The following is a 102,071-nucleotide window of genomic DNA, read 5'->3' as shown; positions in this document are numbered from 1 at the left end:
TATACTTACCCTCCCTGGGGTCTTCGTTTGGTCTTCGTGCACAAAATTTAAGGGGGTCTGCAGATTTCTTTGCTTTATTATCGAAATTTTACTGGGTTTATTGATCCAAAGTTTGGTAAGAACATCTTCAAAGCAGGGCTATCTAGAGATAGGGCGCCTCCCTGTCTCTGCAAGAGTTCAGACCAAAGCAATTTGGATTCCCGGCCAACGCACCAAATTGTTATAAGTTAGTTTAAGAATTTAGACAACTCAGTTCCAATTAAAAATTGATAAATTTATTAAGCAAGCGATAATAAAGCAAACAGCGCTGGGTGGCCTGGGGGGCCGGTGCCCCGCCAGAGACACACAAAACTTGTTTGAAAATTGGGTTTTTGTACTCTCTCGGTATCAGTTGTTGAATATTCATTCATTGTCCGTTTGTTGCCTTAAAAGGTAATTCCCCTGCTTTGGAGGTGGATGTTACCCCCTGGTTGGGCGGATGTTATCTCCCCTGGGCTTGTACAGGGGGGGGTCTTGCATCATCCTCAGCTGCAAGTCCTTTCTCTGTATCTACATGGCACAGAGAAATGTATTTTTATTTATAATTTGTTCCCTGTTCCCGGCCGCAAAAGATTCCCTGGTGTTAGGTCCAGACAGGACCTTTCACCTTACAGACTCCACGGTACGCCTAGAAGTTAGTAAATATACAGAAATAGTTTTTTTGTTAGTACCTCCCTTTTATTTTAATTTGCTTGGAATAAAAACCGGTGCCTTTACTTATCACAATCAAGACATCAGTATTAAAGTAGTTTCTGATATAGAATCCAGCATTAACAGTTTTTCAGCACACAGTACAGACACAAAAGTTGTTTATGTCATATACATCTGCATGCCTTTACAGACCTATCTTTTGACTCAAAGTCTGATTTTGGGATGTATAAAGAGATGAGGACTGGTGACATATGCAATCCCCTCTTCTCCTGAGTTTCAAAATAAACAAACCCAAATTTTGCTCTATTAGAAAATGGATCCTTCAAACCAGGTAGCATATGCTGGTTTGTTTTAAAATAATTTTACAATTATTTATGGACTTATTTAGTAATTTGTCTTTTTAGTCTTCCAAAAGCTTCCAATTAGAGCAATAAAGTTGTTTTTTTAAGATACCACAGTAATTTGTTATCTTATTGCCACTTATAATATCCGTAGTATTGCTACATACTAGGATATGTAGGTTGTTATATAGAAGTTCTACAGCTGTTGAAGTGTCATCATTCACAAATGTTTAAATTGATACCTTGGAGTGTTGATGTTTTGATTTTTTTAATTTTTGTAGATTTTAGAAGTAGTTATGCAGGGATACCTGCACTGATATCCCATTTTTTTGAGGTAAATTGTTTTCATTAGTATTCTTCAAAGGCTTCTTCATTCCTCTCTTCAACTGTGAGAGAGAAACAAACTCTTCCTACAGATACACATAAACATTATGGAAAAAAAACCTCACTGGCAATTTGACTCAAACACTGAACAAATGCATTCAAATAATCTAGAAATCTTGCAGTAAAATCATATGCAGTTGCACTGGAAATGCAGAGTTTATCTTTTTATCAGGAAGACAACTTAGGAGGAGTGGGTGGAAAATAACAATGATATTCAGGGGACTGAAGAACAGACAAAAGATAAGAAAAATCCTCAGTGGCTCCAAGAACAGCTTAGGTTATCACCATATAAACATAATACGCTAGTATTGTTATTAACAATGCTTCCAATTTATAGTCACTTTGCACTGGAATAAGATCTTCTTTCATGAACTTACTAACAAATTATTGACATTAAGTGTATGGTTAAGTGGATCTCCATTTAACAAGTTACTCAGCCAGGTTTGCAAATACTTCAGTATATATAGACTGCTTTTAGCCTTAACTCAAGCCATTAGAGAGTATTCAGGATTATTTTGTTGGATCATTTTCACTGGAAGAAACACACCAGTTTTACCTCTGCATATCCTGGTTGTACAAATCATCTACCCCAAATCCTGTTTCCTAACTACAATAACAATACACAACTGCAGGAGGATAGCTTCCCCATTCAGAATCCTAAGCTTTTTCCAGATAGGTCTGAGTTCAGAATTTTTCATCCACATAGAATTACAAGTACCAGATTTTATTGGTTTATCCTTGTAGTGGAATACCAGCATGAAAACAATTTTGATGCATAGTATTTTTTGTTAAATGAGAAGTATATAATTCTAAGATAACAATAACAGAGATTTATATATCATTAAGTAATGTGAATTAAAAATACAATAGAAGATTTGAAGACGGCTGCAAGTCAGTGACTAAGGCTTGCTTCTTCTTTTGGATTTCCCTTCAGAGCACAGTACTAGAGCTCTCCAGTGCTCTTTCTAATCTTCCAGTTGCTCTCATACAGTCATGCTGTCTAATTCTCACACAATCAAATCAATTCATCCTCCCTGTTCTAAGAGTCACTCCGCTCTGTTCATCCACTAGAGTGAAGCTGAAGCCTCACACAACTGGGCCAATAATACTTTACCTTCATGACACAAATCAGTGACCCAATCAAAAGTATTTTCCCAGTTCAAAGTTATTGCAAATATGTTGCTGTGTCAACTATACACTGGTAGGCTTTGTCACATGAGGCACTGCCTTTCTGTGCGAGTGATATCTGCAGCCGTCTCATCATCCTATTCACCAGTTTCTCCTACGCTCTCTCCTAGTCACTGATGATGGTGATTGTTGGATCTGGATGCTCCAGGTTCCGATTTAAAATTTTGCTTTAACATCAGACTCTATGCTTAGTTGGCATTTTCCTAATATTTTACTCAATCTTTCCACACATTTGCCTTTCTCCTAGCCTGTTTTGTTCCACCCTCAGCCCTTGCTGTTGCGTCCACCCTCTTGTGCACCAGCAAGGTATCACCACAGCCCACGCTGGAGCCATAATTAGGTTTCCCAGGTAAGAAGGTCATTTGGTAGGTCCTTTCCTGGTTCCCTCTTTTATTATTTTCTGGGCACCGAGCCAGGACCTGGGCATTTTGCCAGTTCACATGCTGCTCTCTCACTCCACCCTGGACCTCTTGTCTTCATGCCTACCTCACCTCTGGAGCCATGCCTGGGGCCACACCCCTCGCTACACCCCTGTCGTGGAGCCACTCCTGGTCCTGGCCCCAGCAGCTCCGTGTCAGCCCTGCCTGGGAGGCCATTGCCCCAGTTGGGCACACAACCTTGTCCTTGTGCTTCCCTGCCAGCTTTCCCAGCAGTGCAACCTAGCCTGGGTCCATCAGTCTGTAGTGCTTGATGAGTTGAATTTTGAATGCAGACAGAACATATACACAGATACAATTATAATGTATTCTGCTTGAGTAAAAGAGAAAACATGAGCTGCAACAGTATGTTTCTCCCCCAGATAAGCATCAGTTAGACATCCAGCAAGGTATGCATTTTTAATTGATTTGTAAGGCTGACATTGGGACAAACCATCACCAGACACATCAGGCTCCCTTATAGGTACTTCTGCCAGCACAGCTGCTCATCTCCTATCGCAGTGGCTGTTGTAGCTGCAGAACATGATCAGCCCTTGCATTGGGTCTGGCTGGGATGGAGTTAACTTTCTTTATAGCCTACTCTGTTTTGCATTTGTGACTGAGATCGTGTTAGTAACACACCAGTGTTTTTAATGTTGCTGAGCAGTGTTTCCACAGCCCCAGGGTTGCTTGTTCTTTTCTTTATCCCACTCTGCCCCACCAGCAAATAGTCTGGGGGTGCGCAGGAAGCTGGGAGGGAATACAACCAGGACAACCCAGACTGACTGAAGGAATTTTCCATGCCATACGACATTGTGCTCAGCTATGAAACCTATGGGAATTATGTGGTTAAAGCATTCGTCATCCCAAGTAACGGTTATGTGTGCTGAGGTCCTGCTTTACAAGAAGTGGCTGGACACCTGCTACCAGCGGAAGTAGTGAATTAATTCCTTATTTTGCTTTGCTTGCACATGCAGCTTTTTCTTCACCTATTAAACTGTCTTTGTCTTGATCCATGAGTTTTTAGCTTTTGCTGTTCCAAGTCTCCCTCATCCCTCTTGGGAGAAGTGAGCAAGGGACTAGATAGGACCTCAGGGTCACCCACTACAGCATACAAACTACTTTTGCCTTGGCTGACAAAGTCTTTTTTGTTGTCCTAAAGGGATACAGATCTTTTTTTTTGTCACCAGGGCTGATGGGAAACAGATACAACTGTCACCATCAGGACGTGGAGGAAGAACAGATTGCTTCTCATCTTGAATGAGAAGCTGTTGGAATGAAAAAGTAGTTTTGCTACTCTGACCTAATCACCCATGATAAGGTCTAATTGAAAGGACACAGAATTATTTCTGCCTCCTTTTTGGGCATCTTCTGCCAAACATCAAGGTGCCAAGGAAATTAGGGAGAGGGGAAAAATTTTTGCTTTTCTGGGTAGCAGGACTCAGTTCCCCTTTAGAAACCGCCTGCTTTCATTACCATTCTTCTCATCCCCATTCCTCAGACAGCAGGTCCACCTCCTAACAAGATCATGATTTTTAAGATCATACATCATCACCAGAGGCTGCCATACAGGGGAAAGAAGTTTAGGGGGATAGGCAGCTCCTAACTCCCTCCAGATTAATTATTTGTCCCGCTGGGAGCCATACAACTACTGACTTCCATTGCTGCTGGCAGCTGCTGTTGTTGTTGAGTAACAGAGCGTCACCCAGGTAATACAACTTGTTGCTTTTCAATGTGCTATTACACTTGTATTATTAACCTGGCAGTCAACTCTGCCAGGTTAAGATAGTCAATCCTACCAGTGCCATTTTCTATTTCCTGAGGCAGCAACTGATCCCCAAAACAGGCTCTCGGTTGTACCAGTGTTGCAAAATGTGGAATATATAAAATTTTTCTTAAGAAAGGATATCTTTGATGTTTGATCTTTGTGCACTTTCCAGCCTAATCAAAAGGAAAGGGGATTTAATCCATAAAACAGATAGCAGCTAACAAGCTGTAAGTGATGCCTGGGTGTTAGAAAAACAAATTACTTGTTGTAGAACTGCATTGCTAAGGTTGAGGGCTTGATATGCTTCAATGATCTCAGACCTAGGGGGAGTTACCAAAGCTTGGGAAGAAGGATGTGCCACTGATACTGGGCACAGGGAATGCAGAGTTTATGGGCCACAAGGATATTTGGCAGAACTCCCAAGATAAGGAAGAAACTAATAAAGCCAAATCAGCAACTGTGCAGGAATCAGATCCAACTGAGAAAAAGATAATTCCAGCAGGGGGAGATTGCGACCACCACTAAGGGCCCACCAACTCAAGAGACGATAAAGACTGAGCATACAGACTAATTAAAATGAGTAGCAAGAGAGTCATTAACCAATAGAAGATAGAATACTAATTAATAAGAGAACTATGTAACTTGTAGCCAATGAACATTAATGCCTTTGTTTGCTAAAAAGTGTAAATAGTGATAAGTTTTTATAGTTGGTGCTCTTGATTTGTGGAATATCACCAAGCACCGAGGCTTGTGCAACTCTGAAATAAATAATCAGTGTCTCGAGTGTGTAACTACAGCTTGTTGCACAACAGGTAACAGATCTAATTTTGTGCACAACACCAGCACCACTATATGAGGATCTCTATACTGCAATAGATCTGGTATTAAAGGACCTGCAGGGTAGGCAAGTCCTTGCAAATTAGCCCATGAGAGTAGATAGAATTTCCATTCTATACATGGTACAAAATAATTATTGTGCAATTTCACTGATTTGGTAATGGCTGTTGCCATGCCAATCCTGTGGCAACATTTCCAACATCAAATCCAGACAAGTAGATAAATGTGATTGTTTACTGAACATACACATCTCACAAATCCCTTTGCTTTTAAATCCCAGCCATTAATAAGACTTTGCCATCTTGGTTCTGTATTTTTCTTTTGCTCTTAAGAGGGAGGCTTTTATATAGTTTATGTGAGCTGGTGAATAAAACAAGTTAAAACTGATTAAGTTGTTTTGACAGCTCTGTGCCAGCAAAAACTTTTACTAGCACTCTTGTGCTAGTAATTAAAGAAGTGAAACTCATCCTGTCTTTATAGTGTTATAAAGCCTGTGTGTGATTCCTTTGTCTGATGAAATAAACCTGTATAAGGCAAAATTTATGGATGGTATTACAGGAAAAACTGAATGTATATAAATTTGTCAGCATGTCACTGTGCCAAAAGTTACCAGAAAATGCTGCAGTTATATAAATATTACATGATTGTATTCTTGGATAGAACAATAATTGAGATATATATACTTTTATATATATATGTGTAGCCTCTAATGCCTTTCCTCTGGATTATTGATACAATTTCTCAGTTTTCCATTATTCATTGTAAAAAAAAAAAATGGATCACATAGCACAGTCAGTTTTTAATGCGCAGAAACTTCATTCTCTTCTCAGTGTGAAATACAAAGTCTGCATGATTCATTGACAAAGTGTTAATTTGCAAGAAAACTACTAATGTAGTTAATTCAATTGTAACAGGAAAAACTTCTTAATTCTGCATCCCTTCAGGGACCAGAGTTTTAGTTAGTCTGCACCAAATGTTTTTAAATACAGGTTAACACAATTAGAACAATTCATGCACAAATTAACCCAGAAGCAGAGCACCAAAGGGGCTGAAGTTACCTACTAACGTTACATGCTATCATCTTCAGTGCTCCCCACTAAAGAGCTCTGCAGAGCACACAGTTCTCCCTTACATGCTTACACAGACTGACTATTCATAGTGGCTGGATTTGGTGCCACAATAAGGGTAGCCAGGATGCTGTGTGGATGAAAGCTAAGAATGGCACAGTAGAGCTAGTTTACAGGAGAGCTGCTTGTTTGCAGAAAATCTCATGCCACAAGAATGGGACAGGGTGAATAAAAGTTTCCATTTTTGCATCGTTGTTTGTTTCTAACATTTTGAAGTGCTTCTATTTCCCCACCTAATAAAATCCTCTTCCTTTACTACCAGGTGCACTGGAGAGAGTCCTTTGCCTTCAGCCACTCTGTCCCGATACAGTTCTTTTCATTTAATCCTGTTACTAATATGCAGAGTTGCTGCTTCAGTTTTTAGTACATTTAAAAGAATCCTTCCAAGCTGACCTCTTCTGCCTTTGCACCAGAGTTGTTAAACAGGGGTTGTCTGGGAAACCTGTAACACAGTTCTCATCATAGAGCCAAGGAAAAACAGAATCCTCTCTCACACTGCTCATGCAGTTTCTCACCAGACTCACTCACTCACTGCTCATGCAGAATCTCACCAGAGATTCTGGCTTCAGAATCTCAAACCTCTGGTACTCTGAAGCAGATTTACAGGTAGAAATAGAAACTGAATTAGATAATAGAAGTGTAGAGTTTAACTCTAGAGTTTGTAAATCTCACTCAGGTGCTAACTCGTTCATTTCACAGAATTCCCCCTCTACTCCTTCAAGACCTCTGTACCAGTTGCACATGCAAATAAATGAACTGTGAAGCCAGTTAGATATTTAGAATTAATTCAGCAAAGAGGAAAGAAAGAACAAATCTTCTGGCTTCCTCTCCCATTAGTGCCTGCAAAGGCTCCTGTGTTACATGTCATTGTCATAGTCATGTAAGTGCATGGACACTGTTTCCTCAGTTCCCCCCATTAAGATCAGGACTAGACTACATTCAGGCTACCTAGTAAATTTTCAATAGTTTTATTTGGATAGCCATTCCTTTCCATCACCTATAGTAGGGCCTGAAAGTTTTTATCAGACTTTCCAACTACAACTCCATCGCACTCTGGTGTAAAAAGTTCAATAAGCCTGTTGTTATCTGGGGTCCAGCACTGAGGAGCTCTGCAAAACTGACAGTGCAAAGCAAGTTTGAGAGTCATACTTAAACAAAGCAATAGCATCCTGCTGGACTTTATTTAATATATTACACATATTAATTAAAGAGTTAATAATCCTGTGGAAGGAAACAACATCTCTACTTCCTGGTATTACTTGAATTAGAACTATTAAAGACATTTGTCACTAAGGAATTATCTATAGTGGTCACATATTTCTTTTAAAAGATGGATGATAAAAAAACTAATTTACAAAAAAAATCCTGTTCAAATTATCCCATATTTATATAATATCCTTTCTCATTAAGCATTGGGCATTCATTTCTCATTGAATTTAATTGAGTATCCTTGATGAGAGAGCAAACAAAAATAATTGACAAGCTTCATTAAATTCCCCTTAAAACATACAGCTGTTGACTTCAATGAGAGTTAAATCAAACCCTAAATTAAGAACTGAATTGCTCAAGATTAAAACAACTCATTTCAAAGCCTGGGGACAGTTTGTTCAATTTTATACTGTACTGGTAGTCTTCTTTTATTAAGTGTACAAACAGGTGGGATGGGATTCCTCTCACCTAACTTTAGACATATGCAGTGTACAGTTCAGAGGTAGTCATGCCAGACTCCCTTTATATTCAATTGAGAGAAAGAGCTTCTTTTAAGGGATGATTCATCTGACCTATTTTAGTTGTCTACTTTAGAATGAGATAAATTGTGCACTATAAGCATTTGGTCTTCACTGAAAATAAAGGTAATTAGGCAAACTCATTTAAAGGGAGCTGTCTGCACTACAGGTGCTTACATTTAGTAAAATGAATACTTTCTTTGGCAGATAAAGATATTTAGACTCATCATCAATTATGTAGAAGGGGATAAGCTAGTTGAACTGAAGCACAAATGTGTCTTTTACTTGATCTTCCAGGTGGAACTTGCTTGCTATAAACAAAGCAAAGGCAAAATATTTTTAGTCAAAACTATATTCTTCTGACGTACTATATTCATAGCTGGCATCAATAGCCACTGATATTTAAAAGAAGGATGTGAATTGGCTACTGCTCTACTTAGGAGTATCAATGCAAACCAAATAAAGTTAAGGATTCTGCCTTAGACTGGTGATCCTCTTGCAATAAAAGCACTCTTGGAGTTAAGTGCTAAAAATGATCACAAAATTGTCTGTGATAAAATTAAGTTCTAGACTTATCAGGAATGCAATGCATTTTTGCTCCACAATGTATATTAATTTCCTCTGGCATATTCACAGAGGCATTCTGATTTAGCTAGTTGGATGTACCTTGTTCTCCAAAATAGGGCATGTAAATAAACCCAGGATTTTCTCTGGGGCATTATTAATTGTACTTGCTTATGAGTTTAAACAGAGCATGATATGGTTTTAACTGAAACAATTTAACTAAAGATATCATTAAGTTTTTGTGCAATTAAGTTTTTTTCAATTTTATTAATAGAGTGCAAGACTTTTTAATTGTGTTTCATTTATTTAAATTTTCTTAATTAAACCAAAATTGAAGTAGTAACTTTTGTAAAATTTACTACATTTCTTCTCCACTCTGAACTGGAAATTGTGAGAATCTAAGGACACCAATCACTATTGCTGTTAGTTACTATTTCTGATAATCTGTTTCCATGAAACAAACTCCTCACAATGGGTTACACTTACATCTTTCAGTCAGTACACAGAAGCATTATGCGTCTCTGCAAATTTTTGTTTTGAATATTTAAGTGTGACATATATGCTATAAACCACTTGGAATCACAGAAGCATAAAGTAATCTAGATGGACTCTGGGAGCTTGTCAGGATGAATCCCCTCTCAAAGCAGGACTAACTCCCATGTTCGATGCTCGGTGCCTTCCCCAGTCAAGTTTTGCGTATCTGCAACCTTCCCAGACAACCTGTGACAGTGTTGGATCAACCATGATCCCATCATTGGAAGTGTTCAAAGTTGGGCAGGGCAAGGCTTTTATCAACTTGATTTGGTGAAAGATGTCCCTGTCCATGGCAGGGAGTGTTGGACCAGATGATCTTTAAAGGTGCCTTTCAACCCAAATAATTATTTTTTTTTTAATAATGATGATTAAGAACTTTTCATGCAATTTATGTCCATTGTTACTTGTCCTTTTGTGTTGGACCTCCAAGGAGATCTATCTCTCTGTAACCACCCCCTAGAAAGTTGTACACAACAATTAAATCCTCTCCTCTGGACTTGTCCCTGTATGCTAATGTTTCTTGTATTTGGGAGTCCAAAACTAGAACACAATATTCCAGATGCAGCCTCTTGAGTTCACAAGGAAGTTGCTTTTCCCCAGCCTGCTGGCTACACTCTTACTAATGCAGCCCAATATGTAGTTAGCCTTTGTTGCTGTATGCTCATGTTTGCATTGTTCCTCATAAACCTCAGGTCCTTTCCCAAAAACTGCATTCTAGCCTGTCAGATTGTACAGTGCCATAGTATTTTTCATGCCCAGATAGAGCTTTAGATGAGCTTTACTTGCCTTTTTTTTTTTTTTTTTTCAAATTGCCTTTTTGAATTTCTAGACATTTCTGTCAGGCTATTTCTCTAGCCTCTTGAGATCCCTCTGAATAGCTGCCTTTCCCTCCAGCATGCCATCTTTTCCCCACAATTTAATGTCACCTGCTAATATAGTGAGGATGCATTCCATCTCATCATTCCAGTCACTAGTGAAGAAGTTAAATACTACCAGGGTCACTATCTATGTCCAGGTCACTCACTATCTGATGGTCCAATCATTTTTTTTCATCAACCTCATAGTCCACCCATCCTGTCCATATCTCTCAAATGTGGTTATAAGGATCCAACCAAACATGGTCTTGATAGTCTTGCTAAAATCAAACTAACCAATAACCACTGCTCACCTCTCATCCCCAAAGCACTCATCTCATCACTGAAGGCAGCCACGTATCTGTGGTAAAGCCATGCTAGCTGCTCTTAAATTGTATTAGGGCTGTTTTTTCATAAAGAAAAACACAGTCACTCACTCCCAGAGGGATGGAGGAGAGAATCAGAAGAGTAAAAGTGAGAAAACTCATGGTTGAGATAAAGACAGTTTAATGGAACAGAAAATGAAGACAATAAGAATAATGATAATGATAATGGTAATTATAATAAGAAGAACAGGAATTAGAATATACAAAACCAACGATGCACAATGAAACTGCTCCCCACTCACCAACCAATGCCCAGCCAATTCCCAAGCAGCAGGCCCTGACCAGCTTTTCCCCTAACTTACATACTGAACATAATGTCATACGGTATGGAACATCCATTTGATCAGCTGGAGCCAGCTGTCCTCGCTGTATCCTCTCCCAGCTTCTTATGCCAGCCTTCTTGCTGGCAGGGCATGAGAAGCTGAAAAGTCCTTGACTTACTATAAACATTACTTAGCAACAACTAAAAACATCAGTGTGTTACCCATTTCCCCAGGTTTCACATACATGTTCCCAGGTATGTTCATTAGAACACGCAAATGCTCATACTGGTTCAGAGCACACCTCCATCCAGCTCAGCTCAGTATCCTGGTGCCACAAGTGGCCATAAGCAAATGCTGAAGGAAGAACAAGAACAGGACAAGTGTAAGTGAAGCTCTCCCAAAATGTGTCTATTTTCAGCTCAGGGTTTTTCCTAAATAGTTTCTTTAATAAATAATAATTTTTCTTTAATAAATAATCATGAATGAATCTCTCAGCTCCTTCTATGGTCTTCCCTGGAAGCCTTTTACTTCAAATCCTTTGATAAGGAGTTGCACAAGTTCATCTCCTTTTGTTTGCACTGAAATCAGCTTCTACTAACTCCATTGATGGCCTCTCATTCTTTTACTTGAAGAAATGCCAAAGTCAATTCCTTTCCACCATTTCTGCCATATAAAAATATAGAATATATAGAATTCCATATTCCAATTCTGTCATCTGTATGGAGAGTATATATTAAAATATATTCAGATTATATAGTCAGAAATCTATGTTCATATTGTATATGAATAAATAATATAACCTATATTCCATACAGAAATCCATATTTGTATACAAACTGTAAGAAATCTATGGATTTTTTTCTTTCCTAATAACTTCTAATATTTGTTTTCCTTTTCTCATGTTTTCCACAAGTTATGCATTTCATAAAGTCTTCACTTCCAAATGGTAGTTGCTTACATGTGAAGACTGCTTATACGTTAAGCTAGGATTCTTTCCACACATATTTCCTAGTCATTCTTTCTTAAAAAAACCTCTTGTGGTCCCTCACAGTCTGCCTTTGTCCTTATTACCCTGAGTATCTTCACATCACAAACCTTCCCACCACACCAGCAAACTTTCTCACCTCACTGCTCTCTTCTTTTCCAGGTCAGCTAAGAGGTGTAATGAATAACACAGATCCCAGCACAGAGCTCTGGGAAACTCTGTGCTTACCAGGTAGTTGTGACTAATTGTTACCAGTAACCTTCTTCCACTGTAATAAGTAACCTCTCCTCTTACCCTCTGTTTCCCAAGTTCTAACCTGTTATTTATCTATAAAATGACTTTTTATTTAATCTCATGATTATTAAGTTTCCTTAGAAGTTGTTGATGATGATCCTGTCAAAAGTCTTCAAAAGTTCAAGTAGATCAGATCAACTTGGCTGTCTTTGTCCAAATACTTGCTGACACCCTTCAAAAAGAGGGCTGTAAAGTAGGACTTCCATTTTTGGAAGCCACACTGACTTTCCGTAGTGTTTCTTTTATACATCAATCATTGATCAGCCCTACAGATTCTCTGATGAGATGTGTTGAAGAAGGGTTTAGTCCTGGTTTGGAGATCTTCAGCAAGTTGCTCCTCCCAGCTCTCTCTCTCTTTTTTTTTTTTTTTTTGTCTGCCTAATTTTATTTTTATATGTTATCAGCCAGGATTTATGAATTTTTCTATTTTCTTCATTTGAATATGACTTCAGTGTTTTGCAGGTTGCCTTCTTGTTTCTAATGGCATCTCTTCCTTATTGTTTAGTCATGCATGGTTCTTTGTACCTTTACTCAACCCTGTCTTAATAGGTTGCAGGCACTGGCATATAACTTTAATATATTAAATGTATAATTCTGCCATGTCCCAGGTATTGGCCTCTGGTGATTATGTTTATGCACATATTAGTTAAGGAGGAAGAGAAGGCTACCTAGTTTCTGCCAAGAGAGCAGTTGTTATACGCAGTACTAGCCAACCTGTGGCTCTGACAGTCAGGACATTAGACCTATAATAAAGCAGAAATCTGGCATAATTTCAACCAAGCATGTTTCCCGTTCCATTCCAAGCAGTGTTTTTGTACTCCAGAGATGTACAGGTAACTATCTTTTTCATATGCCTCTTCAGGCCACAGCCATCTGCAGCAACACCCTAAAATCCCAACCTATCTTGCCCTGTGAGGGATCCTACTCACAACATTCTCTTCTCTCCAGTCCAGAGAAAGTGTAGTCCCAATGAGTATAAAAATGAAATCAGTGATTAATTGAACCTTAGAAGTAAGAGAGTAAGAAGGACAGACAGCCAGTCATAAGGAAAAAGCAAAACAAAATGGTATCATGGAGTCGTTGTCCAAAGCATCATCAAATACACAGACAGAAGTGTCATGAAGTGTGATGGTCAGACTGCAGCCACCATTTCAAGAGATGTCTCTCATGACCACTTTTCCTCACTGCTATGCAATGCTAATATGTTTCTGGGATATCATTCTTACCTTTCTTCTGGTAGACAAAAAACAGACTATATTTTGCTATGATGCCCTTTTGCCATTCTAAGGGATCAACAAGCCTATTTTGACAAAAACAACCCTGTACTGGAAAAAATTAAGGAGTCATACTGACAACGTATGGGGTAGGAGGGCTCTAGGTGAGAGGCAGCAGCAGCAATCAGTACTCACAAGGTGAGGAAATGTGCCATGTCAGTAGGACAGTCTAAAAGTGGGGGAACAGCCCAAGCAGCTCAAGGGATGGGGAGGAAAAGAGAAGGAGGTGAATGAGAGACTCAGCAAGAGGAAGTGCTTGAGGAAATTGTGAAAAGGAGCAATCTGCAGCCATGCAGGCTGCAAGATGTGACTTGTGAACGCAGTGTAGCTTGAAGACTGGCTGTCCCTGTGGGAGCAGATCTGCCGCCTGCGGCATTTACAGGGTGGACAGCAACGGCCTACGCTCCGCAACCTGCCCAGCCTGGTCCTGGCTCCCTCCTTGCCTCGTAAGAGGCTGCATAGCACGCAAACAGCTATAAAAACACAAGCAGCGTTGGGATGTTGATGTCCAGGCAATCTTCAAAGTGCACCACTTCACAGCTAAAATGCCTAAATGAAAGTCCAAAGTCCTTTTGAAGTGGGGGTTGAGGACCCAGTGACAAATCCTGGAGGATACTCAGTGCTCAGTGGAAATGTTGACCTGCGGCAGTGGGAACCATACACTGCAAGCCTCCACATCCCCTGAAACTCAGCTGGATCTCCAGGTGTTAACTTAATACACATAAATAAATCATGACTATTGGAATAAACTGAAATATAAACAATGGGCCTCTTAAACAGAGAAGAGACACTGCTTTTGTCTTTACAAGTAGTGTGATACAACTATTTTTGACCTAGAATAGTGTTAGAAATATTTGTTTCAAACACAATAAGCAGATTTAATACATTTTAAATGAAAGACGCTTCATATTTATTCTTTGCCTTGTCATGAAGCCATTCTTACTTAACGCAGGGAGTTAATTAAACTAGCCTTCACTAATCTGTGTGACAATTTACACAGTAATTAGTTGAACAAGAACAGACAAGACCTTACAGTTCTTCCAAGCCTCAAGGCTGATACGAGCCTCAAGGCCAATTGCTACAAGATTTAAGCAATCCTCCCGCGCATTCCCCTCAATTCACTAGTTACAGATCAACTTTTAGAAACAGTCCCTCTGGCTTTCTGGAGCCCTACACTTTGAATTCCTCCACTGAGAGGAAGTAGAATTAACACCACCCTTTAGTACAGCAGTATTTGTAAAATGCAATTTTTGAAGCATTTGCCCTATAATTAAGGTATGTGTGTCAGCATCCTCTTTAGTGGCATTGGCAATTAACATTACTAATGACGTCTCATGTCTGCAGCCTCTCCTATGCTATTTTGGTCCTCTGTTTCAGGTTCCTAAGCACAAGAAATGCTACTTATTTACAGGAAAACACTTCTGTATCTTCCTGGAACAGCTGATAACTAAAAAACATGGAAAAAAAATTTAGAGCATGTATCTTATCTAAGGTTTATGCAACAGAAATTAAAGCACATAAGGCACTAGAGACTCAGTACTGGAATACAGGCAGTGTTTTCTTGCCATCATGATCCATATAAAACACATAAACTTTAAAGTGAGATGGAGTAATGAAGGGACATTTGGAAAAGCAGTTACTCTTCACAAAATAAATTTCTGGTAGAAGACTCCACAGATAGCAGCTCTTTCTAGTTACAGTCCAACACACATTTTATAATGCTGATATGACATACCAAAGATGCTGTGTAAAACCAAGGTTTTCTTACCATGCAAGATGGAAAATGAAGGTCTTCTTCCCATACAAGATGGAAAATGAAGGTCTTCTTACCATACAAGATGGCTGCACTCAAATCTCTAAATATTCTGGATAAAACTCATTGAAATGATAACTGCCATGATGTCTGGCAGCATCTAAAGCCACTAGGCTATGTACTTGTCACTCTTCTAAACCATTCTGTTGCTTCGTATGGAATGAAAAACTGATTCCGTTCTTAATACCTGAAAGACTATACATTGATTATACATGAAATTAACATCTTGCCCCTTATTTTCTCTGCACTAAAAATAACAGACATTTTGATGGTGGAGAAAAAAAAGCACCAATTAATCAGATTGCTAGAAATTATGGAAAAGGATGACAGAGATTTAGAAATACAATTCCATTCTTGACCTACATGCAGGATAAATACAATTATAGATAGTCACCAAATTTATGAGTGAATGCCACCCTTTATTGTTAAGAACTGTAATAAATAACTTCCTTTGCAAACTAGAAAGAAAATGCACATCCTTCCTATATATTCTGTCTGTATGTATATATTTTTCATCATACAATCATAGATTTTTTTTTGTTTGGAAAGGACTTTTAAAGGTAATGTAGTCTACCCTGCTGCATCAAGCAGGGACATCTTAGATGTTTGCATAAGAAATTAAAAAAAAGCACAACTTCATCAATAAAATGGAATGTTGTTTTCGAGGTAAGTGTGGGCACTGATGAGTTTTACTGCAAGGGATGTAGAGAAAAAAATGTTGTCACATTGCCCCTCAGCTCTGGGAGCAGATCCAACATGATGCAACTGCTTCCCATATCCTGCATGCGCCAATCAGAAAGGGAGAGTGATGTCTAAATCACTGCCTGGTAGAATCCCCAGGAGAACTCCATACACTCAGCTTCTGCTGGTGAAACAGTCACTCTGTTATGCTCACCACAATAGAATGGGGAGGACAGGACATTTACCCTTAGAGAGAAGTTCTCTTAGTGGACCAGGGACAGCTGTGGCTCTTGCACCTTTAGAAACAACATGCTTGGACTTTGCCCAGAAGCATCTCCTACACACTATTAAAAATTCACTGTCTTTTTTTCTGTGGGAGACACCTCCTCTTCACATCATAACTCTTCATAGTTTTCATTACATTTGCATCAATTGTTCTCATAGCTTTGTTTTTGTTCTTTGGTCACCAGGAATCACATAAGTTCCTCTTTGGACCAGACTAGTGATGCCAGAAGCTACACCAAAACAAGAAGCCTCCTGCAACCTGTTATTCCCACTGTGCTCTAAGGTCTTTATTTCCACTTGCACCACTCAACTTCCTAGTGGGGAAGCATTCTCCCACAGCCCCACATCAGCCTGCTGCAGGGTGGGAAGGTGGCTGCATGCACCTTAGCCCCACTCTCCTTGCACACTGAGCTGGTTTCCACTGATGTGCTTTGCCATAACAAAAGTTGTGTTTTCTTTCACCAAAATTTTCTTTCTCCGTTTGCAGTTCAGTCCTGAATAAAGCCCTTCTTCGATGGAAAAGTTTCAAAGGACATTTTACAAACTATTCAACTACTGCAGCATACTAGATAGACACATACTTTCGGGAGACACGGCAGTGTCTGGTGCTCCCACCAGCACAAAGCTAGGTTGCATTAGAGCCTTTAGAATGGAATCAGAATGAAATTACTTCCCAGATGTGACTATAACGCCCAGGTCAAGAACTTATATTCTCTACTATTTTCTCGGGAAAACCTTGAAGGAGAGTAAATCGGAAACACTGCCCCGTTCTTCCCTCGTGGAAAAGCTGCCTCTTTGTATCCACTCCGCAAGACTATGGACAGGTCCTTTCTGCAGCGGAGGGACGTCCGGGGGGCTGCGCTCCGGTGCCCAGGGAGCAGGGAACAGGCGTGGCGAGGCTGCCCGGCGGGAACCGCGCCGTGACCGCCACGGGAGGAACGGGACCCGGCTGCAGCGGGCACGCCGGGCGGCAGCGGCAGGGCGAACACCGCGCCGATCGCACAGCGCTGCACCCGATTCAACTTGAGCCGCCCGCTCTACGACACGGACATGGGGCGACCAGCGACTCCAACTCCCTTTCCACGTCCAGCACCGGCCCCGACAACGATACCACCTCGCTTCTCTGCCCTGCCCTGCCCTGCCCCTCCCCGCCTCACCCCGCCCCGCCCCACCGGGCTGCGCTGCGGTGGCCCCGGAGGGTGTTGCCCATCCGCGCCGGGGCGGTACCGAGCGGCCGCCGCTCCCGCCGTCCGAGGGGGAAGCGCGCCCGGCGGGTGCCGGCGTGTGCGGTCCTACTGGGGCTCGGCCATGCTGGTGCGGCCCCGCACTCCGCGGGGGTCACCGCTGCCCGCCCGCCGCCGCCGCCCGCCCGCCCGCCGATAAGCAAAGCCATGACCGCAGCGCCCCAGGGGCCAGATCTCAGTTTTCTGAACGAGGAGGAAGCCAGGTTGATTTTCCAGGTGCTGCAGAGGGACGCGGAGCTCCGGCGGGCAGAGAAGGACAGAGTCAGGTAATCGGGTTCCGACCCCGCCCCGTCCGTGCCCGTCGCGCCCGAGCGGAGCTGGAGGCGCGGAGCGGGGTCTGCGAGGGGCGCGGCTCCAGCCCCGACGGGAAGAGGGGGAACAGGGGCGGCCGAAGGGAGGGTGCCCCCCGCGAAGGGTCTGCGCCGTCCAGGACGCTGCAAGGGCGGCGGTGCTGCGCGTACGGAGGGCTGCGCTCCCGGCGGGAAGCGGTGGTCCTGCCGGGACACCGGGGAGCGCCAGTGCCTCCTGCCAGCGCCGGCGGCTGCGGGACCGCCCGAGCCGAGCTTCTGAAGCAGCTGGACGTTTGGGAAACGCGTGTTGTGACAGAGACGGCTCTGAGTCACGGCTGCGGCTTCCCGTGGCACCTCTCCTTCCCCCGGGAGGAGGAGGAGGCGGCTTCTGTTCTTCGCCGTGCCGCTGGCAGGGGGTGGGGGCTAAACACCGGTACCCGGGAGACCACGGCGACGGGGAAGTTGTGCCGGACCTTGCAGGGAAACGTGGCGGCTCTGTGGCTCTCAAGCAGATCCCAGAGCCGAGCAGGGCAGTTCTTGGAAACCAAGCCAGGCACTCACCTGACTGAAAGGCCATTCACAAGACTGATGCAAGTGACTTAATTGAATGCCCTGTGCCGTACCTGAAGATATAGAGCAATCTCGACCTTGCTTCTAGCCCGTATCTCCCATGTGTGAAATCATCAAAGGTATTTGTGTGAATAGTGAGAGCAAAGGTCAAGGAATTAATAGAACTTATTATGGAAAATGAGCCGTTTATCATTAAAGGTTATAATTTCTTCCCCCAGGTGAGGCTTGCTATCTTGTGAAGTGAAAGGCAGTGTCCTCTCAGATTCGCAAGTGGCACTTTTCACAAGAAATTCTTTCATGTAAGATGTAAAAGGAATGTTAATGAGTAACAGTTCTGTCAAGTGGATTTTTGTACTGTGTATTTTTTATTTCAGTTAAGTGCATTTTATGATGGGCATGGTTAAACATTATGTGTCAACACTGACTTATATCTTAAACTTGTCTTAGTTTTCTGCGGCATATAAACCTGAACTGAGTTAAGTTTGGCGATTTCTTTCTTCCATAATTTGGTATTACTTTTCTTTCTCTGATTAATTTCTGTTCCATGTGTCCCATTATGACCCCCCAAAAAAGGAGGAATATTTTGCTGGATAGGGGGAATTAATAGCTGGATAGTTTAAAACTCTGTGTGAGACTAAAGCTGGAGCAAATACATTGAGGCTTTCCATGCTGTACAGAGTCTTGTGAAGCAATAGCCTGTGCTTGAACTCAAGGATTTCACCTGCCCCCAAATTTTATTTCTCCACCTGTGTGCTTAGGACTTTGTCAATAGAAAGTGTTCTCTATGCAAAAGCTGTCAAAATAAACATGGTATAACAGGATGTTTCTGGTGATGCTTTACTGAGGTGTAGTCTATTTAAATCTCAGCTGAAGAGGCATTCACAAGCGGAGCAGAAGATAGGCGAAGTGTTTATGACCAAGGCGCCATGCTGAAAATCTAGGTTAAACCCTGGATCTCTCAAAGGCTTTGTATGTGTCCTTGGGCTAGTTTCTTAATCTCTCTTGGGCTTAATAAAAGTACTTTCTTTCTCACTCCACTTGTCTACCTGGTCTTATTTAGACTGTAAGCTCTTCAGGCCAGGGGACTCACATCAGGAGCAGACAGGTTCCAGTCTGTGTGGTGTTGCCCTGTGCTACTATAATCAAAGTAATAACAGTGATCACCCTGGAGGGCCAAATCCTGCAGTTCCTATATGACCACAGTGAGCTTCAGAGGCTCTAAACAAAATTGCATTTGTTCCTCTTTGTCCCATATGCCTTCCTCCATGTCATTCTTATTACTATTATTTTGATAATTAACTTGGTAGACTGTTTTCAGTTTAAAAAATTGAAAATAATGCCTGAGCACTGTGGCAGCCCACTCCTGGGATATTTTAAAAGTGTGATTTTGATTTATGCCATCAATCAAATGAGGCATATAGGAAATGCTGTGGAATGGAAGGAACAATGCCATTAATACTGCTTTTGTTTGCACAAAGTTACTGAAGTGAGTTGTCCTTTGAACTGCTCTTGAGCATGGTTTTGGAAAGAGCTAGTTGGAGCTGGGCAGAGCCAAGGAGCAAGTCAATAACAAACATCAGGCTCACTGGTCAAGTTTGTTCAGTGATCATCTGTATTTACTATATAGGTCCATGTATAGAATGATCTAGACTGGACTGACAGAGGGAATGAAGCATTTGCTGGCAGACCACAAGTCAGATTCTAATGACTGCACTGATCTTGTCCATGCTGTTTGATGTCATACGGGCAAGCACACAGCTGTCTGCCAGTCTCTTAAAAGATCAATGAAAAATTGAAATCCATTCCCAGATATAACTCTGGAATCAAAAAAGCAAGAACAGACTTTTTTTTTTACAAGCTGCATTTGTATTATAGAAAAATATTAACACCAGTTAATTTCGAAAGATGAAATAAGATCAAAAGATGGATCCAGGCATTCTGTGTGGTTTATTGTGTTCAACACATGACAGCCATAGTTCAGGGGAGTTGATTTTTACATAAACACAAGTGTATTGCAGTGCAACATGAAATACTGACCTCCTCAAATTCCTTCTCAAATGTATTGAGCTTGTACTTGTTTCGAGATAAATATACATAGTTTTTCTTTTCTTATTGCTTACCTACTCTGGAAACTGGGTAAAACCGGTGTGTCTCTCTTCACCAAGACAGCCTTTGTGAAACCAAATGCATATTGGGGATATTTTCTAGGAAAAGGCTAGTTGCTTTATACAACCCCTGTCATCTCCCTTTCTCTCTGTAGCCTTTGTGTGGAGTGGGAATGTGTGAGTTAGGTGGTCAATTGTGTGCCTTTGTGTAATTCTTAGCCCCACTTAGTGCTGTCCCTCTCTGTCCCTCCCGATGCCCCAGCACATTCTCTGGGTACTATTGGCCTTTTCTTGGCTTCCTTGACAGGCTTCAGACCTCTAAACCCGGCCTGGAAGACTTCTCAGTGTTGCTTTCACTTTTATACAGAAATGAACTGTGTGTCCTGTTGGACCTTTATTTGTTCTTGCCACTGGCAGGGAGCCGAGCTCCTGATGTGCCCTAGGCTGCAGGTTCCCAGGACTGACAGGACATTTTTTGGCTTGTTTTCTTTCCACTGCCCTCTCGTGGCTCCTCTCAGTAGTACCTTTGAACAGCTGCAGCAAACCAGCCATATCTGACACCTTCCTCGAAAAAGGTTCAGAGAAGCAGCAACAGTCAGCTTTGGTATAACTCACATGGCTGTTCACTGCTATATACACTGAAAATAATTCAGGAACTTATTAATCACGTATTTAATTTAAAAGAAAATGTTAGTTTTGGACCTGGGTTTAACATGGCTTCAGTATTCTTTGTTCATCCAATCCATCTCATTCATAATACAAATTCGGAGAAAACCTTATTTATCATAAGAGTTAATGTGGGAGCGAGATGGAGTTTAGGGTCTCTATATCAATATACTATTGATATATATAAATATATCAATATATATCATTGTTCCATAATAGTAATTGCAATGTCAAGGCAGAAGTCCAACTCAAGTCATGAAATGCTAGTTTAGTAAGCCTGGTTAATGGAACTGGTGATTTTGTAGATGCTTGTGGAAGGAGGCTCCTTCTCACAAATATTTCAACCAGTTAGATGCCCCGGAGAAGATATGGAGGAATACAGCATGATCAAAGTGCAGTAATGACTGCATGTTCAGATGACTACTTAACAATTCAGTTTCCATAAGAACACCGTGAATGTTTGCTGTTGGCACAGTTATTAATACCACGGGTCAGCTTTCCATATGTAATGAAATAGACCTGAAAATCACAATACAAAAACATTCCAGATGTTATTTGACTTATGGTTTCAAGACTTCAGAGTGCACCCAGCTCATCCTTTTAAGCGCTGTTCTGCAGCTGCTGGGGACAGAAATAAAAAAAGGATTGACAGCTAATATTTGCATAGGGAGCCCCAGATCCCAAATGCTAAACAAACCTGTAGGTGCATCTCTTTTCTGTCCTTTATCCAAGAAGCTAATGGGTAGGGTGAAGGGAGGCTGGCTTCTTCCCATCTGTTCAGGACAGCACTTCAGAGCCTGACAACTAGCAGAGGAACTGGCAGTCCCTGTAGGAAGGCTTAGCAACATTAGGGCATGAAGCTAAGGGATACAGAGGTGGAGCTACTGCCTTTCATCTCCAAGGCAGCTCCTCCCTCTGCAGTGTGGAGAGGCGGGCAATGCCCCAGCAGGTGCCTTTCTAGCCAGCTTTGGGGCTCTGATGCCTCACAGTGTCTGAGCACTGGGTGTTGAGATGCACCTCCACTATTGGAATAGCACCAGGACCCACAGAAAGCAGCTGAGAGGAGCCAGGAAACATGGAGCCAGCAACTTAAAAGAGGCAGCAGGTAGGAGGATGTGGCGTTGGAACAGTGGGAACAACTGGTACAGTTGCAGGTTGTCCAAGAAATGGACAACTGGGAGATACAGCATGTATTTAAAAGCACACAGGAGCTCTGTATTCTTTAATAACTTTTATTTAGGAGATTTGTCTGTTTCATATAATGTTCCTATTATGACTACATACAATAGCCTTGTGCTATTTTTGTTTATTAATCCTTGAGAAAGAGGGAAATACTCTTCACTTTCAAACAGGACATTGAAAATAACTGAGAGACTGAGCCACTGAATGGAGAAATGAACCTACCTCCCTGAATAGCAGTTTTACCTTCTGGATCATGTTTCGAAAACTAACTATGCCTGTATTGTGTGAGGATTTCTTTCTTTTTTTCAAAAGGAAGAATGGCAAAAAAATTAATTACTAGCTCTAGAGCATATCTTGGGCCCCAGCCACTGTCTTTGAATAGGAACTGAAAAAGAAAAAAAAAGGGGGAATGGAACTTTTGGGAGAGAAGAGCACTTATTCCATTTGCATTCATTTGTTTTGCTCTTTTCCAGTTGTTTTTTGCTTTTTTTTTTTCTTTTAATTTATTTATTTAGTAGACTTATTTTACAGATTACGACAGGAATAGGTGGCAACAAAGCAGAAGTTTGTTTTAATTTATCCTCAAATTAAAACTTGAAAAGCATATGAAATTAATTGGGAGGTACAGTCAGCACCACTCAGTGCTTCACTCTTGCTGACCCATATGATTCTTGTGGGAAAGATGAATCCTCTGCTTACACTGTTCTAAACAGTCTTTACAATAAATCATTTGGATATACTTATTTTTTACAGGAACACAACTGTTCTTACTGCCTCACCGGAGATCATCTACTGAGTTCATTTGTTGCATATAATTCCTTACTGTATTCTCTTGGTCGACATTTGCTCTCATGGGTCTGGCAATAGAGGGTGGGAATAAAACGCTGCATGGGAAATGTATCTTTTCATCTTTTTCCATCCCCATAACCTTGGGAAGGCATTCGTTGCAGAAGTGCAGACATACTCAGCTTTGTATGTATTTGAGCATACTCATACTAGGTGCTTCAGTTGTATTGTCTTGCTTACAATTTGGGGGGTATGCCATTGCAGCCTTTGTTTTGTCATATTCATAGAAGTAGTCCTCTTTACCCTCTTGGAGACTAAGAGTAATTTACTGGGTGCTGGAGACCTAGATTTGGGGTCCAACTCCTCATAATTACAAAGAATATTTAGAATTAACTCCAAAATACATGAGGAGAGCAGGCAGGATACCAGGACAGCACTGCTTGGGAATATTGTTATTTCAGTGGAGTTTCCTCTCTGAACAAAGCATTAATAAAGAAATTCTTTCATAAGAGATACTCCACCCGGGAATGTCTCAGGGCGCAAGTGTTCTACCGTGTCTTGTTTGTGGAGGAGATACTATTATTACTTACCACAGATACTGTGCCACCAGCATGTTTAGTGGTTTGTCAACACTAAGGAAAACAGGTCCTTGCAGCCCTGAAGCACTAATATGCTAAAGAAGTGCAAATAGAAGCAAAAATGGCAGGGGAGACTGATCTAAAAACTTTTATACAGTTTGGTAAACAATTATTGTCTAATAATCTCATTTTGGGACTTCCCTTGTTTGAGTGGAGGTACTGTAACCAAATACAATTAGTTAAGTTGCATATCAAGTTTTTTCCTCATTGTGGTTTTTCGGTAGTCCTGTCTTCTGAGTCCTGGAGGAACTGGGGCTTCACATAGGGTGAGTAAGAGCAGGTAGAAATGGCCAGGGGTCACAGCATGTGCTGCCTTCTCTGTTGGTTTTTAGCCCTGTCCATCTGGGCTAACTAGACCAAAGTCTGTGGTGTAATTCCAGTTTTACATCTACAGAGCAGGGTCCGGACCAGCATTGCTACCAGCTCATTGGTCTTGTCCTTTCCTAGTGAACTAATTCCAGTGTCAACCTTTTCCTTCAAAGCTTTGCACTTCTTTGTGTTTGAGAGGAGGGGACTTCCTATGGTGTGTGTAACGGCAGATGGAGACCCACAATCACCTTTTGGGTTGTGTTACATTTCAAAGAGCCTGTCTGTAGTGCGCCGAATGTCTTTCTTCTTTCTTCCGGTGACTGGGGCCATGGTGGCTCCCCATAGTGGCTCCCCACAGGGCTGGCAGGGCCGGGACTTGCACCCAGGGCCTGTCCCACCCTCCCACCACCCCAGCAAGACAGACAGGCAGCCCAGCCGGCCACTGGTGGTGTGGCAGGGCAAGGCCAGGCTGGGGGACTGAGTCATAGCCAGGGTCGGGATCAGGCCTGATGAGGGCACCCAGGTCCACCACAGCCTAGTGGTGATGGGGCAGGGCCGTGGTGATGATACAGGGACAAGGTCAAGTCATGAAGTCATGTCAGGGTCAGGTCTGGTGACAGTGGGCAGGGTCAGCCATGGTCCCATGATGGATGGGCAGGCCGGGGGCGCGGTGGCTGGGATGAGGCCAGATTGGGATGTCAGCTCGGGAGTCAAGGCAGTGGCTGTGCACAGACAGAGCTGGGGATGCATCTGGGGCTGTAACCAGAACAAGACCCGGTGGGACAGCTTCCCTTTAAAAGCATCTCCTAGAGAAAGGAAGGCTTGCCATTGCTGAGGCCTGTGGTTGTCTTCATGACACTGTTCTCCAAGGCCACCAGCTCTGCTCCTCCCAAGCTGCTCCAGGGCCCTAGTGGCCGAACCCACAACAGCAGGAAGAACATAGGACACTTTAACCCATGCTCATTGAAACAGAGGCCTTGTGCCAGGGTTTTCAGGCTATTGAGGCTAATGTTTGCATTTTCAATTGACAAAATAATGCAAAAATGAAAATCACAAATAATATTATTATTGTTGTTGTTGTTGTTGTTGTTGTTATCTAGCTTAATTCTGAAGTCACTAGGGCTGCCAAAAATAAGACAGTGTTGAAACTGGATGAGATTTAGGGCAACGCTTACTGTTAAGGCCAGTCAGTAGACATTTTTTAAGTCCAAGCTTAATGATAAAAGTAGAATTAAATAGACTTTGTATATATGGGTAAATTGACCAGGCTTCAAAAATAAATAGGTCAGACACAGCAGTGCAAGCAAGCATTAACTACTGAGTAGGTAGTCAATATGGGGAGTTATTCTGGAATAACTAATGCAGAATAGTCCAATTTTGTTAGGTTTTCCATGGAGCTGTGACCCAGTTAAGGAATCATGCACCTTGTAGGAATTCTGTACACTTCGCATGTTTGACCTTTCCAGTAGTAATGCCTCTACATTCTCAACACCATCTGTCTCCTCAACAATTCGGGTGCCGAGGTTAAATTAATAATTGACATTAGTGGGTATTGGAAATGGGCATTAGGTGGAAGAAGAAGCAAGCAGAGAGTCATGGAGATGCCTGGAGAAGAGAACTGTCTGAAATGCTGAAAACATCAGCAAAGTATGGTCACTCTTACTTTAGCTCAGCTTTCTTATATATGCTATTAAAAGTTGCTTGTAATGCCAGTGGCATGAGTGGTAGGGTCACTTGGCCTCTGGAAGGTATTGCCACTGAAGTGTAACATGCACTGCTTGTCACTGCTGTAAGAAAAGGAATGAATATCAGCTTCTCATGTGGACAGATTCTTCTCGCTATCTATGTCCCAACACTTTCAAGACCTTGCATGTATTTCAGAAGTAATAAATTGGTTACACCAGTAAGTTGAAAAAGTGTGGCACAGAAACATGCCTGATTCATGTTCAGAGTGGCTGGATATCTCCACACCTGTACTGGCACATCTGTGCTCCAGTGGTGTGCTCAGGTTATATGTGTTGTGTGATCCTGTCAAAGACTGCAGCCCATGCTTTCTGGGGTGAAGCCCAAGGTGCTGGAGTTTTGCTGAATTTGGTCCTCGAGGTACAATCCAACTCTCGTATCCATCTGTCATGCAACACTTGCACCTCCTGTAGATGTGGCTCTTGGCAATAACTGGCTAATGGCTGAGAGCAAAGCTAGTTGGGCTGTATATCAAGACTTCAGCTAGTACTCATGAGTTTCCACTGGATACTGTTTTGATGGCATTTAAAAAATGTTGTGTGTCTGCCTCCTTCTTTAAAATTTAGGTTTTGTCAGTGGTTTATGTATACTGACTTTAATCATCCTTTAAAATCATTCTGCTCTCTGAATCCAGTTTTCAAGTCAAGTGGAGTTCGGCCCAATGGAGTTTTGAGCTTTGGGCACACAGAACCTTTTCTTCTCTGTTCCACAAATTTAACACAGGACTATATAAACTAAGGACTGACCTTGTTTTGGTTTTTTCTGTACTTGTTTTATAGTGAAAAATTATTTAATTCCTCAGAGCTTACAGTCTGAAAAATTTCATTACTTATGTATTTCATGCAAGAAATTCATTAAAGCAGGTAGGGAAAAATGGAACTTTTTCATGAGGATTTGTGCATTTAAATGCTCAGATGAAATGTATTTCTAATCCTTCTTTGCAGCTAAATTATTGTATTAATGCTGCTAAATGTAATAAACTATTTAAATACCTACATTTTAAACCCCTACGAGAAACTATATTCTTTTCCTCAGTCTTACATCCAAAATAAATAGGTCAATGCACTGGTACCATATTAACTGTGACCAAACACATCAAAACCACAAAACAGAACCTAAGAGTAATTATGAAAAGTGCAGTCTTTTTACACTTTATTGCATATAAATTACATGCAGTTTACGTTGTGGTTGGTATAATCAAAGAAACACAGTATTTCCACTTGCCATGGCTTTGGATTTTTAGAGGTAGGGATCTGAGCACAGAAAGCTGCAGTCAGGGAAAGCTGCAGCAGTGTGAGTGGGGTGCTCTGGAGTCTGTTTCTTCCTGCATTATAGGCTTTTATGTTGTTAAATATATATTTATATGTATATATAAAATTATATACATGTAAATATTATAAAGTATTATTATACTATAATATTTTTATTTCCAGGGGAAGAGTTGTGATAAATTGTGAGATTCTAAGCTACTATAGCAAAGGATCTGTGTAAGTATATATTATATACATGTATATAAGCATTACATTTCCAGATGAGAAACATCCCCTGTGTCAACATTTAAAGCTTATATTAATTCTTGTGACCTCTTTCCTTAATTTAAAGAAATGTAAATGAGGCTTTTGTAGTGTTACAGTAACACATAAACTGTGCAGGTGCACTCAGACCTGTCTCACTTCTGTTGTCCAGAATTGTAAACTCAGCTCATTGTGAGACTCTGCACACTTACCTGAGATTGCAGAGGTGTATTTTGAGAGCCCTAGGCTTCAAGCTTAGCTCTGTACAAACTAATGTCAAAGTCTGTTTGGAGCCTCTCAGTTCTAGGGCTCTGTCCAGACCCAAGGGCTGTCATACACAAACCTGCATGTAGAGGTGAGACCTTGGTCTTAATTTGAAATAAATTCCCCTCATTCAGAGTTCTCACCTGGCCTGTGTCTTGTTACTTGTTTTTCCCCTTATATTGTTTCCTGGGAAAGGTTTTGCATAAAGAAAGTCTTTAAATAACATGAGCAATAGCATCTGCATCGTATGTCTTTGTAAGGCAGTTAAATTTATAATTCATGGCTGAGCTGTAAATACTTGCATAGATGACTGTCTCTTTGCATGCTAACAATATTTATAAAAGGTCTCACAATCAACCTGCAGCTCTACCCTGGAAGAGTAAATATGTCTGCTGTTAATCATTAGCTTCAGGTTTGCTGAGAGACCTGATCCTCAGCCGTTCAACCCATCATGTGGCAACACATAGTATACATATGCATTTCCATGTAAGATTTCCGGGACAGACATTCAGGAGCTCAAAACTTACTCCTATCATTCAGTGGTTTTGGATTGAGACTACATCTATCCCTGCAAAGAAATCAGAATTTTACATGGAAAATTATATCCATTGCCCCTATTAGTATGTATTAATGGTAATGGAAATACCTGTTAATGAAGTAATCTCATTAGAGATATTAATTACTACCATTCAGAAGCTGTATGACACACTTTAAAATGATAGGTAGCCTTTCTTTCCATTGCATCATGGATTTGTTTTGTTATTACCCTATAATATTGGCAGGTAGCTTGTATTGAGAGTGTAATAAAGCAACACTGATTTTTTCACTATCATTTGCAGCCAGCACAGAGAGATTTTAACTCATCTGTAAAACATTCTCAGAGTGGAGCCTTTCCCTGTTTTGCACATACTGTAGAGGGAATGGCAGAGCCATGACTGAGCTGGAAGGTCACCGACAGTTTTGACATTACTAGGGTATTCATTCACAGAATAACAGAATTAGCTGAATATTCCACCTCATTCACTTTTATTGACCAGCTGCCCAAAAGACTGAAAGCTTTCATATTCTAAGTATGTATACAATTTAAAGGGTATGTACTTAGTGCCTTTTCTGCATGTTCCAATAGGGCTGAAATAATCGTTTCATTGTAAACCCAAGGTAGCTGATAAAGAAATAGTAATAAAGTAACATTTTGAGGCATTGTTACAGCTTGAGAAGGGTGATTAATCACCCCTCAGCTCCCATGATCTGTTTTCAAAGCTCTGGGCTTTGAAAACAACTTTCTGAAGACAGTCAATGAGCTTCTGATTTCAGGGCTTTAACTGAGAACTACTGATTCCTGAGCTGCCAGAGCAGAGAGGAGTTATATGGTCAGCATGAGAATTAACCTTGTCTTTGCCCTTACAACATTTCCTTTTTTTTTTTTTTTTTTTTTTTTTAAAGGAAAGTGTCATTCTGTGCTCTTACTCAGGGAAACAGAGAAAAGCTTCAAGGGAAAAGGAGTGGTAGACTTGGTAAAGGAAAACAGCAGCTAGTGCGAGTCATCTGCAATACATTTATTTCATATAGTTTAATATGAGAAGTTAATGCTTTGGGGAAAAAACAGAGGTACCTTTTGGCCACTGTACAGAGAGTACTTAAGTTAAAGAATTATAGACACAAAAGACATTATGACTTACAGAGTAGGAAGAAGTATTCAACACACAGTGGGAGTCTGATGAAGATTTTCATGTATGCTGATAGTCATGCTATCTGTGTAGGTTGTGTGTAATCATTGTACACATTGCCACTGTGTTGGGCTATCTCAAAGCAGGTGATCAGCTTTAATTTAGAAGAATAAATTTGCTCAGTAGAAGTAGTGTAATAATGTCAGATTTGTGATTTTTTCCTACTTTTTAATGAAAAAAGAAGTGAGAGGGAAGGGTTTTCCCCATGAGCAGATAAGGTGGATCTTCAGAAAGGCCTTTACTCATATATTCCCTGACTGTGTCCCTGACACACAGCAGGACTTAATATGTGAATCCAAAATCTATTGTCAGAAGAGTGTTCTGAGGAAAAATTTATATTTACTGTTTACAACTCTTTATGTAGCCATACTTGCTACTTGAAAGGATATCATGCAGAAGTGGTATATTTGTGTTTTAAGTTCTTCTGCCTGTTAAATGTACAGTCTGGGAGGAAAACCTAGAGAAGATTAATTCCCTTTTCACTTTCTTCTGACTTCCATCGCTGGTTTTGCACATTTCCAGAATCTAAATATTTTGGGATAATTGTGAGCTGGTAACTTGATGCAGCCATCAAAGTGGGATTGAAAACATATGCCATACAGTTCAGTGCTGAGCTGTGAAATGTTTATCCTGTCCGTCAGGTGAATCTTTCTTGGCACTTCCAGTTACTCCTTTCCATCTTGGGGTATCACCAGTAGGTGACTCTCCCTCCCACACCCTGACCTGTTCAGGATAGTGAAAGTCCTTCCATTACATTAATTGGTCTTTGGGTCACGATCAGTAACAAACACTGAACCAATACATTCTTTGTTTTTCATTGCTGGGGCCCATCCTCTTTGCCCACACACATCTTTAGTTACTCAGATAAATACATCTGAAGGCAACTTAGTGGATTAATGGGCATTATAAAATGAATTCATAATAATAAAAACAACAGAAGGATGAAAAAGATGAAGACTTAGATTAAAAAAACTAGTATTTCAGGGGAAGGAAAAATTAAACTGGAATGGTTGATTGGCAACGACCTAGCAGGTTAGATTGGAGCATTATTCCAACACATTTTGTTCTTTCCAACATATTTGTTCCTCATAGAGGAGACCTTGATTTTTCAGAGAATGACTGCAGAAATGCTTAATTTTAGAAATATCAAAGAAAAAAATAAGTGCATTTTCAGTTAGATCTTTTTACATTGCCTTGTAGTATATGCAACCAAAACATGGGAGTAATTTTTCCTCTGTGATTCACCTCTTGTGCATAATGTTTTACATATAATAATGAGACTGAGTTGGTTCATTAGCCAAACAGACAGCAATATGAAAGAAAAATAAACAAAAGATGCTTTAATATGAGTAAAAGTATACCAGCTACTAAGAATAAAGAGTGCCTTAGAAAACAGACCTATTGTGTGTCTGAGGTGCTCGGAAAGAGTACGTTGACTCTGTGTATTGTTATTTTTCTTCCTGGTAGAACTAACTCTGGCACCTTGGCAACCAGAATGTTGTTGTTATTACTGTCTCTAGGAAATGGCAGATACAAATTTTTTTTCAAATTACTTCAGCTATGGTAGTCTTTGCCATTGCCAGTAATACTTCTTTTTCCTTTTTTTCCCCCCAAATATGACAACTTGAAAGTATGTCTGTAAATTATTTTCATAACATTAAAAGGAACTGTAAGTAAAAAACATTCCTACATTGCATTTTAGAGCTACCCATGGCTGTGACAACAGCCAGAGTTTTCTAGAAAAGTAACTACTCACAGAAGTGGTGGAGTTGCACAGTTCACCAGTGTGGCATAATGTATAAAGCAGTGGGAAGGGCATAAGTTGAGGTAAAAAAATTAGGAAATAATAACTTCTTCAGGCACTGTTTTTTAACATCTCTAGCTGTTCCTTGCTAATAAAGTAAGGAATATAAACAAAATAAAGATAAAAGCTTGGTTTAGGTAACTTTTTGGAAGTTATCTGCCCTGCTGTATTTTTAATCTAAGTTTTCAACACTCTTTTTATCTGCAATCCTTTCAGCCTTGTCTTCTCAAACATTGTGAGCCTTGATCCAAAGAGCAAATTGCACCTGCTTATCCTTCACCTGGTGCAATTCCTTGTGCTGTGTGTCTGTTCTCTTGAGAGGTGTGTGATTACAGTCCTTTAGGGCCGAATCCTGCTTTCCTGAAATCAATAGGAATCATAATTTCTGCTTTGGTAAAAGTGGGATTGAGTCCTCTGTCCCCTGCAAACAGCAGAGGTGTCCCCAGATGTCCTATTTGGCAACCCGGTTTCTACTACCTTGCACATCTGTCTTCTGCTTTATATTCAGGATGAAGATAGTAAAGAAAATACCTTTCCTCTTACTGTAGCAATTAAAGCTCCTTATTATCCTAAGAGGAAGTGGTAGGGGAGGCTACCCATCTATAGACAGTATTTATGATAACCCACATGAAAGTCTAGCACATAGAAACTTCAGGTTAACTTTTCCCTGGAGACATCTATAAGAAATTCTGGGACATCCTTGTACCAATAAGGAAGCAATGTTTTTAAAAACAGTGTAAAGAAATTGCTCTTGAGTGATTCATTAGTTTATCATGCTCTGTAGGATAATAGATGGGAAAAGGTAATGAGGTGTAGCCTGTGAGGTCATTTAGGATTGCTGCCTGCTCTGGTTTGTGGAGCAGTCTCCTATAAGTTATCCTGGGAATGGACTTGCCTTTAATCCCTCAAGAGCTTTTTCCATCACAGTGAGGTTGTCTCCTTTCAAGAGGAAGTGACTTCAAGTGTCCAAACGTGTCTGTAGACAAACAAGAAGTAAGGACAGATGGAGCAGACAGGGAAGCAGGATTAGTACATTTGGCTTAGAGGGCACTGGGTGTTTTGACACTCCTACGGAGCAGTGTCTCAATATATAATTGGTAATCCGAGTAACAATAGCGCTGCCTCAGAGGCAAGTTCATTGCAATACTCACTGCAGATACCATCTCCTGCTATAATTGTTTCTTGAGACGGGCTTTCCTTCTGGCTCACAACTGTCGTTCATTTGTATCATGAGGGGGCACATAAACTTGACAGAGCAGGTATATAGGGAAATGATGTGGTTTGGCTTGGGAGTCATCACGAAGGAGAAATGCTTAATAGTCATGCAATATTGCAATTAGAGATTGTGTATCATATTAATATTATTCGTCGCTCAAATAACTATGTATATAGAGTTCCATATATGGGCCTGTGCGTGTGCATAAATATAAATATGCACAAGCAGTTTAAAGGATTTATTTGGGATATTGAGTTTGGGATGACAGCACAACTCAAAAGCAGTACATTCACAGATAATGACTATAGATAATGCCAAGCATGTACTCGTAAAGACTTTACCGTGTTTAAACATTAAAGTCAGCGTTTGCGCAAGACTTCCAGTTCGTTTCTCAGTGCAAGGCATGTTCGTGCAATGCCTCATATGGTCGACGTTAGAGCAAGTGTGGGGGTTTCGTATTTTCCTTTGCCTCTGGAATGCGTAAACATGAAGCGAATAGACGGTTGTGTATCCATCCTGCCCGCTTCCCGGCCGCGGGTGCGGGATCGCAGCCCTGCCCGGGGACACGCACAGGGACAAGCTGTGATCCTGGATGCCGCCGCTGGGTGGCGCCAGGGCCCCGCCCCGACGGGCTCCCACTGGGAACGGCGATCCCAGCGTGTCTCCTCCCGAAGGGAATGGGTTATAACAGATGGTCTCTACTTTAGGGACTTCAGCAGAACTGCCGTGGCCTTGTTTACTGGGCGGGTGTTGCGGCTGCAGCCACTCCCCGAGTACCTCATGCCTGGTTCTGTGTACTTTTACTGCTCCTTACTGGTAAGGCCACAGGAGTGAGGTCATGAAATTGGCTCTTGAGAGCACATTGTTCATCCCCTCTTGTTCCACATCACTGCTAGGCTGCGTTCCAAGCTGCAGAATGCATTTACAGTGTTTAGTCACTCCCGTGCTGTGGTAATATCTGTGATGATTAACATTTTTGCCTTTCTAATAAGTTTATTTGGAATGGCTAGTGCTTGTGCATGTGGCTGTGTAATCTTCAAAGGAAGTACTCATTTTCCAAAAATGTCTCCCTCCAGCCTTCCTGTTCATCAGATGCCACCGGATGAACAGTAGGTGCTAGTATGGACAATGTACTCTGTATAAATTCCAGATCAAAATATATCCATTTCCAGACTAGATATTTTATCTTCAGTGTATTTTGGGAGGTATTGTTGTCTCAGATAATGTGAGTTTTTATTGATAAGTGAAGTAACTTATGTTCTCTGAGAACATCTGTATTCCTAGGTATGAGTTTTACCACTGATTAAGGAGGCAGATTTACATGAAAGCCTTGCTCAAACGTTGGTATTACATCTGCAGGCTGTGCACGAAGTCTTGTTTTGTTACCATCAGAATAAGATGGGGTGTGGATTTGCTGCATTTACATCCATACTTTAGGCACTTGTGTAACATCATTTGAAAACAAGTAACTTTGCATGCCCATTGCACTATTCCCACTCCTTTGCAACTGTACCTTGTTCTTTTACATCCAGCTGAACAATTTATTCCTCTGACTTCTTGGTCTAAAACCTGAACTTACTACTAAATAACTTCTTCAGTGGCAGCGACATGTGTGTAGCTTGTGCAGGCTTCGCCTCAGTGTGGCAGAACATTTATATATTCATTATTAGATGCCTTCATACATATTAAACACAGGCAGGATCACTATGCAGCAAGGAAAGAGGAAAATGTGTTAAACTTGTTGAACATGTTGCTTGAATATTGATTAGCTGAATTCACAATTTATTATTCTCTTTTGCATAGAAAATGTGTAGTGGACACCTCACTGTTAGGGCATTGGTGATCTTCCTCTTGAAAATAAAAATATTCTTGTTATTGCTTCTACTTAAATGAGTGAATAAATATTTCAGAAATTGCTTTGTTAGGGTGTTATTTATTTTAATTTGATTATTGGCTGAACTTAATGTTACTTTCAATTAGAGTGCTTATGAATTATTACCTTATTTTTGCAAGGAAAATGGATGCACTTCTTCAAGGTAGAGAATAATTCAACCATATGAATCATCCACTTAACCTGGTCACATAGTGTCATTTGTTAAGCTGGAGAATTTTTCTGTCATTAAAACTTTTATGTGCTTGCTATGAATGTATCATGCCCCACTGTATCTTTTTAAAAGTCATTATATGTACATATACTGTAAATATTTAGATCAACAACAGGGAGAGTTCCTAATGATGTGCCTGTAATATCTAAAATGGCTTAAAGTATTTTTTTTCCCTTTCTAGCAAACTTCTGAAGAGAAGGAAGTCTGAAAAAGGGCTGCAGGGAGTGACTGGAGAATGGTTTGAAGAAATAAAAAGAAAAAAATTTCAGAATTACCTTGATGTCAATAGAATGTTAAAACCACCATTAGAGCATCAGCTAAAGAAGAGCAAAAACACCAGTGAGTTGCATTTTTCCATTTCCTTACGTATGTAATAACAGTCACCAAACCAATGTCTTATAGCATTTTGGAGTGTAATAGCTAAGGAGTTTCTGAAACCATAGACTTTCTTCTAATATCATAGTTTTACCAAATATATATTTTCAAAATGACTATGTTTCTTCAAGCAGGTTCTGTTAAAATCACAGCTGGGAGTCACATCAGAAAATGCCTGATACTGTTATGCCAACCCGTACAGCCCAGGTTGGAAGGACATCAGAAGGTCATTAGGTCCAACCTTGTGTTGGAAAGGGAGCCTGGATGAGATTAGTTAGAATTCTCTACAGTCACATCTTGTAAACCTCCACTGATGGGGACTCTTTTTCCTCTAGGTTTTACTGCTGAGCATGATGCCATATGGTATGGAATGTCCCTTGAGTCAGCTGGGCTGAGCTGTCCTGGCTCTATCCCCTCGCAACTCCTTGTGCACCCCCTGCCCACCTGCTGGTGGGGTGGGGTGAGAGGCAGAAAAGGGCTTGACTCTGTAAGCCCTGCTCAGCAGTAATGAAAACATCCCTGAATTATCAACACTGTTCTCAATACAAATCTAGAACACAGCCCTATGCAAGCTACTATGGAAAAAATTAATTATCCCAGCCAAAACGAGCACATTCCATACTATTTACATCATGCTCAGGTCCCACACTATTCAATACATCCTCATTAACTACCCTACTGCCTTCCCATCATTTGATACAGATGACATTCCCTTAGTCTGTGGATCACCCCTGTAAAACATTTGTAAAATGTCCATAAAATGTCCACTAATGGCCACAAAACGTCCACTGAGCTCATTTAGTTCCTGACTTCGGGCTCCATCTGTTATGGTGGTAGCTCAGGACAGGAGAGCTGGTCTGTTGCATGGACTTATTGAGCACCAAAGCCAGCTCAGGCTGTCCGCTGCTGCACTTGGCACTGCTCCTTGCAAGGCTTGTCCTGCACTGGTTTGGGTGGTTCCTGCTATAGTAATTCCTGTAACATAAAACTCAAATCATGGGCTACAGGAATTCAAAGGTATTTTCATTACAGTCCCCACCTACGGTCCCTTTGGGCCAGGTTATAAGGGTTTAACATTGCAATGAACTCCCACCCTTGCTCCCAGACTGGCTAGCAACAAGGGGTTCCTGCTATTGTATCATAGAACCATAGAATCAGCTGGGTTGGAAAAGATCTCCGAGATCATCAAGTCCAACCCTTGATCCACTACCGCGGCAGTTACTGGATCATGGCACTAAGTGCCACATCTGGTCTCATATTAAAAACCTCCAGGGACGGTGACTCCACCACCTCTCTGGAATCAGCCCATTCCAGTGTCTGATTACTCTCTCCATAAAAAATTTCTTCCTAATATCCAACCTGTAGTTTCCCAGGTCCTCCTTGCAGCCTTTTTTGTGGATCGGTGTGACATTCACCAACTTCCAATCATCTGGGAACTCCCCAGTGAGCCAGGGAGGTTGGTAAATGATGGAGAGCTCTTCTGCCAGCTCCCTCATCACCCTAGGATGGATTCCATCTGGTCCCATAGTCTTGTGAGGATCCAAGTGGTTCAGTGGCTTGCTAACTGTTTCGTCCTGGATTACAGGAGGCTATTCAGCTTCTTATCTCTGTCTACCACCTCCAGAGGCCACTTGTCCTGAGGACAACCTGTCTTGAAAACTGAGGCAAAGAAGGTGTTAAGTACCTCAGCCTTTTCTTCATCTGTGGTGACTTTGTTCCCCATCATGTCCAACAAAGAATGGACATTTTTCTTGCCCCTCCTTTTGCTATTGATGTATTTGTAGAAGCACTTCTTGTTGTCCCTAACGGAAGTGGCTGGATTGAGTTCAAATTGTGCCTCTCTAATTTTCTTTCTACATGACCTATCTATATTCCTAAACTCTTCATGAGTAGCCAGCCCTTTTTTCCATAGTTGGTAAGATCTCTTTTTTCCCCTAATTTCCTTCAAAATCTCTCTGTTTAGCCAGGCTAGCCATCTTCCCCACCGGCTCGCCTTTCAGCACACTGGGACAGCTTGCTCCTGTGCATTCAAGACTTGCTTCTTGAAGCATGTCCATCCCTTCTGGACCCCTTTGTTCTCAAGGGCTGTTTCCCAAGGTACCCTCTAAACCAGTCTTCTCAGCAGGCCAAAATCTGCCGTGCAGAAGTCCAAGGTAGAAGTTTTATTGATGACCCTCTTTGAGTCCCCGAGTATTGAAACCTCTATTATTTCATAGTCACGTTCCCATAACATGCAACTCAAATCTTGACTTCCAGCAATTTAAAGGTATTTTTATTACCATCCTCACCCCCAGTTCCTTTGAACCAGACCATCTGGTTTAGCATTACACTGAACTCTTCCTGTTGCCCCTGCTCTGTCTTGGACTTAGCACATACTGCAGGGGTGTACGTGCTCCATATGGAGCCAGTCTCTTCCCAGGTATACTTGCTGTGTCATGGACGTATCCACAGCCACAGTCCATTCAAAGTGCATGTTTTCCAGCGAGGCCTCCTCCATAGGCCACAATGCCTTCAGAGATACACCTCCTTCAACATGATCTTACCCACGGCTGCCGTCCCTGCAGGGGAGTACCTGCTCTGTCGTGGTCTTACCCATGGCCACACACTCTGAGATTCTCCAGCATGACCTCATGCACAGCCACAGGTGCTTCAAGGTGTACCTTTTCCAGTATGGACTTATTCTTGGGCCACAATCCCTTCAGAGGTACACCATAACCATGGCACATTAGCATTCCACTAACGAGCACGAGGCTCTAATGCACAGTCAGGCAAGCGAGCCCCATGGCAAGCACAGGAACCTGTCAATTAATAGCTAAACAGCAAGAACACCTATAACTTCAGTTTAGCACATTCCACTGAAATCTGTCATTATCTCAAATCCTTTGAGCCCCACATCAGGCATCATACAGGACTGTTGCGGTTTAACCCCAGCCAGCAACTAAGCACCACCTAGCTGCTCGCTCACCCACCCCCTGTGAGGATGGGCGGGAGGTTAAAAGTGAGAGAATTTGTGAATTAAGATAAAGATAGTTGAACAGATAAAGCAAAAGCCATGCATATAGGCAAAGCAAAACAAGGAATTCATTCACTACTCTCCATGGCCAGGCAGTTGTTCAGCCACCTCCAGGAAAGCAAGGCTCCATCACACGTAACAGTGACTTGAGGAGAAAAATGCCATCATTCTGAAAGTCCTTCCTTCCTTCTCCCCTCAGTTTTATATTCTGAGCCTGATGCCAGAATGATCTGGAATGTCCCTTGGGTCAGTTGAGGTCACCTGTCCTGGCTATGTCCCCTCCCCACTCCTTGTGCACCCCCTGCCCATCCACCCTTTCTGCAAGAAGCAGAAAAGGCCTTGACTCTGTGTAAGCCCTGCTCAGCAATAATGAAAACATCCCTGAATTATCAACACTGTTCTCAGCACAAATCCAAAACATAGCCCCATTCAAGCTAGTATGGAAAAATTTAGCTATCCCAGCCAAAACCAGCACAAAAAGACATTTCAGTTTTCACCTAGTGTGCTTAAAAATCTAAAGGCGTCTAAATGATATTTGGAATAAGTAGATGGGTTTGGGTGAGAGAGTACCAGTGGAAAACTTTTCCTAGTAACACTAGGTATGCCAGTGCTGATTATCAGGGCAAGTGTCAAAGCCTGGGAAGTTGGCCTGACCAGGAAGCAGGCCAACTGGAGATTTCTTTCACAGATTCTGATGGCATCCAAAATGAACATGCACAAGAAATATAATGTCTCTATAGCAAGCATGGTATTCTGTACTGTCTTTCATCTTCCATCCAGATAGTTTTCATGCATAATATATGCTTTTATCTGTTCACATTTCTGCATGTTTTTCATAGAGCTCTTCCTATTTGAGCTTCACATCAACTGGAAGCAGAGTCATATATTTCAAAAGAAAAGTGAAACCTACACAGAACAGATCTGTCTTTCCTGACCATTTTTTCCCCAACATCCCCTGTAATCCACAGCTATCTACTAGTTTTCTCTTTCAGAGATGGTCTAACTGATGCATTAGCTAGCTAAACTCTGTGTAATTGTTCTCTGGTATTTAACTTTGAAAGCTCCTGTTTCTGTTTCAGATCTGAAGAAGGGGTTGTGTGCCCCAGAGGCTTGTCTGATATTTCCAACTGTATAAGTTGGCTAAATAAAAGGTACTGCTTCTACTTGCAAGTCTTGCTGTGTCTACATCCCTAAACCATACTGGCTATGGCAGAGTGCTGTTAGGACTCTCCTGATGTCACCTGCATTGTTGAGTCAATGCCACCAAGAGGTTACACTCTGAAAGGGGTAAAGAATGTGGCATTTTAAAAAAACACAGTGATTGTCACTGAAGTGAAAGAGATATATTACACACAGGATTTAAATCACATGACATGAATTATTCGCTTCATTTTGGTCGAGGTCCAAAATGCTGCCCCTTCCTGTTGTTATCAGTGGCACTTTGCTCTAATTTCTGGATTTGCTTTCTCCTACAATCATCAGGTGAGCTATTTTCAAGCTTTTGTATTGCTTCAGGCATACATTGCTTTAAATGGAAAAAAAATGTAGTGCCTTATTCCTGAGTGAAGTCTTGTCTCTTGTATGATACAGAAGAGAGTTGAGTGTGAATTACTGTTATGTAGTTGCATTAGAGTCTATTACGCCATTGTATATTCTGGGTGATCACATTTATATTTCTTACAAATGTGAAAATATAGTGCTAATGATTGTGGGTACCTCAATTTTCAAATGCCTAATTTACCTGTATTTTGAAACAGCTACAGTTTTTAAATGGTTGAGTGCTGATTACTTTCTGAAAATCAGCCCATTTGTCTCAGGTGCATCACCCAAAACCCTAATACTTTTTGAAACTTTAGATCTGTTTATCTTTCTCTGTCTTCTAGTTAGTCATTACAAACCAGCAGGTCACATAGTCTCTCCAAAAATGTCAGTAAAACTAGATTTCCCTGGCATAAAAGGTAAGCAAAATAAAATTGTTTATGAAGATATAACATTTAAATATATATTTATATTGTCTTTACTAAGAAACAAATCTACTTTTTATCATGTTTTTAGATCATAAAGAATTAAAAATGTCATCCCGCACAAATCCTCAAGCACAAAAGAACACTTCAGCTTCCTTTCTGGGATTCAGATCACCTTTTGCTTGGCTTTCCTCCTTCAGAAAATCAAGGAAAACCCAGACTCAGAAGCAACCACGGTGAGGTGTAATCAGAACATACATTATTTCCAGCTTTAAAAAAGTCTATGAATTGTTCTGTGTTTTACTTAGAAATCTTTGTTAAATTATTTTTGCAGTCTCTTGCCTTTCACCTCACTGGGATGACTGGGATTTTACTTGGTCATGTAATGAGAGATTATCTGTTTTGTTTCAGAACAATGAGGACTAAGTGGCAAGTATTAGTTAAAGTCTCTTGGCTAAATCTATTTTGCTCAGGTTTTGCATAACAGCTTAAAGTATATGAAAGGCCCCAGACTTAGCAGTGGCTGCATCCTATTTAATTCCCTCTCAAGAGGGCAAGGTGTAAGGCGCATGGGGATCTGGTGCCCTATGGCTGTGATACAGAAGTATAGCTTTCCCAAGCCATGGCAGAGAGTACCAGCCCCAGGCAGCTCTGCTGCATCAGTTCCCAGCGTTTCTAGCCCAGAGGCAGCTAAAGGCAGGCCTGCAGCTTTAGCTCCAGCCAGGCTAACAGGGCAGCTCTCAGCACTTTAGTCTTCTGTGCTTCATCAGTGCTTTGGTGTCACCTGGATCTGGACCAAAGATGGTCTCATATGCAGCTCTGGAGCTGCTGTTTGAAGAGCATCCCTCTCCTTTGCCATCCACAGGGTTAAAGCTGCTGTTCAGATGGAACATAGTCTGGGGTAAGCCACAGTCAGGCTAGTTAGGCTGACTGTTCTCTCCTAACTTTTGTTCTGTGTAATCCTGTATGTCTGCAACATCTGAATGAAGCCTTACAATTTTTGTGTGCCTCTTAAGGTAATGCTTGGAACTGGCAATCACAGGTAGAGGTGCACCGTGCAGTTCCGTGAAATCTTAAGCATGAAGATGCAAGATCTTTGTTATAAAGAGCTGATTGTGAGTCTCAGGCTGATATTCTGGTCCATGCCTGGGGCTCCCAGGTGGCATGAATGGCTGTAATAAGCAATGACAGGGAATGTAAGCCTCTAAAGAAATTATGATTAGTCTGATATGTAGGTTTTGTAACACAGCAGCTTGCCATTGTGGAGTGTTTGTATCAAAGCAGGAGACTTAAGGAGAGGTTTGCATAGAGGCTGTGAGGTTAGCTTTGTGGATGTTCACTGGTAACAATTCTTTTACATAACAACATGGCACAGCAAAAAAAAAGTTGCAGTTTTAACACTGCTCCTTCCTCCTCCCTGTGACACAGTAATGCCCCTCATGCTGGGACACACCAACACTGGGCCACAGCCCTGCCTGCAGAATAAAGGGGCATTTGTGTAACTGAGAATCAGATTTCAAGGGTGCTTTAGTCCTGGTGCACAGTAAGGTAGCCAATGAACACAAGAAGGTCTAGGCTGTGCTGTAGAATGTAAGCCTTTCTGAAGAAGGCAAAAAACCCCAAAGCGTGCCAACTCATTGCATCAGCTTTTATCTGGCTTTTCCACAAAAAATCTGTCGTATCTCAGGCTCAGATGCCTTTGATTTCTGACCGAGCACAACTTGAAAAATAAACAAGTCAATCCTGACGTGTAACTGCGCTGATTGCTACATTTTCTAGTCACGCCTCTCTGTCGAAAACTTCCCCCACCCTCTTCTAGGTGTTGCCGTGGCATGTGGTTTGCTTTATGCATAGGCAAAGCACTGAAATAATCTGCCTCTCACCAGGTAGAGTTATTTTGGAGTGCTAGTGAAATACAATAGGACGCAGCACTGTAAATCCTGTAAGTAAGCCTAACTGGCAGAAGCTTTTAAATGGCTAAGTATTAATGGCTGGTTAGAGGGTCCTTTCTGTACCAGAGAGACAGTTTCATCAGCTGCAGTGGTGTTTTTACAGTGGGAATAAATTATGGATGCTGCAAGAAAGAGTGTGCTTACATGGAGACACAGAAGATGCTAATAAAAGGTTTGTAACTGTAGTCTGAAGGCAGCAAAATGTTTGATCGCTTTTGGTTCAAAGGTGTTTGGTGTTCTTGAATTCATCCTTATTATTTTCTAATATGTAAGTGTGATTCATCCGGGAAAAGAAATGCTGTTTAATTGTGTTTTCAGAGTATGTGAATTATGTGTTTGTTGTTTAGTTGTCTTCTTATACAGGACTGATAAGAATAGTATAGGAGAAAACGGATTACACTGACATTAGACAACTTGGAGGTAGCCTGGGGAAGACAGGTGCCTCAGTGAGAATACTAATTCGCAACAGATTTGAATTCATGGATTTTTATTATTGTTGCCAGTAGTGATAGTTATCTTTTACTTATAATCTTACATTTGGTTGTCATTAAAAAGATACATATGTATAGAAGTGGAAAAGTATAAATTACAGTTTCTTGTTTTCCGTAGTGAGTAGTATTTTTCTGATTGTAAACATTTCTGAACTTGAACATTAATTTAACTTCTTCTGTTTATGAGTAATAGACAATATTTGCAAGTATGTGTGTATGTGTGCATGCATGTGTGTACCTAATAATGTAAACATTGCCCAATATCCCTAACTAAAAAAAAGACTTTTTCCTAAAATTAAGCAACATTTCTCTGGGAGTAAGAAAAATTTATATTTTGAAATGCTGAAAAACTTAAAGCATTTAAGAAAAAATAATGAGGCAGTTTGGGAAGTGGAGGGATTGGCACAGAGAAAAGATTAAAATAACCCTGTCTGTATAAGTTAGCAGGGAGAAAAATAAAGCAGGATGCAATGACCAGTTATTTCTGAAAGAACAGTGACAACAAAGACAGGTATGAATTTAGAATAGTGCCAGAGGTGCAAATGAAAATTTAATTTTTGCCTAGACTATCAGAAGACATTTCTAACTGACATTTCTAACTAACATGTCTACTTCATGTAGCTTCATTGCAAGGAGCAATTAAGGCAACACCAGGTTGTCGGGAGTGGGGAGAGCTGTAGAGCGGCTTTACACAGTAAAGCTGAAGAAGAAAGCTTCTAACAAAGCTTTTACATTTTTGTTATGCATATGAGTAAAATTAAGGTAACTCGCTAAGCCACGGGATTTTGTTGAACTGTGTTTGCAGGAAATCATTGTAAAAACTCTAAAACATAAGTTTCAATTCTTAATTTGTTGTAGAAGCATTAAAACATATTCAACTTCATTTAAGATTAAAGGAAGACCTACATAGATTTCTGAGTTCTGGTTCTGTAAACTTCATTCACAGGGAGAGTTTACCCACTGAATTAATGACTATTCTTATTCTGTGATGCAAGGAAAAATTAGGAACTTCAGATTCAGACTGTCTGGCCAGATCCTAAGCCCACTGAAGTCAATAGGCTTGTTTGGTTTCAGTTGGACCCTATGTCAGAGAGGAATCCTGGTTTTACAGTTCACAATTACAGAAGCAAAAACAAATTGCACCTTTCAACTGTTCTTCCCTGCCTGCAAGCACATTGCAAACAAATGACAAAGCACTTCGGGAGGAAAGGCTGGGCCACAAAGAACTTGCCAACAAGCCGGTTTATACTTGCTGTAGAAGCACAATAAAGTAGTCTACCTGGGCACAAGAAGGTTTTAAGAGCCTAAGAACAAGGTCATTCAAAAAAAGTTTGAGACAAACAGGACTGAGCAGAACCATCTTTCCCTATTTCACTTTCTCTCAAGAATTACCTTCCTGGGAAAAAAGAGTTCTGAGACACGGAAGAACTGGCAATAAGCACAGGCTGAGCAACATTTCCTTCAGGGCTTTTGAAGGGACTGGGTTTGCTTAGTTGTAAAATAAAGTTCTACAGACTCAAAAAGACTCAGAGAAGTCAAGTCCCGTTCTTGTTTCTTTAGTTTATTTTGTATTTGTATGTCTGCAGGTCACTCCGTAGAGCAGAGTACTTTTTATGTTCAGGACTTCTTGTCTTGTTCTAACCACTGCATTACTCACAGACACTCTAGCCAGTTCTCTGCCAAGCCCTTGCAGTCTGATATACCTTAGGAAAGCAGACGAGTGTTAAAAATTGGTAAATAAAGGCTGTTTTGGATGAGTAGCAACAAATTCCAAAGTTCACACTGAAAACAATCTGCTGTCTGTCTCTCCTCCTTTGCAGGGGCAGTGCACAGCTCTGCATCTGAGCAGGGTGAAATGAAGAGAAAAACAATATAATTGCAGATGCAAACCACTTACAGGTTTACAAGTATATAACTTCAGCTATGAGTAGTACCTACTACTGTTGTTTGGAAAAAGAAATAATACTGCCTTATCATAATGCTGAACTGAAGTAACTACTTTATGGTTGTTGCAGCCATTCAGATGTCAGTAGGTTGAGTTCATTTTTGGCTGCACAGATTTGACTTTTGCAAGCTGGTAAAGCCAAAATGAACAATACATTTTCCTAGCATTTTTTAGCAGGATTTTTTTTGGAGGTGAGGCAGGGGAGGGAAGGATAAATTCTTCATAGAGGAGGTTTTCTTCAGATGCTTCTCAGTAGTTGTTAAAATGCGAAACTGCTGGATATTTACTACCCGGTAAAATTACGTCACATTCGTTTTCAAAGCCAACACTTACATCCTCCTGCCTACAGATATGACAGTCCTGCTAGCCCATCCTCGAAAGTGGAAGAAATGGCAACGGTAAGTAGCTTATCAGTTTACTCTTAGCAAAGTTTTAACTACAGATTTTGAAAAAATTAGTCCCCTTCGTTTATGCTCTTGATATTACATGTTTAAATAGTATTCTTGCAGTTCTTGTTTTAAATGCTGACGAAAATGTCTGAATTGTGAAGTTGTTGAATGTAGTAGAATGAGTTTGCCCATTAACTCTACAAGTCTGAAGCTTTCAGAGGTAAGCCCTAAGTCTAGCTCTGCCAGATTTCAGTTCTCTCATAATGACAGAATAATTGCATGGATCATTTCCTAGGCCAAGACCCTCACATATCTTGGCAACTGTAAGCAAACTACAGATAGATCAACTCACACTGAATAAATAATCCAGTGTGCTTACTTCACGTCACTGTACAAGGTTGAAAAAGAGTAGCTGACTTGGGCAGGCACTAAGATAGAGCCTCTCCTGCAACAATTCCATGCACAGAGTTGCCATGTAAATTTAAGTTATTAATTAAATATTATTTAATTATTTTTTGGATAAATGCTCCATTTTGTAAGCACAAACTCATTTTAAGGATTAAACAACACATTTATTTCTGATGTAATATAATGCACACTGTTGAAATAACAGAATTTCTTCCCAAGATGATGTTTTCTATTTGAATTACTTTATTACCCTATATTACTAACATGTCTTTCTTCACTTGAGTGGTATAACAACAGAGGGGACTAAGAAGGTATATAGTATATAATCAAAAGCACAGAGGAGCTAAATTGGCCACCTCCCTTCTCTCATATTTCAAAAACAAAGGGATAATCTATAATGATATATGACTGAACAAAGATCTTATCAGATAATCCTGCCTATTATATAAACATATTATATAAAGCTATATTACAGCTAGACAAGTAAAATATTATGACTACTGAGAACAAAAACATAGCAAGGTTTTTCTTTTAAAAAAAGTAGGAAGAGTCTCAGCTGAAATAAATCAGCAGTTCAGCACTTCTACCATCTGAGACCTGAGCTGAGAGAAATATGAGTGGGACAGAACTTCTCCAGCTTAACATGTAAACCAAACACAGATGGGGAATAGGATGACGTTTTCCCCACTTCTAATACTAAGTGCTGTCTTGCAATAAGAAAATTGGCTGTAGTATTAAACTATTAAATCTCCATCGGGAGGCTGGTATGTGAATTTCAAAATATGCTGGTCAAGGAACAATAGATTGAGAAAAACTAAATTGAGAGATACAATGCATTAAAAAGGTACAATGCAATAAAGATGCATATGGATAAAATAAGTAAACTATGCCCTTATTATAAGGCCATTATAACTCTTGTATCCAAAATATGCTACAGTATGAGGACAAGCTGAGTAATTCTCCTTATTACATGTGTAAAAGTCTCTGAAATGCATGCAACTTTACAGTCCTCAGTTGTGTATTTTAATCATACAGTATTTAATAGATCCACAAAGAGTTTGCTGATCTTTGGGACTTGTGACATGATTTGTAGTGTGTCGTGAAACGTGATCTGAACCCACATGTTCAACTAAAACCATGTTAACTTGTTATTTTTAATAGGCTGAAATGTGTAATTCCCCAATGTCAGCTGAAATGAGTGGTCATTCTTTTGATACAAACCAAAATGAAATGATGGAGAAAAGTACACAGGAATGGAACGACCAGCTAGAGAAGGAGTTTTTCAGTGGTAAGTGTGTGTCCTTATTTTGTTCTGATACTATTGTTACCAGAAGTGACTGTGGTGACTGATTTCAGAGAATTTTCTCCAGAAGCATAGGCTGTAAAGATACGGCTTATTACTTTCTAGCAGAGTGGCTACTTTTTGCTGTCTTTGACAGCAGAGTGGCTACTCTGACATTGACTTCAAGATGTGTCACTGGTCATTCTTAGAATGCATTTCATCTCGTGATACAATTCAGAAGAAACACATGTAAAAGTGTAGAGTTCTCTTTGCTGTTTCTCAGGAGCCCATATTGCATCCTTTAGAGGCAGACATACGATTATGTGAGAAGAATTTCATCCTAGTTTCCTGCATGCATAATTTTGATAATAGTGAATTCTTGGCCTGGTTTTATAACTTGTAAAACCTCAAACCACAGAAGCAAGAGGCATTGTGGCATTTAGTTAGTTTTCTGGGACCCTTAAAGTCATGAGTTCTTTTTTTGTGTTTTTTTTTTCCTCACACTGGGAAGGGAGGCAAGATCAGACCCAGCCTATGGGAGTACAGAGGTGTTTTTCCATAAACTTTCCAGATTTTCTTAGATCTATGCAAAGAAATGTCCATGAATGTTACTTTCTACCACCCAAAAATACAGGAGGTCACAGATTGAAAGTGTGATTGGGAAGTAGTGAGTGAGTCGGCGCTGCTGGAAGAGGAGTGCACTGCATGGGGGACAGTAGTTCTTCTGAAACTCAGCCGGTCACCTCTTTGTGTGTCTGTCATAACTGTGTACACTCGCCCACTGACACAGAAAAACTGTACATAGCTTGGCTGATGTCCTCTAAATGGAAGATTCAGAAAAAACACACCTTTTGTCTTGTTTTGTGTGCTGAAGAAAAAACTTAGCAAAATGGAAAATTTTAGTACCTATGGATCACCTTTTATTCCAACTATATATACCTAGCAATGCTTTCTTAATGATTCTGTACTAAAAGCACAGATCTGTAATGACTGATCAGTCAGTCTTGCTTATTTAAGTAGATTAGGAAATTCTGTAATGAAACAGTCATATGTGTGTTATTTTCAAAATACAAAATTAATACAATTAGCAAAGGCATAATTGGTTTTGACAATACTTTTAATACATTGCTGTCAGTCTTCTGACTGAATATCTTGGCTAATTGAGCTGTATAATGTGTAATTTTAGGTCATGAGGTTGTCTGTATATGTATATAAATACATATTTGTTGCTAGATTGAATCACAGGTTCCTAACTATTAAATTACCCTTTTTATCCAGAAAATGCTATTTTCACTGCTCATTTTAAAGTAATAAACTACAATGCAGCAGAGAACTTTTATGAATTAAAGAAACAGTGGACATGCCAGACTTTTGAATATGCTTATTTGATGCTTTGCAGTGTTCTTTGTTTTCTTACAGTAACATCATAACTGTGGTTTGTGAGCACACAGAAAGGTCCATGTTTGCCTAGTGAATTCTTTTCAGGGATTTTTTGCCTACAAACTCCATTTGGAAAGTTTACATATACACTCATACACATATATATATAGCACATGAGTAAGAATTCAGACTTCAAATTGTTTTGTTTTTCTTTTAAATAGTGTAAAGACTAACAATTACATAAAGAGCAGTTTTAAGATCAGTCATAGAGGAGAGCATTTTTTTCCTTGTAGTCATAATGGGTGACTGCTGAAAGGTCCTATGGAAGAAGAATGTGTGGTTTGGGAAGGGTTTTGAATGCTGAGAAGCTAACTCCTTTTAAAACCAGTTCTGATTATTAATGTAGTACATGAAACTTTTTAACATAAATGGTCAGAAGATTGTTAAAGAAAACAGAACCAAGTATCTTTTTTTTCCCCCTGTGCAGTTCTAAATGATCTGGATGACCAGCTGGCCCAGGAACAAGTCCAGGACCCACTGGACAGGACAGTTTCTACTAGCAGCGCATCAAATGTCCAATCCAGTGCATTCCCTACGTCAAAGACGCAGATTGCTAGTAGGGGGCAACAGAGAAATGACTGGAGTGACATGCCTAGCACATTTTTCCCAGATGGACTGAGAACACTAAGGGCCAAAGATGAACACAAGATTTTCATCAGACCAAGGAAATTACACAGTGCCTATATAAATTGGCACCAGGCAGCCTTTCAAGAAGATTGCAAATGTGGTGATCCAGTCGATGCAAATCCTCGCCTGCACCACAGAAGGCTGTCTGCCGTTTCTCTTGGACGGTCTTCAGAAGGTAGCTTATATTCCCCTTCTGTAACACAGAACAGCGGATTTAGGCACAAGGGTTGTATGAACAGGGATACAGCTGGCAGAAGTTACTCTGTATGTTCCCTTCGGAGATGTCCATCCTCAGTATCTTCTGACCAGCTATCAGCATCTAGTTCCCAGCATCCACTGGCAAGGGAGAGCAAGAATGGTTTTGTACCAAGGTTTGGTCGGCAGAACCCAAAGAGAATTCCTCTGTCTTCTATTGTATGGAACAACACACCAGACTCACCTGGACAAACATCAATTCCAGAAAAAATGTTTAGAACCCAGTCACTGATGGAGTTTCATGCTACTGACCATGGCAGATATCCCAGCTCTTTGCAAGAAACAAAGAAATACACATGTTACCGTTCAAAGCACCAGTACAGAAGATCTATTTCAAGCAGTAATTGCTTTAGTAGAGTTAGTTGTCCTGACGAAGCTACTTCTCCATTGCCCTTTGATAACTGGGAAAATTATCCTTTATATAAATCAGAAAATAATCTCTCTAGATCCTACTATAGAGATATCTCTTCTCATGGCAAGTTGTATGCAAACCAAAAAAATTATTCTTATGGAAAAAAAGACAGCTATCCTTCTTGGGCTGATATTCCTCAGTGTTACAGTGATGAAGCATTTCTTTCCCCTGAAGCCAACTTTGAAGTGTTTATGGCTAATTTAAATGACCAGCAGTGGGCACATACAAAGAATGCTAAGTTTGGTTCACAGCGCCTGGAGAACGATTTTCACGTGTACTCTCCAGAAAATACAAGTGTCAAACGGAGAACAAGAAATGCAAACAGAACTTTCTCAGAATTCACCGAGGGCTGTCAGCCTTGGCTAAGTTGTAACTCTTCTGTTTCTTCATCTAGTATCAGAAGTGATGAGTCAGTTTTTCCTAATTCAAAGGACCGAACAAAACCTACAGGACTGAACAGGAATTCAGCTGTCGTTATCCAGAGGAGTACTAAGGCAGACTTTACACAACTAGAAAAGGCTGAAGGTATGAAAGGGCCAGATGAAGACATGCCGTTACAGTCAGTTCCTCAACAAGCAGATACAAGCTATATCAGCGCCCAGAGTTTTTCCTCTAACAGCCCCGCTTCTGCCATGTGGCAAAGAAATGTATCTCTCTTTAACACCATGACATCAAAGAGACAAACCCAAGTCACTGCTAGAGGAGATACTGCGAAAATTTATACATCAAATGGTGATAAAAGAAATGTACAAATGAAGGAAAACGATTGCCCACCCAACAGTGTGTTCAGTCAGCCTCCCTGTATTTTGCTAGCTGATGAGAGCAGGAAGGAACTTTTCCTTCCAAGTCAGAAAGAGTGGGAACATAATCTGCATTATGCAGCACAAAGAGAGAGTATCAAGCAGGATAACTGGAGTGCAGAAGCCATTAACCAAACTACTCCAAAGAGACAGTCCTCGCTGCTGAATGTTGCTTCTGCACCATCCATTGAAAAGTTTGCAAACTGTCAAGGCAGGTTGTCCTGTCCTTCTGGATGCTCATCTAGCTGCTCACAAAGCTCTCCACAAACACCTTTTCATAAAGACAATTCTAAATGCTTAGGAACACCAAGTAGCTCTTCAGTAAATTGCACAGTTACTGATTCTCAAGCAGAAGGGGAAAATACAGCTCAAATGAGCAGAATGGGTGTTACCAAACAGATTTCACGAAATGCAAGCACTTTAGACACTAAGGACTGTAATGGACAATTCACTACTAGTTCTCCACTAAATGGAAATTCTGAAAATATTTATATGCATAGCTTTGATGGAGACCCCAATGCCTCCGAAAAAAATTTAAGTTATTTTTGCCTTGAAGAAGGAAGTGGAAAAATAAGGAGTAATTCACCTTGTATTGAAAGGCTTCACAAGCAAGACAGCTTGCTGAGACATAGCAGTAGCTGCAGTATTACTGGCTCCCCTGGTAGAAACAGCTCCAAATCTCCTGACCCTCTTGTTATTTATTATACCTTGCCGAGAAAATCAGCTAGCATTGCTGGTAGTATTATGTCAGATATGCCCATCTCTTTACCTAGGGAAAGCAGAGCAACATACGATTGTTTAAGGTCTGAAACTCTCCATAGAGCTGATGCCTTTTATTCTAATCAAAGAGATGTGTCTTCTTTAGACTCAAAACGTTCTTTTTCGACGTCAGCATCATTAAATGTTGGTAGAAGTAACAGAAATTACCCCAGTCCTTTAACCAAAAGTATTGATTCAGTAAATAGTAGTACATCAGTTGATCTGACAGACAGATGTAAACGTCTAAGCAGAAGAGAATCCTCCGTGTTTTCAGATTATAAGGAGGGGGGAAATTTTTTGCAGAAATATAAAACCACAAGCACATTTACAGTTTGTGTTGATGAAGATCATGTCAAGTATCATGAACTAGTTTCAATTTATTACACATTACCACGGAGGCATTCAAGAACATTTTGTAGCCTCTTCAGAGATAATACAGAGGATGCAGATTTACCTTGTCCCAAAGAAAATGCTCAGTCACCAAGAATACAAAACAAGAAAAATGAAGATCATGTGAGTTTAGCAAATGTTTTTTTCCCCGCTACTTCAGAAAAAGAAGAGCCTTCATATTCTTCAGACCAAGTATCTTCAGCTCTGGTCACACCTCAGAACATAAGAACTGCTGTTGATGGTGAAGAAGAGAATTCCCACTTATGCCCTAGCTTTGAGAAGTCAGTCAGCAGGAAAGATAATTCAGCAGATCTGTCATTAGCAGAAAATGTGCCTTCTGACATGGTAACAAAAGAAATTTCTTTTAGTGGTCCACAATCCACTGCAATAGTGACTAAGTCCAGTAAGGCCATTTCTGATGCTTCAGGCAGCCAAAATGCAGAAATATGTCTAAAAGAAAAGAAGGAAATTTTGCAAAGAGCCACACCACTAATGTCCACTTTATCAACCCCTCCCAAGCCAGGCAGACGTTTAGAGAATCCTTTGTATTCTACTGCAACAAATAAAAATATTATACAGAAGGGAAACTCTGAAAGCTGCTGTCAGCCTCCTAAAGTGAACACCAAGAAAAATCTGAACAGTTTACTCCTCCGCTCAGGAGAGAAGAGTTCCCTTGGAAGGAGTGGTAAGACAGACCATGCTCCTGTGGAAGACATATACAGGGATAGTACCCAAGTCAAACAGAGAGTAAATTTCCTGCACCAACCCCCCCCTCTGTATAATAATAAATGCAGTGGACTGCAGTTAAGGGCTGACAGTTCAAGAAAAAATGCAAATTATTTAAACTCTTGTAGCAAAGTGCTTTCAGAGTCTCAGAGCAAAGCATCTGAGGTAAGCACGGCTTCCAGTGCTGATCCATTACTTCAGCTAGACAAAGTAGTTACCACAGATACAGATGAGGTAAAGAATTCAAAAATTAAAAAAGGGCAAAACTCACAGAGTGTTCAGATGGATAAAGTTTATAGTGGTTTGCAGGAATCAGAGAGGCACTGTGAAGGTCACCTGAACATTAAAGATAAAGTCTTCAGGGTTACGCAAGATGAGAAGATAACACAGAATACAGAAGATGAGAACAAGCTTCTCTCTGATTTCACAAGAGACAAAGTCAAAGATATAGAAAAAAGGAAAAACAGACCTTCAATTAAAAATAAGCTGGCAGCTGTTTACAAAACAAGTCGAAAATTTTCAAGTAAAAATTTACCTCCCAAACCGCATATAAGTAACATTTTTTCACAGAACAATGGAAATGCCACTTCTTTGGAGGTCAACATGTCCCTTGACTCTCTGATTGCAACGGATTCCCATCAGCCATTCCTGAAGCTGGACAATGAAAATCAAAATCACAGTCTGGACCCTGATAAGAATACACCAAGACCAAGAACAGCTGAGCATAAGAAGACTGAAAATCGTAATGATACTTCTTTGGTTGTTAATAACACTGGCCGGAGGTCTTTTACAAGTTCATACACTCAGAAGGAAGCCATCAGTCCCAAAAAAACCACTGGGAAAGTGGAAAATAGGCCAAGACTCACAAGCCTATTTCCAGATAAAGCAGTCACTACAAGAAATAAGAACTCCCAAACACTTGATCTCAGGTTAGAAAGCAAAAGCCAGCCCATCTCTCCCAGTGCTACTACATCAGACCCACAGGATGATGCAAAAGGAAGAGCTAGCAGTTGTGCCTGCACTCCTCCCTTGCCACTTTTAACTGACACAAACTCAAACACTTCTGTAAACAGCTGCTTGCAGGCAGACACATGTCTAGAGCAAAACTTGACTTCCAAGACAGCGCTTGGTCAGTTTCAAAATACCTCTCAGTCTGCTAGCTTAGAAAATGCTAACCTCAATAGCTATCAGTTGCACCGAAGTCATGCGAAAAGTCAGCGTGAGCGTCACCTTTCTGAGAGTATTTGTGCTCGAGATTCCCTTGAGACCTCTGCCTCAGGAAGCAATATTCTACCAAAAGACGGCATACATGGGAAGAGATTTAAATCTTACTCAGAGCTGTTGTTGTGTGATGAAAATGAAAACTGGGCATCAGATGATGAAAAATATTACAGCACTAGAAATTTGATGTATCCATCTGTTGAATTTGGTATATTTGGTAAAGAACAACAATTGGCTTTCCTGGAAAACATCAAGAAGTCACTCACAGAAGGGCGATTATGGAGACCTTGTCTTCTTAATAACCCTGGTGCTTTCAGAGATAGAGAGACCTCTTCTACAAACAGGGCTGAGCTTTTGAGCTCAAGTTCTGCTGGGAGCAAAATGTCATCAGCTGCTTCATCTCCCCGAGAGCTGACTGATATCTATGGGGAAGACCCAGCCGCTTATTCGGACTCAGACAGTGATACCACCACCGATGATGAATACTACCTAGATGAGGTAGATAAAGAATCAGAGCTGTGAAGGGATCATGGTACTAAGATGGCATGATAGCACGGTAGTTTCTGGGCAGGCAAAAACATGTCAAATACTTTGAGCCCATTCTTGTGCTGCTCTAAATTGGTACAACTTCATTAGTTTCAAAGGAGTCAGTATGTTACATTTTCTGAGCATTTGACTTTTGTATTAAACATGTGGCTTCACTGTTGTTGTTTCTCCTAGCAGGGAAAAAGATTGTTAAAAAATCCCATCCCAAAATAATAGGAGGTAAACAGCTGTGGAGCTTTGGGCAGTATAAGTCCAGGGATGACTTTCCTCTGAGTCAGCAAGCAGAGCAGTGGTTAGGCTCCTGCCAGCTACACAGTGCTGGAATGGATGAATACTAGTTTGAGCTACTTTTTCTTACAAAACTAACAGAAAACCAAGAAGTTACTTTGCTGATAAATTGCTGTTTCTCCAATTTTCCTCATTTATCAGATCAAGCCCGATAATGCTAATCCATCCCACTGAACAAACACTCTCACAAAATGAAACGTGTTAAATTTTTACATTGTATCCTGGGAAGCATAGCAGCAATGTCCCCAGTGGCATTCGTTCTGCTGTGCAGTCGAAGTGGATTCCACACCGGGACTTTTCAGCATTACATGAGCAGTGAGCAATTTGAGTTGCAGAAGTGCTGCCAGTGCAGGAGAAACAGCTCAGCACAGGGCACAGCACTGAAAAACTCACTGAAATTCCTGAGGATGTTAAGAAACAGGAATGAGCATGAAAATCTGCTTTCCAGACACAGGAGATTCGTAACTGGCACAGCTTTGGTTACAGTTGACATGACTGGCCTCATTTCTGCCTTTGACTTAGATTAATTTGGATTAATAGTCCAACACTTTAAACCATGCAAAATGTAAAAAGACTGGCAGCCTTTTACCTACAAAGTAAATGAAACCAGTAAGAAATGTTTTTTGCCTTTTGCTAAATCACTGTCCTTTTTTGGTATTTTTCAACTGTTTCTGCTGTGATCATGGTACTCTTTATCCTCCAAACTGAATGGATGTAAACATTTTCCAGTGGCCCTTCTTCAGCCACACTAATAAATGTAGTACTATTACTCAGTAGCCAGAACTTGTCCCTGGCCATTAAATTTCTAACTAAATTTTGATCTATTTTTATGAAAAATCAGAAGTGTCTCATCAAACCAGAAGATAGTATTCTTAAATACTTATAAATTTAGTTCTACTTTATTTGCAATTTTATTTCAAATGATGATCCATATTTTTATACACTTTTTAATTCAATAAAAAATCTGTGGGAGAGACATAATTATATTTTTGTAACTGGAAGGACAATATACTGGTATTATAAAATAATGTGTTTTGCACAAAACAAGCAATGCTTTTATCAGTGACTACTCCACAAGAAACTAAAAGAAGAAAATACATAGTAGGTAATAGGTATCATTTTTTTATATTGTAAACTTCGTTAAAGAAGTGGGTCTGTTGTTCAAATCTGTACTGATAAATAAGTAGTATTACTTTATGCTGGGATAATTTGTCTTTTGTTGTACATAGAAGGACAATAATATAAACTATGTATTTATAGTCAGGATTTATCTCTATGACATGCTTGTTTCAGAAGGATGCAAGAGTATGCTGACATAAGTGATGCTGGAAGGAAATGGGTACTGTGTAATTGCAGTTTTGTAGAATGTGGTATTTTAAGGAGAAATTATGCTTTTCTGTAAATGGCTCTATTTTCTATGTACAGAATTCTCTAGAGTAAGACAATAAAACCAGCTGAGTATCTGTGCAGAATTTCTGCTGCTGTGCATTTCTGCAAAATATATTAATCCAAAAAACCTACATAAGGTAAAGAATAATAAAAGAAACGTTTACAGGAGAAGTAAATGGTCATACAGTTTTTCTTGACTAGAGGTGGATGGTTTAGAACATTTTTATTTGTAAATATTTTCTACCTGTTCAACAGTGGTTGGATTAAGTTCTCACCTTGCTGGCAAAAAATGATTTTTTTTTCATTTGCTGTGTTGTGTATGTACAGGAAATCAAGTGGCTTGATTTAATGTAGGCAAGTAAAAATGGCTGTAAATCAGTTGTGGAAGACTGCAGCCTGCTGACGATCTGCAAACTAGAATTTACACTGAATAACAGTATTCTGCTTTAACAGTCAATTGCATGAAAACATAGGGAGTCTTTGAATAGCAGTCAGTTCCATTCAGTTTAGCAGAGCCAGATTTTGACACCACCACTCTTCCAAGCTTTTTCTTTGGCAAAAATATATTATATAAATATTAATAATTTATAGTATTTTCATATTTAAAACTATTTGTTTTAAATAAATTCTGTATTCAAATGAAAAAATGTATTGCCACTGTATTTGTTTTTCACTTACTGTGAATGCCATAGACTATTTAAACAGTATCTTAGTATGGTTGCTAAGGTGCTGATGGCCAGCAATGCCGTGGTTTTTGAACAGAGCAGCCAGCCTGCATCCATCTTGCAGCTGTAGCCCACGGTCACATCAGCTGCATGGCTCAGTCCTGCCTCCTGCAGAGGAAGGATGGGCTGCCTTCTCCTGTTCCACCAGCTGATGAATCTCCAGCATACAAATAGTTTTCCATCAGTGGTAGAACCTTTACAGTACACATATTAAGCCTGTTGAGAGCCATATGCCTACAGGTTACCTTCAGGAGGCAAAACTCCATGTAGGGGCCAAGGGTAGTATTTGATGAGTAGTTTTACAAGGTGATAGGCTCCACGTGAAAATCCCTTCAGCTGTAATTAGGTCTGGGTGAAACCTGGCTGCCACGTGCCGTGTGATGGTGTGTGAGACTCATTACAGTCTTTCAACCTTAATTACTACAGCCAGTATATGTGGTACATGAGCTCAGTGACACAGTCCCTCAGCCTGGTTTCAGAAGGAAACGTGGTTTATGAACTAAGGTGGTGTTTCTGTCTAGACCTCTGCCCACCTGTTACGTCATGCATGTCCCCAGATGCTCTTTGAGCTTTCTACCATCTTACTGACATTTGAGAGAAGAGACAGACATCTCATGGTTTCATCAAAAGGTAACTCAGGGTGGAAGTGATCTCAAGAGGTCTCTGGTCCAACCTCCTGCTCACAGCAGAGTGGCTTTGAGGTCAGGGCTGGCTGCCCAAGTCTTCATCCAGTTGAGGCTTGAAAATCTCTGAGGATGGAGACTGGACAGCCTCTCTGGCTCCTATAGGACATGTTATGGACATGTTATAGGCTGACCATCTCTTCTTTCAACTCATGCCAGTTGTCTTTCGTCCTTCTGCCCTGCACTATCTCATGGTCTCCCTGGGGGCTTCTGTAAGGTCCATCCCCTTGTTGAAGATACCTCTTAACTTACTTAACAAGCCCAGCTCTCCCAGCCCCTCCTTACAGGGCAGGTGCTCCAGCCCCACCTCTCAGTGGCCTCTGAATTTGACCCAGTTTATTGATGTTATGCATTGAGGAACCCAGAGCTGAATGCAGGATCTAGATGTGGTCTGACAAGTACTGAGTGGAGGGGATAATGACTCTCCTTGACCTCTGTCTCTGCCCCTGTTCTTGCAGCCCAGGCTGCTGTTGGCCATTGTTGCTGCCAGGACTCATTGATGGCTCACATCCCTCTCAGTACCCCCTGGGACCCCCAGGGCCATTCCCTCAGAGCTGCTCCCAGCAACTGGTCCCAACCCATACTAGCACATGGGTGGTTCCTTCCCAGGGACAGGGGCTCAAAGGCATGAACAGGCCCTGACTCCCCCAGCCCTTAGGGCTCTGTCTGCCCCACCCATGGCTCAGGACACCATTGCAGCCCAGCCTGGAGCCATCAGTCCCTGCCCCACTGATGCTATAGGTCATCGGTCTCCATCCTTCCACTGCCTGCCTGGCCAGCCATGGGCCCCACCAAGCCTGGCCCCACCCACGGGCTGACATCCCCAGGACCATCTGGCAGCTATGCCAGAGCTGTGTCTGGCCCTAGTTCCCCTCACAGGGACCGATCCTGATCTGCAGATTGATGTCCCTGCCTGACCTCAGCCCTGCCCTGTCCCCACAGTCTGCTGGCTCTCAGGTGCCTCAAATACTGTTTGTCACAAGGGCAGGGTTATGTCCTGCTGGCAGCCATGCTGCTGTGCTCCTCAGTCCCACTCCCCAGGAAGCAGCATGCTCTTGGTGTTCATTGGCACCCAAGTCCAGGATTCCTATTGAATTTTGTGTACCACTCCTTCGCTCTGCCCTAGGTCCTTTATGCAAGCTGACTAGTCCCCCTGTTTGGCATTGTCTGCAAACCCAGTGATGAAGCAGGATTGGCCCTTGGTCAATCCACACTGACTGCTCCCAGTCACCTTCTCAAATGTGCTCCCAGCTGGTGCAGAAGGAGAGGAAAGCTGCCCTTGCTGATCCCTGCACTGACAGCCACAGCTGGTGCTGTACTACCTGGCCAAGGAGCACATACATAACTCCAGTTTTAAACTGCACAAGTTTTCTCTTGCCTGTTGGGAATATCACACGTGGTACACAGTGGAAATCTGTGGCTATCCAAAAGGAATTGACGAGACTCAAGACAAAAGCAAGGAGGAAACCAGACTTGATAATTCCCCTTTCCAAGAACCTGTTTTTCATGATCTATATGCACAGGGACTTGAAGTTCACGTTATTCAAAAACAGGCAGCATTCATTTGTGCTCTCATTGCTTTGCATGTGAAAATCCAGGCTTGCCCAGAAGCATGATTTAATTCTCCTACAGCCTTGCAAGCCCTCCCATCTCCTGACACGATAAAATACTTTCTAGTAGCAGCAAATGCTTCTACTATAAATGATAAAACAACCTAAGGAAACAAATCATTGGAGGTTTTTTCTCTGTAATTGTATCCCAACATATTCAATCTATGAAATTACTTTGTTGTTACATTTTCTAGAGAATAATGCAGTAGTCTCTCCTTCCCCATCACCAAACATTACTGCACTAGGGAGGCCCCCACAGACCTCAGAAGCACTTAAACATGGGTGTGTGCCTGAGATGTGCTGGGACAAGGCATGAGACTAGAAAGAGCAAGGAGGAATTTAAAATTATGTTGGTTTTTTTTTTGTCCTTTTGACAGCAATCTCTGTAAATAAACGGGCACAGACAGTAATAAGAAGCTTTAGAGAAAGACGATTTTTTTCCTTTTTAAATTCCGGACCACCTGTTCAATTGCCGGCTGAGTTGTATCCTAACCAGAGGCAAAGTGTTGCTGGAGGAGAAGATGACACACACATACTAATCATGAGCCCTTCAGCATGTACTGCACAGCGCCCACAGTCAAAACCTCTCGGGACAGGCGAGCGCTGGGCGCAGCGCAGCCGCACGCAGACTGGCGGGTGCGAGCCCCGCTCCTCGCTCTCACACCGCCTTTTCTGTATTTTCCGCGGCTCTTGGAAAGTGCACGGCTCCGAACCTGGCCCGGCGCTCCCGCCGCCTGCTCCCCGGTTTGGCACACGAGGAGGAGGAGGAGGAGGAGGCGGAGGAGGAGGAGGAGGAGGAGGAGGAAGAAGAGAAGAAAAGGCGGTGCCAGATTCAGGCGCCCGGGGATAGTCCGGTCCTAGCCGCACCTCCCTCCGGTTGTGTCCGGCCCCAGCCCCGTCGGGCCGCCCCGCGGGGCGGGGAGCAGGCGGCGGCCGCCGGCGGGGAGCGGGAGTGGGGCCGCGCAGGGCCGGAGGAGGCCCCGGCGCCCCGTTCGGAGCGGGCGCGGCCAGGGCGGCGCGGCGGGGCTTGGCGGCCGAGGGCGATGGGGGCCGGCGGGGCGAAGGGGGTCCGCGGGTTGCCGCCGCTGGTGGTGGTGCTGCTGGGCGCCGCCTGGCCGCTGCTGCGGGCGGCGGAGCCGGCGGAGCCCGTGAGCGCCGAGCGGAGCCTGGTGTGGGGCCCCGGGCTGGACGCGGGGCTCACCCTGCCCGTGCGGTACTTCTACATCCAGGCGGTCAGCGCGGCCGGACGCAACTTCTCCCGCTCCCCGCCAGGTACCGTACGTGTGCTCGGGACGGGCAGGGGCGCGGGGTGGAGTCCCTGCCCGGGGATGCGGTTTCCCCGCATCGGCTGTACGGAGCTGCCTTCGCCTTCCATTTCCTCTCTTCCTTCCTTCCCCACTTCGAGCGCTCGCTGGTCCCGGGCTGCCCCCGCGGCCGGTCCTGCGCTGCCCGGGACACGCACGTGCTCAGACCTCTCCTTTCTTCTGGTGCAGCCCAGTGCCTCCTCCGCGGAGCTCTGCCTCTCACCCTTAGCCTCCTGTACACAGTGTGGGATTTACAGCACCGAACCAGCAAGCTACAAATAAACCAGTGCTCCTGAAGCGAGTGGATGTAAGATCACAGTTCCCTGCTGGGAAGTGATAACGCAATTATCTTTAATGGTGCACGGACACCAGTTGCTTAAAATTTCTGTCTCGGTCAGCACGGCCCTCTGGGCTCCGTTATCCTACTGCTGCTCCATTAAGGAGCAGTTTTCATCTGTTATTTACTCAGCACAAGCACACACCATCCCATGACACTTCTCCTGAGGGTGGGAATCGGGTTGGTTCTTGCAAGCCAGCCGTATTCTGTCAGTCAGCTGCTTGCTGCTGCAAGTTAACTCCACGGGCTCTGTATGAATAGTTTAAATTTAGAATAAAAATTACTTCTGCATCGCAGATTCCGTAATGAAGATAACCCTGATATAGCCCCAGTGGAAATCCCGTGTTGTTAATTTGTATAGGGTAGAAGCTACTTATTTTGCTCTTTACTGTTCATATAGATGGTACTGAGAGGATATCTACCAAGTATGCACAGCCTCTTGGTATCTTGCAGTTTGAAGGCTGCTCCTTTCGAAATTGAAGAAGAGACATATATTATACAGGTTATGTCTTCAGTCTGACAGATACTTCACGTCTGGACTTTTTCCAGCTGCTGTTACAACTTGTTGCTGGATTTCAGCACAGTTTTGTAATTGTACACAAGAATGAGACCGCACACTCGCTACCAGTGAAGTGGAGGCTGATTTCAGCTGTGCAGGGAGAGCCTTGGGTTCAAGCAGGTTGCTAAAGGTGAAAAGGTGTGAAGTTCAGTTGGATTCTCATGCTAGTTTATAGCCATCAATATAAACTGGTAGGACATGGGTAATGAGAGCCTAGTTTTGACCTCAGTGTGTTTATGTGTGTTAATATTTATGTTAATAAATTCAGTGTCCCAGGAAAGTTTCCAGGTCCCAGTGCCATCTGGCATGGTGTGATCTCCATTCATACAGCTGTAGCCTCCAAACCAAGACCAAGCATGTGTGCTGCTGGCATGGAGGAGCAGTTGGCTCGGCCTGTGCTAACCGCTGAGCCATGCCAAGAATTATTTAGGAAAGTACCAAGGATCCTTTAACAATTTAGTACAATTGATCATATTCCAGTGCATGAGCACTGTTTAATATATTCATATAGACATGGGCTACAAACTTCCATTCTTGAATTATTTTAAATATTCAAATTCTATCTGTAAAACGTCAGCAAGAATTGCAGTTAATAATGTTTACTCAGGCAGTGCTTTCCGATATAAATTAAATACATCCCAAAATGTCCCTGTTGGGATAGCAAAATAAATCTGCATTATCACCTCAATTGCACAAACAGGAGCACTGCAGTCAGAGCAGAAGTGCTGCAGTCAAGACTTCCCATTTGTAAAATTTGTGCAGATCTATTAAATTGCGTTTTGTGAAGATTAGAATTTCAGTCAAATAGGTCAGTACTTACTGGAATTCATTATGAAACTTGAATAGTAGAATTAGTAGATTTTAAATCCAGATTTTTCTTCTGAGTGTCAGGCTATTCGGCAGAATTGACACACACCACTGCACAGTGCACTGTGATTTCAACCTAGAGGCTGTAAGTCATTGACTCATCTTTGTAGGATGATGCCAAATGATGCAGAATTCACTGTTTCCCTAGAAAATTTGTTCCAAAGGTTAGAAAATCACTGCTGAAAATACAAAACTTTGTTTTAGTATGAGCTGCATAGATTTTTTTCTTTGGATACTTGGATTGCCTCATCCTTCTTTTCTGCTAATTTTTCCCCTGGGTTTAACAGCTGCCAACCATGTGTTTATGTGCCATTGACCATGATAAAATTAGCAGTTAACTGTTCTTCAGATGATCTACATACTCTGCTAACAAATATTTTTAAGGCCCCCCAGGTATTCTTGCAGGCTTTACCAAATACTTTCAAAGAGCAGTGGCACATTTCTTCCAGCTCTTGTTGCTAAACAGAGTTAGTGCCTCTCAGTTACACTCAGCTTTGTCCCCAGGCACTGCAGGACCTCCCTCGGGTCTGATTGACCACAATGCCCGGGGTTTTGTGAGGGTCACACACAATTTCCTACCATGGCCTGTATTTCTTTGCTCCTGGATGTATGTTCTCACATCTGACTTTGTTAAAATGTATGTTACTCGTTCATATACCTCTTAGTTGACTCCCTTCTCCTCCAAGAGAAAAAAATGCATTAAGCAAGTGTCTTCATTTGGATTTCCTAAAGTATCCCATTTTGATGGTGTCTGTATTTTAGTATTTCTTCAGTATTGGGAAATTATTTTGCACTTAAAATGCTGTCCCAGACATGTTTTCAGGGTAACAGAGAACTACCAGTGGTGATGATTCAACAAGGACATATTTTTCTTTTTATCATTCCTTTGGACTGAGAGAACCAAAAAGCATGAGTGAAAGTACCATGATAACCTTAGTCCAATTAAAACAAAATCAGCAAAAACCTGTCATAATTAAATACTTCAGTAGTACTTAAAGGCCTTGGCCCACTACACAATGAGTGTTGTAAATCATAAACAGAAATCCTGTTGCCTTCAGTGAATGCTTTGTACTTACATTAAATATTCAGTCTCCCCTTTCTTCCCCCTCACTTTCAGTGGGGTTAGCTTTTTTTTTGAGAGTTTTCGTATCTCTAGAGTAGTGAGGACATAACCAGCAGGGAAAAAGACCCATGTAGTTATTTCATGTAGGTGAGGACAAGGAGATGAAATTCAGTAGTAGTTGACTTGTGATTTCTCAACATTCACTCATTTTTATGACAACTGAAAACTTTGTCTTCTGTGGTAGGAGATCTCTGTACCCAGTGAAAATGCTATTTTATAAAATGGGTAGAAAGAGACAAAGATGTGATACGAGAAAACTATTTTCTCTGTGATCCTGCCTCATGACATACTCTGGATTTGAAGGCTTTTTCATCCAAATAATGCTAGCTGATAGTCAAAGGGGGAGAATGCTTGGTTAAAGTCAGCTACTTTGAAGCAAATTGAAAAAGGTGGTTGTGACTAGCAGTGACATTTAGAGGCAGAGATGTCTGTTCCTTCAGGAGAATCATTTAATCTGGAGGCTCTTGCACAGTAGTTTACTTGAATACAATTTCAAGATCCAGTGCTCTAAGGAAGACATGATTTATCATTGAAAGACTCCTGCACTTACCATATCAGTGCATTTATTTGTGGATGCAAAGTGTAAAATTAACTGTACCATCTCAGTCATTTAGTGCTGCTGTGACACATTCAAATTTTAGTAACACGTTGATTTTATCTGGATTTTTTCAGTTTCATTTATTTCTGTATTATTATACTTGGTGGTAGCGTTCATTGTATTTGTTTGGTTCACAGTGCTTAGACTATAACATTTTGCAAATAATCTGTCCCTCCCTTTTTTTCTCGAAGAATAAAGTTGTTGTTGACCACTTGTGACAGAATAAGGGAATATAACAGTCTTAGATTTATGTTTACTCGTCCGTAAAATATCCCATACCCAGTTTAAAAGTTATAGTGCATTCATGATGAAGTGCTGGTGATCCTTAAGCACAGGTCAGACAGGCGTCCAGGGAACATCTCTGTTATCACTCTTTTATCCCTGCTTTTCAGTAGCTGGGACTTTAAATGTGCAAGACAGTCAGCAACAGCCCAAAGCTGAACAGTTTGTATCTGACTCCTGCATGCTGCAACTGCCTTTCCACAAGCTGGCAAGTATTCTTTTCTCCTGTTATTTTAAGTTAGTTTCCTGTCTTTCTTACTCTAGAGGAAATTATTTTTCCTCAGGGCACTAACTTGAAAACTTAGTACTGAACCTGATCTTAGCTTCAAAATACTTTAAAGCTTTCCTTCTATCTTATAATCAAATATTTAACATTTTATCTCCACTTAGAGGTTTACCATTTATCGGTATGTGATGGTCAAGAAAATTTGGTAGGATGATCTTTCATCACTGGAAATCAATCTTACCAACTTGGTATAATTAAATTCTAGTGAAAAGTTAAATTAAATTCTGTGGTCCTTATCTGGAAGAGTCTGCTCTTGCCTTTGTTTAGTAGATGTGATTCTAATAGCTTAAGATGCTTTTATCTGGTTTTTTCCTCTTTTCAGGAAGGACACAGTTTAAAGTGGTAATTAAAGCACTTTCTCCAAAAGAAGTCACCAGAATTTACACCCCTCTGCCTTTGGATAGAAATGATGGTACATTTCTTATGCGGTATCGGATGTATGGAAGTGTCATGAAAGGCTTAAAAATTGAGATTCTTTATGGTGATCAGCATGTAGCTCGTTCTCCTTATATTTTGAAAGGTAAGGGTATCAAAGTTCTGAATTAGGCTGTAATTGAAATGGCAATACCTGAGCTGTGGTAGCTGTGGACAGTTAGAACTGTTGTGAATCCCCCGTGTGCTTGGCAGGTTCATAATAATGGACTTCATTTTGCAAATTAATTTTGCCTTGATAACTTAAAATCCAGTATTTCTGAAAGGAGAAGAATATTGCTGTTTTCTCAGTTACACTGCTAAATTCCAGAAATTACAGGAAGGATGATTTCCCAGGAAAACTTAAGAAAACAGAGAATAAAAAATACCAAGCCACTGTAATGTCTACATATATAGTGTACATGTTTGGGGATTTATGATTGTTGGAGAATCACAAAAATCACCCACAGTGCTTTGTTTTCCCCAGGACCGGTTTATCATGAATATTGTGACTGTCCTGAAGAAGACTCTGAGGTCTGGCAGAACATTATGTCTTGTCCACCCCAAGAACCTCAGATTACAAAAGACTTTGTTTCTTTTCCCACCATTGACCTTCAGCGAATGCTTAAGGAAATCCCAGCGAAGTTCGGTCAAACAAGAGGTGCTATTGTTCATTACACTATTCTAGATAATCACATCTACCGTCGCTCCTTGGGGAAGTACACAGACTTCAAAATGTTCTCCGATGAAATGTTCCTGTCACTGGCAAGAAAGGTATCAGTTTTGATCATGTAAGACTATTAAGGCAATATCACAGAATCACAGAATGGTTGGGCTGGGAAGGGATCTCTGGAGACTGTCTAGTCCAACTGCCTTGCCAAAGCAGGTTCACCCAGAACAGGTTGCACAGGATCAACTCTAGGCAGGTTTTGAGTATCTTCAGGCAAGGAGACTCCACAGCCTCTCTAGGCAGCCTGTTCCAGTGTTCTGTCACCCTCACAGGAAGAAGTTTTTCCTCGTATTCAGATGGAAATCTCTGTGTTTCAGCATGTGCCTGTTTTCCCTTGTCCTGTCTCTGGGCACGACGGGAAAGAGTCGCTCTCTTGACACCTGCCCTTAAGATTATTTGTAAGCATTGGTAAGATCGCCTCTCAGTCATCTCTCCTGCAGGCTAAACATATTTAAATATGGCAGCACAACATCTGTTGTTGTATCTAAGGGGTAATATGTGGGGGCTGGCCTTGGCAGTGATGAAAATGCTAGGGAAGCTGCAGGGTCGAAGTCCTAACTGACAGCCATTTCCTGGCTCCTTTCATACTCCATGGCTCCTGAGTGCTCCTTTCATACTCGCTAGTAGGGCAGAAACTTGAAATTCATACCTTTAAGCACAGCTAAAACTATGAACTATGCGTTAGGTTTATTGAGTCTGCATGTCATAAGAGAACTGAAGAATACATGTAAAAGTGACAAACGGCTTCTCTCTTTGTGTTATTATCCTTTCTTGGGTATACATTTAGGTTCGTCTTCCTGATGTGGAGTTTTATCTTAATGTTGGAGACTGGCCAGTTGAGTATCGGAAAGCTAATGATACACCTGGTCCTATACCTGTCATTTCATGGTGTGGCTCTGTGGATTCAAGAGATATCGTCCTTCCAACATATGATGTAACCCACTCAACTCTCGAAACCCTACGTGGGGTCACAAACGATCTCCTTTCGATTCAAGGAAATACAGGTAAATTAAAGATCATTGATTTAAAGAAAGAATCTCTGATTTCCATCGAAGAAGCAAGTTGCATTCAAATAATGCGTTAAAGGCATCAGTTCACAAGTGCCCCAGGAGATCTCTTAATACAAGCAGATTAGTCTTTACAGGTTGTAACAGTTTCAACACTGCCACTAAGGAGGTGTATAGTAGGGGTTTAGAACCTAAAAAAGTGAAGCTTGTAATAATGGTGAATTCTGACCTAAAGGTATTCAGAAGATACCTAGTGTGACCTGTCAAAAGAAAAGTAAATATAGTTAGAAGGCCTTTCTCCTCACTGAAGCACTCAAATATGTTTCTAATCAAATAGTAATTATTTTCCTCATGATGTTGTGGCCCAGTGTTTTGTTTACAAAAAAAATGAATTTGTATCCTGAAAGAAGTAAGCTATTATGCTACAGATCTTTCAAATGAGAAAATATTGTCTGTATAAAAAAATACCTTAGAGTTGGATCTTCTGAATTGTTTTTCTAGGTTTGAAAAAAGAGTCAGTTTTACTGACAGGTGTCTTCCTCTTCCCCAGAAATTAATGAATACTTAGGGATCAGACCCGTGGCATATTTGCAATACTTAAGGAGTAAAACTTGAGTGAGACGTTAATTATTTTTATTTAATTAGTTCTCAGATTCTCTTTTATTAGTTTTAAATATTTTAATTAAATTATCAATTTAAGACATTCTGTGTTTACTGATTTAGTACAGCTGCATTTCCAATTAAGAGACAATAAGAGAGTACTCCACTTAGTAGGCACATCAAGGAAATTTTCAGCAGAAAGGTAAGGAAGGACATATTTAATGTTTTTAAAAACAGGCAGTAAGCAGAGATTAAGTCTTTCAGGCTCTTGCTGAGTATCTAGAGGACACAACAAAGCCATTTATTTTCCTTTTCAAGGCATTGTTAAGTGATTCCTCAGGGACCTAATTAGATTGTTGGGTAATAGAAGTGGGTTTTGCTAAAGAAATTTGGTTATTGTGGCAGGCTTTATGGATGAGGAATTACTTTAATTATATTTTACTTATATATTTTATTATAATCCTTTTGGTAGCTTTCAAGATAGTTGAAGTTATTTAAATCTAAAATTGTCGAGTGCAAAAGCAGTTCTCTGATTTTCCTTGTATAAGTGGCTCGATTTCTCATCACAAAATTCAAACCAGAACTGGGAGTTTAACCCTGTGATTCATAAGTTATTATGGGTTCACTGGGAGAAACCATGCCTGTTTTACCATGTCTCTGAGTGTAATGCCACTGTCACACCGAGTTCCTTATTTGCACTAAACATATAATGAACATTTCATTACTGTTTGCTTTTACCGTATCTCTCAATTGTCATAGGCCCATTCTGGGAAAACAAAACTGAGCGAGCTTTATTTAGAGGTCGAGACAGCCGGGAAGAACGTCTCCATCTTGTCAAGTTATCCAAGGAAAATCCAGAACTACTAGATGCTGGAATAACAGGATATTTCTTCTTTAGAGAAAAAGAAGAAGAGCTGGGAAAGGTTCAGCTGATGGGCTTCTTTGACTTCTTTAAGGTAGCAAGCAAATTAGAGTTTTGCTGTCAAGTTCTTACCAGCTGAAAAGGCAAGGCTTACTTTTGTTGATTCCATTCAGTAAATAAAACAATTACGCTACACTGGGAATACTGGTCCATATGGGGTAGGTAAACCACCTGTAATCAATGTCTTGTGTGACACACTGGTAAAGAAAGCCAAGAAAGACCCTTAGAGAGAGATCTTGACTTATTTTTATTTTTGAACAGATTGAGAAATTTGATTTCTCACCATCAGTGTTTAATTGGGGTCAATATGAAAAGAATGGACACAACTTGTATACACTGCAAGTACATTATGGATGTCAGGAAGAGTCCTTGGAGTAACAAGTTAAAAGTTTGTTGCACTTCAGCATACAAATTCTGCTGCCTCAGACATATAAAAAGTAAAGAGGACAGAGTCCTATTTAAAGCCATTATAATACATACCAGTTGAAGTTCTGTTCTAGGCATTGATATGTCAGAAATGCTGAGAACATCTGCCAGAGCAGTGCATTCATGTTTACTTTTAGTATAATATTTCGGATTATTTAATATAAAATACATATTTCATATTATTCTACATAATAATGTAATTTTAAATCAGGATAAATTTATTATTTTTGAATTTAAGCATAGATTAGTTTTATTTCCTTCCCCACTGTGCCTCTTGCTCCATCCTGGAACACTTCAGTAGAATACCCATCAGGCAGTACCTGTGACACAAAGGTTCCTGACTGTCAGTCTGTGGTTGAAGACATATCCTTCTTCCATTGTATTATCCAGAACACCATGAAACTACACCTACTTAACACTAAAACAGGGTTGAAGATGAGAATTAATAAACATGATTACTTCTTGCCTGTTAAAATTATCATTCATACAGTCAGTGTTCCCATTCTGATACAAAATGTTTCACTTTTTTTTCCTCTTCATGTTGTAGTACAAATACCAAGTGAATGTAGATGGCACTGTAGCAGCTTACAGGTTTCCATACCTCTTGCTGGGTGATAGTCTAATATTGAAGCAAGATTCCCAATACTATGAACACTTTTATATTGGATTAAAACCTTGGAAACATTATGTTCCAGTTAATAGAAACTTAGAGGACTTGCTAGAGAAGATAAAATGGGCTAAGGTAAGTTCCATTACTAATTCATGTTCGAAGTGATAAACAAACATGACAAGAATTTATCTTAATATTATCTTCTTTTGAATTTCCACATATATATTTTGCATGGATTCTTAATCAAGATCCTAGGATTAAGGAAGTACATTTTGTTCTTAGTATTAGATGGGAAGGCCTTAATTGAAGTAACCATCTCTATTTAGGGCAGTACACAGGATTCATTTTAGGTATGTGCCAAAGTGTTCATGAGTCAGAGCCTTAGTATACTGACTAAGATACTTGTCAAAGAAACAACCAGAATCCTAGATACTACTTAATTAATGCTATAGCTTTTTTTTTAGGCCCTGACTAGAGCAGAAGTTACTGCATATTCTGTCTGAATGTACAAAAAGTTGCTGTTCTGTAACATGCTCAGAATCAGATGCTGGGGTCCTGTAAGATAGAATTGTGTGATTGAAAACACCATTTGTGCTTTAAGTTAAAGTGCTGTTAGATTAAAAAACACAGAGTAAGTTTCTGTTCTGAGAGTACTGTAATTCTTCATAAGAAATCAGAGGGGAATACTAAAAAACTGAAATATAGACCTAAAAAACTTGATAATAAGTACATAAATTCAAGCAGAGTTATTTTTAAAAGGAAGACATTGGGTTCCAGTGCATAAGAGAGTACAACATCTGTGAGTTTGTCTTCTGTAAAACTGAGTATGTCTGGGAGATGTCAGACCTAATTTTGAAGAGACTTGTGGCTTGGGCAAAAGTGTAAAGCAGTAACTAGTTTGAGTTTTCAAAATTGTACAGTTATTCATGAAAGTTATTACTGATAGCCCTAAGGTACTGGTTGTGACAATAAAAGCAATCCAGTATTTTTAAGCAAATCTGCAGTTTAAAGCATGCCTTTGCAATCTACCAGTAATTTCAATAAAGTTGCAGATTTGAATAGCCCATTTAATAAAACTTCCACTGACAGCCGGGCTTTGAGCAACTCACTTATTTCTCTATTATTCACTTGTTCTGTCTGAATTTTCCAGGAAAATGATGAAGAAGCAAAAAAAATTGCCAGAGAAGGACAATTAATGGCAAGAGAAATACTTCAGCCTCATAGATTTTACTGCTACTATTATAAAGTGCTCCAGGTTAGTACAATAGATCACTTTATTACTTTCCACCAGCTGCCACTGCTACCGATGTTACAAATGTCACATTCAGTCCTTACTTAGATCAATGGCAGGCATGGTTCATATTCACAGGAGATCAGTGTGAAGAGCTTTGCTAAAACCTGCTTTATCATTAAAGAGGCAACCTGACGTAATAGTTGTTTTACAGAATCAGCAATTTTATGGTTTTTTTGTCCCCATCCCCACAGTCAAACCTGTTTTCAGTGTCACTTGGTATGTGGTTTCTAATAGCTCTCTGTAAGAGATAATCGGTATACAGTTTTCTTCCTTTCTCACACATATTATGAGATACTCCATTGTATTACAAAACAGTCCATACCTGGAAAAGAAATTACTGAAGTGTGGCTAGTGGAGTGGTAGGGGGTGAAGCTGGCCCTGTAGTTATTGCTTCCCTAGGAGATGCAAATCTCTAGTGAAAGAAGTTTCTCTTCTCTGAAAGAACAAATCTTTTTTTTTGCCTGTTCTCCTTTGCAGTTAGATGCCAGCTTCAGCAGCCACGGGTTGACACAAAGTTTAGAACTGTTCAGTGTACAAACACGACAGCATTATCTGCAAAAAGTAGTTAGAGGCACAAATAATGATAATATTTAAGTTACCATTAATAATAGGCAAAAAACATTAAAGGGTGTTTTCAGAGGCACTGTAGTCTATTAGTAGGTGTGTTATAAAGACACCTTGTATAGAAGTTGTAAACAATGACATAAGGAGCCTGAGTAAAGGTAAGCTTCTGAGTGGAAGGGAGGAGGAAAATTTTGTTTCATGAATTATATGTTGGTGCTTATAGCATTCTTAAATGTTGTTTACATATTTCAGGAATATGCCAAACGCCAAGCCAGCAAACCTGAAATACGGGATGGAATGGAACTTGTACCTCAGCCTGATGACAGGGACTCAATATGCAGTTGCCACAGGAAAAAGCCTTTAAGGGAAGATCTGTAACTGTACTGGATGGAGAAAATCACCCACTTAAAATGCAAGAATAAGGATTAAGCTGTGAAATCTAAGACACTTATGCACTAGCAAACATTCTTAGTTATGTATTCTTCTTGTATTTTCATACCCTTTTTCACACTCACTCTGATATACAACGTTGGTTCCCACGATTTTGGCTCCATGACCACCACCAAAGAGATACCGAGCCTGTAATGGGGAGTGTCTAGGGAATTTGTTTGATGTACTGCATCATCAGGAAGAACACAGTGCTGCTTGTGTTCTACCAGGGACCTATTTACCAAAGTTTTGTGAGGAACCAATCACCACAGAAGATCTTGTCATGAGTCAGTGCAAGTTATTCTGAAGGAGCATTTGTAACATATTAAAACAGTGTTATGATTTCTTCATAAAGTTTACCTCAATTTTAGGTGTATTCTTTTATACAAACAATTTTCTTACTAGACAAAAGGAATGTTTGATATTTACAGGTATCATATCTGGCCTTGCTTTGAGGTTGTTTTGTGGTCTATGACAGGTAACAGAATGGACAACATGATATAATAGTCCTCAATTTTAGAGGAAAATGGAGAGGAGGGGGAGAGATTATAATGTTTATAAGCATCATGAATGTGAATCACCAGAATTAAATGCTTTTTTAAAGCAGACTATGTAACTATCACAATCACAATGTTTCGAGTGCCAACTCTGAAGGCCTGTTTCCTGCCAGTGACTGTATCTGTGAATATACAAAAGTACTTGAGAATTTCAGGCCAGACGAAATACAGGTGTCTTAGTTCAACAATACCATCTACAGTATTCTAGGCTACTTGAAATCTGAAATGTGTTAGCAGAGTCTTAGACCACCTAGGTTTAACTTTTGTGTAGAGCTAAGGAATGCCACCATCTTTTTCACTTGGGTTCAGGACTAATTTTTCCTGTGCCTAAGTCCCCAGGGGCATCTTACTAAATTTTCGGAATTTGGATCCTGCCTAACCTTATACTGAAATCAGAGAGCAGATCAGACTTCATTGTTTGGTTCATACATATGACAGAAAATCCTGTGCTGCACTTTGTAATAGTGTAGGTGTTAGAGTCCATATTAAGCAATTGAGCAGCCAGTTGTCCTCCTTGGTTTGATTTAAAGCCATTTTTCAAGAGAATGTTTTAGCTCCAGACTAGACAGGAGGTCTTCAGGTCTTCCAGTTAAGTTGTGCGCCATGAAACTAACAATGCAAAATTCATGGGGCCAGAAGGAGCTGGTCATACCATTGCAATAAAGTGTGCCTTTGGGTGGGACAGAAGAAAAATCCTAGTCCTGGATGTGGCTCCACATACATCTGTTGATTTTTACCCAAGTTTATCTACTTCAAAATGCATAAACAGTCCTGGAAGGAGACACTGATGCCAAGACCAGTGTCCACACACCCATTTCTGTCCTTTGCGCTTTCACTGTGGCTGATGTGGCTTCCTCAGGAGCTCCCAGCTTAGCTGCACTCAGATTATACCTTTCCTGGATACCAAACTCTCCCTACCCCTGCTTTAGTGCACAGAGTTGAGTGCTCTAAACCTCTAAACCTCATGCTGGCTTAATTCTTAGTTCTTCACTGCAAGTTACCCGCATAAAATTCCTGCATTAGAACAGGAAGAAAGGCTACATTTTTCAGTATGTTAAATATGGAAAGAACTTCTGGTTTCTAAAGAGGTTAATCCATCAGTCATTTATTACGTTATGTCAGTTAAGAAAAAATTCTGTAGTGTGTTGCTCTACCCATAATTCTCTTTGTTGTGGTTCTAACACTAATAAATATAGTGGTTGTATTTTTATTTAGCATGACAGTCAGTCCTAGACCTTCAGACTACAAAGATGTGTTCAACTGGTCTGACATAAAATTTTCTACATCAAAATTATGGAAGAGGGTTCCATTGCTGAAGCTGACACAACTGAGTATGGGCTCTTCTTTCCTTTTATGTGTACGGTAATTTTTATTGTATGGTATGATGCTATTTTTGATATTATCCATTATAGCATGTGCATTTTATGTTCACCAGTATTTTTGGAAGTGGTGTGCTCATCAAGGACAATTAAGCATACCAGATGGTTGAAGCAACAAAGTTTTCAGCACATTTCAAACCAAAAGTCCAAAAATTAGCCATTTTTATTTTTAAAAATGAAAGAGAACAGAGGGAGTCATGATGCGTACTTTATAGTTCTTTGGAAGAGTCTGTGTAGGAAAACTTCCCTGACTTGAAACAGAAGTCTTTCAAACTGGAAGAAGAATCAGATTAAGTGTAAATTATCAATATAAATAAACGTGAGTATTTAATTCCTCCTTTCTTCCCTCATAAAAAGGGGGAAAGAAACTATTCTAAATTCTTCTCTGCCAAAAAAAATCCTTGCTTTTTAAATAAGCATCCCCTCAAAGCAAAGGCTGGTTTGTCACAGAATGCCTTACAGATGCTTTTGTAGTTTACAGACAAGAAATATCCTGAAAAATATGAATACATTCATTTTCCTGCCAAAATTATAAAAACAGTGAAGACATGGTGGAACTTTTACTAAAAGTCCATAGCACTTTGAGAAAATTTGGTTCAATTTATAACTACATATCTTCCAAAGATAAAAGCCCTTCTTCTTTCCATTGGTACTACTATATGCAATTTAAATTGCAATGAAGAGCAATCTTAACAATATCCCCATCAGGCCAGAAAGTATGTCAGATCTATTTGAGTTTGATGACAGGATGATAACCATTGGCCTGGTGTGTTACAGGCATTGTTAAATACTCAGTAAAACCTGTTTGTGCAAGTAAAGTTTAATACATGCATTAAACAGTATTTTTAGACTAGAATCTGCTACAGTAGTTCTAGAACAGCAGCTGTTCAAAGGTATAAAAATCTCTTGTTGGTGGTAATTCTAAAAAACAGTTACCATGGCACATTACTGAATTCTCCTGTAGTAATTTCAGCTTTTAAATACAGAGAGTAAATCTGTCCTGTTTTCATCAAGGGGTTATGAATAATGACAGAGACAGGTTTATTTGTTTGAAATAGTATTTCCTAAAGCCCAGGGCCGATGTTTTCAAACATTGGAATCTACATAGAAGGGGTCTGACTGTTGGTCATGCCGGGCCTCTACTTAGGGTTCCTTATTTTTAGATTCTTTTAACCTAAACTGTAGTTTCCTACTGTGAAGACTGCTTTTATGTTACGTCATGTATGTCCTAATATATTTAGGCACTTGCATTTGGAAATACCCTGTCTCAGTTTCATCTTGAAATGAGAATTAGTAAATCGTAATCTGTTGAAAATAAAGGAGATAAAAATTCATATATTTTTAGGCTGTATTTCTTGAGATTTACCTCAAGATAACCAGTACACTAGTTTCATGACAGTATTGTGCCAGGCCCGCCTTGTAGATTCATAATTAAAAAAATCCTGTAATCAAAGCTTGTCTGATGGAATGTTAGATTCAAGCATCCATCCTGGGAAGCATACGCCCGGCATTTATTACATTATAAAGTAAATTATTTAGTTAGGGAGGAGAGCTGACAGGGAAAACATACATCACCTGTTTGAGCACGTTTGAAAAGCTTGCAAAGAAACTATAATAAGGAAAAGAATCATTATATAAACCTGTGATATTATCAACTCCTTTACCACTGCAGTTTTTCAAACGTGTTATATCGGTAAGGGCAAGATTTTTTATTAATATACTATTGTTTAGGTTCACAGGATTTAACCACCAGAATATTCTTGCCTGTGAATACTTTTAAAGCATTTTAAATAGGCTATAGGAATACTAATGCTTGAGTTTAGAGCGCAGTGCTTCTGTTTTGAGTCACAAACAAGAAAATCTCTACAGCAGAGAGCTCTGGCTCTAATTTTGTGTTTTTCTGTAAGAATAAGGGAAAAAGGGCTACATACATGTCTCTTTGAAGTAATTTTAGACATCTGTAGGACTTGCCCTTATCGAGTCCCATCACGTGAGCAGTGATAAACAACAGGTGTATTATCAGGGATACGGCCAGCAGGTCAGGGCAGATGTTCCTTCACTTCTGTTTGGTAGTTGTGAGACTGGAGCTAGAGTAATGTGTTCAGTTTTGGACTCCTCTGTTCAAGAAATATGTGGATGTAGCAGAGCAGATCCACCGTGGACCACGAGGTGATAAAGGGATTGGGGCACATGATGTATGAGGAGAAGCTCAGTGAGCAGCGTTAGGTCAGCCTTAAAAAGAGAAGGTAAAGGAAAGATTACCCTGTTGAACTCTGGAGGGAGGGTGTAGAAAAGATGAAGCCAGATTTCTCAGAGGTACACAGCAGAAAGCTTACAAACCACAGACACAAGCTGCAATGTGGGAAATTCCAATTGGATTAGAGAAAAAAAAAATCTTATACTGATATCCCCAAGGAGATGAAGCTTGGCTACATGACCTCCAGATGTTCATTATTCTATGAATTACATTTCAGTCATATAACAAGCATTTATCTAGTCACATAGCAGAAGGATGAAAACATGCAGCTCTTCAGTGTCTCCAAGAGGCAGCGTAGTGTTTGTGTGCTGACACTTTTGACTCTATTGATGTTTATGTCTCCCTTGATAGTACTGATGAAGTTTTGCAGGTATTTGAATGTTGGATTATAAAGATATGAAATTATTTATTAATATTATACATTATTACTATAAATTATCACCATATATCATAGTCATGCAGTACACAGAAGATTTGGCAGAAGTAGGATGCACTGATTTGGCATTATATGCCTGGATTGAAAGTGCAAGATCTGCTCGTTCAAGAAGCTGAATATACACTTTACAGGAATGAGACAATTACAAAATGTTTTGAGTACAGTTATGAACCATCAAAGTAATTAATTTAAAGCAGTCAGTAGGAAAATTAATGTACTTTATAAGTTATACATAAATATCAGCATGCTCTGTAAGGCCACTGGTGAGCAATCATGACATATTCCTATCGCACTCCCAACTCTCAAAAAATCAGTCAGGATCTGTACCACAGGTTTGCAGTGTAGCGTAGAGAGACTCACGACAGATCAGCAGAATGCCAGAACAGTCTGCCTGATACAGGACGTGTGAAACATGATTACTTTCCTGCTGAAAACCCACAAAATACGTTATCCTGGCTGGAACCTGTCTGAAAGACAATCAATCCAAGCTATACTTTTAAGATTGTAACTTCCCCTTTAGCTTACGCGACTCAGAAAGGTGGTTTACCATTAGCAGATGATTTTGCTTACCTTTAGGTAACAATAATCACACTTTCATACTCTTCATCTCCCAAAATGCCCAGCCAAGCTGTTTCACCACTCCAACTGTCGAGATTCTCCATCTCATGAGTGATTCCCATAACAAACCAAAACAGTTGTTACCATGCTAATATCTGACAGGACCAACACCTGATTTCGTCTTGCATGTTACTCTCACAAAATTTTTCACTGTTGCAACAGAAGGAGTTCTGAGTATTTTATTAATTTTAACACAAAAATCTGCTCTCACTGAAAATAGTTTGGAGTGAAACCTCACTTTGCTTCCAAATGATGATTTTTTTTTTTTTTTTTGCTCCTATGCTCAATACCATCAGTTGTTACCTAAGGAAGAAAGTGCTTTTGTCAGTACAGTTCATTTCACTTAATGAATTAAAAAACCAAACAAACTATATTATCCCAAACCAAACCAAAAAACACGCAGATAAAAGTTGTTACTCTTTTAAAGAAAGATGTCTGGTAGAGATACTTTGGTCTATTTTTTGTTGTGAAGGCAAAGCATGACTTGAACTTCATAAGCAAAATAAATTTAAAGAGATATTTCAGCAATAGTCTAGTCTGTATTACTGTACACTATTAGTGATCTCCAGGAGTAGATAATTCAAAACATTGAAACGAAGAGCTGGGGTAATACAGTAAGGTTTTATTTAAGATACAGAAGAATCAAAAAAAATCATACCTCTGACATAACCACTCAAGCAAAATCCTACAGAGAGGAGATTCAACTAATTCTGGCAAGTGTCCTTAAGATAGTTTACTTATGCTGTTCGGCAAGTTGAGTTATTTAAAAAATGTCAGGAATGTTTGTTGCTGATGGAAGCTGCATTTCTGCCAATAAATTCTGCTTCCTACTGCTTTATGAACAAAGGTACTTTAATGTGGACTAACCCCTGCTGACAAACTCTAGCATGTCTTTTCAACCATTCCATAGTATTTAGACTTTGGTATTTCCTCTATTTCCTGAAAGATTCACTTGTGTTTGTAAGGTAGTCAACCGTCTCACTGATCCCAAACTTCCTGTGACTGAAAGTGAAAAGTAGCTCTAAATTTTAAGTACCTGATTTGTACTAAATTAACTTGTGACTCTTTAAAAACCCTAAACATTTAGAAGTAGTTCAGATCACTTAGATTATAACTTCTTAATAATAATAATAGATATTTGACAAAACTTAAATGCAAATACTACATATTTAAGATGCAGAATAATTCTGAGTATTTCTTGTGAAATGGTGTCCAAATTCTGATTACATGCAGGAAAGTAAGTTTTCTGCTCTAAAATATTGTCTCAAATAAAAATATTCCTAAAGATCCAGGATCCAGAAAAACTGTGACTTTTTCCTGCCTATTAGTAATACGATATGTATAGTGAATTAATACTATGGCTATTGCTATTTACTCTTCTGCAAGATAATATATTTCCCTCATTACAGTTCCATTCCAGTCACACACTAGCAACGGGATCTTTTATTTCAAAATAAGAGAGACACAGGAAAATTGGGTTTTCCCTGTAAAACTTGAGCCAATCAACTCAAAACCAGACAATCTGTGCACTGTAAGATGCCAATTGGAATGAGGTCTCCTCTAGGGACAGGTTCCATCATATGGTTGTTCATGAACCACATGAAATCTTCAGGATGTCCTTCATGAACACACATCTCTGAGTACCATTCACTAGCAAATTAAAGCATTTACTTGAATCTGATGGTTGAACTATAACGTGTATATGGATTGAACCTCCATATGCAGTAGGTGTTTCCTCCATTCCAGTCCCAAGTCAGTATTACTCCAAAGCCAGACAATTCTGCTTGTAAGTTATTGCCCTCGACCTTCTCAAGAACCTATGGTCCACTATCAAACGTGTTTGCTACATTAATTTAAGTTACACCCTGCTTTGATGGCAAGCAGTAATGTGTAATAGTTGTCTAACTGGATCTGTTAAGTAGGTTACTAGGTTCAGTTGTCATAAGTTTCGTTGGTGGATTATCTTGTTAAGGAGGTCATTAAAAATCACTTTTGATGGGGAATACAAATTATATTCACATAGAAAGGCCAGACTCTCATCCCATTAGAGTAAATGGCATTGGATTTTTTGCTGAGTTCATTCAAACCTGTAGCGAAAAATAAGGTCTCGCAGGTTACCTGTTCCAGTGAAAAAAATAAGGGAAAAGAAGCAACTGTGCATAGGCAAATGAAAAATTGGCTTGAATATCTTTGGATTTAAGGCACAGGACATTTAAGGCTAACTAAGCAGTTTCCTATTTCTAGGAACTTGATTTCTTAACAATTTGTCCCCTAAATCAATTCCCTTGAATGTCTTCATTATTTATCAAGATTAGCTAAAAACCTAAAGCAAACAAGAAATTATGCAAAACTGGAAGAGTCATGGAGAAGAAGCTTTTCTTCCTTACCAGTTAGGTCTATTTCTTGTGGTTACACTATCAAGCACAATTCTAACAACTTATGCCCAGATATGAAGAGCCTAATAAATGTGGCTGACAGACTGTAATTTTCAGGGCAACAGAAACAAGGTCAAGTCCCACTGAACCCATAAAATTGGCCCTTGAAAATTACATCATATCAGATTGTAGTCCCCTAATTGCTTCTGATTTGTTCCAAAGGAATTCTCAGTTCTATTGAAAAAGAGAAAACTGGTAGTGATACTGGTAATGATACTGGTAATGATACTGGTCATTTATGTAAGCCAGTGCAATAAGTAAGAATAAATCCAGATTTATTAATTTTGAACTTCCTGAAATGGATCATTATGCTACATTGTCCTAAGTTAATAAATGGCTAAAGTCAGCAATTACTTGGAAAATAATTTTTTTCTGATTAAATTAATATATTCTTATAGTTCCCAAAGACTTAAAGTTGTTGCCTGAAAAGAATACAGAATAAAACCAAGCTAAGGCTCTTTGTCACACAAGAAATAATGTGTATTGAATTCAATCAAAACCTATAAAATTTCTCTTTTCCTTCTTGAAAAAATCATCAGATAATGAAGAATCAGTTGTTCACTGATTGCTGAGACAGATTTTCCCTTGGGAAATAAAACAATCAAAGAAAACAAATCCTGAGTGACAAAATTAGTGTTTCGACTTCACAGGAACACTCGCTGCGGGCGTGGAGCTGGCAGGTACTCCCTTGGTTGGCATCTCAAGTTCTGAGAGCCATGACGTCTCTCCTGGCATTTTTCCCTGCTATCAGGCAGAATTCACTTACAGTAGGGAAACTATCCCCTGTATTTTCAGTTAGACTAGAACTGATTACAGGGGCCTCTCCGTTCTTCTATTGAACAATGTTGTGTATTTATATTTATAGCTTCCTATTTGTGTAATAGTGTCCATACATTTGTATTCTTCCCATATTGTCAGAATAATACTTGTCTGGATTTAGCTTTGCATTTTAATTTAATATTAAATTACATGTAATTGCTTTCTGTAATAAATCTTAATTTGGAGTACTGATGAAGATGAAGGCCTCTGGCAAGAGCTGGCTCTTAAAACTGGCCTCAGCACCTTTCAAAAGCTATCTTGTGTGTTAACACGGTTGGGCCTGCTTTCAAACAGAATTTATATTACTGACATAGCTTTTTGATCACTGTTTCAAAGTCTTTGAAATCAAGTTGCAATATCATCATCAAATCTAGGGTGTGTTTTTTCTTGTGCTTTATGTCCTCTTCTTCATTGAAGGAATTTGAAAATCTTTGTTACATAAAAGACAAACATTTTTATGAAACAGTATCTCCTGGTTTAATCAGTAGAAGAATTCTTCTCTTTTATCTATCTGATTTTATCTTACTAGCTGATCTAACAACATTAATCATATATAGAGGTTTATTTTAAAATAAAAAATAAAACTAAAAAATACTTCGGTTATTGTTTTGGGTTGTTTTTATGCATTTGATAAAGAAAGTATTACAGGATAATATGCTACATGATAATAAGGCTTAATAAACTGAAATAAAGTTTCTTCTTTCTTTGATGTATTTAAAATTTCCCACTCCCTCAATCTGGATCTATAGTGTGAATATGAAATTATCTATCAAGTCTTCACATTATTGATAAAGAAAGTCAAAGTAATACACATGCTGCTACAATATCTGCCTGGTTACAGTTAGGCTATCCAGAAATGAAGGGATTTATTAGGTTATCTAGTAATGTCTGATTTAAGGAACAGAGATTCTGCTTACTTACTGAAGTGATGTACATGACATAAAAATACAAAGGAACATACATATCCATTTTAAAATGGATCTAAATGGAGATTAAATTGCATTTCTTCAACTGTCATTGAAATCAACTTTATTGTCAGTAAGCATTATTTCCTTCTTCTTATAATTTTCTTGAAGAAATTAGATATTCTGACAGGGAGGATATCACTGATGCTCTCCTTCCTGAATGCTCATGAACTCTACTCTAATTTAAACTCCTAAACTATTCAGTAATAGAAGTACCATACTAAACAAATATCAAATTTAAAAAAAAAAATGGCCAAGAGTCACTCCCCAGCAGCCATCCAACACTCCTGGCCTGGAGCAGGCTGGGCTTGCTGGGGAGTGCCAGCTCTCCATGAGTCACCCCCTCCTCCTGGCTTGCTCCTCAAGGAAAAAGGTGGGTTTCTGTGCTCATTCCCAGCTGGCAGGAAGCTCAATTTTCATGTTGTGATATGAGTTTCAGCTTGTGGAGACACCTCCCTGCCAGGATGAGGGGGAAACAAGCACTGTGGAAAGATAAATGGCCCCAGAAACGTAAAATGGGGGGTAATTTCATCATTCAGGCATTGGGATTGCATTCTGTGATCTTCATGACAGCTATTAGTTGGAAGGGACCCGCAAGGATCATCAAAGTCCAACTCCTGGCCCTGCACAAGACAGCCCCAAGAGTCACATCATGTGCCTAAGAGCACTGTCCAAACATTTCTAGAACTCTGTCAGACTTGGTGCTGTGACCACTTCCCAAGGGAGCCTGTTCCAGCGCCCAACCACCCTCTGGGTGGAGAACCTTTTCCTGAAACTCAACCTAAACCTCCCCTGAGACAACTTCAGGCCATTCCCTCGGGTCCTATCACTGACCACCAGAGGGAAGAGATCAGTGCCAACCCCTCTATTTCCCCTTGTGAGGAAGCTACAGACAATAATGAGGTCACCCCTTAGTCTCGTCTTGTGTTTGATAAACAAGGGTGAGTTGGGGGACAACCCTGGGATTTTTCTATAAATTTTGAGCTTTTAATGCAGTGCAAATATTTTTTGAAACACCACTTCTTCTATGCTCAAAATTACAGACCAAAACAAGAAGTTTTGGTAGCCCTGGATCTTCAGTTATCAGTTTTCCCCTTGGAGCTTTCTCAAAGAATTATCTTTTGGAGAGTAAGAGGTTTTATAGACAAGCTGGTTTTATTTTTGTGTGTGGTGGAGTTCTAATTGCATTTCAATCATGAAAGAAAAAAATTTGTATGAACCAATTTTTTTTTGGCTAGAAGTATTCCCTGAGGCCAGGTACTCACTCAGATGGAAGGTGACAGGAGGTCTAAGTTTAAGTAATTAGCAACAAGAAATACTAACTGAGTTATGTACATCAGATCCGGTATTTTGGAGCATTTTCTGCATTTAATTGTCTCATGTTTTGCTGCAGATATGTTTACACATAGTAGAAAACCTTGTGTCTTTCCTGACATAAACTCCTGTTCTCTTTTTCTCCCTCTAATAATGAGATTTGTGTAGATGTCATCATTGATAGGGCTGCTCTTCACTGGCTGAAAATGTAGAATCTCACTGGCAGTAATAGAAATTGTGTTTATGTATCAAAAAGAAAAAGACCTTTAGTAATCACTGTCTGTGATTAATCCTGCTGAAGGAGAAACATTGATAGCTGTTCCTTTAGTCAGAGCCTGTATCTTTTGTATTTCTCCGGAGATAATAGAAATTATGTTCTAATTTATGAGGATCAGAATTATAGTACTTAGACATCTCTAAGTCCCTTTAGCTCATGCTTTTTCTGCCACTGATAATGCAGATTTGTTCATTGCAAGATACTTTTCCCAGTCTGGTGCTTACATCTTCCAGGAACTATTCTTGATTTTCAGTTTAAGCAGTTTTTGTTCTTGCTTCTTAGCTTTATTGTTAGTTTTAGGAATAATTTTTATTTATCTTAAGTAATTCTTTTCCTCCTTGTACTTAGAAATGTGTATCCCATTTATCTTTTCAAGGAATCAAGCTTTTATTTTGCACATATTTGTGTCAGTTTGAATCCTTTCTGCAGCTTTTTGGAAAAGATGCGTTCCTCCTCTGATTAGTTTGTGGGACACAAAGGATTTGTGTGGAAATAAAAAAATAAAGTTCTGTAATACAAAGTTAAAGACCATGTCATTATATACCAGATAAAACAGTTTGAATTAACATTGGATAAGAAATTATGTGTGTGCCATCCCTAAGGATGATCACAGAATTATTCTCAACTCCCACTGGTATCCTGTTCAGCCTCAGGTCCAACTCTCATCTCCTTTCTGCTCTCTAATGATACCCAAGACCGTTCTCCGGACCAGCTCCTGTGAGAGGCCACTCACAAACCTGCTCCCTCTTTCTTTGCCTTTCAGTATTCCTGCCTTTTCCCTTCTGCACCCTTCTGTGTAAATCCTTTTTTTTTCTTCAGGGCCATGTACCTACAGAGGTCATTCTTCCATAAGTAAGGACCTGTCCTACATGTTTGCTTGTCCAACAGATGACTGTAATTCATCAATTATACATTTATTATCTATTATTATTTAAAAGGAAGGAGGAATAGTATTCTTTAAGAGTCACAAGTAGTTACTAATGGCCAGAAAAAAAAATGAAGGAAGGACATGATAACCTGGTTTTACTTAAAAAAAAAAAAAAAAAAAAAAAAAAAAAAAAAAAAAAAAAAAAAAAAAAAAAAAAAAAAAAAAAAAGTTAGGTAGTATTAAAACATTATTTTACAAAGTAGTTCTATTAAGTCTAAGCTGGAGAAGAGGAGCTGAGTTTTACTCAGTAATTATACCCAGGACAAATAAACTGAGGGATATACATGCTGTATTGCAACATATTTTCTAAGCAATGAATGTAGGACTGTGCTTTATACCGATATGTATTTCTCTCTGAAAGCTCTTTTACTATCAGCTTATTCTAATATAAAAATAAACTATTTCTTCTAACAATGTTTTCCATTTCTTCTATGTGGATATGATTCATTGGACCATTTCAAGGACTGTGGTTCTTAAATTCTCTAAGGTTGGGCATAGGAAAATCTGTTCACAGCTTTTTTCCCCAACTGTAAATTACAAAGACTATGGCTTTTGCATGTGTGTATTTGCACTTCTCTACAGGATGCACATGTATTTCACTACAACAAAGAACTTGCAAGTTTTAGAGGAACAGATCTTCCTCCTCTAGTGAAGGGTATTTACCTTCAGGAGACAAGGGCTGTAGAAGTTACACAGTGCAGTGTAAGACAGTGGCTTGTTTTGTTCTACTACTGGCTTGTCTCACTGTTTTGTAGTTGTGGCATGGTGTTGTAAAATAAGGCTTATTATGGTAATGTAAATCAAACAGTTACTTTTGATTGTCCCTCGGTGTTTTCTGGTCCCACATTTATGGGTGCACTGTGAGGATGAAAACAACTGAAACTATGATCCAAGGGAAAACAAAGCTGAACATCAAAGTAAAGACAAAACTAAAGGGAAGGAAGAACAGAAGAAACTAAGCACACAGAAGGCAGCTGTCTTTTAGAATTAATTATAATGGACTAGAACTCATTTCTCATAAGCCACTTGAAAGCTGTTTCATAAACATGGAAATATTTATGGGTCAAGTTGACTTCCTTTGCCTGTTCCTGGGAGACGGTAGATGATGTGTCCTTTAAGCAACTTTGTCTGTCTGCTAGAAACCTCATTATGTTTTGTGTGTTTTCTGGTTTCTCTGGTAAAGGACCTAAACCTGATCAAGAACCTGTTTCTGCAAGTACTGCCAAATAACTGAAATGGTATTCAGGGTAATACACTTTCTGACTTAATTTCTCAGTAGGATGCAAGCATTATGGATTATTACCTTTCTACTTGCAGACAGAGTTGCTAGGTGTTGTAGCAGATGCTTTAATCAAAATCAGGCTAGGTACTACACTTGTCATTTCATGGTACATGATATTCTCTGTGGTATTCATTCTGGATGCACAAAATGGTTACTGTAGGAAAGCATTAAGAATATTTGCATATTTTGAATGTATTCACCAAAGCAAGTCAAGCAGATAAAAACAGATTCCTAAATTCACAATCTCTGCAGTGCTAGTCACTAGTCAGTGTTATTGACTCACAGATTTGTGGGTGGTCTGCTCCTACCAAGACACAGCTTTTTTTCAAACTCAATCTTGATTTTTTTTCTGTTTTTAGCTGAACTTGTTTCTCATGGCAGACTTTCAGTGACCAGATTTATTCCATCAGCAAGGAGAGTAGTTGTTTAAGTTCTCTATGTAGTCATCAGGAAGAACCCTTGTAGGGCAATTGATATCTTAGTTGTTGTAAAATTGCTCTGGGGAAGTACCTTTCTAGCTCTGGTGGCTACAGAGTGAGCCTATGGTGCGTAGACTTCTGAATTAGATACTACAGGGAGATTTGAAAAATGGTATGAAATGATTACATGTTCTTTTACTTGAAATGTCTTGGTAAATGCATCTGCTTCAATTTAGGAATAAATTGCTTGCCTCTTGTTTTTTGATATTTAAATAACTTGCAATATCATAGTCCTGTATAAATGTCTCATGCTTTTGAGGTATTTAAATAAGAATTATGGCTACCACACCTGAAATTGCTGGAAGCTAAAATTACCAAAATTGTTGCTGAGCTGTCTGGCATTTTTACTAAATTTCTGCTTTTCTTCCATAATTACTTGGTATCTGTTCCAAACCTCCTCCTCCTTATTCAACTTTACCTCATGAAAAAATACCATTAGTATGCCTCAATTCAATTATATATATGGATGTTGAAACGTTAGGCACTGCTTAGACTTCTGTTCAAGTTGTAGTGTAGAGGCCAGGGTGGAAAAGTTACCTATTTTTCACAAGATGATCCTTTCAGTAAGCGTTAGCATGAAGTAAGGAAGGACTACGTAGGCAGGCATTACAGAACCCTTTCATAACTTACTAGAGAAAAAAATACACATACAATCTGTGTAGTGTAGTAAGTTGGAACTTCAGATGAAAGTACTACGAAAGGCAAATATTTTGTGCCAGACTCATCAATGCCAATCATAATTCAGTATTTATTTCTAAAGTTTTGTGGTTGTTGCTCCAGACACAGGGAGTGTTCATCTTTGAGAAAACGAGTAAATATCAATCACTCTTATCATATAGGTTGACACTGACTCTTTTTCCACAGTGAAGCATCATAGGCAATTATCAGCTGAATCCCAAAGTCTCAACTGTCCGTTGAAGCCTGGTTTGAAATGTACAACTGTTGCAGTCAAGATTTCTCCATACTTCACCCACACTTTTGAATTACTCTACAGATTCGCTGGTTTTATTGTCTTTTATTTTAGCATATGGATTTGTTAATCGAAATTGTAACTCAACTGCATGTGCACTTAATGTATTTTAGAAGGAAGTTTATTTTCGTCCTGATTGTACTTTTTGAAAAGGAACAGATAATCTCATAAATGCAAATGCAGTCCTTTGCAGCACTTTCCTTCTATTCAGCACTTCCAGTATTAGGAAATCTGTGTCTTCTTGTACACAACAGAGGCCACACATAAATACATAGGAGTGATCTCATGAATCTTTCAGGAAAAACAGTTGGTTTGTATTCATCCATAAAGATAAACCCCTTTCATATCATAAAAAATTGAGCTCTCTACAACAAGGAAGCCCTAATTTTCTTCTTAGTGAATGGCATAAGCATTTTCGATAAATTCTAATTAGCTCATTCACCTGGAAGAGCAATATCAAAATAATGAGTTATTCATTAATTCAATATGTTAAATGCATTTTAAATGCTAGCAATAAAACTAAATTACCTATTTTATATACAGAATATGTTGTAACAGCCTCCTCCTACAGCTAAGAAATCCATTCAAGTCCTTGCTGTATACCAATTGGATCACTTTCTTACTGAAACATTCATATTTCTAATAAAGAGTAATTGAAAAACGCAAAAGGATAGAAATGTGAAAAAAAAATTAATACCATCTTATTAATTTCTTAAAATGATTTTATAGACATGCAATTTCTTAATGCATTATTTAACTTTAAAAGCTTCAATCATGCCTATAATTAAGCGATGAGTAGTTCTTCCACAGTAACAAACTATAAAAAGACCCCTGAGCTAGATCTGTATTGCAGATGCTGTAATGAAGTCAGGAAACAGTGAGTGAAGTGTGGCTGAAAGATGCATTCAGTAAGGGCTTTTGGAATCAAAAAAAGGGGATACTATATAATCTTTATAACCATTAGAACCAAGACTCAAAAAATAGCATAGCAGTGAGAAGGAAAGCGGTTGACAGAGTCAGTGGGAGCAGTGCAAACAGGGGGCCCACAAGTTGACTTCCATGTTTTACATGAAGTAAAACTGGTAATTTGGAACTGAATGATGACAGAACACTTTTGCTTTAAGTAATCATTGTATATGCTGAGGAGTACCAGAGGCTCAAAGGTCTGTGTTTATATTTCTGTATATAATGTCTACCTTAACACAATACCTCATTTATTGTCATTGCTTTACAAGACCTTGTGTGCAAATGACAGAACTAAGGCGAACAGATAAGAGGTAATTATAATGAGATGTGTGTCACATGGAGGTGTGCACCTACCGTGGTTTTCACAGACTTAAATAAATTGATTTAAAACTGGTTTTAATTATACCAGTAGGACAACTGTGTGCTGATAGGGCATCAGTTTCTCTGTTTTGACATAGCCAAGGGCTTTTAGTGTCTATGATCTACTTACATCTTATGCAATGTATAGGTGTGTTAACATACATTATCAACTGATTAGGGTAGTGAGGCAAGTCTAAATACTGAAACAAAATCATGTAAAGAACCAGATTCTCCTCTCATTTACACTGACATAATTTAAGTCATTGGATGTAATTTAGGAGTTACCCTACTGTCTGGAAAAAAACTAGCCAACAAACTGATTTTGTGAGAAAAAGGTTTTTTTTTTAAATACTAGAGCAAAATTAACCAGAAATTACTAAGTAAAAAAAAAAAAAAACCCAAACCAACAACCAACCCCAAAACCCCCAAAATTGTTACAAAGTGATACTTTTAGTGCCTATCACCAGAAATTTTAATCTTTAACCTTTGCCTCTCTAACATTTACCTAAATACCTTTTGCCTGTTGGAAGCATTAGCTCTAAGCCCTAAGGAACCATGTAATTTGCCTTGGATTTTTCTTGAATAAAGTCTTTTCCTATACAGCTAAAAAAGAAAGGGGCTAGGAAACTTTGCTTGAGGGCCATGGATCAAATAAACTGGATCCTTGATTCTCCATGCTGCTTAATAATCATCTAATTTACTGTCTCTGCTTTGGGCAGCACCAGTTGGTTTTTCCTGAGCAATACTCAGGTTTAGTTTGTTAGATAGTTCATTCCAGGAACAAGATCCAGAAGGACAATGGATAGCACTTGCTTGGCTCAACAGAGTTTATCCTCACATTACACCCTATTCATGCAATTCAGAATTCAGCATCACCGTAAAACAGCAACAACTGCAGGCTGGTCTGCAACAGAGAGATATTTCAGAAACTGATGTAACATCTCCTCCTACGGCAGGAAGTGTACACGGTACCCGAAAGTGCCCCAGCCAGGGATGCATCCTTGGACTTGGTCTGTGGATGCAGTCAGACACTCTGGTAGAAAAAGAAATGCAAACCAGCGTGAAAGACAAGCAGATACTAACAAGGTTGGTTAGACACTGCTTCACTTTTTTTATGTCTGATTTAAATTTAATAAGGTGATGTTACTTTCAAAGATTTAAATAATGTAAGAGTTATTTCAGGTATCTTGGCAAACTTCATGGAATGCAAATCTTAACTGAGGAGGACTGGTCTAATCCTGAAGTGCCAACCACTTGAGCATGGGTCAGGTGCACTCCAAGAGGCTCTCCTCCATGAAAACATCTGGATTGGGAGCTATCCATAGGAAATACTCATTTGAACCCGGGTTCGATTCCCGGTCGGGGCCCCTCCCTGGGCAGATGGAGCTCGTTAGCCCATAAGGCAATCCATCTACGTCCTGAGGACCTCACTGCCACCGTCCAAGCGTGCTTGGCCCCGGCAGATGAACCTCAGGATTAAAGGGTGGGCTCAGTTCCACGCACACTGTCTCACCTAAAAAAAAAATCCAATGCGCAGGCTGGAAGGTGGAAAGACCTTCCCCGGTTCTTCGTTCGCGAAGAGACTGGCCACACACTCATTTGAGCACAGCCTCTTCCATCGACAAATGTTATCCACAATTTCCACACAAGGAAGGCAGGGGGAAAGCAGGGCTGGAGACTTGAGAACAAACTGGAACTCTCTATTGAACAATGACTTGGAAGTTAAATTCCCTTAAAGAATAGGACAGTGGGGGTGGAAGGTATGTTGTGGAACACGTATACCACAAGCTTCAGCTACTGTACAACTATATAATTTCACATTTTCCTTTGGCTTGATGGGCTCAAATCCAAAAGCAGTGTTTACTCAAAGGTAAGCTCAGGGGTACAATGTCTAGAAGATGTCTGGAGATTCCAGATGAGTCATGAGAGACGAAGTACAACTACCTTATTAGTTGTTTACTTTATATAGTATGAACTCTGTAGGAAGCACTTCTGGATAGAGTTTCCAAAGCCATCGTTCTCTCTGCAGTGGCTTGTGAAACACCTACAGCTGAATGTTCAGTCTTCTTGAATTAAAAATCTATCTCCATGGGAAATCTAAAGAACTCTCTACCACAGATGGAGGTAGTCTGGGGAAAGTACATGCGGAGGCAAATCTGTTTTTTGTAGGGAAGTGTTAACTCCTTTGGGGAGAATCTAACAGATCTGTATCTAGGTTGAAAAAAAATTACATAAAAGAAGGAATCTGCTGTCTCTTTACTGAGGATATACTGTACAAAAATACTATAATCATTAATAAGAAGTGGGAAGCATAATGCTATGTGTTCGTATGAGGCACTGGTAAAAATTGAAAGGACTTGGTGAAATTGCACCTTTTTTTCAGATGGAAGTTTTGTCATTAGGTACTTCGGTAAAATATATGCTTATATAATGGATGTGGAAACACTACTTAACCATCCATTGTTAAATAACACACAAAATCACAACTGTATGGACTTCACTCAGCTTAAGGAACTGACATTTTGTCACTTTAGATGCTGGCACCTCACACAGCATAAAGGAATTTTCCCAGAGACTAATAAATTAATCCTGCCCGTCACAAAAATCTATTCCATAATGCTGACCACAGCATCACAAACTAAGGAACTTTTTATGTGATAGTTGTCCAGCTTCCTATAAAAACAGTGCTCACTGTGATGGAGAAGCAGAACTACACCTCAGGAAATTGCTTCACTCCTACCACACCACTTGTTTACTTTCGACAACACAAAATTGCTGATCCATAAGCAACTGATGCTGCAGTGGGAACTCTCTGGGGCTGGCAAAGGTGTAGTCCCTTTGCACCATATTTTTTGTGGACACATGTACAGAAGTGAGGAAAGAATGGGGGCGCCCTTAAAGGATATTAATGACATGCACCATGTATCCCTGAAAGCTCCAAGTATAGGGGTGCTCACATGCAGGACAGGTGATGTGTTACGTGAACACACCATCGGTCTTCTCATACAATCAGGATACAGGGAAGACTTTCAAATGTGGTGGGAAGAGAATCTAAACTTTCCTTTGCACAGTTCACAGCTTTCCCTGTAGACTCACTCTTCAATCTACCTGCTGAAATGAACAATTTTATTTAGCTGTAATATTTAGGTGTCATCAATAAGTGCTAGCATTAGGCAATCTCTCCCCGAGTGCTGTTTCAGGCCATCCACAGGTTCCACAAGACAGCACTCATAAAGACCGACATCCTTATTTTGTTTAAACTGGATGTACCTCACCAGCTGGCCAAACTAATCTGATTCCTAGTCACAGAACAGAATTCCCAATAATGGAAAAGTTTCGCCAAGGTATACAATTCCAATTGGTTTACCTGCTAACACAGCTTTTCTCAGGTGAAACATCTGCTGGAGAAATGTCCTGGAGAAATGTACAAAAGGCTCATTTGCCATGTTGACATTATCTTATGAAATAAAGATACAGCCTAAAAATTGTGGGAACACTGTATAAATAAAAAAAACCATGAAATGCTGATTAGAATGGGAATTCTTCACTAATACTGCTGTAAAAATGCATAAAATCTAAACTAAGATAATGTGAGGGTACACCAAATTTCATTCCTATTTTTAAAGATGATTCAGGAAGATTTTTAAAATATACCAGTAAGACTGTTAATCAAACTGATTTTCTGATTAACCATATTGACAGACTATCCATTATTTTCTTTTTAAGAAAGAGCAATGTCCTCTGTAAAAGCATGTGCAACCAGAATGAGATTTCTGTACTTGAAATACAACTTCAACGTTTCTGACAGGTGTTTATTCCAGATGCAGAATGACTATTCACTTTAGTGGCATTTCTGATGTTCTAAGTTTCATTGTATAGTCAACTTATTTTATCAAGGCAGCCTGAGAGACAGAAGTGAAATCTTTTTAATTGTTTTATACTATTAAGACTACTATAAAGTACCAACATAATTCAATTTACAATGGAAAAAAAGCAGCAATACTATACTTGGCTTAAAGTCTACATCTATATACAGACGTGTCCATTTAACTAAGCTTAAAAAACTCCAACCCCAAAAACCCTCGGTTCATTATGCATGAGGTCCTCTGGTTTTCTTTTCTTTCACTGTGGTATTATTTTAAAGTATAACTTCCCTTTAGAAACGTACTTCAGCTAGTTATCTCATGACTGCTGGTTTTTAGATCACCCATTCTGCAGTCATGTTACCACACAGAATTACTAGACACAAGATTCCAGCTATTTAACATATATACAGAGGGATGAATCTCAGGCTTTAAGAATACAATGCAACCAGTATGCCCAAGCAAAGTCCTTGAGGGGCAAAAGGAACATCAAAGCTCAGTGTTTTATACTGTATGGTGAACCTAACTGGACAAAAAATGTTTTCTCAGTTACATGTTACTGAAAAAAACCCAAACCATTCACTGAATGCTAATATGTATAAGGCTTCATGGTTGCTCCTGATTATTCATTTATTTATGAAATACCAGTTTGAAATGTTAAGACGCTGCATAGAAATATCTTTTTTTTTTTTTTAAAGAATGCTGGATCCTCTGGAGTCACACCCAGGGTTTCCATCCGGGAAAGAGTTGGCTCAGATTTTTAGGGTCCATGGCCTGCTGTATGAGGAGGTTCACTTGCCCTCCTACACTGAGCACTGTTCCCTCCTCAACACCTTTCAGCTTCTCCTGGAGTCTCATCAGAACACGCTCCGCCACTTTGTTAAAGCTCTGGTCGTCACTGCTGGCAGAAAAAAAAAGAAAAACAGGTGTTCTAGGTACAGACCCTGAACAACACCAGCAATATTCAGTAAGAAAACCATAAAGCAAGGCAAGAGTGCAGCAGGAAAACAGTAAGAAAAAAATCTTGCACCTGGCTTTTCTTTTACGTTCCTGTGGATCAGTATTGAGTGTAGAGCTCATGTCAGCCTCATCCTCTGGTCTCTGCTGCAGGTACAAAGCTTTCAGGGGGTTCATGGTCCAGTCGAAAAGAGGATCATAGAGCAGCACCTACACAGAAAACAATCCTGTTTTTAATTTAAACTGTTAATTACAGCTACTTCAGTGCCCTAGCACTGTTGGTAATGCTCACAGCTAACCACAATATTAGGAGGTTTAGGTGGTTTGGTTTGGTTTTTTTAACCAGTAGAATTGGGCTAAATTGCTTAGTAGATAATCCAACAGTAAAACTGCATCTGATCATTTGCAGGTATCTGTGTTGTTCGTACTTCAGCTCAGTTTTGCCACTCAGTCCCACCTAGCAGTGAATAGGTAATTTTTTAATACACTGCTAGGCACTAAAAAGAATCACTAGCGTTTAATGCAAAGTACAAGTTGCTCTTAAAAATGAGTTTCATTCTCTTCTTTGTGACTTATGCAAAGAGGATTTAATTCAAATGGCACTACTCCTGCTGGGAATGTTGCACTATGGCTAGAAACATTTAGATATTGAAGAGAGTAAACTGCCTGAAGGAAACAGTTCCCATAGAAAATGCTAACTAGTTAAAATTTTACTGAAGAATACATGAATTAACAAATCTGGCCAACACTACTACATTCAAATTCAGTACAAACCCTTTGCCTTAAATGAATATTTAGTGTGCTAATACATAAGAAGACCAAGACAAGAAACTGAAGACATTCTGGCAGGTTACTGTTCAAAAGAATAAGAAAATGCTTACCTCTACAATAGTCAGCAAAGCTTCTTGAGAATTTCTCATAACAGCCATTGTTTTCTCACAGCATCTAAAAACATTTTACTGCATTTTAGGTTCTTTTGGTAAAATGTAATGGCATTTTCATGATTTAAATAATGGATATTTGTATTCTACTTAAAATTTCTAACATAAGAGTAACCTTTCTTATTTCCATTTGGAAAAAAACCCACAAATTTAGACATGTAAGACCAGAAGGAGACTCTCTCGAAGAGAAAGGAATGACGTGTTTCACTGTCTGAGATGTCTCTATATACAGAATCAACCACTGAATTAACAGTGCCTGCTGAGGTGTGCCATGATGGCAGAATTGCTTGGATGAATGAAAACTTGTGTGCCAGAGGTGCTCTGCAACATGTTGGAGAACCTTGGTAGGGTTCCTTTATATGAAATGAACAGATCCAGAACCAGACATTAGCAATCTCTGGAATCTCTGCTATAGGTTTTGATTTAGAAGTTGTTATTCATGCCTACATTCACTCCCAAGCAAACTAAGCTTGTGTAAGGAATGTAGAGCTTTCCTGTGGGACAGGTACTCCACCGAAAGAGATTAGGCTTCTTGTCTACTTCAGGATGAGAACACCTCTCCCCACTCCAAGTTAACAGACCATGTTCACACACAATCCTGAAATGACGTGTTTATGGCATTTACACCGGTACTGTTCATTGCAAATCAGTCTGGCTGAGGCAGAAACAGAATCTGCATCAGTGCCTTTTATGCTGTATTTACTTCAGCTGGGGCCAGGCAATTCATGCTTTTCTGTATCATGGAGCAAAAATTTTAGAAGTAAAACAAAACTGTAAATTTAGAATAGAAGTGGCAGTGACTGTTTCTTCACGGGACTAGTACACAAAGGTGTACTAGGAACTACTTATTAATGTTAATTGCTGCCTTAGAAAGACAACACTTAGACTATATACTTTTTTAAAGACATTAAATTTGGGGTATGCAAGCACTACGTTGATGAACATCACCAAAGTCTGGAATGAGAGAAATGTCCTGCTTCTTAGGGCTCTCATGGGTCATTCACAGGATATAGGATGGAGATTGACAGAAACTCAGCTCTTTGGGGATTTTTCTGTTTTGCAGTTCAAACCTATTGTAGGATTTATATTTTGTACTTGCCAAGCGGTATTAAATATATGATCCAAATGGGGAAAAAGACTCCACCTTACTTACATAAAACTAAACAGAAATTAGAGTTAAACCAAAATTTGTTCAAAGATATTTAACAGTTCTGAATATACAGTATAGCTCTGAAAGAACAACATAGTTCTGAAGGAAAAAAAATGTCATTATTCTAAATCAGGGGTTAGCTGTGGAGCCTTTGGAAATGCCCCCTCTGAATGCCACAAGTGGGCGACAATAACCCATTAGCTAATGAGGAATATAAAACACTGAGCAGCAATTATGAACTTGAAATTGGTTATATAAATGTGAGCCCATAACTTAAAGGTAAGCATTTAGGTATTTCATCGTTCATGTTATCAGCAGAAATCTGAGTGTCCCCTCTAGGATCAGAACTATTTAACATGTAACAACAATCATAATGCTGGAAGTACTCTGCTGCCTCCTTATCCCCATGCACTATGGGAGCACTTACCTTCTGAAGACTCCTTCCACGCCAGTAATTCCCATTCCATCCACAATGTCCCTGGTCAATCTAAATGGAACAGTCTCTGGTGTGGGAAGGATTTTACCTTGCTCAAAGGCAACCCCTAAATGAAAGGATAATAAATGTTTTAAAAGAACTTAAACTAAAGAAAAATTAATGTTTTCTCGCCTGTCCCACTTACCCAGATCTATATGCACTAGTTCTGCCGTTTGTTCATCTATCAAGATATTCTGAACATGTCTGTCTCCAAGTCCAAGAATGTAGCCAACTGAAAACAAAAAGGTGAGTGCTGAAACCATATTTACATGTAATAAAAAACCAGAGAATGCTTAAGAAAGATTATTAAAATCACTGTAACATAGGTGCAAACAAATTACTAATGAGAATATTTTTCTCCCATACATAGATATTACCCCAGGAAAGTGCAAATGCCATTCCACAAACCGGAAAAGTTTAACTGAATGCAATTGCAAAAATGTTGTTTTCGTACAGATGTGTATTGTTTTATCTACTCCACAGACTTCTTGCCCCTTTCTCTTCGTAGGTAGGTTTATCAAATATTGCAGCATTCAAAAAACAAAAAGATGAAAATGAGGTGCATAATAAAATTAGGTTTTGTTACTATTACTGTTTTATTTAAAAAACCCCCAGAACAACAAACCAACAACTGACTTTTGCCTAAGTCAGTTTTAAAAATCTCCAGTGATCCAAATTATCAGATCTTTCATGTAAAGCCTATTTCAGTGCTTTACTGTCCTTAAATCAGACAACCTCCAAACAACTTTTCCCTTGGTGCAATTTATGCCCATTACTGTTTTCATCAGCTGATGATCAGCAGCAGTATTTCCTACTAAACTCATTCATGAAAATTCTGCTAAACTGTAGATTTACTTCCTTTTTTTTTTTCATCAAAAAAGGAGGGTATGAACATGTTAGCATCTAAAATGGGATCTACTGCAATGTATACAATTTACTAACAAATGTCTTTGAGAGTCTCATTACAGAACTGAGCCATCCAAAGAAGATCCACAATCCAAGTGCATCTTTATTAGGACAGAAAAAAACAAAGGAAAAATGCCAGAGCCTAAGTAACCATTTCAGCCATGGTTGATGATGCCAGCACAAAGAAAGTAAAAGACTGAGCTTTTCAACTCAGATAAAACATTTGAGGCTACACATGAAATGCATGAATGTTAAATAGAAAAAACAGAAATAAACAGTCAGGTAGAAACTTTAAAAAACACTACCAGAACCTAAAAATACAAACCACTCTATAAAACAAATGCAGAATTTCATTCTGTCTTTCTACTGCTGCAGATATGGGGCTGGGGAGGAACAAATCAGAAATCCTAATTACAAAAATAATGGTGGTGTTCTTGCTGGAAATTTTTGCCCCCTGTTATGCCTTTTGTGGCATGTGATAAAAGCAGAACACTGCTTCTAAAACGGTATAAACTTTTTGGTTACATAAGCTAAAAAACCAATATAACTAAGACCATGTAATACCTATAGAAGATGTAGCCACACTACGAGTGTATGCCAATCGTTTTTCAAACCACACAGCTGGATCCGGGAATTTTTCCATGCAGAAATATCGAAACACAGGTTGAAAATTCTCACAGACTTGCAAGAAGATTCTGTATTTCTCTTCAGGTTGTTTCTTTTGTGCATCCTTTAAACACATATGAAATGTTTTACCCATGATTAACTGCTTTGGAAGGAAATTACATCTTCCTTTGGAAGAACAGATTCCTACTTTCTACCCTCTCCCTCCAACAAATGCTATTCTCACTCCTTTCTCTTTTTGAGCTATGAATTATTGTCTCTTTTAAAGCAATTACTAATACACCTATCTATCTGTTTTACGAACAATTACATTTTCACACAAAACTCATGGGCTAAAAAATGTGGAAAAAACCCACACTCCTATTTCTTTGGTTCAGCAGGTGCACGTATTTTATAGGCATGTACACGTAAATGCATCTTGTTGGAAGACACTTCCATTCTCGGCACTCTGTTCTGGCACCTTTGCTTACCTGGTGGCTTCATGTCACTGTGAGAAAGTCCTTCTCACTCATTCCCACGCAAAAGGTGCACAAAGGCAAAATTACTTTTATCCTGTTAATGCTATAGATATTTCAAAGGAAGTAATTTCTTGCACCATCAAGGGTATATAAAGTAACAGGCAAATCTGTCTGCAATTTTCTAAACTGTGGTCTGCTAAAAGTAAAGAAAGTACAGAATTCTCTGTAAATTTCCGCCCCTACCCCCCAACCCCCTGTAAATATTATAAGCCAGCTATTTTTTTGGGTGTTTTTTAAAGTTGTTCTGACTCACCATCATTATTTTTTGACATTGATAACCAGAGTAATCTCCTGGCCTGTACCTCCTGTGAGCTCCTTGTTCGACATTGACTAGAAACTCCCCAATGGGAGTTGTTCCTGAACACCACTCGAGAACACCACTTCTCTGGGAAAGGGGAACCACCTGTAAAAACAAAACTATGGCTGCATGGGGGAGGGCTAGACACACAAAACTATGAATAGGCACCCTGCAGAGCACGGGTGCACATTTGTGTTTGTTTATAAAGACAAAAAAGGACAAACCATACAACTGACCAGAATACATGTTTTAAATACTCACGTATACGTATATATTTCTACCAAATATTTGCAATTTTTATCTAGCCCAGAGAACTTTCCCCTAGAATACTTCAGTACAACTTAACAATTCTCCTCAATGTGCATGTTTGTGTTGGCATTCTGGACGACCTGTGACAGCCAACAGGTCACTCTGTTGGAATGGGATAACACAGGCACTGTGCAGCTTGCATACAGTAAGTAAAATCTCACACAAACACATGGCAGCTGTGTGAACATATTAGGCTTGTCTTAGTCTGCTTCCCACCCCAGGGAACAATTGCTCACTGCATGACTGGCAGTAAAGCTTACCTCAATTGCTGTAGCACCGGCCAGAAAGAACCATCTCCTGCCCTCAGTAAAACAGTTACTGCCTTTTTCCTTCAATCTCCTTTTCTTAGGCAAGTGTCTTTATCTCATAATGTGACATCCATTCTATTTTTTCCCTGATGTCATTCATTTTTGCACACATAAAGCCCTGATTCTTAATTGAAGATTATTCAAAAAGTGTGACTTGAACTCCGCCTGAGAATTCTTAAAACCACACTAGCAGTTCAGATAAGCACCTTTAGAGATTCCAGAGTGCATATTTCCCATTTGTCAAAGACAAGAGATTATCCTTCAAGAATACTTATTCAGAGGTCACCTTCACAGCTATTATTATAATCCCAAGCACATAAAAAGGATGGAGGAAGGGAAAGTTCCTCTTCAAATACATTTTCTGCATTCACAATAAAAATGTATTGCTGTATTTTCAATTCCAGCAAAAAAGTTCTGCAATTCAAATTCTGCATGAATAGACCCTAGATGGGACTTCTGGATTCAATTGTAAGGGATACTGCTAGACTAAAATTAATTATTAAGGAATATCACAAGACAAATTAATGAGAATTCATAAACACACTTGAATGCTCAAGTCTAATGACAAGAAACTTACAATTCAAGGTTAGTGCATGAGTTGATTTCTTCTCAGTTACAGGTTCATATAAAGAAAGCTTTGAAGAGTATTTAAATATACATTGGGCATCAGAAAATTATTTTAAGGGCTCAGAAAAAATTAAATAGTAATAATTAAAATGTACTGTTTATTCCATACCTTAAGGAGCAGTGACTATCTTAATAACACATAAATAAATATCCTTTTATATTGTCTTTGGATTAAAAAAGTGGAGAATGGAGAAATACACTTTATTTCTCTGCTGTTCAGGGTTACCTTGTATCTTCGGATATTTAATTTTCTCTTTCGTGTTTCAGTGTTTTGCTGGAGCAATGTATTGCACATCTGGAAAACTTGTTGCATGACAGCATCTTGTCTGAGGTCATCACGCCCCTTCAGCAAAAACAGAAAAAGCAGTTAGAAAACTTTTCAGCATCCAACTTCTTGTTCAGCAACTAAAAAAAATTATTAAAAAAATTGCACAACCCCCAAGTTACTTTTCCATAATAATCACATGCAGTAAAATGTAATTAACAATTGCTTTTTTTTCCTCTGTATTTGGTTTTCTAATAGCACTCAGCTGCTTAAACAGAACCATCATTAACTCAAATCATTACCTTTTCCTTTTATCCTGGCAGATATTATTTGATTAAGATTTCAATCAACCTACATGCCTTACAGCACCCTTTTTAAACACAGATGTTTCATTCAACCTATTTAGCAACCCAGCACACAGCTGAAGCAGCATCAGTTGGCAGTGCAGTTCTGATTATGGGATGCAGATTTATGCTTCTCTTTAAAACTTTCAAAACTACACCATACTTAACAACAAAACAGAATTCTCCCAGGAGCTGCTCCACGTTCACATTCAAAGAGAGAATGAAATCAGATGAGTCTAAAGAGAATTTTTTAAGAGATTTGTATTTCTATGTGTATGCTTTTGATTGTCTCTTAATTGTAAATTTATTTTTTTTTAATATGGGGAAGAAAAAAGGAGGTATTTAACAGAAAATTTGATGGGTTTTATTTACTGTACATTCCAGGTCAGCAGCTAAGACATGACTAGGCAAGTCACAGGTCTGGTAGTTGTCAGGTAAGCTACTGGATATAACATGCACTGCTGAAAAATAATTACAAAAAAATTAATATAATTACTTATTATTTATATTATACTATGATTATACTACTTACAAATACTTTGCAATTTCCTTCATTAAAGTATTCCTCAACTGACACTGAAACGTGAAAAGTCTGCTCATGGTACAGAAGTGATACATTAGAAAACTGACAGAACTTAAAAAAAAATTCCAGCATGCCAAGTCTCTGACACGTCATTACAACTGACAGAACATACCTTAACCAGCTGCCTCCTTTCTTTACCATCTGATCCTACACAATCTATTATTTTAGGCAGATTCATGCCTCCTGCTAAAAGAAATTCTCGCTTGAAAGATCTTATTGTGACCAAATTTTCATATTGTCCTGTGGGATCCACCTGAAATTATAAATAAGTTGAAATTAATATAAATATTACCTCCGTTTCACTCAGAGAAAGTGGTAATGAGTTGTTTGCAAACCTCATTAGCAGACTATATGCTAAATTTTAATGTGTATTCCATCATTTACAAGGATAATACCTACAAAGGCTACAAAACTATGCTGAGCAAAGGAGTTTTTTTTTGATTCCTCCTTGTTCACCTCATTGGTAGAGGGGACACGGTGCTGCAGATTTCCACTAGACAGGCTGTGACAATGTTAACCTGTCCCAGCTAGTACTGTCCCAAGAAAATGTTCACACACAGCTGGGGGCATTAGGCTTACACTAGGCTGCAGATGGGCCCAATCTACAATCCTAATCCTGCTGCAATTTACAGGATCTGTATCTTCAGCCACTCTCCATATCCTGGCGTCATAAAGCAACCCTACTCAGTTAGCTGTAATGAAATACTACTCCAGCAATTTACATCCCAGACCTGCAACCATTTCAGTCAGTTTACATGGGAGAAGAAGAAAGGTGAAGAAAAGAACAATCAAATTGTACAGAAGAGCAACACCTGGGGCCAGCAGAAGCCCTACAAACAAATGTTATTTAGCATGGGTGGCAATTTCTGGCCTCTGAAGTCAAACTGCATAAAGTAGTCCCTTGATTTACTCAGCTTTATAGACGTAGCCTGAGGGGCTTCAACACAAGGAAGTCTGGCTTAGTAACGTTTAAATCCAGGTGCTGGCCCAAAAAGCAACTTTACGCTCCTGAAACTGATAAGTTCCCTAGGTAGAGCACGAGGCATTGAAAAGTGAGTGCCTGCCCATCCAGTCAACCACTCAGGCTAATAGGAATGGATCATGCCCCATTACTGAATGGTAAAAACATACAAGCTGGCCATTTAGGAACATATCCATTAATTCTCACACCTTCGGGACATTAAGTATCTCTGAGCTAGCACTTACCAAACAGGAGATGCAGACTCCTGAACCCTCTCTGTGATTTAGATAGTTCATCATCCCTTCTGATAATAAAAGACTAGTCCGTGGTAACAGTGGCAAAGCCATCTTCATACAATAAACCACTATCCAGCAAATATAAGACTTGGTCTTCTAAAGCCTAAGGAAACAATCTCACCCTGCATCTCCGAGCTGACAAGGAAGTACTCTGATAGGCTGACCTATAAAGAACATGGGAGTTGGATGAAAAGATATATGCCCTGACTGCCACTACAAAAGCTTGAAGCTGATTCTATGATTTGATATTATAGGTTGTATTTTTTTACACTTCAGTCACCTTAATTTCCATGGTAGGAACAACAACATCCAGGTCCTTCAGTTTAATAATTGGCTGGTCAGCTGGAATACTTATTTGTTCTGTAATTAAAAATAATTGATAGTTTTAAATTCAGAACTAGAAACATAAATCAAAATTGACAAAAAAACAGGTTACATTGTTTCTGGGACCCAAAACCTCACTGTAGACTTCTGTCAAGCTGATGATGATGACCGCAAGACAAATGGAGATTTCTGGACTTCGATACTTAAGAGTCTGAGCCTTACAGTGCAAGTAATTACTATGACTTCTAATACAGACTAAGTTCTACATCTACCAAAAATAGGACAAAGTGCTAACACCGTATCTCTTTTAACTAAATATCAATATTTTTAATCTCAGAAAACAAAATCTATCTTCGCTATTAAAACAAACATTTTTCCAAGACTTACTTCTTTGAGATTTCCACGGAGTAGCATCTACATTTGCTAATGTGATGTAAGCATCACAAAGTGCTCCGATGTCTCTAACCATATGAGCTCTCTTTTTTCTTACGATATTGATTATAGTGCTAGCAGCCTCCATTCTGTCCTGAAAAAGACCCAAAGAAATACAAATATCAGCTCTTGCAAACTACACCTTGTAATATTAAAGATGTATCATAACATGCAGCCAATAAAGTACAACTGAGATATGTCCTACGAAAACAGAGCAAACTGCAATAATGGACAGCCCTTTGTGACATGAACTAAAATAATTAGAAGAAAAATTCTGTGCTGTCTAAGAGATGATGAATAATGTAAAATATTAATGGGGTTGGAGAGGGAGCAAATATGTCCAGGCAAAGTGCAAAAAAACCTTCAGAAAAGGTTTTCTGAAAAAAGGTCCTCTTCAGAAAAGAGGACAGGTAGGTCTGGATGTTCTCCCACCATCTGCCTGCTTCTGTTGCGTCCTCCCAGCTGTAGAAAAGTCCTGTATGCAAAAGGTAAAAACCTGACTATGCATTCCTTCTGTGCCTGACTCTGAGACACTTAACTGACTTTAGCATAATCCCACTCCAAAGGGTGGAACCACAAAAAACCTACAGATTTGAAAGAAAGGTGAAAAAAAGCCACATAAAAATGTGCTGAATAAATGTATGATTGTGGGGGTTAAGAAGGCAATGACACCTACAACAATGGGGGAAAGAATGGGCATTAATCTAGGGGAGGGATGATTCCAAAGACAGGTTCCAACAGAAATTAAGCAATAGCAACATTAACATGAAACTACAGTTCAGTATTACCTATCATCATGGCTTTTAATGTATAAAGGAACTTACTCCATTCAGGGTGTACTTTTATAACAATAAACCCACCCAAGCCTTTCTTGCATCTAAAATGCCTTTTACAGAATGACACATCAAGGACTTTTATCACAAAAGTCTCAGCAGAAATCGGGGCTATTTGTGGCAGGAAATGTTAACTGTATTTTGTTCAACCCCATAATTACTTCTTTCAATAATAATTACTAATGTACGCACAAAGGGGGTTTTTTATTATTAAAAGTATTTTTTCCCTCCTACTGTTTCTTAACAAAAGTCAGCTGATGAGCTCTGCACTAAAATGCCACTTGACATGTTTTTTTGTTTTGTTTTGTTTTTTGTTTTTTTTTTTTTTTTTTTTTTTTTTTTTTTTTTTTTTTTTTTTTTTTTTTTTTTTTTTTTTTTTTTTTTTTTTTTTTTTTTTTTTTT

General features: G+C 39.7%; 2 protein-coding genes across 8 annotated transcripts in view; one reads left to right on the top strand and one right to left on the bottom strand.

Annotated features, from left to right (window-relative positions):
* Window positions 1-17,696: 17,696 nt before the first annotated feature.
* Window positions 17,697-75,545, top strand: LOC114066140 (protein O-glucosyltransferase 3-like). 6 transcript variants are annotated; one of them, XM_027900644.1, is made up of 12 exons: window positions 17,697-17,921; window positions 34,756-34,913; window positions 40,018-40,162; window positions 44,637-44,712; window positions 46,273-46,399; window positions 63,943-64,140; window positions 64,519-64,805; window positions 65,549-65,765; window positions 67,128-67,324; window positions 68,264-68,458; window positions 69,477-69,581; window positions 70,437-75,545. In XM_027900644.1, the coding sequence occupies exons 1-12, from the start codon at window positions 17,803-17,805 to the stop codon at window positions 70,560-70,562; spliced, it is 1,950 nt and encodes a 649-aa protein (XP_027756445.1). In that variant the 5' UTR covers window positions 17,697-17,802; the 3' UTR covers window positions 70,563-75,545. The 6 variants fall into 6 exon arrangements, with proteins under 6 accessions (XP_027756445.1, XP_027756420.1, XP_027756411.1 ...); XM_027900619.1 differs by lacking the exons at window positions 63,943-64,140; window positions 64,519-64,805; window positions 65,549-65,765; ... (2 more) ...; window positions 69,477-69,581; window positions 70,437-75,545 and adding exons at window positions 48,261-50,193; window positions 50,230-54,427; XM_027900610.1 differs by lacking the exons at window positions 63,943-64,140; window positions 64,519-64,805; window positions 65,549-65,765; ... (2 more) ...; window positions 69,477-69,581; window positions 70,437-75,545 and adding an exon at window positions 48,261-54,427 and having other exon boundaries at window positions 44,664-44,712.
* A 15,242-nt stretch (window positions 75,546-90,787) lies between these two features.
* The window catches only part of ATM (ATM serine/threonine kinase), a 62,028-nt gene continuing 50,744 nt past the window's right edge, over window positions 90,788-102,071 (bottom strand). The window contains exons 52-62 of one of the 2 annotated variants that reach the window (XM_027900526.1): window positions 100,792-100,930; window positions 100,361-100,440; window positions 98,936-99,076; window positions 97,858-97,974; window positions 96,343-96,492; window positions 95,512-95,677; window positions 94,187-94,273; window positions 93,994-94,108; window positions 92,357-92,420; window positions 91,549-91,685; window positions 90,788-91,419 (exon numbers count right to left, since the gene is read on the bottom strand). In XM_027900526.1, the coding sequence (XP_027756327.1) occupies window positions 91,236-91,419; window positions 91,549-91,685; window positions 92,357-92,420; window positions 93,994-94,108; window positions 94,187-94,273; window positions 95,512-95,677; window positions 96,343-96,492; window positions 97,858-97,974; window positions 98,936-99,076; window positions 100,361-100,440; window positions 100,792-100,930 (1,380 nt within the window). In that variant the 3' untranslated portion in view covers window positions 90,788-91,235. The remainder of the gene's footprint in view (window positions 91,420-91,548; window positions 91,686-92,356; window positions 92,421-93,993; window positions 94,109-94,186; window positions 94,274-95,511; window positions 95,678-96,342; window positions 96,493-97,857; window positions 97,975-98,935; window positions 99,077-100,360; window positions 100,441-100,791; window positions 100,931-102,071) is intronic. The other variant, XM_027900536.1, reaches the window with a different exon arrangement.

This window comes from Empidonax traillii, unplaced genomic scaffold (assembly GCF_003031625.1).
Source record: "Empidonax traillii isolate 1590-97213 ecotype Southwest subspecies unplaced genomic scaffold, ASM303162v1 scaffold21:size2437335, whole genome shotgun sequence".
Lineage (NCBI taxonomy): Eukaryota > Metazoa > Chordata > Aves > Passeriformes > Tyrannidae > Empidonax > Empidonax traillii.
Note: the sequence above shows the minus strand (reverse complement) of the source record. Positions and strands in the feature narration are given on the sequence as shown.

Excerpts from the sequence above, each read along its gene's own strand:
- LOC114066140 (XM_027900600.1), top strand. The coding sequence starts at position 17,803 with ATGACCGCAGCGCCCCAGGGGCCAGATCTCAGTTTTCTGAACGAGGAG. Across the intron at positions 34,914-40,017 it reads AAAGAAGAGCAAAAACACCA|ATCATAAAGAATTAAAAATG; the intron begins GTGAGTTGCATT and ends TCATGTTTTTAG. Across the intron at positions 44,713-46,272 it reads AAGTGGAAGAAATGGCAACG|GCTGAAATGTGTAATTCCCC; the intron begins GTAAGTAGCTTA and ends TATTTTTAATAG.